The 144,179-nt window shown below is 35.7% G+C and overlaps 6 protein-coding genes and 7 long non-coding RNA genes across 28 annotated transcripts; 7 read left to right on the plus strand and 6 right to left on the minus strand.

Moving 5' to 3' along the window:
- Nucleotides 1-17,841: 17,841 nt before the first annotated feature.
- On the plus strand, nucleotides 17,842-19,374 carry LOC126876405 (uncharacterized; the record flags this gene model as incomplete). The annotated part of the gene is given in 3 exon segments (XM_050639249.1): nucleotides 17,842-18,436; nucleotides 18,644-18,826; nucleotides 18,829-19,374. Coding segments are annotated over 3 exon segments (1,182 nt in total), but the record flags the coding sequence as incomplete, so codon positions are not given.
- A 3-nt stretch (nucleotides 19,375-19,377) lies between these two features.
- LOC126876434 (uncharacterized) lies at nucleotides 19,378-20,180 on the plus strand. The gene is made up of 3 exons (XR_007694195.1): nucleotides 19,378-19,458; nucleotides 19,542-19,644; nucleotides 19,718-20,180. It is a non-coding gene; the product is annotated as an uncharacterized LOC126876434 (long non-coding RNA).
- A 3,326-nt stretch (nucleotides 20,181-23,506) lies between these two features.
- On the minus strand, nucleotides 23,507-36,715 carry LOC126876433 (uncharacterized). The gene is made up of 3 exons (XR_007694194.1): nucleotides 36,678-36,715; nucleotides 24,303-24,434; nucleotides 23,507-23,676 (listed from the first exon to the last, which is right to left on the minus strand). It is a non-coding gene; the product is annotated as an uncharacterized LOC126876433 (long non-coding RNA).
- A 15,563-nt stretch (nucleotides 36,716-52,278) lies between these two features.
- LOC126876424 (venom serine protease Bi-VSP-like) lies at nucleotides 52,279-57,270 on the minus strand. Of its 2 annotated transcripts, XR_007694188.1 has the most exons (8): nucleotides 56,828-57,270; nucleotides 55,213-55,410; nucleotides 54,949-55,044; nucleotides 54,723-54,877; nucleotides 54,053-54,394; nucleotides 52,898-53,642; nucleotides 52,590-52,685; nucleotides 52,279-52,513 (listed from the first exon to the last, which is right to left on the minus strand). XR_007694188.1 is itself a non-coding variant. In XM_050639281.1 (5 exons), exons 1-5 carry the CDS (start codon nucleotides 56,928-56,930, stop codon nucleotides 54,239-54,241), a joined length of 708 nt encoding a protein of 235 aa, XP_050495238.1. In that variant the 5' UTR covers nucleotides 56,931-57,270; the 3' UTR covers nucleotides 53,709-54,238. The 2 variants fall into 2 exon arrangements, 1 of the variants encoding a protein (XP_050495238.1); XM_050639281.1 differs by lacking the exons at nucleotides 52,279-52,513; nucleotides 52,590-52,685; nucleotides 52,898-53,642 and having other exon boundaries at nucleotides 53,709-54,394.
- Nucleotides 57,271-61,095: 3,825 nt separating this feature from the next.
- Nucleotides 61,096-62,868, plus strand: LOC126876431 (uncharacterized). Its single transcript, XR_007694192.1, has 2 exons — nucleotides 61,096-61,229; nucleotides 62,645-62,868. It is a non-coding gene; the product is annotated as an uncharacterized LOC126876431 (long non-coding RNA).
- A 316-nt stretch (nucleotides 62,869-63,184) lies between these two features.
- Nucleotides 63,185-71,859, minus strand: LOC126876427 (uncharacterized). Its single transcript, XR_007694189.1, has 2 exons — nucleotides 71,714-71,859; nucleotides 63,185-69,696 (listed from the first exon to the last, which is right to left on the minus strand). It is a non-coding gene; the product is annotated as an uncharacterized LOC126876427 (long non-coding RNA).
- On the plus strand, nucleotides 69,690-74,246 carry LOC126876423 (katanin p60 ATPase-containing subunit A-like 2). 8 transcript variants are annotated; one of them, XM_050639280.1, is made up of 7 exons: nucleotides 69,690-70,868; nucleotides 71,012-71,201; nucleotides 71,291-71,579; nucleotides 71,723-71,924; nucleotides 71,983-72,113; nucleotides 72,309-72,508; nucleotides 72,659-74,246. In XM_050639280.1, the coding sequence occupies exons 2-7, from the start codon at nucleotides 71,119-71,121 to the stop codon at nucleotides 73,017-73,019; spliced, it is 1,266 nt and encodes a 421-aa protein (XP_050495237.1). In that variant the 5' UTR covers nucleotides 69,690-70,868; nucleotides 71,012-71,118; the 3' UTR covers nucleotides 73,020-74,246. The 8 variants fall into 8 exon arrangements, with proteins under 8 accessions (XP_050495237.1, XP_050495230.1, XP_050495231.1 ...); XM_050639273.1 differs by having other exon boundaries at nucleotides 69,690-70,587; nucleotides 70,661-71,201; XM_050639274.1 differs by having other exon boundaries at nucleotides 69,690-70,587.
- Nucleotides 74,174-87,312, minus strand: LOC126876426 (survival motor neuron protein-like). Of its 8 annotated transcripts, XM_050639284.1 has the most exons (5): nucleotides 86,260-87,312; nucleotides 85,879-86,134; nucleotides 74,621-74,918; nucleotides 74,421-74,500; nucleotides 74,174-74,352 (listed from the first exon to the last, which is right to left on the minus strand). In XM_050639284.1, the coding sequence occupies exons 3-5, from the start codon at nucleotides 74,740-74,742 to the stop codon at nucleotides 74,294-74,296; spliced, it is 261 nt and encodes an 86-aa protein (XP_050495241.1). In that variant the 5' UTR covers nucleotides 74,743-74,918; nucleotides 85,879-86,134; nucleotides 86,260-87,312; the 3' UTR covers nucleotides 74,174-74,293. The 8 variants fall into 8 exon arrangements, with proteins under 8 accessions (XP_050495241.1, XP_050495246.1, XP_050495245.1 ...); XM_050639289.1 differs by lacking the exons at nucleotides 85,879-86,134; nucleotides 86,260-87,312 and adding an exon at nucleotides 75,463-75,646; XM_050639288.1 differs by lacking the exons at nucleotides 85,879-86,134; nucleotides 86,260-87,312 and adding an exon at nucleotides 75,310-75,646.
- Nucleotides 87,313-88,681: 1,369 nt separating this feature from the next.
- On the plus strand, nucleotides 88,682-89,481 carry LOC126876430 (uncharacterized). Its single transcript, XR_007694191.1, has 2 exons — nucleotides 88,682-88,884; nucleotides 89,149-89,481. It is a non-coding gene; the product is annotated as an uncharacterized LOC126876430 (long non-coding RNA).
- A 2,775-nt stretch (nucleotides 89,482-92,256) lies between these two features.
- LOC126876406 (protein odd-skipped-like) lies at nucleotides 92,257-93,543 on the minus strand. Its single transcript, XM_050639251.1, has 2 exons — nucleotides 92,975-93,543; nucleotides 92,257-92,793 (listed from the first exon to the last, which is right to left on the minus strand). Exons 1-2 carry the CDS (start codon nucleotides 93,014-93,016, stop codon nucleotides 92,257-92,259), a joined length of 579 nt encoding a protein of 192 aa, XP_050495208.1. The 5' UTR covers nucleotides 93,017-93,543.
- Nucleotides 93,544-94,354: 811 nt separating this feature from the next.
- LOC126876432 (uncharacterized) lies at nucleotides 94,355-96,252 on the minus strand. The gene is made up of 3 exons (XR_007694193.1): nucleotides 95,747-96,252; nucleotides 95,236-95,321; nucleotides 94,355-94,382 (listed from the first exon to the last, which is right to left on the minus strand). It is a non-coding gene; the product is annotated as an uncharacterized LOC126876432 (long non-coding RNA).
- Nucleotides 96,253-98,312: 2,060 nt separating this feature from the next.
- Nucleotides 98,313-100,154, plus strand: LOC126876407 (uncharacterized). The gene has a single exon (XM_050639252.1). It carries the CDS (start codon nucleotides 98,313-98,315, stop codon nucleotides 100,152-100,154), a length of 1,842 nt encoding a protein of 613 aa, XP_050495209.1.
- A 2,775-nt stretch (nucleotides 100,155-102,929) lies between these two features.
- Nucleotides 102,930-105,471, plus strand: LOC126876435 (uncharacterized). Its single transcript, XR_007694196.1, has 2 exons — nucleotides 102,930-103,318; nucleotides 105,343-105,471. It is a non-coding gene; the product is annotated as an uncharacterized LOC126876435 (long non-coding RNA).
- Nucleotides 105,472-144,179: the final 38,708 nt, after the last annotated feature.

Consider the following 144,179-nt stretch of genomic DNA (forward strand, 5'->3'; position numbering starts at 1 on the left):
TGTCGTAGTAATCGGCGGACAATGTCTGTCAGTGAAACTTAAGGCGCGTACGGGCAGACTACAGGCGTCTGTAGACATTGCCTGCCGACAACACATGCCAAAACATGTATATAAACTGCCTGCAAGCAACGTCGCTTGTCCACTAGAAGTTTGCCGGGTATCACTGCGTATCGATGAGTCGAAGATGCCTTGGAGATGCAACACACGGATCGTTTAAATCTACCTGTAATCAAATCAAGCTAGCCTAAAAAAAGACAAATTCAACATTAAATTGTATCGGACATTTTGCTACAATTTGCTCAACTGATAGAAATCATGCTCAGGAACAAATATATGTCTTTGCTAACTTTCTAAATATATGTAGACGACGTTTTAAATTGCTAGTAGTTGAAACAAACAATATGATATATTTTTGAGTGATCTATAAGGATTTACAGGCCCACTGGGAAATCTTATTAGTGTTCTCTTGCACTATGTATTAAAGCGCATCAACACCGATAGAAGCACTGTACACGCGATATCGTCGCAGTGTCTCCTGAAAATCGGCGATAAGTCGCTCGAAACTTTACTGGAAACATTTCTCCATGTTCTACTGACAATCACATAGCATGTGTCATTGCTGGAATTTGATAAATTTGGTTGAGAACACGAAAGAATTTTCCGTTTACAGTAAAGCAAGGGACTATCGAGTTGGAACAGTTCGTGTTTGAAAATAGCGTTCTATGCTAAAATAGCGGTGGAAATTATACTACATGTAAAAGTGAGTCATAAAAACAAATACAATTTTCTTATTTTCTATCTTTTTTACTTTTATCGCAAGTTTGATTTCTATACATATAACTGTTTTCAATTTAAGGAGGAACTTATTTTCTTCAGGGCTTTTCATACAAATTTGAAAAATAACTGTTGTTTTTGATCCCTTATCTCTATCTTTATCCTTCTATTTTTGTGAGACTGTATCGGTTATTTATTCTTAATATTTACAATCCGAAGTCTAATTTATGTGCCGTATTAATTTTCTGTGAATAATTTAGAGATACGTAAAATCTTGCTATATATATATATATACTGTTTGGTACCTATTAGAAGTGCGTTCGATCTAATGTGGAAAATTCTTAATTTTAATAAAATAGTTTCAAATTGCTAAGGCTGGGGCAAACTAAGAAGTTTCTGGAATATACAGGGTAGTAAGTCGCTTCGCAGATATGTGTACATCGGGACAATATGTTACATATGTAATCCCTTACACAGTTTCATATTATCTTGTAAAATAATCATTCTTCTTTTAATATCAGTTGGTTTTTGTATTTTTATTTCATTTATCTCATAGATTATAATTCCTTTAGGAAATTTTTGCAAAAATTTTCGCAGGAAATTTTCAGAAAACCTTATTCCTGAACAAAATTTGTTTTGTACTACGAACTGTCGCATTTAAATAAGAAAAATTCTATTTATGTAATTTTGTTATTAAGCTTGTTCATATCTAACTTCAAATTATCTGTAGCTTGTTCATAATTAATTAAGTTTGAAATGTTTGTTTGTTAGTTATTACAAAAGGGTCATAGCTAAGTTTTTGAGTTGTGCTCAGGTTATTATAACTTCAGTTATTATGCTCTGAGCGTCATGTTGTTTCTTAATAAAATTCTTTAGTCTCAATAAACAATTTTCTCTGTTCGTAAAGATGGTGGTTGTTTATTTTAAGAATTTTGTTCTTAATTCCAAATATTGCGGACATTCTTTTATTATGCATTAGTTGGTATCCAATCTTCTTGGATAGGACGTATTGCATATTCCATTTCTATTTGTTTTATATTTTATCCTGTTTCCTAGACTCACTGCACAATCACGTTTGTCTCTCTGCTAATCTAACTTGTACTATTATTCTTTTAGTTATTAACAATAATTTCATATCTAAGCAACTCACTTCAATTATGTTTTCTGAGACGTTAGTATATTTATATACTTCACCGTTGATAATCCTGTAGATTATTCTATTCTCACCGTTTATTACGCCCCAAGGCTTACTGTAGGCCGTGTTCCTAACCGTCGCAAACAGATCGTCTTACATGACCGTCGAGATATACACAAAGTAGCGATAAACGCATAGTTGTCGTCAAGCAGCGAGTTCCAGAAACATCTATTCGCCTTCGGTGCGTTATTTTATCCGCATAAAGAAAGAAGCTGGTATACGTGATCATAGGCGCGAACGGTGGCGTGATCCGAGCGTAGTGGGGGTCGTCTTCCAGAAAAGACAACGAAAAGGATCAAAGAGTAATCGGTCCCTTCTGAAGAGTCAAACGTTATAAATTGCTTAGTCTAACGAATTCATTGAGAGATATCGCAAAGTCGGGTCGAATTCCTATAACATATCAACTGTATTTATCGCTAAATAATTTGTGACGTTTTTATTATTACATTCATTATTTTTAAATATACAAGCTATATTAACCTGTTAATACAGTGTTAAATTCATTGAACCACCCCTATTATCGTAACAGAAATCAGGGGATCGATTAGTTCGTGGCGTCGGTTATCTAATTGCAACGGGAATTTACTACTCCCGTTGACGTGCTTTCTCGCGATCGCGTCTCTCCGCGAATGCTCGAATAAACACGGATTGCTTTTTAACTAAACATATTCATACCCTGTTTTCTCAAAATCGAATGCTTAAAACATCCGTTCTTACTGATGTTATTTCAATTATAATTATATCGCGTTATTTCAATTATCTAATATATTTTTTACTTTTTTCATGTAAAATCATCATTTTACCAATTGTACCATAATTATTAGGAAGCTCTGTTAGAATTTAATCTTGGAATTAAGATTAATAATCTGTGGAAGACACAATGTTTGTGTTGAAACAATATAATGTGATATTTATTAAACAATTATTACAGGAATTATAAGTGTGTGTGTTCTGGAATGTAGTCAGTTGGCTAGTTATTCACAGACTGACTGGCTTAGTGACCCATGGCCCTTGAAAAGGTTTTGAACCCCACTCTCTATGCAGTAATGAGTGTGACCTGTGTGGGTGTCTGTGTGGCGTCACATGTGCCACAGAACCTTCTAGTAGCTTCTCGACGTGCCCATCGGGAATGTTCCATCCATATTCCTACGCTTCTTCCGCCGAATTCTCGAAAGAGCATGCACGTGCTAGCCGCCGTGGTACATCTCACGAACGCACGCTAATGAGGATATCGCTGAACAACGAAGGAAAGAATCCGTTCGATCAATCACCTCATCTGTATGCGATTAATATCGTTGTATTCCAACAAACTCTGAACAATAACTTAAACACGAAACTGTAATTTGTGTCTTTGTAATTTGCAACGTTGTTAAAATTTTGTATCTCCCTTTGCAAATGCAAATAATTTAAATGAAAAAATACATGGTTTTTAAATCGTTTCTCTTATATTCGTAATAATAATTTCATTCTACAGTGAATGCATTTATTATTCAACGACGTGATTTTCGGTTGTTTATTGGAAAGTTACAATGCTGCTGATCTATAGAATTAGTACTGACTGTTATAGTAATATGCACAGCGAGTCATTTGTAATAAATTGTAATTACTTGTAATGTATATCGATTGTAATTACTTGTAAACCACTCAATTCAGAAATGCATACATATGTGGCGGCACTCGACAGCACAAATACGACAACTCGACACTAACTAATACCAGACAACGGTAGCGCAGTGGTTAGCGCCTCGAGTTACGAACGTTCGGGATCTGGGTTCTTAAATCCCGGCGACCGTAGTCCGATTTTTCTTCCACGATTCTTAAATGAAAAGAAAATACAGCAGTACCCTAGCAGCGACATCTACAGCCAGCAGCTACAATTATCATTTGTGTCTTTGTTCTCTCCTAAAGGCCGTCCAAGGGACTTGAGAATGCAAAGAAGAAGTGCTGCAAGAACATAACAAATATATTTACAAACCAAAACCAATTCATTACAACGCTCATCCTTCAATTACATCCTCCGTCGCGAAAATCCTCCGCTTCCTTTCTGTCAATCCATCTTGCCCATATGTGGTTCCATAGCTGCTGAATCTTATATAGACAAACAACAACTTGAGTAAGCAAGGGGGATGGATGTAGAGCCGACAAATAAAGGAAAAGGAGAGAGAAGTGTTTCGTCCTTGAGTTTATCATATTGTGGTGGCCGGGGTATTCAACGCTATGTCCTCGATTCGCTCTAAGTACTCAGGTTCTAGACACCCTTGGAGGGCGGTGGATTTTTCTTCATCACCCGCGATGCTCGCCGCCGCGAGCTATCTCTCTAGTAAGGAGAACCATAGCACTATCTTCTAGGGCATCGTCAAAGGCACGCGGACTACTTCACTGGTCGTAACTGTTTTATTCTTGTTTGACATATCGTTAGCGCGCCCGGAATCACGATCATTGAAATCTCATTAGCTCGATCACGTCGGGGTCACTTACACCTCACATATTTCAAATAAAATCTGCATAATTCTGAAGGAAACACAACTACATTTGGGTTATCTTGTTTTCACAGAAACCTGAGAATTGCTCAGAGTATTTTAATAAAATATTCAACTACTTTAAAACGCAAAAAATAGTTTATTGTATGGAATATATAGAGTGGTTCACGCAATTGTTTCGGCATAATTGGAAAATTCGAAATGTGTAGCTTTAAAAATATTGCAGAGGAAAAATCGGATTCGTCGAGGACAACCTTCGTTCAGAAAGTAAGGGAATTGGTCAATTTGTATGTCGGTGGTTAGAAAAGGATGCTAACCGCTCTCGAGAGAAAGTCTCTAGTGGGAGACGTCGTTCGTTAAAAAATAGGCGTTTCGACCGTTCGCGGAGAGACGCGATCGCGAGATAGCACGTCAACGAGAGTTGTAAGTTCCCGTTACGATTAAATAATCGACGCCACGAACTGATCGATCCCCTTATTTCGATTATGATAATAAGGGTAGTTCAATGAATTTCCACAGAATTAACACAAATAAATTAATGTTTATTTCAACAACTTATTAACTAGAAAGATATAAATGGAACAAAGAAAATGTAACTGCGTTTTGGTTGATAAGTAATGCGCGACATACCACATGTGTTGACGGTTCGACTTCTCGAAAAGTTCTGAACGCCTTTCGATTTTTTTCGTTTTTTCTGGAAGGCGACCCCCACTACGTTCGGATCACGCCACATTCTTTTACGCGAGGTAAAATACGGGCCACGAGTCGACGTTTCTGGAAGTCGCCCTGCTTAATGAACCATGCGCTTGCCACTACAATGTTTGTTTGCCGGGCAGACACGACGATCCGTCTGCGACATTATAGTGCCGCGATCGACAGTTAAGAATATGACCTATGGTAAGCCGCATGGCGTAACAATAGGTTTCCCCTATCTTCCCGTAGTTGGGACAAAGACTGTTTGTCTGTTTGAAGGACTTTAGTTTCCTAAGAGTTCTGCCGAATATCAATGGTCCGCCTGGCTTGGCGCGCAGGCTCTATTACAATGTTTGGGAACCCATCGTGACATATGGTGCGCCTGTGTGAGCTGATGCAATGAACTATGAGAAGAACAGGAAGATTATAAAACGGACCCAACGTACTGCCCTGTGCATTACATTTACAGCCTACCGCACTGTATCTCATGCGGTGCTTTGTGTATTGACCGGCAACTTACCGATCAACATTAAAGCTAGGATGTTGAAAGAATCATACGAGAGAATGAAGATTTATAAGAGCTTAGCTGTTGAAGGTGAAGTGATCGATAGATACATCATGTTAAAAGAAGAACTGGATGACATAAGGAAGAAAGCAATAATGGAGTGACAAGCGGAATAGGGCATTTACAAAGAGGACAACTTTACTAGGAAGTTGATAGGTAATGCGTCTATATTCGCCAAGAAAAGGAGAGACATCGATTACTTTACGATGCAAATGTTAATGGGGCATGGTATCTTCAACAGCTACAGAAAGAGGATCGGTAAGGGGGTCGACACTAAGTGTAGAGATTGTGGTGACCCGAACGACGATGCAGAACACGTCCTGTTCGTGTGTCCTAAATGGACCTAATGAACATAACGATCGAACTCGAGAATTTCCTGGATCTCCGGATAAGTGTGGTCAACTTGGTGGACACCGTGGTTACCAAGGACGAATACTGGACAAAGCTCAAAGCGTTCTGCAAATCGATAATAAATTACAGAAGAGAAATGGAAATGGCTATGGGGTCAGCGAACAGGAGGAGCGGTACCAGTATGCAACGTTAAATATTCGGAGACGCGGTTAATGACAACCCTGATGAATGCTGATCGGCTATGCCGGGGTTGTCCGTGTCTAATCAAATAAAGGATCGAGGGGTTTTTAGGGCGTATGGCGATGTCACCTTCCGAGTCCTACATAACCCAGAGACGCGGATCTCTCTGGGTACGCGTAATAGCATTTTTCCCTCTTCACGCAAAAAAAACCGGTTCATCTAACAAATTTTTGTTTCATGACGACGGTGTCCTCGAGATAAGGACTCATGGTAACTACAACTGCCGTACATTCTCTACTATTCTCCTCGATAGGAACATGAAGAGATCCGTTCCTTCTTTCAACTACGATCGGATATGCAAAGTCGGATTAAGACTGATCAATTACTTTGTCTTGCCGCATTTCTATATCTACTTTAAACACCTCCTGGTGTCTATTACAATCTTTTTCCTCTACTTTACGAATAGAAGCATTTCCGTCCTTTATGTTTAATTCGACGGTATTCAGGAAGTATGTGCCAATTATGAACGAGTGTTGCATCAAGGTATCTGAAACTACATGTATCGTTACAACGTACGACTCATCATCTATCACAATATTCGTCGAAAATTCTTCGAGTGTACAATTTCTTCCGGACCCGATACCAATTTTCACATACTGATTCGCTCTCATTAAAGTTAGTTCGCTACCGGTATCGGTATTGTCGCATTTCGATACGATGTGTCCGTACTCTCTACACTTAAAGCACTTGGGTCCTCTCGACCTATTCGGGCACTCTGCACACTCATATTCTTCGTCGCCGCAATTGTAACATCTCGTCTTCTTCATATCTCCAGATTGACTGGGCATCCTGCTCCTTTCAATTTTGGCTAGCTTCACAATCAATTTTGCTCTGCGATAATTCTGTTCCTCGTACATGATTAATCTCTTCTTCAATTCTTTAATGGATGTAGTAGACTTATTGTTTTCTTCATCTACTATTCCTTCTACAATATGCTCCACTTTCGCCTCCTCTTCCATATCAACATGGCTGGCTATTTCCAGCATGCGGTACATATTCAAGCATGCGGTACAATTTATATTCTAGAGAAAAATGGCGCGCCCGGGCGAATAGATGGCGTTATACGCAATGATCCCAATTGAACTGAAAAGTCGTTATGTATTAAGGGACTTGTGTGTAGAGGATGGTTAATCGTGAGATTTTTTAGACGAGATTGCCCGTTGTAGAAACCGTCAAGTATATTTTAAAATGATTAAATAAATAAGAACAGATAATGTTCGCAAAGACGCTCGTATTAACGGATTCGCTAAGACAGTGTATAACCGCTCGCTCATAACTCGTTAGTAACTGATCAATACTCGGTAGATAGTCGGTAGAGTCATAGGACGTGGCGGATCGAGAGCGACTCGTGTTGTTGTGCCTCGGAACACGGACATCGCCTTGACGCACGAAACATATCGATAGGTAAACTCCGGACAAAACAAAGTCACCGTTATGGGCAATCGTCGATCTAAGATGAATTCAAATTTTCCGACTCCCCCCCCCCCCCCCCCCCCAGTATAAATAAACGGACGTGATCGCGAGTTTGTATATACCGAGTACCTACGAATTATCGATCAATATCTACGAGTTATTATCCGAGTCATCCGAGTTATAGTTATCGAGTTTTTCGCAAGCGACCATACCTTAGCTTCGCGAATACATTTGTACGAGCGTCTCTCGACGGTATTTATATTTATTCGTATTTATTTTATTTATTCTAAATATATTTGAGGCGTTGCAGCAGCAATTTCTCGTATTCTCTAAATTATTGATCCTCACACGATCCACTACATGATCGATAACTCTTTACGATTGCGTCCGTTTAAACTGGTACAGTATAAACTGGTCGGAGGAGAATCGGAAAATTCAAATTCGTCTTCGTTCGACAGTTGCACGAAGCGGCAACATAGTTTTGTCCGGAGTTTATTTATTGCTACATTATGTATGTCCTAACGATATTGATACTCCGAGGCAAAAAAACAACATAATTTGAATTGTCCTCTAGCTCATGTACCGCTACATGTACTTTCAAGGAGCAAAACTGGCACAGTCCCGCTTGTGACGCGAGACGGAGATTATCGTTTCCCTTACTTTAACGCATTTTGCCATTGAAAGACACGAATTTCTGTGACTTGTTTCATCTCTGTTATAAAAGTTGATATTTACAATTTTGTAGTTTTTATGCAAACGTAAAAGGTAAGTAAATATTAATAAATATTATAATAATATAATATAGTACTGTATAATAATATTAATAAATGCTTCGCTATTTACTTGTTTTATTTCCATTAAAGTATATTGTATTTTTCATTAGAGTACTTTCACTTTTATTTGGTGTAATAATAAACATATACGTTAATATTCATTGACATTAGTGTAATTGTAAGCTTCACTGTAAATTTAATAAAATTGATAAGAACGGTATTGTTAACAGTGTATATATTTGTAATTAAACTAGATTTTATTCTCAACGTTATTTCATTATTTTATTATTGTTTCATATAAATATTTTTTTTGAAAAATAATTTACATATGCTTCTAAGTTAAGTGTTTGTATTAATTGTTACATATGTCATAATTTCAAGCACAATATTAAATTATGGTATGTATTATTAAAAAGTATAGTTTAATGTATATATTAAATACTTATGTAGTATCGTTGAGCTGTGCTCAGCGCTGTAGAGGTCGCTGTTGGGTACGGCCGCTCTTTTCCTCATTTTTTGTACCGTGGAAGAAAAATCGGACTCCTACGTTCGTAACCTAAGGCGCTAACCACTTCGTCGTCCGACACTAGTTAGTGTCGAGTGGTGCTATTTAACTATCGAGTGCCACCACAGGCCCTTCTTTCCACGATACTACACTTATAAAGAATTTATTTGTAGATATATCGATTGTAGGAATATCGGTACTACATCAAAGAATCGGATGAAAGCACTAATTACCAAAGATATATTGAATATACGTTGCTTGGGTGTTAAAAAATCTGTTAACGACCATTTTGGAGATACTTTGCTCAAACACCACACCTGGCCCTTCAACTTCAACTACGCCGAAAGTTTTGAAGAGCCGAGCAAAAAAAGAGGGTTGAAGGAAAGCTGCAATTAATATTAAAAAACAACAGTCAATGTCACTTGTTGCAAAATTACGAAGGCCATTAATTCGTGACGATGACAGTAATGTAAATGTTTGTATCATATTATGATGAAATTTAATATCTTTAATCTTACCCCAAATCTCATGTTACTGATCAATACTAACCTTTATATATAGTATCTAATAATGATACCTAAAAGATATCGGTTAATTAATATGTTGAAATCTAATCGCTTAATGTATGTACATTGTGCATATAAATTCTATTATAACGTAATTAAATATATCCTACATTTTTAGAGGAAACGTGAAAACCGATCTAAAAAAAAAAGGAAAAGTGCTAGAAGTAGCTCAGAAGAAGAAATAACACAAAGCCCTACAAAACATAGTAAATGAGAAAAGTGTTTTAAGCGAAACAATTTCAAGGAAGATCGCGGGTACTTCACAGACACATTCACTATAAGAGAAGATGCAATACAGCCAGAAAAGTGTTCAATGACAACAAGAAATAGTAATAGAAAGAGAACTTTTTCACAGAGTGAAAACACGAAGATGCATCAGCTAAAAGAAGAAGATGAGTCATTCCCTGAAGTGAAAAAGTTTCAAGCAAATATTCAGAAACAAGAAATTAAAAAGCGGCAAAACAGATCTATGACATTGTGTTTCGATCGCGGAGAGACGCGATCGCTAGGAAGCACGCCAACGGGAGTCGTAAATTCCCGTCACGATTAGATAATCGACGCCACGAAATGATCGATCCCCTATTTCGATTAGGATAATAGAGGTGGTTAATTGAATATGACACTGATGTAACAAGGTGTGAATGACAGTTTATTCCAACAACTTTGTGAAGAAGATAGTTACGCTGGTGCGTATATATAAGATAAGTGACTGACTGATCTTCGGGTGTAGACCCGGTCGACGGATGTTGTATGTTTGAAGGTTGAAGAATCAGTGATGTTCGGTGACGATGCTGTAGCGGAGGAAAGCTAAGGATGCGTGTGTCTAGCGCACGGGACCATCGGATTTGTTGTTAATTGGTTAAACGAAGGTTGGTGGACTAGGAAGGGTCTTAGCTGCTCTCGATAGAAAGTTGTTATTAGGAAGCATCGTACGTGGGAAAACCCAACTTTCCCTTGTCAAGCCGTGGTAGACAATAATCTTTAGAAATGATTCAGAAAACAGATGTTTGTTGGGTCTGAAGGACCTTAGCAAGCAAATTAGTGGGATTTATGACGGGTGCTTAAGGTTATTGAGGGTACGCCGTAAGAATGAGCGGACATCTGGGGCCTGTCTGGCCCGCGGTGTATGGCCGGGTCCAGGTAGAGTGTTGCACGACGCAACATATTGAGTGAAGATGAAATACAACCATCTTCGGAGGAAGAGAGAATGCTCTATTCGATCCATTTGAACAGGCAGGCACGGACACTTCAAAACTTGTTCAACTAGGATAACTAGAACGAAAACACGAGAACAAAACACTAGAGCTATTGCATGAACAAAAGCTTTGAAAAATGCAAACATTGCAGAGGAAGCGATTGCATATAAATCCGCTGCGTTAAATGTGCAGTTACACTCCCCACTGACCAGTGCACTAAATCACCGGAAACCCCAACGAAGTGCATCCACTGTCAAGGTGACCATTCTGCTAACTACAAAGGCCGCTCAGCCTACAAAACCTTATGTATAAATAAGTATCCCAAGCTTAGAGCCAAAGAGACAACCAATCAAATACCCAGTCTTCCGAAATTCACTACTACTTCAATCTCCTATACTACTCCCAAGCAGTACAAGGAAATCAAAATAATCCAAATAACCACAGGGACCATTCTCAAAATAATGTCTCCAATTCATAAAACACAGACAACGTCTCTAGTGTCACAGTGGCCCCGGGAATGCAGCAATAGGATAATCATATCTCACATACCTTAGCCATCGAAACAGTAACTAAGCAGTAACAGGATCCCTATGTGACCGGCATCCAACGATAACCCCTCCACAGGAGCCAACCCCTTGATATAAAAAAACCTCCCAAGTCAGTACTCGACATTCTATTCTGTTCTGTTATAACATTCTGTATCGTTACTTTGTCAGTTTTTAATAAATTTTGTAATAACGATCATAATTGGAATACGAATCTATTAAGGAAATTCAAGGATTTGGTAATACAAATAATTGACTATATTTCACACACAACAGCTATACATCTATATTACACTCTGAAGAACGTCTTGCACGCACGCTTGTCGCCAACCGACTATCCAGAATCTTTTAACGGCTGTCTTTTGTCTCAACTAAGACCTGGACGCCCTCTGACCCTTACACACACACTCTCATGTACAGTGTAAATGTATCACTTCCCTAACAATTTTTATGATTAGATTTAAATTATTAATATTTGTATTTTTAGTAATATTAATTAGTTCTTTTATTTAATTATATAGAATTAGATATATAAATTTAAATAATAAATATTTAATTAATCGTTTTTATTATTTAATATTAATGTTTTTAATATCAATAATTTTTTAAATTTTGAGACCTAATATATTAACTTTATTATTAGGATGAGATGGTCTGGGTTTAATTTCTTATTGTTTAATTATTTATTATCAAAAATTTTTATCATTTAATTCAGGAATAATTATAGTAATTTTAAATCGTTTAGGTGATTCTAGTTTATTAATAATTATTTCTTTTTTAGTAATTTTTGGTACATGAAATTTAATTTTATATAAAATAGATTTATTAATTTTATTAATGTTCTTTTTAATAGTATTTACAAAAAGTGCACAATTAATATTTATGATGTGATTACCAGCTGCAATAATTACTCCTACTTCTGTGTCTTCATTAGTTCATTCATCAACTTTAGATACTGCTGGAATTTATTTATTAATCAATTATGAGATAATAATTGATTTTAAATATAAAAGATTCATTTTAATAATTTCAAGAATAACAATATTAGTTTCAGGAGTTATAGCTAATTTTGAAATAGATTTTAAGAAGATTATTGCTTTATCAACATTAAGTCAATTAGGTCTTATAATAAGAATTTATTCTTTAGGAATAACAGATTTAACATTTTTACATTTATTTATTCATGCATTTTTTAAATCTATAATATTTATGTGTGTTGGAAGATTTATTCATTATATAAATGGTATTCAGAATTTTCGTTTTTATTCTGGTATATTTTATTTATATCCAATAAAAGGATTATTAATAATATTTTCATTATTAATATTATGTGGATTTCCGTTTTTAGTAGGATTTTATTCTAAAGATTTAATTGTTGAATATTATTTTTTAAATATGAAAAGAATTTTTAGTACAATAAATTTAATTTTTGGAACAATTTTTACAGTATCATATTCTTTTCGTACAATATTTATAATAATGGGAAATAATTATATAATAAATTTAATTTATTTAAATGAGGATTGTATTATAGCTGGAATTATATCAGTAATTTTAATAATTATATTAATTTTAAGAAAATTTATTTTTAATTTTTTCTTTTATCAATTAAATATTAATTTAATTTATAGTTATAAATATCTTGTATTTAAGCTAATATTATTAGGATTAATATTTTTAGTATTAATATTAAATATTTATTTGAAAAAAATTAATATTTATCAAAAGATTTTTTATAATAGAATTTTTTTATAAGTTTATAATGAGTTATTTAACAAATAAAATAATTTATTATGAATTTTATTTTGAAAAATGTTTAGTTGAAACATTTACAGGAAAGATTATAGGATATGTTTGTGATTTATTAGAAATACATTTTAGATTAAAAATTTCTTATTTATTATTAATATATATTTATTTATTAATATTAATAATAATAATTTGATTATAAATATATTTATAAATAATTATTTAATTATTATTACTAATTTATATTTAAATTAAATAAAGAGAAAGATGAACTTGTTTAATTTAAATAGCTTATACATTTAGAGCATAATATTGAAAATATTAGGGAAATTTAAAAAATTTTTGAATATTAAAAAAAAAATATTTAAAAATATTAATATGTATGTCGGATTAGCACTGGGAGTAGGGTTGTGGGCGTCAAATGAATCTTCACGGGAATTAGCCATTGGTACGGTACACGCAGGTGTAGTTTATTACAATAATAGAGTTATTACAGTCTTGACAATTGATCACGACAATTGGCACTCGCGACACTAGTGACGATGGTCTCAGGCCCGATAACGAATCCGCGGCCAGCGGGATCACAAAAGAACGTGTCGGAGATGAAAGGAAAACCGGAGCCTTCCCTTTGCAATTTTGCGAGAGTCTTCTGGTGCTTTAGCCTGGGTTTTGTCATAGCTGTAATTAAGCAATTGTTGTCATTTGTAATTGTTCGATATATGTGATGGCGAGGGTGGGTTCGAGGTGGCAGCTGGTCGCCGAGCGTAGCCGCGGTCACGGGATAAACGTTTTGCCTGACGAAGGTGTGGATCGGTTGTATTGTTCTCCCTAGAAATCACATAGAATTGTACTTTGGAGATGTCGATATAATGGGACACACGTTGTATTAGGAATCAGACTCCAGACAGAGGCTGCCTAGCAACGACGTTTGGATCTTTCTCGATGCTTCCAAAGAGTATACAACAAACTCTTGGCAGAGTCTGCCTAGCAGCGGCGATTGGAAGCTTCTCGATGCCTCCAGCGAGCATATAACGAACAAAATGCAGTCGTACAGCGAAAAAGATTTTCATCAGATATTCATTCGTGTGATCGCCTTGGAAAGTGATACATCGAGCAATTTACCGAGTGCCTCCGCAATCGTATTTTTTTTTGTGTTTAAATTATTCTACGCATAGTAAAGAGTTATCCCGTTGACCGTGGATTCGTTTGGAATCATTAGTTAAACTTATCATTTGTTAATCTTATCATTCATTAAACTCAATATTCATAATATTTTGTAAAATCTTGTATATTCGCGTAAATATAATCTCTGTTTCATAAAACGATGGCTAATTCAAACGAAGAATCGTTACACGCCTTAAATTCTAATGTTAACTCGACATATATATATATATATATATATATACACACACACACACACATAATATTTTAAAATATTAATAAAAAATAATAATATTACTATAAATATTTAATTATCTATAAAATTAAATTATAAAATATTAATACTTAAATATTCTACCCTTTATTTTTAAATTGTTTAATATACAATTTTTTTTATTTTGAAAAAATGGAAATTACTATAATATAAATTGTATAATATATAATTTAAAAATTTTTTATTTATGATATATATATATTAAATTATAAAATATCAAAAATTTTAATTATATATTAATATAAATAAAAAATATTAATGATATTATAAGATTAAAAATATTACAAATTTTAAGATTGTATTTTTAATATTAATAAAAAAAATATTAATAATATTACTATAAATATTTTATTTATAATATTTAAATAAATATAATTATTAAATTATAAAAATATTAAAATTTTTAAATTATATTTTATAGTTATATATAAATTATATAGTCCTAATAAAAAGATATTAATAATATTATTATACATATTTTATTTATAATACTTATATAAATATAGTAATTATTATTATTATTAAATTATAAAAATATTAAAAATTTTAATTTAATATATATATATTATTTATTCATTAATACGTTCATGCTGTAATACACGAACATATGCGTTACTCTGCTACTCACGATGCATCGTAACAAGTATGCATTTTTGTATGAAAAACCGTTTATTTTCATTTTATGTTCGTTTTTAAAGTCAGATGCGATACGAAATAACGTCAGTGTTGTTTTCTGGCTGCTCGCGAACATATGATATCTATTCCATTTTCAAATTGATTTTATCTACACGTTAAAGCGAGCTGTGGAATAAATCAAACTTGCTCGAGCCTGCTTGAATCTCTGTATCATTGTATCATAATGTGAGAACTTTCAAAAGCCTAAATCTTGGCAGTCTGACGATCGAGAATATTGCTATCGGAAGAATCGCTCTCATCCGTAAACAAGATATTTCCAAGGATTGCGTTATAATTTTCTTAGCGGCTAACCATCGAATATTCGTCAAACGACATAATTTCGCACACGGCGAACCTTATAACGTACACCTTTTTGGCGTATTATTTTTCCCACTTTTTTTTTTTTTTTTTTTTTTATTAACGTGGAGGACACCAGGTCGCTTCTGGGAAAAAGCGGCGTGGTAGTGGCGGACGCCAACGGACTAAAACCTCCATGATGACCGTCCCGGCAGCGATCTAGAGGGGCCCGGGAACTGGTGTGAGGGATACACCCCCCCCCCCCCCGCGCTCAATACACCCCCCCCCCGCGCTCAATACACCCCCTAATGGAGCGATATGCGGCCACGTCACACCGCGCCTCGTCGCCGGAGCCGCCGTGCCAGACAGTCCGGTTCCCCTGCCGGGCTGATTTGCTGCCCCGGGGCGCTGAGTTGCCAGCGCCTAAGTTTGCACCCCACCGGGGGGCGCGACGGACCTAGCGCGCCTCACCGAAGCGCTTCCATGGCCTCTGCCGCGCCCTCGCCGGTCAATTCTCTCAGGGTGAGAGTATTATTTTTCCCATTGCTGCGTGTGAAACCCCTATTGGACAAACTGTTCTTTGCAATACATCGATGGATAAATACGCGCACAAACACGCAATACGTGCAATAGAATGCTCGAGGTCAATTTTGTGATCCTCTTTTTCAACAGATCTTCGCAAATCCGAAGGTGTAGAATTACCTCCCAAAGACATAAGATGACAACAAACACTTTCTTGACACACTGTATAACATTGAGGTATCCAGTTTTGCCACATACAATTTTGTCATTGTCACGTTTGACTTTGCTCATTGTAAAGTCAAATTTGCACACTCCATCTGTGAAATAGTACGAAGAAATCATAGTGACTTGTATTCCTTATGATATCATGATGCCACATAATATATAATACAATACAATAATTCGCGAACAGATCACTCGTTAATTGCTTTTAAAAGAATTACCACGGAAGCTTCCTAACACGCTACCCGGGGGCTAGGGATTTATTTCGTCGATAAGTTAGGTTATTAAACTTATGTTCTTTCATTGAAGACATCGATGGACGCTGTGTTCCAGAAATGTGTTCCAATCACACTTGGCGAAGCATAATAGTAATTTACAATAACAAATACTTAAGAATGCCTAATTTTGTTAAACATAGGGTTCAATTTACAATTATGTAAATATTACTTCTTGAAAGTAACTTCTTAATCAATTTTAACAAATTTTGTAAAATCATGTAATAAATCTTGTTATTTATCATACGCGTGTATTAAGCCAATTGCCAACCGAACATGTTCAAACTGTATTTTTTTCAAAACGGGACCTTAAGCTAAAAAGCTTTATTTCACATATTCGACTTGTTCTTGTATGTGGTATCAGCACCTAGTCGGATGCCCGCGTTATGCAGGACACCCTGATGGCGTTGAACGCAACGATTCAAATTGAACTGAAAAGTCGTTATGTTTTCAGAGGACTTGTGTGTAGAGGATGGTTGATCGTGAGATTTATTAGACAAGATTGCTCGTTGTTGAAACCTTCAAGTATATTTTCAAATGATTAAATAAATAATTATAGATAATGTTCGCAAAGACGGTAGATACTCGTAGATACTGATCCATAACTCTCGTGAACTCTTTACGATTGCGTCCGTTTAAACTGGTATAGTATAAACAGATCGGGGGAGAGTCGGAGAATTCAAATTCGTCTTTGTTCGACGGTTCGACGGTAACGTAACGGCGACATTGTTTTGCCCGGAGTTTATTTATTAATATATTATGTATGTCCTCACGATCTTGATACTCCGAAGCAAAAAAAACAACAACATGATTTGAAATGTTCTCTAGCTCATGTACCGCTACGTGTACTTTCAAGGAGCAAAACTGACACAGTTCCGCTTGTGACGCGAGACGGAGATTATCGTTTCACTTCCTTTAACGCATTTTTGCCATTGAAAGACACTAATTTCTGTGACTTGCTTTATCTCTGTTATAAATCTCTCTTTATATTTAAAATTTTATAGTTTTTGTGCAAACGTAAAACGTAAGTAAATATTAATAAATATTATAATAATATAATATAATGCTATATAATAATATTAATAAATACTTCGCTATTTACTTATTTTATTTCCATTAAGGTATATTGTATTTTTCATTGCATTACTTTCATTTTTATTTAGTGTAATAATAACGCATACGTTAATATTCATTGGCATTAGTGTAATTGTAAGCTTCACTGTAAATTTAATAAAATTTATAAGAACGGAATTATTAAAAGGGTATATATGTGTAATTAAACTAGATTCTATTCTCAATGTTACTTCATTATTTTATTATTGTTTCATATATATATATATATTTTTTTAATTTACATGTGCTTCTAAGTTAATAGAACTAAACACATGTGTATGTATTAATTGCTATATACGTCATAATTTCAACCATAATATTAAATTATGGTATGTATTATTAAAAAGTATAGTTTAATGTATATATTAAATATATATCATTTATTCGTAGATTTCAAATATGGATACTGGATCAAAGAAGGAGATTAAAGAAATGATTACCAAAGATATATCGAATATACATAATTATTCCTTGGATGTTAAAAAATATATTAACAACCAGCTTGAAGACACTCTGGATTATTTACATGGTTTAATTGCTGAAATACCACAATCAGTCCCTGGCCCTTCAACTACAAAGAGGCCGAAAGTTTTGAAGAAAAAAGGTTATCGCCGTAAAGAGACTATCCCAGAAAATGATATTATCAATACTGATAATACAGTAACAGATTCAGCAGTACATGATAAAACAGAAAATAAAGATGTAAAAACTGGGGATGTGCTGGAAACAACAATTGACCGAACAAAAAGAAAGGCTGCAATAAAAGCTGCAATTAATATTAAAAAGCAGCAGTCAATGTCACTTGTTACAAAATTACGAAGGCTAACTCTTGATGATGACAGTAATGTAAATGTTTGTGTCATATTATGATGAAATTTAATACTTTTAATCTTACCCCATATCTTATGTTACTAATCAATACTAACCCTTATATGTAGTACCCAATAATGTTTGATATCGGTTAATTAATGCGTCAAAATCTAATTGCTTATACAATTGTATGTACATTGTGTATATAAATACTACTATAACGTTGTTAAATATATTCTAAATTTTTAGAGGAAACGTGGAGGCCGACCTAAAAAAAAGGAAAGTGCTAGAAGTAGTTCAGATGAAAAAAACACAAAAGGTCCTACAAAACATAGTAAAACAAAAAAGAATGTTTTAAGCGAAACAATTTCAAAAGAAGATGCAATACAGCCAGAAAGGATTGAACCATTAAAGTCTTCAATGACAACAAGAGATAGATAGACAACAATATAAAGAGAACTTTTTCACGTAGTGAAAACACGAAGGGTAAATATTCTAATATTATTGATGATACAGTAATTCCATCAGCAAGAAATGATATTGAAGATCCTTCAATGTGCGAGGATGCACTTGAGAAATTTACTCCTCTTATGAATTCCACGATGGACATCAATTCTACTTATACGCAGAAGATGATGGACGCTACCGCAATTGTAGAACCTTTATCACCAATAAAATCAAACGAAACTGTAGTAATTAATAAAAACTTGGCTAGTAGTATAGGAAAAAATAATGAACCTAAATTTGCATCACGGTCGCCAATAACTCTGCAGGAGGAGGTTCAGCAGCTGAATCAAGCGATTGGACTCACCGAGTTCGAAGAATTATTCGCAGAAGATGAGCCATCCCGTGAAAGGGAAATGTCTAATAGAAACATGACGAAACAGGACATTCAAAATGAAATGAAGAAAAATGTGCCCGTAAGAAGGAGAATCGAGGCCTTTGAAAAAGAAAAAATTTCAGAAAAAGCCATTGTACAAAAACTGGCACGAAGATCTGTCGAAAAAGCAAAAAAAATCTTATTAGCGAAACAAAAGAAGGAGACTCAGATGATGACATCGCAGGTAACATTACAAACAGTATCAAAGTATTCTTCTGTTATAAAAACACAAGCTATTATTCATTCGATATTTTATCCAAAATATAGCTCCAAACAGCAAGGTCCACTTCTGTTTTGCACAGTAAACCTGACGACGACACATCGGACGATGAAGCCAGACCAAGGCGTACAATTCCACATTAGGCGCAATGTAAGTGTTGTTTTACTTAATGAGTTAATAAACATTATAATGCATGGAGTACTCGAATTTTTATCAATCTTAGCGTACATACGCGAAAATGAACTTGCAATGCAACGATAAATTCCGAAGAAAGCAGTCTATAAATTCTTTGATAGAAGAATGTGCACACCAGATTTAACTGAAATGTTTGAAAATATAGATAGGAGTAGATTACAACGCACGTCCAGTGCAATATGGAAGACACCACCGCGTTATTCCATGATGGAAAACGAATAGAAGTTATAATTTGTTAAACTGAATGTTGTTGATTTCAAATTGTGCCTTAGAGCAGGAATACTTGCCATACCTTGCGTGTAATATAAAAATGATGTTACATTGCAACTATCGTTAAAAGATGTATGTGTTCTTAAAATATACCAATGAACGTAAGACTATTTCACTTTTTATATTTTAGAATGATCATAGGCATATATTACTTTTATTATACTAATCAAATTTTACCATTTTTTCTTATTTATATGTATCTTCTTAAGAATTAATAAATAAACCAATTAATAAATAATTGTTTTGGTACGACTTTTTAATGAGAAGTAAATTTTATTAGATTTGCCTTATTATCACTGTCGTGTAATAATTCGCGAGATACGCGTGATATAATTCGCACGATTAAATAGCACTGGTGATTTCGTCTCTTCGTGTAACGAGGAGGGTCTGGTAAATGGGTCGACCGTGGACGTTCAATCTTGTAAGAGAACAAACGGCGGCACCGTATCGTCGAGCATTTTTCTTTCGGTCAACAGCCATCCATTTTATATTTAGCACATTCGGTTGCGATGCTAAATTTTCGTTACACCACCAGTTGTTTCGTCTGAAATTCGCGTGACGTAAGTGCATTACACTCTCGCACCCGTCAGCCATTCCTGCGACCACTTCGCGTGCGTTAACTCGATAATATTTCGTCTCTGTTACCTTGTCGCCGTTGCTGCTTGACACATCTCGCTTGCTGGACGACTGATCGATGAAAATTAAAACGGGACGCAGATTTACCGTATCGTTATTTTTGTGTCAGGTATTCTCTTTTTGCCGTTTCGGCGAATTATTTTCATTTCGAACTTTTTTAGTCTTATTGTTACGTCGATTCTTATATTTCAAGATCTAGTCTTGTACGTACGTTGGGGAGCGCTTTTATTTATTGATTCAATAAAGAATATCGTTGTAGGTGTCATACATGCGAGTAAAAGTAACGAAGTACGAGCAGTTTCACTGTAACATACTTCCTGATAATTTCTCGTTATTTATACCATAAGAAAGTATCAAAGAGGAACTCTTATCTCGAACGTGGATCTATTTGTCGATAATGCATGCGTGTAATACTCGAGTGTCGTTCATACAGCGTAAATATACGTGCAGATACGTAAACCTTTTATGATTTTTGTATCAAAGGCAGACCTGCTATAATACTCGCAAGTGAAATATAATTCTACGAAAGAAAATGGAGCAAAAGAGTTTCGTTGGTAATATATTCTTCCTTTTTCATCACAAGTTTCCTCTTTGTTGTGCTTCTGTTACATTATAATCCTGTTAGATTTACGCGCGTAAAATTTCACTTTGTTGCACTATATCTCATCATCGCCATCTGCCGAACACCTGTGAGAAACGCGGTTTACTTTGTCTCAAAGCGAGCAAACGTCTAATTTCACAAATTGGAAAACCATCACGAACATTTGTCCTTCGCGCCATCAAAATTCTATCTTCTGAGATATTTTTCGCGTTTCCGAGGTCATCGCCACTCTCCTTAACTTTGCCTTACGATGTATAATATCTCGATGTTACGGTAGTTAGAAATTTGTATTAATTTGGAGAACCTTGCAAAAGTACGCAAATCTGCTACGATAGTCGGATGGAGAGTATCGGCAGAGATCTGTTCCTTTATCGTGAAACTCTCTCGGACAACTTAGATGCTACCAGATATCGATTCTCGCATCCAACCATTTCGTAATAAACGTAGATCATCCAAGAAATTTCTCAATTGTCATCCGTTAATTTCGCGCAACTTTTGCTTTACTTTAGCTACGTGGGAACCTATTAGTGCGCAAATGTTACCCCGAAAATGTTACTCCTCTGTGCCAAATATCGTTCACGTGTATAATCAAAGTTGCATAAAACCGCGTACAATTGCATCAGGAAATTTCTAATAATTTGCTCGTCTCGCAGGACGAAAACAGGCTCACGAAGGATCCCTCTGTCCTGGCTATCGAATCGTACCGCAAGCACGTAGTTTCAAGTGTCCGTTCTCTAGAAAATTCGAAACAATTTATGGTCGATGGTCGAGTGAACGATGCAACGGTCGAGTCGGAAAGATCAGAAAGACAAATCGTCATAGTTCGAACAGACCGGGAAGCAGAAACGCACTTCCATGATCATTTGTATCGTTGCTCGATCTGTTGCTGCTCAATGACCGACCAAGCTGTTGATTTTTCTTTTTCTGCGATGCTACTATACTCTACACTCTATGCTTTATACCGTTCTTTTGCCCGCTATTTACCTTGTACGCGAACTTTTTATCGCTAGTGGATTGCAAAAATCCTTTTTTATCACGAATTTTACGTGACAATGCGTAGGTCAAGGTGGACGTAAGACAAAGGAAGGTGTAGATAAATAAGATAGGGTGTATTTAAAAATAATAAGTTATTTATTACAGTTTATTTAATATGTATACAGGCTATTCGTATTATAGCAGCGATAGCTAGTGTTAAATTAACAATGACAGTTTCTATCGTAGTTAATATTATATTGGTTATTGGCCATGACGAAGGCGAATTTTGATAGCCCTGGTCGAGGTCGGTGGTCTGGATCTATAACAAATAATACTATATTAATATAGCAAAGAAATGTCGTAAATATCGATATCATTTGCAAGGCGATATTAGGTGGATATTAGGTTGAAATTAGATAATAAAGTTATAGATTTACCCGTTTTAAGGGATTGTTCAGGCGCCGTTAATTCACTGGATATGTCGCCCTGAAGCAGGATGTTTAAATTTTAGATCATATATTGTACTGATAGGAAGTATTTTATCGATACAATTATGAGTTTATTTGATTAAAATATCTAACGTAGTGTCTAGTCACCAAACGAATTAGTAGATCAGCCGTGAACAATGGCAGTAATTTGTATAATAACAAAGGATAAGCCAAATATAGCAGAATGACTCATCGGCTAGCGGGAGGTTGTGTCTAATTATCAAAAGCGAAAGAAATATGAAAGATCCTAGTTTGTAGGACTTGTTGACAATCAATGTCAACAATTTTTTCGTTTGGTCCATAGAATGTTTTGAGTGGGCTGTATTTCGACACACGACAAAATTGATAACGTAAATAAATCTTATATATTTGTTTCAAGAAATGATAGCTTGTTTGTGAGCGGTATCTTTAGACAGGTTGTTGAAAACTGGATGTTAATTCGGATTTTATATTTTCAATAACTTCGCATGAGTATTTTAGTCAAATCTAGCACGAATCGAACAGGTGAAAACAATCTATACGGCGTTCGTGCTGAGGTGGTATGGTGATAGGTGCGTAAGGAACTACTCTTGGTGTTTTTAACGAACAATAGTTTATTTAGAACTAATCAACAATCAGAGTTAACAATTAACAATTAACAATTACATTTAACAGACAACTGGTAACAACTAACAAATAACGATAGACACCGAGAGATCATTCGACGCGTTGCTATGCAAATAGTACCGAGGAGTTTCACATTTAATGGCGTAAGACAGACTGCCTGTGCTTTTGTTTCGGATCGCGCAGATTCTTCCCTTCGTAGCCCATCGATATCCCCCACTAGCGTGCATTCATTAGATGTGCTGGCACGTGTATGCTCTTCCGAGAATTCGGCGGAAGGAGTGTGAAGATATCGATGGTACATTGGGCACGTCGGTGTTGCGCTTTGGCGGCGTCGCGCTTTGCATCCGGAGCCGTTGAAAAGTTCCGTGGCCCGTGCCGCCACAGTGCTTGGCAGGTTTTTATTTTGTTTACCTAGTGGATCGGTATGATAGAGTTCGAGACATGTGGAAAGTACGGCTTCCAGGCAAGCAGGGGCTGATTCAGCGCATTAAAATGAGAAGAAAATTTCGTATAAACGTTTTCGAGTAGACGCTTGCTTTGTGTCGCAGTACTTTCTTACCTATCTTTAGAGAAATTACTCGAATCGACCAGTTCCAGTTTCTACGGAAACGCGAATGCGTCGCGTCATAGATCGTCCATCTTGTTCGAACAGCTTACACGAATTTGTCGAAAATTTTGATCGTCACGTCAACTAACGTTTTATAAGTAAGAGATTTTAAACGTCCCCGTATTTAATAATCGAACGGATTCGGATCCGAAGAGCGTATTGGTCCGGAAATAAGGCCAGCACGATTTATCTATTTTCCAAGAAATCGTTCATCTGTGTAATGTTTAGCATCGCAAAATAAGCTATAAGCGGAACGTATGGTCATATTAGGCATATTATGTTATATAAAATTTTCTTCTTATTTCAGTATTCAGAATCAACCTCTGCCATATTTTCCACCTGTTCTGATTCACCTTGTATAATATATAAGAATGATAATTGCAAATATATTTGTATAATAGCTCTATGATAAGCGCTTAATAATACATACAGTGAACTTGTACAGAGTAACGTTTGCTGACTGTCGGAGGCACATTGTTGCTGTCTATGCAAAGACAAGTGCCCATTTCTTGTCGAAGAACTCCAGTCAATTCTAGCGTTTCACCCACATAAGTTTTCAACGCTGAAACATGAAAATATATAGCCGTTATTTTTTAGCTTTGCCTCTATTTGATCTTCATCTTATCTGCTTACGCGCTTAATAATAGAACTAGGTTTGGTCTACGTAAAAAGTAACTTCTTTTTATTAAGACTCATATTTATTAAGATTTAATAAGATACAATTTATTAAGATACATGTAACGAAAGGCAGGAAGTAGTAACATTTTACGTGAATTTGCATGGATCGAATATGCTGATGTGCTTACGAATAAGAGAGTATTGATCGATAATTATTAAAGCCAATTGTTTGTGACATGGAAATAAGCAAAAGTCATTTTTAAGTTTAAAGATCTTTAGTTTAGTATTGAAATGTGTTTAATGTATTTTATCAAAAGTAGATAAAATAGGAATATTAAAAAGTTGTGTTTTGAAGACAAAATTTGACAAAAATGATGCATATACAAATGCTATCTGTGGTCATTAATATATTTTTTCGTTATCGACAGAACATTTTCCCTTGATTTTATTGACATATTGGATTAATCACTTCTTTAAGTTACTCCTTGTTGAAACAACATCAAAATCGTATATTGTTTCATGCTAAAAAATCTACTAAATCCATTGACAGTGAAACGATATTTCGTATACGGTTCTTACAAGAATTATTATTATTTAAGACTTAGGAAAACGTATATACAGTAGCCACGCACACTGTGCGTATTTCTGGCGCGCGTTTCCGTTCAGTGACAGTACTTCGGCGGACTGGATTGCCGAAGCGAAAGGGTTAAAAATATACGATAAAATCACATGTAGCTCTCTATTTGTCTAGTCGCTTTTGTAGCAATATCACTATGTCCTCTGACATACTTGAGGTTTCTTACAATTCACAAATTAAATGAACAACTGTGCAAGCGAAATCGCTGCTGTAGAATCCCCGCTTCTGTAGAATCAGTCGTATGGATTTCAAAATTTAGTGTGTCGCCGGGATTAGCGTTATCCAAAGTATGCCACAGGAATAGAACATAAAGATATTTCTCAAAATTTGTTATTGCTGGTATGATATTGCTGAAATACAAGGCTGCAGTTTCTTAATGTCGTCAAAACATTCAGTTCTTTTTTGGTCAGTCACTTTTCGCGTGTGTCACGACCGGCATACTTCAAATCCGACGGACTGACGATAGAGATAAAGATGTGGCGGCACTCGGCGACAATGTATATCGCTGATGTGCCTAATGAACCATCAACATCCCAACGGTCCTTCCACCGAAGGTTCTAGAAGAAAGAGCACGTGGCAACGATCGCGGACGCCTAGCAAATGCATGGACGGTGGGGATGTTGAGGGATGACAAAAGAAAGTAATCGGATCCGATCGAAAGTAAAATCATAAGAGTCAGTCTTAGAAAGTCACGCCTAGAGTTCGGAAGTAGATTGTAAAGTGTATTGATGTTAGAAAAAAAATAAAGTTTTCTTTTTTTATTTTTTTACCTCAAATTCCTTTTTTATTTTGTTATTTTACGTGACACGTGCTTTGTATTGCTCTGTCGAATTTGAAAGTTTCTATTACGATAGCGGATGGTGCGAAAGACGCAAGTTTCTAGTATTTTAGAGATGTCTGAACGTCAGCTGCGTGATTATGTAACAAAAAATGGAGATATCCATTGAAATATTTTAACACGCAAGAGATTTCATGTTAAGACAATACACGCAAAGTAAATACACACGAATATAATAGTATATCCCTTTCGATGTCATTCGATTTTTGTGTCATTCATTTTTTCCCCGATATATTTGAGCGATTCGAGATAAACAGGATACACTTCTAAACAATTCCTCTCAAAAGTGGCAGGAATTAATATTTTTTCTACTGAAAACAAATAACTGGAAATATTGAAAATGTAAAAGAATAGGAAGCTTAAAATCCGTTCACTTGTCGATGCAATGAGCAGAACAATACATATTTGCGATAATAAGAAGAATATCTCTAATGATACTGTAGTATCGGGGAGAAGGGCCCAAGAAACGTCGAGCTAACTACAGACAATGTCGCGAGAGCCGAGGCGCTGTCGGCTCCATCAATGCATTACCGGGTCCTTCAAGTAAATAGCCTTGCCGAAAAGACCTACGTGACCCTGGCTACGAGCGTCTGCAGAACACGTGTGCGGTGGGCCTAGCAAAAGACAATAGAGTGCTACAACGGCCAGAGAGTCAGTCGAGAAGCAGAGTGCGAGTTGAGCGGATACGGAGTGTGAGTCGGCGTGCGACGATATTGTAGTCGGTCCTTTTGTTATTGAATATCACTTATTAAAATACACTAAACTTTGAACTCTACCATCATCACTTGTCCTTACTCTAAGAAACCATCAGTTACTACAATACTTTTAATACATCAAAAGGCAAATACTATAAAAAGATTCGACGCGCTCTTTGAATACAGCTACTATCAAGATGTATAAACATTAGTACACATAATTAGCCTAGATCGTGTCGAAGTAGTAAGTACGTATGTACTTTTGACGAATTTTTAAATTCAAAATTCTTTTGAAATCACATTTAAAATACAGTTATTCTTAGAATATGATTTAAAATATAATCTTCTTTCTACTTTTTGCGTAATTTATTACGTAAATCATTACTAAAGAAAGTTACTTTCCAGTTGTGTTACAAAGTAATCCACTTTGTACACAGGTATGTAATAAATTGCCAGAAACTTTGATGAGAACGAACTTTTTATTAAAAAAAAGTGACATCTTTCATGTATGATTTCCTCTTCAATCTAATATTTGCTTGGTAGTAGTATATCAAATATTTTTGAGCTAAAAGTAAGTAATAAATATTCGGTAGGTTTATATGCGGAATGCATAAATAATTGTTATGAGTATTGAAAGTATTACATTTTTCTGTCTAAATCGTTTCGGTTCAATTTGGAAAATCTTATTCTGCGTGTGCAATTAATATCAGCAGCATGTCAACTCTAAAGTTTCATATCACGAAAAGAGTTTATGCAAAAGACGAATAAGAGTTAAGTTTGACATCGAGTAAAGAAAACCCAATTTGAAATTGATCTAACAGTGTTTTTCTAAATTATTTCTAGGTATTGTTCAATTTGTTCTTTTCTAAATATTGTTGGATTTAATTAACGCAGCGTCATATTTACGCTAATATCTGCTTGTTAAGCATAATTTTAATATATAATAACATGATCTATAACTCTTTACAATTTATATTTTATCATGGCATATGTTTTAGAATATTCTCCGGCTTCTTGTAATTTTTATTCATACCTATTCCACGTGTATCATGTTCTCTTTATTAACTTGAAACGTTTTACACGCACAGGTGTACGCGAGTACTATCAATTACACGTACATACAGAACTTCCTCAAGCTAATATTATCAACTCTAGAGCTATTAATAAATGTTCATAAAGGGGATACTTCTTCACGACATGTAGTTTAATAGTTTATTAACACATTGACTGCCACGCGTGTTTTCAAAAAAATCTGCGTCAGGCCACGCGTACAGCAGTACTAAGCGTTCTCTGCTAGGTGCTCCTATCGATATTTTAGTAATGCGAATCGCTCAAGTGATGGTCTCAAGAATGATCTTTCGTTTCGCTTGTTCGCTACATTAAAACCGCTAGCTGTTGTCGAATATAACGAAGGAAAGTGTGGTATAGATTATTCCGATCAAATGGTTTCTTATGCCACCACAATTAGAAAAGGAATCAAATGGTACAGAAAACTTGGCATTCAATTCCTTCTGGGAATTTCTGTTGTAAACGCTTTGACGGTTTACAAAATTGCAACAAGGAAAAATATAAATATTAGAATATTGTTATTCTATAAATTTATTATTATTATGTTATTTTTATTTATTATTATATTATTTTTTATTATTATTATTATTTATTAGTATATACTGTTATTTTATAAATTCAGAAAGATAGTTATATCCACTGTATATACTACGTACATAGATGTATAAAATATATGATTTTTTAGGAATATCTCTCTACTTTAAACAGTTACTAGCAAAGATACTTTGCAAGTAGCATTCTTATATGTTGGATTACAAGCTATTTCAATTAGCCTTGTAGTGAATATACTGTACAATATTTGTAATTTTAGCGAATGTCGTGATATTGTTCTGTAGGAGTACCAAAACATAGTTATCTTCTATTAGCAAATAAAATTCTATTTTTGATGAAATTTAGTAAAAAATATTAAAGTATCCGAGGAACAATTTCTTTTGCCTGCAAAAGTCACTTTGAGCAGGTGAAATCGAATCCTCAAGATTTTGATTAACTTGTGATGATCCGAGATACAGTAAAACTTTGCATCGCTCTATTGAAAAATATTTGTGCGCTAGAAATAAATCTCGAGTAAATAATGAGTTTACTATTTTAAAGATAAAACGTGTAACAGGCATTACATGTAAGAAATACAATGCGGGCGAAATAACAGCTCACTTAACATTTCTGTTAATTTCTAAATACATAGGATTTTTCACCAGATATTAGCGCTTTTATTGGAACAAACAAATGAAAATGAACAATTCCGTGTAACATATTTCGGAGCCATATTGATCTGATATGTCAAACATATACATTGATATTTCGAAAATTAAAAATTATTTTCTAGAGTTGACATGTTGTTTTTCAGGTAAGTAAAATGTTTTTTAATGTATACTATATCTAATTTATTAAGTGTAATTACCAGTTATTTGCCCCACTTTTATAATTTCCTTTGTATATTATATACATTATAATCTAAAACGTATTTGTTCAACGTATTTGTCGTCCAATACCGATGATTTAGTCATAGACCGAATTTCTTTTACCTGTAAGTTCAATATTTTGGCAACTGAGACTAACTTAGAAGGTGTCCGTTTAATTTTTCTTCTACCTTTTCCATAGAAAAATGTCTGAAAGTCCAAAACAGAAAAGAGAGAAATGGTCAGAGGAGAACATGAATGGGGCTTCGAAGCTACTCTTCAAAAATAAAATGGCCCAAAGACAGGTCACTGAAGCTTTCAATGTTTCAAAAACGACGAATGTGAAGTCTGGGCACACGTCGAATGCGCAGATCAAGAAAATATTAAGTGTTTTCCATACGATATACATAAAAATCAAATTTGAATAAGAATATGTATACTGACATCTAGAGGACTTTTTAAAACATTATTAACCATTTAGAGCAAAAGATCAAATAATTAAATAATTGATCGGTACTGGACGACAATTTTTCGTTTCCTACAAATTCCGACATTACTATTCTTGCACATTGTCAATTCGTCAATTCGTATTATTGAATTTCATAAAATTAATTTTCCTACTTTTATCAAGTTCCATTTGTGCTATAAAGTCACTTTGTAAATTTTCATTTTTACCAACTCTAGCACAAGGTACTGTGCGACTCTCCCCTGCATCTTATTTTGTATGTGATTCGAAATCCAAATTATTCGATATTTTTCATACCAAACTACGATAAAGATTCTTAACAATTTCTGCAAGATTACCTATACTAGCATTTATGACGTTCCTGTCTCACAAGATCAATAACCAAGCCTTTTCCTCGATTCTTTTTCTCTGATGAAACGTTAAATAGTTTTCTTCCTTCTTTCTGTCCGGATGAATTTTATCTTTTTCGTAGGTCATTGATATCTGGTCGCTTTTTTAAATTACTTTTTCCGTAGTTTTCATGTCGCAATAAAGAGATTAAAAAATGCTGGATCAAAATTCTTAATGCTTTTCTCACCCACTCCGTACTGTTATCTTTCTGTTCATGTTCAAAATAGCGAATAGAGGTACATATAGAGGCGAATACTTCTGTGTTTAGTCTATTGACACCCCCTCCCTCTCGCCCCTTGATAAGGTTGACTCGTGTTAGATTACAATATCAGTTTGCCTAACAATCAGAACTACATGGAATTTTGGGGATATACAGGCTGAGTCTTCAACAGCAAACCACCTGAATAATTCTTTCAATTTTTTGAGACGCAGGGAAATGTTTGAAACAAAAGTTGTTTGGTTTCGAGGAGGCTATTACGCGATGGAAAAAGTTTTTCTCAGATGGACGCGTTTACGAGTTTTAAAGAACACTTTAATAGGCTTCGTTTTTTTTTAAGTGTAGCCGTGTAGTTTTGAATACCTATTTGTCCCATTGTTGCTCTTTTGAAGACGGATTTAAATATCGCGGTCATTTAAGGTCACTCAAGGTCATAAAACGTAGTAAAATAGTCCAATCGTAATGTGTGTCCAGAACGTAATGTTTCAATATTCCGAAACAAAGGAAAATGGATTTACCATTTTCAAGATAAGCGGCCCGTTTATAAAACACCATTAAACTAGGAGACGCAATCAATTGGAGAAAAGATAAATTTTCTGTGACTACTTATCGTACTCGAATTCGACTCTATATCTTCGTTACTTTGTCGAAATTGCTATGTATAATAATTATTAATTATGAATAACGAAAGAAATCCTTAACCGAAAAATACTTCGTTATTCAGTATTCGTTGTTTAATATAATTATAAAACACCAATCAATAATAACACAGGTACTTCACAGTGAGATATTTGAATTATTCGTCTAATATAAAGAATAAGAATTTTGGAACAAGAAATTAAACGATTAGTACAAACATTCGATAATTGCACGAAAAAGTCCTCTACGTAGTTACACAGCCGTCGTGTCCACTTTCAGAAGGACAGATTTCCCTGAGGTATCGCGGAAATTTGGCGGTCCATTGCGATCAAGCAGTGTAACATGATCCAATATTATCAGTTATCGTTGAGACAATGTATCCGAGTAATCATTCAAAACTGAAAATTGCCTTATTTTAGGCTTTTTAAAATTAAATTTCCACTAACGCATTTGTAGGATTTCCCCGACTAAAATAAGATCAAACATGATATAATATGAATAATATTTAATTATCAATTATTAAGTAAGCAAATATGTTCCAAATTTTATCGTGTTTGGTGTCATTTTAACCAGTAAAACGCAAGAAACATATTAGCAAAAATTTCATTGATCAAAAATCGCAAATAAGAATCTTTCAACTTATCGCCAGCCTTTAACGAGGCTCTCTTTCTCTTTCATTCGCGTTGTCAATTTTGAGGAATAGAGTCTCCATAATTGTAACGTTTCAGTCCCGATTTTTGTGCAATTATCGAATGTAATTATTAAAATTGTATACACGACATATTACAAACATTGAATCGAATTTTTTTCTGCAAAACGTTATCGAACACGAAAAAACGAACACGAATAATCGAATCGAAAATTACTAAACGATCGGCTGTTGGATAAGTGTTTACTAAGAATCTGACTAAGTACACTCTCTTAAATGCAAATGACTCATTGAACTTTTTTGATATTAACTTTTTAATGAACGGCAATCCTCGAATAAAATCTTACTCAAACTGATAACATTAACAAAATATTTAAAAAATGTCAAAATCGGCGGTATCTCCTTTTTTTGTAAATATTTACCGGCTATTGAATCCATTGATTCTCGATTGCCTTATCTGTTTGCTTGTGTATATCTTTTATATATACATAGATGGATACACAAATAAGTTTCGTCTATGGCGAGATCAATTTAGCCACCTGAGTAACCAGCTATCTTTCGAATCAACAGATACAATACCGATACAATGATACGACATGCGATGTACATACTCGAAACGTTACAGATTGAATCAATGAATTAATGAATTAATGAAGAGTAGCTGCTAATCATTGGTAGGATACACGCTTGTTAAAGATCGAAGATGTCCCTGAATTAATTAGCTTTGAAATTAAAAGGTTAGGTATGTGGGAGATTTTGCGTTTGAGGAAAATTATTCGAAGATAGCAATATGGTTGATGATACGGAAGTGTAGGGGTAATAGGGTGAATGCAACGAGCAATGTATAATAAACAATTGATAATTGGTAATAATGTATAAATAATTCGTAACGATTAAGAATAGAAGCAGATAGTAATATTTAATTAGAACCCATGTTTTTTTTTCAACTTCCAATTTATGTTCCTTTGATAGCAAAAACTAAAATAGAATTGATTATAATAAATTTTGAATATAGAGATTGAAAATTGAAATGGTTTATCAATTGGGCTGATTTCAAACTAATCTCGTAAAAAAGTTGTAAAGAGGGAAAATATAGCTTTAAGAAATACGCAATTAGTCGAGTGTTTACGGTACGTGCCAATAATAAGACAAGCTTTTGACTTTTGGAGAAGTCGACTGTAACAAAAATATATTATATTATATTATATTATATTATATTATATTATATATTATATTGTATATTATAGCTATAATTTTAGCAGATACTGTTTATCTATTTCGTTTTGCGTGTATTAACGTCCTCATGGTGTATCGTATAGTAATTAATGCATCAGATTATATACATATCGGTGTTTGTAGGTAACACGTTATACAGAGTGGAGAAGCAGCATCAAATTGTCACGATTGCAAAATAAAATGAGTGAACGGCTGGTGAACGAGCAAAATACTCGTACAATAACAAGTGAATGTAAAGGGAGCTCTAAATTCCAAGAAATTCCATTTTATCAGCCGAACAAAATGTATAATCTGATAATGTTTTGAGGATAGTAAGTTAGGCAGGCGAAAAAAATAGGTGTTAACGATCAAGTATAACAGATACAGTAGTAAATATTCAACAATTTTTCAACCGTAATGTATTTATACACAAATTTGCGTACTTTGTATCAAAGTTTCTGTTGAAAATGACAACGTGAGTTCGTGCTCGCCATCCATATGCAGATGCGTTAGTGATAAGAAATAGTAACTAGAGGATGATGCTAGTTACAATCGATAGATTTAATCGATAGGCTTAAGATGCTTTTTTGTTTTTATCCCTAGTTTTTGTAAGCGTGTGCAATAAAGGCTTTTTTTTGGCTCAGAACGGTGTAATAGATTTATCCATTCAATAAAATAATAACTACTCTGATCTTACCTCTGAGTATAGAAATAACAACAGTTTCGATACGTATATTTTTATGTACAGCATGTATAAAAAGTGTCAGGGCGTATAAGTGTCCACTAGCGTGATTTCGGAGGATCGGAGCCTCTGGATCGATTGATTCATGCAAAATTTTGTAAAAATTGACGTTTGCTGGCACCGTATGCTACTTAGCACGAGGATCAAATGAAACTTTACTGGGAAAGTATATTTGGATACCATGATGTGCAAGATATTATTCTTGTATATGTAGGATTTGTATACATTTTAATCAATTTACTTTTTTTAATCAATTTAATCCTCATTTTATCAATAAATCCAATTATTTTGCCATCTATCTCTATTACCGACTATCGAATTGTTCGTTGTTCCAAAAATGTGTTGCGCGCAATACTGGGCACTATTAAATAAATTTTCATTTAAATAATTGTTTAAATGTTAAAAGACAGAAATAAATTATTTGCAATTTCAACAAGTTTACATATATTATTTAAAATAATGAGGTTAATTGTTATTTACAAATTTTATTTTCTATTTATTCTAAAAGAAAGCTAATAAAATCAGAATCTTTGTTTGAAAGTCTTTTTTCACGCAGTAGATAATTCTGTAATAATGTGAAATCACGCTGATTGCTCCATTCTGTTTATCACGGGCTATCCCACCTGCTAACGAAAACTTGTTTTCTCGTTGATGTCACATTGCTTACTTTCTACCTGACTGCGAAATATAAACTTGTTGCGAATAATCTCGATGTAAGACCCAATGAAATTTCAACGTCATTTCTCCAAAAAACGGTTCAATTGCGACTCATAGCTTATTTTGAAAAGTTGTCAAGTTGGTCCTCGCGATGAGTAGACGTTTGTAAAACTGTATCATCCAGAGTTGTAGAATTAGGGTGGTCCGGTCAAATAAATGTATTTTTTATATACTCTGTACATATACAGGCTTTTCCAGAATAATTCCATACCGCCAGACAGGATAAGACGTTAAACAAGAAAAAAAACATTTTTCTTTTCTTCAGCTTATTTTTGCGCGTAAACTTTTTGTATTTAAAACTAAAGTTTGAAATAGTTGTAGATACTCTGTCACACTGAACGTATTTCATTGTAAGCTAGCTCAAGCAGAAACAAAGCCTTATACAAGAAAACTTCATCCTCTTCTTTTGACTTACTTTTGCATACAGAAAAATCTGCAGTCTAAGTGTGCTATCCTGAGATTCCTTGATTATACATATCTTTTCTAAATTTTTCGTTTCTGTTAACAAAACTTCCATAAATGATAAAGTGCAGGTATTTCTAAAGGGAAAAAATGTAAAGAAACTAAAATTAACGCCCAAACACCCAAAATTTCAACATTAACCCGCCATATATATATTGTTAAATATGTAAATTCGCACGTTCGTGGGGAGACGCGATCTCGAGGAAGTGCGCCAACGGGAGTCGTAAATTCCCGTTACGATTGACTAATCGACGCCACGAATCGTTCAATCCCTTATTTCTTTTGGGATAATAAGGGTAGTTAACTTGAAGAGAACGCTGCTATTAACAGGTTATTATATATGTCGGAGATGAAAGGAAAACCGGAGCCTTCCCTTTGCAATTTTGAGGAAGCCTTCTAATGCTTTAGCCTAGATTTTATCATAACTGTAATTAAGCAATTGTCATTTGTAATTGTTTGACATTTGTGAAAGCGAAAGTGGGTTCGAGGTGACAACTGGTCGCCGAACGTAGCCACGGTCACGGGATAAACGTTTTGCCTGACGAAGGTGTGGATCGGTTGTATTGTTCTCCCTAGAAATCACATAGAATTGTACTTTAGAGATGCTGATATAATGGGACACACGTTGTATTAGGAATCAATCTCCAGACAGAAACAGGTCGTCCCATATAACGTAATACGTTATAACGTCATCCCATATAACGTAATAAGTTATAACGTCATACCATATAACATAATACGTTATACCGTCATACCATATAACGTATTACGTTATAACGTTATAACGTTATAACATATAACGTAATACGTTATAAAGTTATATCATGTAAAGTAATACGTTATAACGTTATACCATATATCGTTACATATGTCACGACCAGCATACTTCAAATCCGACGGACTGACGATAGAGATAAAGCACTCGGCGACAATGTATATCGCTGAAGTGCCTAATGAACCATCAACATCCCAACGGTCCTTCCACCGAAGGTTCTAGAAGAAAGAGCACGTGGCAACGATCGCGGACGCCTAGCAAATGCATGGACGGTGGGGATGTTGAGGAATGACAAAAGAAAGTAATCGGATCCGATCGAAAGTAAAATCATAAGAGTCAGTCTTAGAAAGTCACGCCTAGAGTTCGGAAGTAGATTGTAAAGTGTATTGATGTTAGAAAAAAAATAAAGTTTTCTTTTTTTATTTTTTACCTCAAATTCCTTTTTTATTCTGTTATTTTACGTGACACATACATCGACACTCTGTGTTACCACAGATTTTATACGAAATAGTGAAATTGGAAATCGAATACTGTATTCAGAGTTAAAATATAATGCTATATGGAAATGAAATAGCACTTCAAAGACTTGATAGATTTCGTTAATAAAATAAAGCAAAATAAATCTTTAATTCACTCACTACGAATTTATGGCATTGATTAAAATCAATGAATGTAGAGTTACTTACGATTAAGGGTACAACTGTTATAAATTAAGAGCATAATTACATTGAATTAATGGGAAAATGTTGTTATAAATTATTGGTATAACTGTTAAGAATTAATGATGTAATTGTTTTAGATTAATGGCTTAAATGTTATATATTAATGGCTTAGAAGGTATAAATGAATAGCTTAAATGTTATAAATTAATAGTTTAAATGTATAAAATAACAGTTTAAATGTTGTACATTATTGGCTTAAATGTTGAAAGTTAATAGCTTAAATGTTATAAATTAATGGCTTAAATGTTATAAATTAATAGTTTAAATGTTATAAATTAATGGCTTAAATGTATAAAATAATAGTTCAAATATTGTAAATTAATGGCTAAGATGTTGTAAATTAATAGCCTAAATGTTATAAATTAATAACTTAAATGTATAAAATAACAGTTCAAATGTTGTAAATTAATGGCTTAGATGTTGTAAATTAATAACTTAAATGTTATAAATTAATAGCTTAAATATTATAAATTAATTTCTCAAGTATTGTAAATTAATGGCTTAGACGTTATAAATTACTAGTTACAATGTTGTTATTTGATATTTTTTTTTATTTACCTTATATTTAAATTCTTCTTGGATGTTCACTGTCCGGAATTTCAGACACGAAAGAGCTCGCGCGCGACTTCCGCGTTCCTTATATATCTTGACAAGGTGTCGAGATGTCAATCAAACGTTAACGATCTCTTGACATAGCAAAGGACGGGTTTTCCATTATAACAAAATCAAATTGAACAATTTCTTAATTTTTATCGTAAATTGGCGCCTTCGACGATTTAATACGGTATCCATTTTTATCATTTTAATAGTTTCTACAAACTAAGACTAAATTCACACCTCCTTGATACTAGTTTTCGACTATCAATTAGTTTGAACAAAAAGGGAAAAGAGCCTAACGGCAGTCGATGACGTTACTGTGAAATATGTTATGGTATTTAAATAATCAGCCAGATAAAATTCATATTAATCATTATATTATATTATCGATATTCGTTCATTTACTCGTGCTAATTACAAAATAAAATGTTCTCTTTTCTTGAATAACACCTACATCACCGTCTGCGATATTTAAATTTCTTATTTAATGCTTATTTAAAAGTCAGGTACCTTTTTAATTCCTCTCAAGGTAAACGAGTAAATTTACTCGTTATAGTTGTAACATAAAATGGCTATTTTCTTCAATACCACTTGCATCGCTGTACGTGATACAAATATTAATTATGTATCGAATAATATGTACCAATTGGCAGTAATCGCGGTTAGGTATTTCTTCGTTTGATCTATCAAGAGATCTATTAGGCTATTAGCGAAACACTTATTGATTCCTCAAAGATGTATCTTAACTTAAATCTTAAAGATTAACTAAATGATTATATTTGATTAGTATTCGACAGTGTCTATCATATTCAGCCATCTTCTTTTATAATTGATACTGCTCGGATCAATTATTTTATAATAAATTGCAGATTATGCCACGGTATATTATAAGATATTTGTCTATAGCTCTTTTTTTCTAATTCATTGATTTTATTATTAGTCTCGTTGGTTTTTCCTGTGAGTATCTGCTGTACGTACATTGGAAATACATAATGGATACGTACATTATATATATATTTTAAAATATAAAAATAAAAAATTAACAATACTATTATAAATATTGCTATTATAATTAATTAATAATAATTTAATTAGATAATTAAATTAAAATAATTTATAAATATTTAACGTAATAAAATAAAATTTTTTAATAAAATTGATAAAAATTGAATTATCTTGTATATAAGTATATATTAATATATAATTATTAATTTTAAATATATTAATTTTAAAATCTTTATACATACATTTAATTTTATAAAAAAATTAAAATATAAATATAAATATTTTAACTTTAAATTGAAAAAAATGTATTATATATAATTAATTATTTATATATAAAAATTAATATAAATTATAAATATTTTATTATCTTGAGATATATAATTAAATTATTATTAATAATAGGTAATATTAATTTATAATTACTTATTTATTTATATATATATATACGTCGGGTTTACATTAGAATTAGGGTTAGGGGCGTGAAACGAATCTTCGTTTGGGTTACACGTTGTCGTTATGCAATAGAGAAGACATTGACTAGTGCAAATACGATTACCATAGAACCGGACAAGTAACCGTGGTTATTAGATATTCGAGAGACTAATGACAATGATCCTAGGTTCAATAACGAATCCGCGGACAACGGGACGGTAGTCGTACGCACTCGCAAAAAATCTAAGTCGGATTCTGTGTTAATATTCGCTGACCGTAAGGAGTTAATCCTTTTTTGTCGATGAGACCGCAAGAGAGAGAGAGACTTTCCGACCCGGTGATACCCCAGAGGAAAAATATGAAGGGGTATGTCTAAGGACACGAAATCATCGGATTCGTCGGGGACATCCTACGTTCGGAAAGTAAGGGAAATTGACGTTGCTGCTAATTGGCCAATCTCCATATCGGTAGTTAGAAAAGGATGCTAGCCGCCCTTGAGGGAGGGTTGCTAGTGGGAGACGTCGTTTGTGGAAAAATAGGTCTCTCCTGTCTTCCCGTAACTGGGACAAAGACTGTGTATCTGTTGAAGGATTTTAGGTAACTAGATATTAGTGTTTATGACGGTCCTCGGGCTAGCCGATCGCGTACTGTGGAGACGCGTCGACATCTGGTAAACATCCTGCCCGGAGAATAGGATCTGCGTGTGGCGAGCTACGGGACAGAAACCGTTGGAATGTTTACTGCCATGTGCCGCTACAAATCTTTCTTTTAAGGAGAGCTATAGGATTACTTAATGCCTTTGTTAGATGGAGAGTTCGTCCCGTTGACCCTGTGACACCAATTACCTCTCAGAGAAAAGACATCGACTCCCGACTGTCGGACGCCAACGCCGCGACGCATCTTAGTCCCCATCAGAGATAAGGCCCCAACCCCGACTTTCGGACTCCTTGGAATCCACACCAAACCCCCCAACATCCCCAAGCCAGGGTGTATATAAGCCGAGACTTCACCCAGCCCGGGGAGTTCTCGTTCTAGTTGCTGTTCTTGTACAACACCCCTTTCTCTGTTCAACGTTATTCTACTGTAAGTGCCAAAGTCATAATAAAGTTCGATAAAAGAAAATTAATAGTTGGGCTACGACTCAGCTTTCTTTTCTCTCGCAACCCAAGTACCAACTTTACGTGACATTTTGGCGATCCGTGCCAGGATCCATCAACTTCAAGAAAACGAAATTACGCATTTCGGCATACGTGCATCATTGACGATTGAGGGATCAGCGGACTTCTGCAGATCAGCTCACTTTACGTGAAAACGACTTCTACGAAAAGCGGACTACGGTCATCACCAAAACTGAAACTGGTCACGAAAAGAAGAATATTCAGGTAAAGAACTGGATTCTTTTAAATATTATCGTACTCGTCGCAGTAGCTTCGCTAGTACAGACTCCAACAACAGTACAATAACCACTATGAGCAAAAAATCAGAAGACACATCTTCTGTTAGCCCTATGGCTACTGGTGTGGATCCAAGTATTCGGGCCATACTAGACGCTATGCAGAAGTAGAACGAAATCAAGTTAAGAAAACTGTTAAAGGAGACTATTAAAGCAGCGACTAGTCGGAGTTATCAGGGTAGTTTAGTTTCTAATAATTTGAACAAAAGCTTGGAGAAAACAGACGTTACTGTAGGAAATGAAGAAATGGTTTTGAAAGAATTTTCAAAAGAATTGCAGTCTAATGTAGAAAATTCTTATGAAAAGAAAGTATCAATTGACACCGCTTCACAGGATTATATTTTCATTAAAACAGACTTAATGTTTGATGTCAATAGCTCAACAGAATACCAGAAAGAGTCTGTGAAACGAAGGAAAGAAGATATTGCAGTATTGTATAATGATTTGTCACCATCTTCGTCACAAGATACTCAAAATTTACAAGAATGGTTTGACAAAAAAAGTAAAAGTTTAGGAGAAGCAGAAAAAGATCATAACAAGAAGGATAATATTTCAATGAGAAATATTTTGGACGGCGATACAAATAAAGAAAACCAAATTGAAACGAAGGAATTAGAAGCAGTTAGTAAATCAACTGCTGAAAATGATACAAAATCAATAGACAACGTTGAACAAAATATATCATTAGAATCCATACAAAAAGCAAGAGATAATGCTTACAATAATGAACATTTGCTTATAGAAGAAGACCAAATGATGACAGCGAAAAATGCGTGTGACACTACAGAATCAAAAACTTCAGCAGATCTTATGTCGAGAAATTTAGATGCTAATACACAAGAGAAGTCTTTAGAGAATAAAGATGACAAGAATCCATCTCCATCTATGTTAGATAGTAGTAAACGGAGCAGTCGTTATAATGTCGCTGCAAAGCCTGCTACTTCGCCAAAATTTGAAGAAATTGTTTATAATCAAACCAGACAATCAAACACAAATAAAATTTTGCGAAGCGCTTTAAAGACGAAATTAATCGAAGACAAGTGTGAAATAATTAATAAACAAAAGGCATCGGAAAATGTAGAAAATAAATTTGCCAAAGAAGAAAAAAGAGGTGTTAAACAAAAATCAATTTCAGATAGTGAAAACGAAACAACTGATACTCGTCAACGAAGGGAAGTTCTTTTAACGAACACAGCTAGTGATAGCGATAGGTATAAATCTGTAGAAAATGATAATGCAGTAACGGGTGTAATAGCAACTGATGAAGCGAAACATAGAGGCAGACCTAGGAGATCGGATAAAGTCGAAGTTAAAAAAGATGAAGATACAAGGAAGATCCTACAAAATGAGAAGGGTGGATTAGAAGAACAAAGAAAACTCGAAGAAGATACAAAAGAAGAAACTACAGAGACAGAAGTCAATTCAAAAGGTATATTCAATAATAAGTGCGATTTACTTGATACCGAAAGAGCTATTGAAATTAATGATACGGTTCAAGATATTAAATTTACTGAAGGTAGAAGCCGCACTCGAAATGATATGGAAGATGTAGTAGAAGATTCACAAGAATTATCTAATAAAAGTAAGTTATCAGAAATAAGGATTGCACTTAACAAAATTGAATATACAAAAACTATTTTACGGAATAAAAAGAATTCATTAGAAAGAGAAAGAGGAGTAAGGGAAAAGAAGAAAATGTACAGACAGAAATTATTTCAAAAAATATATCAGATGATAAATGTGATTTGCTTTAGAAAAAAAAAAAAAAATATTATCCACAAACTACATTAGGAATTTATCTATTTTAGTGAGGAGAAAGAGAAAGGATAGAGGAGTTGATCAATAGACTGTGGCTTTTGAAGCGTTTATGAAAAACTTACAATTTTAATAAGATATTCAATGTAAAGTCTTTGTTATAATATTCAAATAAATAGATGAAAAAAAAACTGAATTTGCATAATTACTCATGGCTTATTGATCAATCATGCGACTCGTTCAGAGGTAACTCGAGTTGTAAAGGCGACAATTTATTAAAAATGGTATATCTGACGTACGATGCATTTGCTCATGTTAAACTATTTAAATAAGTATAAAAATCACGCGAAAAAAAATCTACTGAAAATAATGTTGAACTAGTTAATAATAATAAATCATATAGTGAAACACAAACCTTAAATCAAGATTTTAAGTTCAAAAAAAAAAAAAAAAGAAAAAAAAAGAAGAAAGAAGTTGATAAAATGACAGCAACATGTAGCAGCAGGCGAGAGAAAATAAGCCAAATTTCTAAAAGAAGAAACGATGCTCAAGAACTCGAAATTTCTCGAGTGGATATGCTAAACAACGAATTTAATGAACAGTTGAAAGAACGTGAAACAGCAATAGAAGACTTACATCAAATGTTAAAGCATCAATCGGAAATTCATAAAGTTACCTTAAATGAAGCAAGTTTGAAAATAGGAGAACTCTCTGATAAAATTAAATGTTTTAAAGGAAAAGATAGCCAGATACCGAAAAGTAATGAATTACTCGAAGAAGAACAGAATAAATGGAGAAGTTTAGAAAAAATGATTACAGAAAAACTTGAAGAAGAAAAATCCCGTTAGGAAACAGCTGAAGACGAAGTGAGAAAGCTTTCCAAATATAACGAGCAACTTCTAAAAGATTATCAAGAAATCCATAAAAAAAAAAAAAAAAAAAAAAAGAGAGAGAGAAAGGAAATACGCTGAGGTTGTTCATCATAATCACAGGTAAAGAATTAAACATGTACCTCAACTGAAAGATAAAGTCAATCGACAGGATTTATATGCGAAGAACATAAGAACACAATATATAGAACAGCACAAGATGATCGAAAAATTGAGAGCAAAAGGAAAACGTGTGCATAATAAAGGTAAAGAGAACACATAATGTATCTCCACCAGGGGCGCATGATCCAAAATTAAATAATAAAATAAAAGGTTTTGTTACTGAAAAGTTAGAGAGATTTCATGACAACAAAAGCATTGCCTGTGCAGAGTGCAGTGTATCAATGTGCACTAAAAATGCAAGCAACGTGACGATTACTTTTAGAACACCACAAGCACCACGAAAACACAATCAAGACCAAACAAGATCAAGTTCAAAAGTGAAGTTACGCGAGCTTATTACTGCTAACGACCAAAAATTGAATTACGATCCCGAGCATCAACTCGCTGATTTTCAAGTAGAATGTTCCGACAAAGACAGGACGACACAAGAGTTCGAGAAGCATATAGAGGACATGAAGGAGGAAGTGCAAAAATTAGAATTGCAATTCGACGAGTTACAAAAAAAAAACACACACACGCACGTAAAAAGAGTTCAATCTTTTGGAATACAAATTGAAGAACTAACAATAAAATTAGAAGAAATAACATAAGTCACAAATATGAAGTTGACTTGCTGGAACAAAAAAAAAAGGCCAAACTTAATTCATGTGTTAGTAATTCAATGGAGGAACGTGAAGCTGGAGCTAAAGATGCAAAAGAGATAAAATGTAGTTCTTGAACCACAAGGACAAATAATCTGCCCTTCAATGTGAACTAGACGAACTAAAGGGTGAATATGAAAAAGTGGGTGATTTTGGATATAAATATGAAGAAGAAACTAATAAATTGAAACTGGATTTTAGTAAAGTAAAAGATATGAACGAACAAAATAATTTTCTTAGAAAAGAACTGGAAAACGTCCAAAAACTTTCCAAAGATGTTAATAATCGCTTACTAGAGGCGAACCAAGAATTAAAAGATTCACATAGAAAACACACTCTTATTTGAAAATTGAAAAAAAAGAAAAAAAACATCAGGAAGAATTAGGTGATATAATAAAACTTCATGATGAAGAAAAATATAAACTGATACAGCATTGGTGTTCTGTAGAATGTCAAACTGCCATAAAGGGTTACATTGATGGAAAAGTGCAGTAAATATTTAAATAACAATCCATGACTTCTTAAGTAATTGTAACAATCTTGATGTTTTACTATGGAACAACTACATGAAGTGCACAGTGACATTAATAAAGTAGAATCATCGATAAAAGTAGATGTATCTTCTTCATTAATATCAGAATCAACGACTGATATTATAATGAATGTGCATGATATTCCAGAAAATCAAAAAAAAAAAAAAAATAAGTCACAGGAATGTACAGATAATACAATTCAAGATGGTTTAGTAGTAAATAAATGTGATGTAACAGATTTAAATAAAAACAAAAAAAAATTTTTAAAGTAAGGAAAGTAGTGAGACAGAGAGCATAAAGAACGCTGCGATTAATGAAGTAGAACAAGAAATAATAAATAAGGACCCACAAATTGATGATCAATATAAAAAAAAAAAAAAAAGATGAGAAATTTCAAGAAGAGCAAGCAGAGAATACAACTGAGATTGGAGATCATTCAAGATATGCAGGTGACACATCTTTAGATAAAGAAAGTACGAACGATGTTGAAATATTTAATACAAATGAGGGTGAACAAAACATTGAGAAACACAACGTTTGTACAGTGTTAAATATAGATACAGTTAGTGTTACTAATGCTCAGTGTCAAGCATTAATTAAAACACTTGGTGAAACTTTTGATGATAAAGCCCAAACATTGCATCTCACGGATACAGACACAGATTTGTCTAAACTAGTTGATAGTAGTTCAGAAGTAATGGTACTGACTGTAGAAACTACTATATATTAATGATATGAATGAAAGTACGGAAAAAAATATTGTTTTAACTGTACATGAAAAGGATACTGTTGTAAATTCCAATGAAGAAAAAAAAATGTTTCTGCAGAACAAAAAGGAATGAAGAACGCTGAAATTGTAAATGAAGAATTTAATTCGATAGGTTAAGCACGAGAAAGTGATGGAACAATTATAGAAGTAATTTCAACAGAAATTGTGGCTCAAGAAGTTTCTGAAAATTGTAGCCAGAAATACAATTATGACATATTAAATCATACAAAGACAAGAAACGATTCTATAACTCCTATTACCTCAGGAGTAATTAGTGATCTAGAAACTGCAGATGACATTGATATTAAAGAAAAGAATAACAAGAAACAACAAATGGAAATGGCAAGATTGATCTTTTGATAGTTCACATAAAATTAATGTAGAAAAGAAAATTATTCATAATAAAATTGTCGTACTTATACATGTTGCTAATACAGAAGGAAGGAATAAATCTATAAGTGAAGCAGATAAAGTGCGCATAACTAACAAAAGAAGTGTCATTCAGGATATCTTTGATGATTGGGGCATTGAAAATGCAGAAGATGACAGTCAGTCGGTATCTAAAGCTCCAGATACTGTGGAAATTGAATTGAAAAGTTTACTAAATGACACAAAAACACGAACTATAGAGGAAAGCACAGTTGTACTGGTTGAAGAAGAAATTACATGCATGGAAAAAGAACCAGTTGTAGATGCTGAAAAGGCTTTAGAAGTTGCTAAACAAAACAAAGAAATGCAAGTATCAAAGGAACAACTGGATAACAATCAAACTATAAAGAAACAACAAGATAGTATAAAACCATTACTCAAAGACCACTAACTCATTCTATATCACAGGCTGTTAGAAAGTCTACAAAAGATTCAACACGTGATACTGCGGCATTTCGTCAAACTTAGCAAACTATCCCTATTAATCGTAGTCGAAATTTAACCAGCCAACAACCTTCACAGGTTGAAATAGCAAAAGCATATACCACGACGAAGAAGAACAAGTACAAGTCGAACCAGTCAGAGTCCAATTCCATCGCTCCATACTGAGGAAACACCAAGATTTTGGAGGACCAAAATCAATCTAAAGAGGGGGGTATGTGACATCAATCACATCTCAACCTACATCAGTGATAATACATCGACACCCGACCTTCGGACACTTTTGGACACATCACCACCTTATTATCATAGAATACACCAAGGCTGTGACGCACCTCCGTCCACATCAGAGATAGGATATGGACCCCCGACCTTCGGACACTTTTCTACATCATAACCTACACTTAGCCCCTCAACATCCTAAAACCAAAACGTATATAAACCGAGACTTCACCCAGCTCGGGCAGTTCTTGTTCCTCTTCTAGTTGCTGTACTCATACAACCCCTATTCTCCGGTTCGGTGTTATTTTGTAAGTGTTTATAATAAAATTTTATAAAGGAAAATAAGTAGTTGGGTTACGACTCAGCCTTCTTACTACCACCCAAGTACCAACTTTACGTGACAGGAGCCGCCTCGGACCTAAGACTGATAATATAGGACTTGGGTTAAGTAGTAGAAAGGTAGTCGCGATACACTATGTGGTTTTTAATAGTTCTTACACACGGTGTGTACGCGAACCTTTCCCACCAAACTAGATTAAGAGTGGGGCCGCTCCACTGGGATACGTCGCAAGAGAGGGTAGGAGATCCGACCGGCCTTGGATACAGTGTCCGGCCGTGGGAGGGAGGAATCCGTCTTCAATGTCTCTGCCATGTACATAGCTTTGTTTCCCCCTCCTTCCATTGTGTCTAAGGTATGAGCCTGCTAGGTAAGCCTTACTGATGAGTCCACTAGCAGGCTCTGGACGAAACACACTTTTTTTCTTCTTTTTCTCCGTCTTCCTTCATATATCCGTGATAATTGTAGGCTGCTGGCTGTAGATGTCGCTTGCCGGGGTGTAGTACTGCTGTATTTCCTTCTTATTTAGATGTCGTGGAAGAAACATCGGACTTTGGAAAAGTACGAGGCGCCGGGATTTGAACCCGGGATCCGAACGTTTGTACTCTATGGCGCTAACCACTGCGCTGCCGTCGTCCGACACTAGTTGGTTTCGAGTGGTGGGATTTGCGTTCTCGTGTGCCGCCACGAGAGGAAATCTCAGTGTGGGTGTGCTTTCTGAACAAAGAACGCGGATTCGTTGTTCACACTTTTCGTTAGGAAAGTGAGGGTGCCCATTGATTATAGCCAACGTTAATGAACGAAGATAGGAGGAGGAAGCCTCCTACCAACGTGGCTCGTGGGTGACATTGTTTATTGGAAAAATAACTACCCGCTTTCTCCGTTATTTGTAAGAGTGCGCAATAAACCTAAGTATTGTTCTAAGGACCATCCATAAACCGAAAACACTTACAGGGTTAGAGATTCCTTCAAGCTATTAAGATTACGTCAAAGGATTCAGTTTATAGTATATAGTATGTAGTAGATCAGTATATAGTATAAAGCTTCAGACGGCGCACGGACCATCGTACGCGCCGTAACATAGAGAGTTATAAGAATATACATAAAATATAATTAAACATCGCAAAAGTAACTTAATTAGAAATGACTAGAATGTACGATGTATAATATAATGAATTCAAATTGTCTAAAAAATATTACAAATTTATAGAGATTTTACTATAAAATGCTTTTAACAGAAGCTGATACAGTTATATAGCATTTTCAAGCATTTACGAACATTAATGTACGAATTTGAAATTAGCAATATTGAAGCGCGGTACTCGGAAAGACGAATGTACATGGATAATTGTATGCACTAATCAACGATACGGTTATAATTGCATGCTTGATAGAAAAATATCATCGTAAAATTGATATGATTTCATGGAAACGCGTCTAACTTGGTATCTCGAAAGTATCTTAAGCAAACTAATTAGCGTGCCTGTTATGTTTTTTAAAATGTAAATTAACATGTAACAAAGAAACCTTCATCAATTTGATTCGCTTCAAACTGCGCAAATAAGTAGTATAAATAATATTTGTGATAGATTTGGCATCAATTCCATGTTTCCTTTGATATTTGCCTTTAGAAAGTCCAATTCGTTTCACGATTATACAAATTACTAAAAAAATGTCTATATTAGTAATTTATTTATTTTGCATTAATCGTGACATGTTAGTTGCATTATGTTATATGTAAACTACCACAGAGGAAAAATGATAATCTTTCAGTTATTAGTTTTCTGATTTTAATGTCATTTTATGAGTACTTTAACACGAGGTACTTGTAAATGAAAACAACCAATTAGGTCTAAAAACATAAGCCTGTTACCAAGACTCTTATTAAATTGAACAAGCTTTTCAAAAATCGAACGTGTATATTAACGCGAACTTATTATTTGACTGATTTGACTGATTTGACTGACATCCGAAATTGGTGAGATCATATGAAATTTTGCTTTTCGCGGTTCGGTGTATAAGAACGCGTCACCGATTGCTCAACTTTCGATATAAAAAGCGGATCAAGTCTACCGGATTATCCTACAGACACGCATTAATTCGTAAGAGTTAGTCATCATCTGGATAATAATTATCTGAAGAAACTTTCAACGTGAAAATATAAAATTTTCATTGATTACATATTGCGTTCGCCATAATTGAAAAAATGGTAAACCTTCGATCTCATCTTTCTAATACACATTTTCTTTACCTCGTGATAAATAAATTCTTGGAAATTTAGGAAAATTTTCAGTGATCATTTTAAGGAATTTGACAAATTTCCAATAAGACTATGTAACACCGTTAGGTAAAAGTGATTCAAATGTAGTAGCGATTTTAAACGAGAAATCTATAAAGGTGTCATTAGAAATTCTAAGACTGTCTCTGCATCTTTATCTTAGGTATTACGCCAATAGTTTTCATTACCGTGATGTAATATTTATCATGCTTATTTTGTACGTAAAACGAATCGTTGGAATATTCCCGAAGCTAACGAAGCATTTCCCAAAAGTTAAACCGAAGAAATTAACGCGAATAGTTAAGTGAAATTTTTCCATTAACTTGCTGACCAACCGGCAAATAAAAAATCATAAAAATTGTTTCAATGTGTTGAGGTCACGCATAACTTCTTTTTTCATTGACGATTACCAAACAGGTAAAATTTCGAAATTGTACGAAGGCCACGTGACCAGATCGTATTGGAATTTGAAGTGCATGGAAAAAGACAACTCGAAGTACAAACCTTGAGCTGTACTACTCGAAGTACAAACGTGAACTAATGGATGCAGAAAAGCAATTAACGCCAAACATCCGAACAGCATCTTGGAGCCCGTCATTGTTCTGAAATAAAAGAAGTGACGAATTAAAAAGACGCAGGACTAATAATAATAAAGGAAACTTAGTTCGTATTATAAATTGAATTTACATCAGAAAAGAAGCACGATCAAGCGAAACAGATCGTAGAAATGACAAATATCATCGATATACGTTTCAGTGTAATTTCACTTTTGAAAATTATTTAGTTTAATACGATCGTATTCATCGCTCCGAAACTTTCATTGTGCTGCAATTTGTGCTGCGTCTTTTTAATTTCTCTATCTTTCTGTGTTTTCGGAAAAATTACTTGAAAGATTAAGAATTGCTTGCCTTATTTTATTTTCGATTAGTTAGGATTTGATTATTCCAGGTAAGGTTTATTATTTATAACAGGTTTTATCACTTGTTTATTATTTAGGAGTTTGTTATTTTAGGATTAGTACCTTTTAGGATTTCTTATCCTTCGAGTTTCTGTTTCAGATATCTAGGTCTATTTCAAGATGTTTTATTACATTAGGATTATTTATTCGATTAAGATAATTTAAGAGTTTCACAATGTACAAAGAAATAATCGCGTGAAATTTAGATTTATGCTTTAAACGTATTAAACACGCGGTAATTTCAATGTCTATAGCCTCGAACGTGTTCTGATTAGTTGTGTCATTGTCTGTGACATTGAAATCACAAAAATCCATTGCAAGTGTGCTGTCATGCAATGTGGATGTAATTGGGTTTTTTGGATATTTCCTGTATCATCTGATTTGTACAGTACTATTTTAACGCAAGGACAGGAAAGTTATTATATATTTCCCGTCCATTATTTGAATCGTTGTGAAGTGTAACGAATTATATTCGATTCGAGGAGATGTTAATGAATTACCCATTTCATATGTAATTACATGGAAATAAAAATCATTGCAAAAATAATTGATCTAATGACAACGGAATTTCCAATATTTTTTTGTTTCGTCACGTCTTTTTCATAATATATCTTTTATAGGTACGTGATTTATTAATCGTTCGAATGGAAATAATTATTCGTATAATATTCAAATGATTCTAGCCATAAAATAAATTAAAACGATACCTGTAATGCAATCTGCGTATGACGTCAACCTCGATCTATGCTTATACAAGAAATTTTATCAATCAATGACTAGATATACAATAATCAAATATTATAAAATTTCCTGAAAACCTTTAGGTGTTAATATTAAGGTGTTAATATCTTTAATATTTGCAAGTTATTGTTTAGCGCTAAGTAGTTAGAATGTAACAAGTGGTGTACCAGAATTGAGATAATTAAGCCACACGAACAATCTTATTTAGATCTTTTTAATTTTTTAATTCTCTTTTGCCCTAATACTTCGTAAAATTAATCTTCATTAGCTACTACACTTCATAGAATAACAAGAGATAATTTTTCTTATATAACGTTTCATTCATAAAATCTATCATTAAAGTATATCTTCATAAAAATATCATTCCATACTAACGGTATATTTGGCGTCATACGAGATAACAGTTACCAGTGATGACATATGTAACTTTATAAAGATATCTCGTTTTATTATATATTAAAAGAATGTACTCATTGCTGCTATATTTCAGATGAAAAAAAGGTGGCAATGATTTTACAGTAAAATCGTTCGTTTACAACTGATTCATTTACATTTCATGATAATATTGTGCATTCTGAATATGCTATGATTTGGTTTAAAATAATAAATAGTCCATTCTTGCATACTATTGCTCCAGCTTTACTTGTATTTTCGATATTGGTATAAATAGAAAGACAATTAATGTCGTTCGAGTCTATTTTCGGATCATTTATATTACGTTTAATCCATATAGTTATCATATGAGACATAGTATCGTAAAATTTGGAAGAATAAAACGTTCGTACAGGAAGTACATTTTATAAGAACTCCAACAAATCTGCGTGTGCACCTAAAATACAAACTGATAGTGATAGTGATTGTTCATAAGTTTATATACATTATCTAATGTCAATCGAAGGTATCAATTCTTTTTCTCCATAAGAGTACTTTTTCATTTATATGTGTTCAAAAATACATGTGTTCAACCGTGAAGCATATGTCACCTACAACGAAAAAGAGTTTTCCTATACTTAATATTTCCTTTATATACCTATGAAAGTCTATTCTTCGCGTAGTATGAAATTATGAATAAATCTGGAATATTGTTCAATCTGAAAAGAAAAATAACTTATTGACATCATTCATTGATACGAGATTCAGAATGTTTGTTTTGTCTTGCAGAAAAAGAAGGCAGCCCTCCCTTTCTTTTAATGTGAAATAGAAAGCGAAAATTTGAAAACAGATTTTTTGGAAATTTACTTGCAAATATCGTTTTCAATATCGTGATTTTCTTCCCAATGGTACTGTACTTTCAAATTTTCCAGTATCCCTCTAAAAACAAAAAGTCGAACCTCGTTATTATTAACGTAGGCATTACAAGGAAGAGAAGTATTAGAAAACAGCTCCTTTTTATTATGGATTTCTTTATAATCATGTAAATAAGAAATTCCGGAAATTTTTTCCTCAAGAATTTAATTCTTGTGTTTTGATTGATAATTATTACACTGCATACTAACTTTTCGCATACTGTTCGCGTCTAACAGTTTCCTAATAATAACTACTTCAAAATTACATATGTTCTTGCACGAATTCAAAAGTACGTATGATACAATTACAATTGATTCTAAAATAATAATTATTTAAAGATATTAAGATACTAATTAAACGTTTCACTGTATTTCAAAATCTGGAACAACAAATTTTTATTTATAAAAAATGAAACTGTCTTTATATATTCTTTGTCATGATGCTACTTCTTATATAATATTTTTTACATATTATCCATCCACCGCATGATATCTCCTGAAAAATCAAAATATTAATGTTATATTATTACAATGCTTCTTAAATTTCAATTTTTGACAAATTTGAAATCCAATATATTTTGCACAATTATTATTTATCAAAAAATTCCAAGTTAGTAACTTTCTTTTCAAATGGCAAATAACATATACTTTGACTTACCTGTAAGTTTTTGTTCCTAATCATCATTTCCTCTTATAGAACATCATTATTGTTCTTATAATTACTACCAGTGTCATAGATATTGTAGTGGCTACAACTGAATTAATAGAAAATGATAAATAACTGTGTATAACACTAACACATAATTGTGTATAACAATGACACATAACTTTTACTTACATATCTGTCGATAAGGGATTACTTACTGTGATATCCTGTTGATGTTTCTTAAGGCACTTGATTAGGTGCGATACGGTATCATTCCTTATGGTATACTGTAGATAAGTATTTTAGAAAATAACAAGAATAAATCTAAATTATTCAGAGGTTCCAGTTTCGGCTTAGACATAAATACAGGACCATTTGCAAAGAAGAAAGGGTGCGTTTCTACAGCCTCGTTATAGTAACCATGAATACCAATCTCTGAATTACTGGTTACTAAACATAAATATCCTATAAAATTTAATATATTTCTTTAATTTTTAATACATACATGAGTTAGTAGTTCTAAATTATGAATCATCCTACCTGTGATATTACGCTTTTCCTTATAATATCATCACTCGAGTGAACAACATTAAGATCATGTAAACCATGTCATCCTATCTTACTGTGAAGATACTTAGTTATGTTATCTAACATTATAAAAATATCATCAAATTCAAGTCCTTTTATTCACATCACATGGCCACGACGATCTGGTTCTTCGTTATATAATGTTCTAAAATTTGTCGTATATATAGGATGTACAAACCGTGATATCAAGGTATCAGTTCTTCCTTCCCAAGGGACAGTTTCATTAAAATTCTGATAGAATTAAAAATTAATTATTAATATTCTAACAATCATATATGTTAAATACGTTATAGTCAACGATATATACCTGAGCGAATGTAGGGGTGATTCCTTGATAATTATAAATGTCATCAGCCCACATCATTGTGCCACTTCTTTGTACTCCAGCCTCTAGATTAACAGCCTAAACAAACATACGAAATTTTATAGAAGCTGTACAAAATATAGTATATATGCGCAATATTGAAGCGTTCAAGGGGATATAAAGGTAATGTACATCACATACACGTGTACTCTCATGCAACAAAATACAATTAGATTTAATAGTGTAAGCTCTTTTATTCATCATAATAGATTGGAAATTTAAGTGTCTTACGAGGGTGAGTAAAAAGTTACCCGCTCTGTCGGTGTAGAATTTATTTTAAGCAATTGTCAAAAAAGACATACATCATTTTTTGACATAATCACTCGATTTCTGTATACACTTTGTCCATTTGCCGAAGGACCTTTATATTTTCTCATTAAAAAATGTTTTGGGCTGAGCTGCGAACCACGAATGCATCGTCGTCTTCACCTTTTCATCAGCTTTTTCGGCATCCATCTCGCACAAACTTTTTAAAATCCAAATCTGTCGTGCACTATTGCATAAGCAGAGCCGTGGCTGATTTGCAAATGATTTGCCACATTATCCAGTGTCACTCGTCTATTCCATAGAGCATAAGTTCATGAGCACGTTCAATGTTGTCATCGTGGATGTGGACGGGCGTCCAGCTGTTTTTTCATAACACTCGTGCGATCTTCTTTGAACTTTTGTGCCCATTCAAACACACTTCGTGACAAAACACTTTCTCCATAATGTGCATTAAATCTTTGATAAATATAGGCATCAAACATAACCTCCGACCACAAGAAACGAATCACAGCATCCTGCACTGTTTTCCTGCAAATCACCATTGCAAAGCGCCATTACTCGCGCAACGGTCACAAACGAATTGACGTAACACAAAGAAACCTGCGCAGCAGCACTGAACAGATATTGACGTCATACGAAGAGTGCAGATGGATCAATACGGTCGACAGAAGTTTTAACTATCTGGAGTGCGGATAAATTTTTACTGAGAGTCGTATAGGAATCTATAATCTGTAAGTACACCTTTGGCTGAATGGAAATTTCTCTTACATATAGTCAAAAATGCTGAAACTGTGTATTGAATTGGAAAGTGATAAAAAATAAGTGAAGTTTCGAGGTTGCATGTGATTGCATGAGTACACAGGACGTTTTTAGCGAATAAAAAATAATTTTGAAAGGCACGAGACTTATCTTGTATTTTATGCACTCTCTGTGTCCGAATTTCCAGAAGCTCTCTATCTTATGAAGTGTTTTAGATTAGCCGGAAAATTTTGTACGTACGTACAAGAAGTATACGATCTAAGTGGAATATTCCATTATTCTCTTGATACAACAGAAACGAAATTTACAGAACTTCTCAGAAAGTTGGTTTATTATTACCAAATTTATAGAATTAATATACGTTTATCATCTTTACATACCTAAGTCGTGGAGGTTTATCGTGCGTAAAAAATTAGTGTCGTTTCAAAGTTACATTTCGTACATTTTAAGCCTATAATTTGTAACGTACAAAACAATGTAAATTTGAGCTGTTTCTTATCTCCACAATAAGAAAATCCAACTTTACGTTTTTTACACAATGATATTTATGGAACAGTAATATCATATTATTGCATCGCTTGGAGAATGAAGTCAAGGTACGATGTGACCCTAGTGTAAACGCTGGGATACCCAGCTGTGCCGCACTTATAAGCATAAGACACAATACCTATTAAATACGAGGTTAATTCATGTTGTATCAGCAGTGGTCCGCCGCGGTCAGCCTGAAAGGATCGTTAAATTTTTAATCAAAGATACTGAAATATATCGATCGAATTGTATTGAAATTATACTTATATACAGTAATAATCTTCTATTGATTTGTGTATTGAAATACTCCAATTTATAACGTACATGTTATATGTATTTTGAGCAAAACTAAGATTAGAAGGAAATTAGATTAAATACCATAACGAGGTGTGAGAAGTGGGCAAAACTATTAAATTGTGTTTATCTATTATTTTTAATGTTTAAGACGTCGATTTGATGTTAATTCGAATCGACGTGTCTTCAGATACCGTATAGTTTGTAGTAACTCTGTAACTTAATTACCGTACAAGAATCCTCTCCACCCTGAGCATGTTCGGCGCATATTATACCATCAGTGATATCAGGTGCATTAGGAAATTTGGAATAAGCTATTTTGCATTCGGCGTTCTTAATCACTGGCATTTGTACTTCCATTAATGCATTACGTCGTGGTCGTCCTACGAAGAAAATAAGAAAGATATTTAAGACTGGAACTATTTAATTTTATTATAAAATTGATATCACTTACTATATCTTAATGCTCCCGATCCAGCAACAAGGGGGTTATAGCCGACGAAGTTGCTCTTTCGTAGGGGCTCTTTCGTACAAATGGGATATACGTACCCTGAAAAATAAAAAAATAAATGAAAATGCAGGAAACGAATGACCAAAAGTATGAGAAAGAATTATACACGCTTTATGACACAATATATGTGTACAGTAAGAAATTTCAGGATATGATACTTCAGTAATACTCAATAGCATATATATATATATATATTTGAGGACTTACTCGAAAATGGCACCTCCTCCACCAATCTAAGAATGACAATATTATGATTGTGTATGTTTTCTATTCCATCCATATGTGCACAATGTGCTGCGGTCAAAACATGCCTAGCCGATATCAGGGAACCTCCGCACTTCCATAGTGGTTTGTCTGGGTTTCGGGGATTACGAAAACCTAATGCAACGATCCATGGCCAAGCGCCTAAAATGCAATAGTCATAGTTGTGAATATACATAATTTTTTCTCACATAACGGGTAACAACGATTATTACCTATTCGATATTCGATCATACAGCAGACGATAAGTACATACGTACAAATACTCTGAAATAGAGATTTGATAAAGACAGAAATTAAATTTTTATTCCAGTGGAATACAAATTATTAAATAATTCTATATAATTTCTATTTGAACTATACTGAACTATAAAGTTCAAACGTGTAATTTCTGCCCTAACAGTTTTTGATCTCTATCCATATTATTACTCCTATATCAATTTTTTATTTCAAGCAAAAAGATACTCTTCCTAACATGAAGTAAAAGAAAGAAATAATTCAAGTTAATAAGTAAAGTTACTACCGATAAAATCATAGCATTATTATTTAGTCTAATTGAAATGTACATTGATGTGCTGTTTAATGCCTTTAAAGTTCATTCTTTGCAGTAAATGGCTTATTATTAATCGGAAAGAAAGACATAAAACGTACCAAGTTCAGCTGGTTTACCATCGACCACCCTGGTATGAGAGACGTTGCTAAAACCACAGTATGGTGGTCGCAAAGCCTTATACTTATACACAGTTTTTATTAAAATTTCTCTCTTCTCTTTGTTTGGATCGTTCGGACAGCAAACGATCGTAACATTGCCCTGGTATCTGCACACTGATCGTCTATAAAAATCGGTGGCTGTACGGTACTGTATCTGCCATATTTCTTGCAGAGGTTTACATTTTCTGTAGTCAAGGCACCTGCCTTCTTGATTGTCCGGTGTGGTACATTCTGGATCAAACAATTTTAAAACATTTATACAGTTCAAAGATGCGTAAGAAAGCGACACCGATTACTCAACTTTCGAAGTAAAAAGCCGATCCAGTCCACCGGATTGCCCTACAGACACGTATTAATCCGTAAGAGTTAGTCATCATGTTGATAATAATTATCTAAAGAAACTTTTCACGTGAAAATATAAAATTTTAATTGATTAGATATTGTGTTAGCCATACTTAAGAAAGAAAATGAAAATGAATGAAATGAAAGAAAAGGACTACCTTCAACCTCATTTTTTAAATAAACACTTTGTCAGTTTTTCGGTAAATAAATTCTTAGGAATTCAGGACAGTTTTTAGTGAATCATTTTGTTTCGACCGTTCGCGGAGAGACGCGATCGCGAGATAGCACGTCAACGAGAGTTGTAAGTTCCCGTTACGATTAAATAATCGACGCCACGAACTGATCGATCCCCTTATTTCGATTATGATAATAAGGGTAGTTCAATGAAATTCCACAGAATTAACACAAATAAATTAATGTTTATTTCAACAACTTATTAACTAGAAAGATATAAATGGAACAAAAAAAATGTAACTGCGTTTTGGTTGATAAGTAATGCGCGACATACCACCTGTGTTGACGGTTCGACTTCTCGAAAAGTTCTGAACGCCTTTCGATTTTTTTCGTTTTTTCTGGAAGGCGACCCCCACTACGTTCGGATCACGCCACATTCTTTTACGCGAGGTAAAATAACGACCACGAGTCGACGTTTCTGGAAGTCGCCCTGCTTAATGAATCATGCGCTTGCCACTACAATGTTTGTTTGCCGGGCAGACGCGACGGTCCGTCTGCGACATTATAGTGCCGCGATCGATAGTTAAGAATATGACCTATGGTAAGCCGCATGGCGTAACATTCTCCCCCCGTTGAGAGGGTACCGATCAAACTAGCGAGGTGTGGTTGAAGTTCCCATCTTATTTCGTCTCGGTGGCTAGTTGTTCGGGTTTCTCGAGATCGGGTTGAATTGGCAGTGGGACAAGCCTTTTGACGCCCCGATCCAAAATGCTTTTTGCCGTCTGAACTGTAGCTGTCCGGATGACACTGTCACGACCGGCATACTTCAAATCCGACGGACTGACGATAGAGATAAAGCACTCGGCGACAATGTATATCGCTGAAGTGCCTAATGAACCATCAACATCCCAACGGTCCTTCCACCGAAGGTTCTAGAAGAAAGAGCACGTGGCAACGGTCGCGGACGCCTAGCAAATGCATGGACGGTGGGGATGTTGAGGGATGACAAAAGAAAGTAATCGGATCCGATCGAAAGTAAAATCATAAGAGTCAGTCTTAAAAAGTCACGCCCAGAGTTCGGAAGTAGATTGTAAAGTGTATTGATGTTAGAAAAAAAATAAAGTTTTCTTTTTTTTATTTTTTACCTCAAATTCCTTTTTTATTTTGTTATTTTACGTGACAACACCATCGGCGCCTGGATGAACTCGGCCCAGAGGCCAATGCATGGAGGGAACGTTGTCCTCTCTGAGGATGACGATTGTGCCCTTTTGGATGCTGTGTCCACCCTTGCTCCATTTATTGCGGTTGGTTAGCTCGTTCAAATACTCCTTATGCCAGCGGTTCCAAAAATGTTGTTTAAGCTGTTGGATATGCTGCCATTTGGAGAGTCGGTTCGATGGAATGTCTCTGAAATCTCGATCACGTAAGCACATTAATGAATCGCCAATGAGGAAATGTCCGGGAGTGAGGGCTAGGAGATCATTTGGATCGGTGGAGATAGGAGTTAGCGGGCGGGAATTGAGGACTGCTTCTATTTCTATGATAAGAGTATTACGGTGTTAAGCTCATATGTTTCTGTTTCTCCACTCGCGCTGCGCCATAATATCCTTTGATATTTCCGATCCTCTGGTCGTACGAGGAATTGCCGATACATTTTCTCGATCTCGCCAGTGAGTACGTACTGATGAGCGCGGAATCTAATTAATATACAAAATAAATTGTGAATTGATTCGAGAATATAGGATTTCCCCATTTTCATGATTATCGTGATTTTTGTATAAATATATTTTTTAAGATACTAATAATTAGGTACTTATAAATTAGTATTATCAATTATTTTGCATTTATAATTCCGCCTCTAGTATAAGTGTTAATTGAAAACTAACTTTATGTTTCAAAAAGTACTAGCAAAGTCGTTGAGTAACAAGCCACTGATGCTAACACAAATAGCATTGTCGTAATTAAATATTTCTAAATATTCATTTTTCATTTTGAACCTGTAGAAACAATTTATTATATATACTATTAGCTAAGTAATTGCATATTTAATTAAGTCGAAATATAAAACTTAGTTATTTTAATAATTTAAAAAATAAAAAACTGACAAACATTTCAATTTAATTTATGGTTGGAACAAAAGACATTTCATTAATTGAAATATTGCAACGCAGAGTACTTTCCAAAATACGCCGAGAGTATTCCTGATGGTGAAACGAGCGTTGCTTCATCGAACGCAGCTAAAGAAAACAACATCTATGTAGTTGGTGGTACGATGCCTGAAATAGAGGGCGATAAATTGTACAATACCTGTACTATTTGGGGTCCCGATGGAACTTTGATAGCAAAACACCGAAAGGTAAGTAATATATTCCTTTATGGCTTTGAATTTGAAAATATTGGGGCGAAGAAAGTGACTCTATCTAGGAATAATTTAGGAATATACATATGTACATACGTATACTATAACCAATTCTATAATTTACGGTTTATAAAATACGTTATGATACGGGAAACGCCCATTTTTGTTGTAATGTGTTTGTGTTGTATAAATTTTTCAAATACTTAAAATATTATTATACTTATTTTTTCTCCTTTTTAAACATTATTAAATGATAAGATTTTTTAATAAAAGAAAGTGATAAAAACGCTGTCAGTTATTAAATAAAAAATAATTAAAGTTTAGGAGTTGGTAACTTTGATATTAAATTACAAAAGTTGCAGCAATAGAATTAGCGACTACATTTTTATGTTATTAGGTACATCTATTCGACATCGACATTCCTAATAAGATTACTTTTCGAGAGAGTGATTCACTCAGTCCTGGTAACTCCCTAACGACGTTCGATGTGAAGGGCTGCAAAATAGGTATTGGCATTTGCTATGATATTAGATTCGAGGAAATGGCACGCATTTATCGGAACAAAGGTACAGTAACTTAATCGATCAATACTTAACTAGCAAAAAATTAAATATCTTTCTTAAATATATTCTATATAAAATTAATATAATCTGTAACTCTGTATAAACAGAAGCTTAATTTAAAAAAACCAGTATATTTGCTGAAAATGAAACAAATAAAAGAATTAAAAGCACAATAAGAGGACTGTCCTCGCATATTCAGAAATGATGGAATGTGAACCGTGCAACTACGAAGTTAATTGGTATTCGGTAGCTTCATATTTCCTGCTTCTCTGGGTTAGGTTGCCAAATGCTGATATATCCAGCGGCATTCAATATGACCACTGGACCACTGCACTGGTCATTACTTCAGCGTTTCAGAGCGAATGATAATCAATTATACGTTGCCTGCATATCACCGGCTCGTGTTCCTTAAGCAAGTTACGTCGCATGGGGACATACACAGTTGACCAATCCCTGGGGAAAGATTCTTTACGATTTGGAAACTCAAGAGAATATGGCAGTCACCGATATCAAAAAAAAAAAAAAAAAAAAAAAAAAAAAAAACTGGCGAACCGTGTGTTACCACAACGAGACACGCGATGCTATTTGTCGCTTTAAATTGTGCCGCAACTCGTTTTTGAGATCTTTGCCAGGGGCGCGTTAAAACATGCTGAAAATATATTTCTGGCTTTTCTGGGGTTTAACTGAAATATGACAAATAACGTTGTAAAACATATGTACTTATGACTTACAGAGTAATTGAGTGTACAAAATATATAGTATACAAAATAGCCAGCGATTTAGGGCTTTAAAAGATCAAAAGGAAAGAAAAGGAAAGAAAAGAAGAAAGATAATATATTGTGGCAGTCTAAGTCGATCTAAGAAAATAGATAAAGGGAGGGAGGGGCAAAGCTAGTTAATCTGGAAAGAATCCAAGCGTCAATTTCAAGCATTTACAGAGAATCAAGCGGGCTGGTTAAAGTCGTGAGTTGAGCAATTATCCCGCGTTAGGTTCAATCAGGTTAGTCCCACGCGAAATTGATCCAACCATGCGAAAACGAGTGTATTCTGATTTCTGTCGCAGATACTTCTGGCTAGTGCAGTACCTACACGGTGGTTGTTGAAATAGCCGCTTCTCATCTATTTTCCCTAGCGCGGACATTATCCTTTGATCCCTTACGACTAACGAAGTTTTCTAAGATGTACGGCAGTTTGAGATTCTACTTGAAAATGATCATGATTGCGGTCTGTGTGTCGTCTGCTCTTCTTTTTGTCCTTCCGTTAAAGACTGGTAAGTTGATACTGATTAATTATGCGATCGAAACCCTATATAATGGCTACAAAAATGCCGCTAATATAATATTCCTTCTTTCTTGTATCTGTCTGCCTCTCAGGTCGTTTTACTAATTACAATAAGTAATTTCGACTTCTTTGCGCTCTCTTTTAACGCATTCGAGACCGAAAGAAATTCATATCAGTCATATATATATATATATATATATATATATATATAAGAAAGATATATATACAAGATATATATACAAGAAAGAAGATACAAGAAAGAAGATACAAGAAAGAAGGAATATTATATTAGCGGCATTTTTGTAGCCATTATATATGGTTTCGATGGCATAATTAATCAGTATCAACTTACCAGTTTTTAACGGAAGGACAGAAAGAAGAGCACACGGCACACAGACCGCAATCATGATCATTTTCAAGTAGAATCTCAAACTGCCGTACATCTTCGAAAACTTCGTTAGTCGTAAGGGATCAAAGGATGATGTCCGTGCTGCGGAAAATAGATGAGAAGCGGCTATTTCAACAACCACCGTGTAGGTACTGCACTAGCCAGAAGTATCTGCGACAGAAATCAGAATACACTCGTTTTCGCATGGTTGGATCAATTTCGCGTGGGACTAACCTGATTGAACCTAACGCGGGATAATTGCTCAACTCACGACTTTAACCAGCCCGCTTGATTCTCTGTAAATGCTTGAAATTGACGCTTGGATTCTTTCCAGATTAACTAGCTTTGCCCCTCCCTCCCTTTATCTATTTTCTTAGATCGACTTAGACTGCCACAACATATTATCTTTCTTCTTTTCTTTTCTTTTCTTTCCTTTTGATCTTTTAAAGCCCTAAATCGCTGGCTATTTTGTATACTATATATTTTGTACACTCAATTACTCTGTAAGTCATAAGTACATATGTTTTACAACGTTATTTGTCATATTTCAGTTAAACCCCAGAAAAGCCAGAAATATATTTTCAGCATGTTTTAACGCGCCCCTGGCAAAGATCTCAAAAACGAGTTGCGGCACAATTTAAAGCGACAAATAGCATCGCGTGTCTCGTTGTGGTAACACACGGTTCGCCAGCTTTTTAAAAGCGCTCTCCGTCTGCTTTTTCCTCTCTTCCCTGTCTCTTCGTTTTTCCTTAACAAGCGAAACCATTTTCGCGAGGACGAGAGTACGGAAATGACGTACTGGCAATTTTGTTTTGTGATAATACAAGCAGCTCGGTTTCAGTGAATTAAACTTGACCCCAAGCTTCTACTTATCTATCTTCCTTTCCTTTATTTTCCCTTCTATATCGGTTTTGCGGTTTTCCACATTTCCATCACAATAAACCATGTTTTTTCTCGATTTTACATGTTAGCCAATGATTCACGGCAAAAGCGTCGACTGTAAAAATATTTGTAGTTGCAATAGCAACAAGTATGTTTTCTCAAATAGAAAATATTGGGAGCGTACACGCTGGCAAAACAATTCATGAATAGCTCGTCCTCTGCTTGTTATTTATTTCGATACTGTTAGCAAACAAATTCATGAAACATACTGGTAGAGCGTAAAATGAACATAAAAGTTTTGCGTACACTTGAGAGCTGAACTTTGGTTGTTATACGTATATTATACATATACGCATACAGTTATGTATATGTATATGTATATATAGAAAATTCCTTAGAACTTTGAGCTTAATAACATATTAAAATCATTAACATTAAGGAGGTGAACTTTACTTACCAATTACCAAAGTTTCTTCCGCCAAATAATACATAAAAATTGAATAAGATAATATAACTAGTTTTAACTTTTTTTTGTGTTATAATTTGAATCACTCGATTTATCCGACTGAGGATGGTCGATCGCAATCTCAATTTATACGTATTCTCATCGCATGAAATAGATCACATGAGGGATTTTCAAAAGTCGATGGAATATTAATCGCGATTAATTATTTGTAGGTGTATTCTGTGCGGCTAAAGCAGTCACCTAATGAATTATTGAGTACCAGGAATGTTAGCGGTAAACAGGATTGCGGCTATGAATGATTCTCTAATGTCTATATTAGAGATGAATTTGATAATTTATCCTCATAATATGCAATCCGCTTTTAAGTGGAAATCATAATTAACAATTTCTGTTTGATTAAATATGAAGAGCAGATAAATCGATACGCTTAAATCAATATTAGAATTTCTTAACATTTTTATCAGATATTTTAGCACTGTAAAAGCGTCGTAGTAGAGAAATATTAGGTTGTTTTAAAAGTTTTTTTCGTTTTATAAGATAGTAATAGATGTACAACATTTTTCGTTTTATATTATTTTATTGAATTACGTGTGATCCACCTTTTTCCAATTTAATGTAAAATAATATAGAATAACATAAAACAAAATATGTTGTGCATCTGTCATTTCTTTATAAAACGAAAGAAACTTGGGACAACCTAATAGGAATTTACTTTTATTATCCATTATAAAAATGGATTGTTAATCCTCTAGGAGATACGAACAATATAATTGCAATTAATAAGGAATAAGCTAGCATAACTTAAACCAGCTTTTGCAGAAAGCTATTAGCTGAAGATGTTTATTAAACAATGACAACATGAATTTTCTTAAGTACCCCATTTGGTACTTAATCTACTTCGTAAGTACTGTGTGTCCTAGCCTTCAAAGGATGCAATTTTAACCAGAATGTTTCACATTACTTACCCGTATTATTTCCTTGTAATATAATTTATATTTACATTATCTACGTTACGTTACATTCTACGCGTTAATGTAATGTGATTTTTATTTCTAATCGAAGTTATTCAAAATTTGTAGTATCTCAATAAAAAATTAACAGCCTGCAAAAACTTCACAGAAGCATTAGTATCTTCGAAACTATTTAATTCAAATGGCTAATATTCTTTAACAATATGCACTCGACGACGTTTATCGAGAGAAGTATGTGGCGTAATAGTTAAACTTTCAATTCATATACATATATCGTTTATGAAAAAGTAGTCATTCTGCTTTTGTGATCTGTGACACACTATAAATTCTCATAAGCTAACTAACGCGTAATCTTCTGTAACGTATTAATATAATATAGGTATGTATATCTCGACTTTGAGCAACCAATTGGTGCTAAATAAGCTTTAGTACATACTTCTTACACGTAACAAAAGACCAGTTAACATCTCTGCTCTTAAAAGAAAAACGAAAGAAGCTCTGAAAAGCTGCAGAGTTCAGGTCGAATAACACCAGCTCAGATAAATGACCCTCTAACTTACCTTTGTCCTCATCGACGTCAGCGATTTTAAAGCTAGTTATAAAGTGCACTTCTCAGCCAGCGTCCACGGCAGTCAATATTATTTAACGGGTCTTAACGCGATGTAAAAAGGGAAAAAGGAGGAAAGAGGGAACAGGGAAGCAAAGAGAAGAAACGAATTTTTCATTTTCTCGAAACTGGATCAAGTTTCAGGCTGCTCGCCAAAGAGTCTGTAGCTAACGAGACAAGATTAGACAAACCACGCTTTAAAATTGCCACAGAACTATAATAATCCTCGAAATCAATACGATTCGTCGATCCATCGCCTGATTAAAAAATGAGATAGGATGAAGCTCACTAGTCGGCCTTTGAACTTTCAATAGCGCTTACGGCTCGTATACTCTAGTTTGAATGCTACAATGTAAGCCAAGTCAGCTGTAACTAGCGTTCGCGTGATTGTCGCTATCTATTATTCACGCGTTACACGTTCACCAGACAAACGCGTCTACCGGTTGACATTGTTTTCTGTCCTGAGTTTCAAAGCAATTATGTTGCTTCGTGTAATCAAATCTCGCCAAACTAACGATAAGTTCTTGTTTGATCTTACACAGTTATTAAAACTATACAAGTTAAACCAATCTAGCCTAAACAAGTAATGTCGTTATATATTCTTTTTTAAATCTATATATTGTTTAATAAATCCTGGTTAGGATATAGTAGCTGACAAAAATATTCGGACAAATATATTTGTAGAAACATTTTAGGAGTGTATTATGCATAGTGGCACTATTTAATACTGTACTGTGACTATCATGGTCGTGTTGGTATTATTCGAAACTAATCTGAAAATCTGTATGGAATTTGTAAGATATTTAGTACGAGTACTGTGCATTACTGATATGTACACAGCCGAGACGAGATAACGAAGGTACTGCTCTCCATCGTTCATCGCTACGCGTTGCTAATAGCAACATATAATGCATATATATCTCGCAAAGACCATAAAAGTACCCAATGGAACCACGTTTAATATTTGATAATAATGTCCCATTACAGTTTCGTCATTTTCAATTAATTAAACACGACCCTCTCTTTAAAAATTAGAAGATAAAATACGTAATACAAATCTACTCGAAATCTTTTAAACCTTACGGACGACCTTACGGACCTTACTTATGGTCTTTAAAAGCAGCAGGGATTAGCAGAATATTAACTGCGGATTTTTCTTGGACCGCAGCATGCAATATGAAATATGGTTATTAAAATGTACACTGAAAATTTCATATCCATAAGATACTCGTGCTTGTAGAACCTTGAAAATGAATTCTTAACCCAAATAGTCGACCGCGATACTCGAGAAATTTTGTGAAGCTGACGTCAATACCAATATGTACCGTCGTTGTGCTATTATTTCGTGATAAACCGTATTGATTGCACTTCCATTTCACGGAATTAATTTTTCCACACAAAAAGTGATAACGATAATCGAAAAAAGAAAAATATACTACCACATTTCGTATCAGCATACACAAGCGCACTCGATTTTACACGAGTATACAATTTGCAAATTCGACAGAACGATCGGATTTAATTATTTTTTCGATATTTCAGGCATCAAGTTCTATTTACATATCGAACGTTGAAATACGGCGAAATACAAAATGTACAAACCACTCTGGACATTAATTAACTTTAAACGTTATTGATTAATTAAAGAAACCAACCATTGTGTTGATTTTTACATTTTGAAAAATTGTTATCCACTTTTGCTTTGTTTAAAAATTGAAAAAAAATACTTTTATTGTAAGTCACGAGTATCTCTTTTATTTATTTAAACTTTAGATCAAATATTACAATTTATAAATATATCATTTATTTAGATATACTTGTAATATCTGTTTTATAAGTTTGTACAACCATTTATCTATTTATCTATTTTATTTGCACATAATCTTTATAGACTGATTTTGTAAAGAATAAAAAATTGTGATTCTATTTAAAAACGATCGTGTCAGACTCAAGTGATAAGCGATATATATTTCAGCGATATATATATATTCAGATTTCACTATCACATAAACGGTGCTATTGGAAACGTTTCACAATAGACGTCTTATAAGCGCCTGCGATGTCCGTCATATGTAAAGCTATACCACTGAATCACGGCCGCCATTTAGTGATTAAGGTCGATCACTTAGAGTTGTTAATCCGACATAATGGCGAGCAATACATCGAAGACATTATTGAAAACACAGTTACAGTTTAATTTCATTGAGCTTATTTGCAAATAAATGTGTACAATATATTTTAGAGGTTTTAAATATTATTGCTGACTAAACTTCGCATCTACGCATCATCTTTCTTTAACTTTTTTTGCATTTTCTTATCGACGCATGAAGACGAAATGCGTAAATTTTATTATTTATTTAAACATTACTATATTGTGCTCAAAGTAGCGGAATATCGTTCTATTATCAATATATGAAGAACTAAAAGAATTAAAAAAGAATTAAAAAAATATGTAGTTCAATCAATACTTCGTGTATTTTTCTATCTCCACAAGACAATATCCGGACCAGTTACGCTTACAGTATCAACAAAGATTTGTCCAGCCATACGGAATAAGTCGTACTCAGTAGTTTAAAAGTATTAACCGCACAAACTCCAGAAACACTTTTGAAGTAACTTTCGAACCAATAAATCCCCGAACTAAGAACTGTCATATTTCGTCTCTATTTATCGAATATTGTGAGAAAATGCAAAAAAAAGAAGTTAAATAGAAAAAGTACTTGGAAACTTAAAAGAAAAAATCTCGAAAAATCTCTTAATACTTTTTACTGTCGTCTTGAGACGCACCATATGTTAAGCTTCTTCGTAGTTACAACTTTTACCGCAGATGTAACGAACTGACCAATGCTTCGAATGGCGCGCGCGCGTCAACGCCTACACTTAAATTTTAAATAAATGTTTTTAAATAAATGTTTAAAATAATACATTAAATGTATTAACTTTCTTGCGCAATTTCATTTAATTTCTTACGATATGGAGGGTTTAATTACGTTTAAGATATCTATTTGAATCTTTTAAATTCGAAGTTTTTTAAAAAATTACCTTAAACTTTATAAAATTAAATCGTTTTTCCACTTTGTTGTATCATAAAATAGTTACTTAAATTCAAACCTTACCGTCGTCTTGAAATATTCTATATTTTCCTCGTCTTAAAAAATCTCCCTACAGAAAGAATAAAGAAGAATAAAATCCCATACGTTAAATTTCGCGTGATTGATGGAATACATAACGATAACGAGAACTAACTAGCGACAACAAGCAACCATTAGCAAGGACAACTGGCGACTATAACCGTCGTCTCTACGATGTATGGCGACTAAGGAGAACAGCCAGCAACTACGGATGACATGTAACAACCAACTGCCCCACTTCTAAAAGGCAACTAACTTGCAAACCCTTTGATGGTTTCTGTAGCGTGATATACCCCTTGAACGTGGTTAAAGAATGTGGTCGCCGCTGGACGGCGGTTTGACAGCAAAGCGATCTCGCCAATTCAAAGCTTGACATTACAAACTACCGAGAATCATTAGGCTCGTTATCGAGCATCTAGCTTTCAGAAGGTGCTTTATCATATGATATGACTTCACGATATTTTTATAGCAAGAAGAATGGCCAACCTCTAACAAAACAAATTTTTACTAAGTGCTGCATGTGAGCTGCAGGCCGGCCTACTAGGGAAATTTGACGAATGAATAAACTAAAATATATACGAATATATTCGTTATATCATAAAATGCTCGCGTTATGTTCTCTAACACCATAGAGGAAACTAAATTTATATATTAAAAAATTGGAATACCCTCGTACTTCGCAGTCCATGTGTCCGAGCGATGAATTCCCTCCAAACAAGGAAAAACCAAAGGGAGGTCTTCTTCGAAGGACGTGAGAGGGTAAGGGGAGCAACGGGAACGATGATCACGCGATATACTGGCGGCGTACGTATAGAACGGCTGTTGCGAGAGAGTTCGCAAGAAACAAGAAGAAAAAAGGAATCGTAGGCCGACGCGACTATACGCTGTCGACGGACAAACAGCGACTGAGCCTAACTGAAACGAACTCTGTCGCAGTATGAGCACAGGCTACGTTCGCGGGTCGATCGAACACGTTCTGCGCCTTTCCTCGGCACCAGCGTCAAAACCACCCTCGACGAGCGCAACGCACTGGTGCACCTGCAATATTAACCACTGGTCTTTCCTTTTTCGCGCGATATTATATCAGCACCTATGATACCATTTCAAAGACCGCAATCAAAACATTAAATACCGCATTAAAGCCATACAATAATTCGCAATATTCATTCGTAAACGTTATTGTATATGTGCTTAATTAATCGTTATTATGTTTCGAATGATTTACTACCTCATATTCCATAAGCAGATATATGGTTCATTTTCATCTCAAGTACGATATAATTTGTAACAAATATTTATAATTCACAATGTAAAATATTTATAATTCATTGGAAATATTATTCTATCACGGTATAGTGGTCAAATTTCACATAAATCACAAACATATGGTAGTCAGAAGCTATACTCACGACATGACAAATCATGATGATGTCATGAAAAATGGCGTCCGTCCATATATATTCAAACGCAACGAACAAGTTCGAACTTTTCGAGAATAAACGATTTGTTTGATAACATCTGTCGCGAGCTTCTCTTCCTTTAACGATAACAATTGACAACTAAAGCTCGAGAGGCTCGTAAGGATGAACAGCGACGAGTATCTAGAAGCTATGTACTCACCTGGGCAAGGAGACTCCAACACCAAGGACGTTGGAAGTTTCAAGAAGCGAAGATGGAAACTGAAGTAGCACGTCAGGTCAACTCTGGCAAAAACTGCTAAAGAAAGAAAAATCCAACTAATTTGTTTCCAACAATAAAATGAAATTAATTTGTTTCACAAATTATTAACTGGATATTATTCAAAAATTATTCAAAATTCGCTTGATTGATTCACGGCCCGGGACACTTGGGTCATGCCATTTTGGTAATGGACGAAAATGGCAGAAGGAAGAACGACCGTTTTTTTTCATATTTCTCTTTCCCCGGGAAACGAAAGAATGCCCGAGCACCTTGTTTCATTTCTTCTCGACATCAATTTCAATCTTTTTAAACGAAATATAATCTGAACGATGAAAAGTTCATTCAAATAATGCTCCGCGCCAGACACTCACGAAAATTAAGAAGAAACACGGAAAATTCGCGAATAAAACGGATTTCTTTGTCCCAGTGAGATAATAAATCTCGTACACGTATTGGTTTTTAAAATCAATATATCCACCAATGTGCACTCGTTTAACAAGGGTGATGGAACGTGCCAAAAATCTCTCAAGAGAGTCTTGGCAACGGAAGAGTCGAAAATGTCACAATTATGAATGAAAAATTCGAATAGTTGCTGATTTTACAGTCGAAACCGATAAAGAACTCCAGATATTCCCCCAATTATTTTACAATAAATTCGCGAAAATGATCGATTGCTGACGTCATTGTATTCTAGAAAGATTGTAAAACGATAAGAATTTATTGAAAAAACTTATATTCGATGATAACACTTCTAATAAGAGTACTAAGAGGAGCGATTCTGTACTCACCTTCCTGCCTCGAAGTACCGAACGCAATTAACCGTCCGCCCAGGATGGAACCGTTCGGAACTTTTGTAAGTCACTGCACGGCCGCTGCTTATGGTGGAAATGTAATAGATATAAGTACAGAGCTCGTGAGCGAACTAAAAACGCGATAGAGAAGTAGAGAGAGGATGTTCCGTCCTTGTCTAATGACGCGCACTTGTACAGGAAATATGTAACAGCGGTATACGAGCAGCGTCAGTGTCCACTAGTGTGCATGCCTGATTAAACAAGGACAGGAAGTATCTATACATGGTGTTCTCTTTCTATTTCCATGTTGCATCCATCTTACTATACAGTACACACACTCAGCTATTCTATCATTATATTTGTGCGTTGCTTATGTGTGAACCAAACATTTCCATGACAACAAATCGTTTGTCTCTTGTTTGATGCTCGGTTTTCAACAGAGTTGAAAGAATTTTTTAAGAGAAACGCAATGGACGGGTTGTTTTTAAAGCAATAAACGGAAATTCTCGTATGCATTGAGAAACGATAGGCGATTTGAAAGTGTCACTATGAACGGTGATTTATCGATGCAAGGTAGTATGAATAAGATATTTTATAATCTGCGAAAAAAGGTAAGGAATATTCTAGATTTTAGATTTTAGAATTTCCACGTCACAGACGAGTGTGTTTTGTTATTTGATTTGTAATATTGCTGCAGTTCTCTTAATAGCTGTTCGTTTCATGCGATACTCGCACATAGTATCTATGACTTTTGCTTCTAACAATTTTTATAATTAGGCTGTATCAAATATTTTTAACGTTCGTGTTTCATGAAAAATCATGTGTAACTCGTTGAATTCGCAAATGTAACAAAAAATTACATGAAAAACCTTATATTATTGTAATGAAAAAATAATTATATTAGGAGGAGAGTCGTATTTCGGAACGTCATCGGAACATATTACACCTTATATGTGATTATTTGGAACACAATGGGTGAGTATATTATAATTAAAATATATTCCTAGTTCCAATTCTTTTGAATAGTGTCAGTGACCAATCGAAATAGAAATCAGTGGACATCATGGAGAGAGAAGGCGAAACCAAATTTGAAAATTCGACATCGGTAATTCAGTAGTTAAGAATAACTCAATCGATTATGTAGATTAACTAGTTATAAACAAATATATGAAGTATAAATTCAAATTATTCTTATCCATCTAAAAATTGGAAATTAAAAAGCAGAAGACAAGAAATTATCTTCGAGGATTTATATAGTAAATACATTCTTTTGCCTGTCTTACCTAGAGATAAAACAGTTGTTTGATGGTTATCTTATAGTGTTCAGTCATTGCGAAAAATATTTTTAATTAGTTAAAAACTATAATTAATTAAAAACTACATTTTTTTATGTATATAGACGTTAGCGATGTATTATTCCGGGAAGCTCGTCTATCTCCCGAACATCGGGTTTGCGACAACATCGATTTGGAAATTATCGTTGCAGAGTATGAAAATTATTACAAGATGAAATTTCAAAAATATCCCATATTGTGTAAGAAAATAACTGGAAGGGAAATGACGAGGGAAGTGACAAATGCAAGCAAAACGTAAGAATTTAAATTATTTAACGATATTAAACGGTATTCAACGTATTCAACGTATCGTATTCAACGTATCGTATTACAATATGATCCAGTGTTTGTAGAAGTATTGAGACAAAAGCCAAATCTGTTAGTAAACAAGCGAGAAGTGAGCCTGTGAAAGAGACGAATCTACAGCAGAAGATAACTGATGACAATACGAATCATATTAATCTCGCAATGACAGTGACGTCAATATTCCCCAATGAGAATGATGGACGTTCATCAGAAGAGCTATTTAACGTCCCAATGGAACAATCCATGCAATCGAAGATATTGAAATGCGTTGAAAAGCTTTATTCAGATAATCCGGAATTACGAAAGATTGCTGAGGACATCTCATGCGTAAGTTATTTTCGATTAATATACGTATCGTAAAGCTTTTAAACGATAAAATTCCCGTCGATAAACCGTCCAACGTATATCGACGATGACGTGATTTCAGTAACGCTTCAAATATCAAATTACGTAACACTTACTTAATATAGAGAAGACGCCATTTTATCTTTGTATCGTCACAGGAGATCATAGTAAACAAATTAAATGTACATTGGGATGACGTTATAGGCCTAGAGGAATGTAAAACCGCTGTTAAGGAGGCCGTTGTGTATCCCCTTAAGTATCCTATCTTTTTTGATGGCCCGTTTTCCCCCTGGAAAGGTATTTTGCTGTACGGCCCACCTGGTACAGGTAAGATACTCGTATTCTTTTCATTTCTGTACGTGTTTACAAGAAATATACAAAACAGGGAAAACGAAGTTAGCGAAGGCAGTCGCGACAGAATGCCATTGCACCTTTTTTAACATAACTGCCAGCTCATTGGTCAGCAAATGGAGAGGCGATTCCGAGAAGTATATACGTGTAAGTTGCTTTGTCTATGTAAGTTTCTTTGTTCCTTTGTCTATGAAGGAGAGATTCTAGGTATAAAAAGATTTGATTTTATTTTTCGTCATTTATATATAAATAGAATAGTTGTTTGGAAAACGAAATGATATCATATTCGTGATGAGGCAATGAATTTAAGGAATTTCGAATATAATATTTAATGAATAATACATTTGTTAAACTGAACAGGTTTTATTTGAACTTGCCTATAGTCATTCGCCTACAATTATTTTTATCGACGAGATTGGCTGGATCGCCACAAATAAAGGAGACTGTATATTGTCTGAACCTGCAAAGAGATTCAGATCAGAACTTCTTTCTAGATTGGATGGATTAGTGTCTAATGAGAATTCTAATGTAGTTCTTCTGGCTACAACTAATTCCCCTTGGTACGTATATCACGTTATTTCAATGTTTTCTAAGTAGAAAATATCGTAATATTTCTCCAAATTCCAAATATGTTATTGTGTTGTTTGAAGTATTCCTTCATTATTATTAGTATAATAGAACGATAATATTTATTGTAAATATGTTATTAGGGGCATTGATGCAGCTTTACTCAGGCGTCTCGAAAAGCAAATATACGTATCATTACCCAATGAAGTTGCTCGACTTGGTATATTCAAATTATACCTTAGCAACCACTTATTAGAAAATACAGATATTGTAAACCACATAGTAAAATGTACTGAAAGATATTCTTGTGCAGATATAAAATTGCTTTGTAAGCAAGCGTGGCTACTAGAAATAAGCCCGATATGGAGGAGACTTGAAAAGAAAGAAACACCTGTTACCACTTTGAAATATGAATTAAAAAGTTATGAAATATTAGCAAAATTGTTAAAAAAAATGTCACCTACAGTTATGCAAATAGATAAATATGATACGTGGAACAAATAAATACGCAATCGTAAGGACAGATATTGAAAAATATAAATAAATGGATTATCGTTCGAGAAATCATTCGTATGTGTGTGCATGTGTGTGCGCGCGCGCGCTATAGGCTAAGTTTAAAATGTTCGGTTGTATTATATCCTTGTATTATATATGTCGGAGATGAAAGGAAAACCGGAGCCTTCCCTTTGCAATTTTGAGGAAGCCTTCTAATGCTTTAGCCTAGATTTTATCATAACTGTAATTAAGCAATTGTCATTTGTAATTGTTTGATATTTGTGAAAGCGAAAGTGGGTTCGAGGTGACAACTGGTCGCCGAACGTAGCCACGGTCACGGGATAAACGTTTTGCCTGACGAAGGTGTGGATCGGTTGTATTGTTCTCCCTAGAAATCACATAGAATTGTACTTTAGAGATGTCGATATAATGGGACACACGTTGTATTAGGAATCAATCTCCAGACAGAAACTGCCTAGTAACGGCGTTTGAATCTTTCTCGATGTTTCCAAAGAGTATACAACAAACTTTTGACAGAAATTGCCTAGCAACAACGATTGGAACCTTCTCGATGTTTCCAGCGAGCATATAACAAACAAATGCAATCGTATAGCGAAAAAGATTTTCATCAGATATTCATTCGTGTGATCACCTTGGAAAGTGATACATCGAGCAATTTACCGAGTGTCTCAGCAATTGTAGTTTGTGTTTAAAATTATTCTACACATAGTAAAGAGTTATCCTGTTGACCGTGGATTCGTTTGAACCCCGGAACATTGTTAATAGCGTTAATTAAATTCATTATTCGTGAAACTTATCAATCGTTAATCTCATTATACGTTAAATTCATTATTCGTAAGACATATTATTCGTTCCTCTTATTGTTCGTTAAACTTATTAATCTTTAATCTAATTATTAGTTAAACTTATCGTTTGTTAATCTTATTATTTATTAAACTCATTATTCATAATATTTTGTAAAACCTTGTTTATTCGCGTAAATATATTCTCTGTTTCGTAAAACAATGGCTAATTCAAACGAAGGATCATTACGCGCCTTAAATCCTAATGATAACCCGACATATATATGTGAGTGTATTTTATCAAAAATATGTTTTTTATGTTTTCTTATCTTAGTAATTATTTTTAAAAAAGTCTTAAAGTCTTATATGAAAATAAAGCTGTTCTTTATTTCAAATAATTGAAGTAAATAAATACAATGAGTTTTATATTTTATTATATCTTATATTATTGTTATATTGTTATTGAAAAAATTGATATAATCAACAGTTCTTCCTGTTCTCTTGATTGTTTCTTGCTTGTTTCAAACCATGGTAATAACCTACAAAAGAAATAACATAGTCCATTGAAAATTTAATATACAATAAAATACTTATATGAAATAATTACCTGTGTAATATACCATGCAACCACTAATATACCATGACATCAACATACTTGAAAGTGCGTCTGTATCATTATCTGGTAATCTAGTACATTTTATTAAAATTTCGTATTTTTTTTCCAAATAAAATGTTAAACTTATTCCAAATTACTTATTAATATTAGAAGTATTCAGCATTCCATTAGAATTTTTAAATTGTACTTACTTGGCCATTAATTGTGATGGTAAAGGAGGTGCAGGTGGCATTATATCAGTCATCGAATTGAAAGATGGTCCCGGTATGAAGTGATGTTTATACGCATTTGCTTCTTCAGAGTCACAATCCATTTTTTCTACATTATATTTTTTCGAATTTACATTTGTAGAAAAATTAGTCTCACAAGTCTCATCGTTCTCTTCATTGAATTTCTCTTCCAAAGCTTTCTTTTGTTGTCCTATTTGACTTTGCAAACCTTCTGATTCTAAAAGAGAACTCAACTCGACTTTCTGTGTATTACCATAGCCTAAACACAGAGTAAAAGAAATTTTTGTCATTTAATAGAATGACTGAGTGCCATTCGGTTACTGTCCTTACAGGCAATGTATTAGAATTTCCCGTGCATAAATGTATATGTATAAATGTTTGCCTTGATATATGTAGTAATAATCACTCGTCTAATGAGGAGAATTATATTCCAAGCAGCTAATAATGAACAATAAGTAACATGCATGTTTATGGTTCATGACCCTATATCCCACGGCTCTCCCCATAGACATTGACAGGTACTCCTGCCCAGTTAAGGACCTGCTGAATGACACTGTGATAGACTATGCGAAAGCCTTTACTTCATATATATATGTATTTTTAGTACATTTCTTAATTGACATAACCATCATGCTAAAGGTATTACCTACAAATTTTACAACACACGTGCTGTTGAGGTTATTCGGTGTGTAAACAGAGAAAACACGTGGATAAATTGTAAGGTAGAAAATATATTTAAATAGAAGTGTAATAAGTAAAAATACAATTTGAGCTGGTCCAGATCCGCACGCTAGCTGTGTTACCTAATAACTGAAAAACCCCGAAGCCAACGTCGCCTGTCTACTGTTTATGGCCTGACTTCGTCGCAGTCTTTTGTCTACACGCTGTCGATGGCTTCAGTGCTTGAGAAAACTAAAAAAGACCAGATGTAGAGTTTTCTTAGAAGTGAACTTCAACACCCTCCCTAAAACTCTACATCCCTACAAACAATTATCTCAAATTTACAAATTATCTCTTAATATTTTCTAACTCTTGTCGTAAATATCTGAAAATTAATTTGTCAATGCCTTCTCAAGTACATTTGCCAGCCGCCTTTCTCTTTTCCATACAAATTAATTTATTACACACAAAAAAAAACTAGAAGACTAAACAGATCATGTAGAGTTTTTCCTCTTTTTGTTTGAGAAGTAATAATCACTTCGACACCCTCCCTAAAAACTCTACATGTTTACAAACAATTACATCTTAATATCTTTTTTACTTTTCAAACCTAACTTTTTCCTTAAATATTCAAATCTCGGTTTTGGCAATGCCTTTGTACATATATCCGCCAATTGCTCTTCGCTTGTTACATACGTTATATCAATTTCGCCTCTATTGTATAAATCTCGCAAAAAATGATATCTTACGTCAATATGCTTACTTCTTTGATGGAATTCTGGATTCTTAATTAATTTCACGGCACTAGTATTGTCTACACATAGCATATACTTAAGGATCTCTAATTTACATTCAAGAAATATTTTCTTTAGCCACATAATTTCTTTCACTCCTGAGGCTGCACTGACATATTCAGCTTCGGTCGTAGATAAAGCTATACATTGTTGTCGCTTACATTGCCATGTGATGGCCGCATTCGCATACTTACATACAACGCCTGATGTCGACTTTTTTGTTTCTTTGTCGCCTGCATAGTCAGTGTCACGACCGGCATACTTCAAATCCGACGGACTGACGATAGAGATAAAGATGTGGCGGCACTCGGCGACAATGTATATCGCTGAAGTGCCTAATGAACCATCAACATCCCAACGGTCCTTCCACCGAAGGTTCTAGAAGAAAGAGCACGTGGCAACGATCGCGGACGCCTAGCAAATGCATGGACGGTGGGGATGTTGAGGGATGACAAAAGAAAGTAATCGGATCCGATCGAAAGTAAAATCATAAGAGTCAGTCTTAGAAAGTCACGCCTAGAGTTCGGAAGTAAATTGTAAAGTGTATTGATGTTAGAAAAAAAATAAAGTTTTCTTTTTTTATTTTTTACCTCAAATTCCTTTTTTTATTTTGTTATTTTACGTGACATTTTGGCGATCCTGCCAGGATAGTGAAAAGTGTTTGTTCGGAAACCAAAAGACATTCATCATCTACGGAAGATCGAATTATTTGGGACTACGGTCATCCGCAACAACAAAGTAACTATCACGAACCAAGTGAAGTAACAATAAAAGGTAAACTGAATTCCTGTGTACGTTACCGTGAAAGAAAATTTAGCTTCAGTAGCCAAGACTCGTCTTCGTCTGAAAATTATAAATCAGCGCAATAATGTCTAAGGCAAACGAATCTCAAACTTCAACCTCAACTGACCCAATGTTGCGAGCAATATGGGACAGTATTCAAAAACAGAACGAGAACATTGCCCTTTTACGAGAGGAAATGTTACATTTGTCTATGCAAAATGACGAAGAGAACAGACACAGGGCAGCAGAAATCGAGAATCTCGGGAAAACCGTCGCAGCGCTACGGACTGGGTTCGGATCCCCTGCGACCGATGAATTTGCTTCCATTATCACCGAAGACAATGAAAGTGCGTCGACAGCAATCAATCGTACTGTGAATATGGCAAAAGCACGCAAACTGTCAGGGTTAGCAGCTTCAGACACCCCACCTGTCCACCTCGACAGCGAACAACCCGAGGTGGAAGAAAGAGGCTATTTTTCGCCCGCTCCTCCCACTCTACGAGCTAAGGATGCAATACGCTACATCCCAACGCTCAACGGAGATGATGATGTAGGAGTTGAAGACTTCATCAAAGAAGTGAGAAGTATGAAGGATCGCTGTATGGAGCAAGATCTATTGCTAAAAGCAATAAAAGTGGAAAAAATCGTGGGGAAAGCAGCCCAAAGTATTCGCAACATTCCTATTGAGTGTTACAGTGATCTGTACGACGCACTGAGAAATAACTTAGCAGCACAAGTGACTTCGGATGAGTACCAAGAACAATTACGAGAGTTGAGACAGGGACGCGAGGAATCAGTGCAAAGTTTTAATATTCGGTTTAGAAGAATACTCAACCGTTTGCTGTACGCAGTAACCAATGAGTACCCACAACCACTAACACGTAAAATTATGACTGAAGAAATCACGAAGAAGACTGTTCGTGTGTACCTAAAGGGACTCAGACGCGACATAGGGCGAATACTATTAAGCAGTGAACCCTTGAATCTTCCGGAAGCTGAAAAAAAGGCAGCCGATGTAGAACGCTACTTGCGAGAAGAACGACAACCTAATTGGTCATGTAATCGCTTACCTTCGGTTAGTAATCGCCCCGACAACCAGCATATGCAGATGAAGTGCTTCAAGTGCGGAAAGCTGGGACACATTGCCAACAAGTGTCAAAATTTTCTACCACCGAGCCAGCGCGATCGACCACCCGCAAGGATTCCAGGCAGTCCAGGAATGGGACGAAATACAAGAAACAACATCGAACCAGGAGATGGACGAACCGTACGAGACATACGAGTCAACATCGCCACGGGAAGATTACTCGCAATACCTTTGTCAACCCGAACCGAAGAGCGAGTATTTCTGGTCGACACAGGAGCAGGGATAAACCTGGTGAAACGTAACAAAACTGTCAACGCGATACAAATAGGGCCTAAACAAAAATTTTCTATGGGACGAGACAAGTACGAAACTAACGAATACGTAACGAAACGAATTTTTGGACAAAATCACATTTTTCACATAGTACCGAACAATTTCCCTATTATCGAAGACGGAATCATTGGGCTACCATGTTTAGAGAAGTATAACTATTCAATATCCAATGACAAAATCCGATTAAACGACAAAACCATTTTATTTCAGAAACCAATACATTTGACTCCTGGAGAAAACAGAGTTCAAACAATCTATTTGGAAGGCAAACCAACTAAAGTATGTTTTATCAACACTGGAGAGCAAAACGTTGAAATTTCTAGCAATATTCAAAATTCTCATGACTTTTCCAACGTATCAAAACTAAAAAGCCTAGTGAGAACAGATCACATTGAAAAACCAATCCGTGAATCCATCGAAAAGATTATCCTTCATTATATTGACATCTTTAATTTAGAAACCGATCTTTTACCCTGTACTAATTTAACTCAGCACACAATTTCGTTAACCAAAGACAAAATTATTAACACACGATCGTATAGACCACCGGAATGTCACCGTGACGAGATTTCGCGACAAATAGGAGACATGTTGAAGAAAAATATTATAGAAGAATCCGAATCCCCTTATAACTCTCCGGTATGGGTAGTTCCGAAAAAATTAGACGCCTCAGGAAAACAGAAATGGAGGATAGTTATCGATTTCAGGAAACTAAATGAACTCACAGAACAAGACGCTTACCCTTTACCTGATATAGACGACATTTTAACACAACTAGGAAACGCAAAATTCTTTTCGGCGCTTGATTTATCCTCAGGATTCCATCAAATTCCAATGAACGAGAAATCTAAAAAATATACCGCTTTTTCGACACCGCAAGGGCATTTTCATTTCAATCGAATGCCATTCGGACTTAAAAACGCACCCGCTACCTTTCAAAGATTAATGGACAGAGCCTTAGCTGGACTTGTAGGAAAATACTGCTTTGTTTATTTGGATGACATAGTGATATTCGGAAAAACGATTCAAGAACATAACGAAAACCTCGCGATAGTATTTCAGAGACTCAGAGAATTAGGACTTAAATTGCAACCGGACAAATGTGAATTCGTAAAACCGGAATTAGAATACTTAGGCCATGTAGTTTCATCCGAAGGAGTCAAACCAAACCCCAAGAAATTAGACGCTGTAAAAAACTTTCGATTACCCCGCAATGCCACGGACGTGAAATCATTCTTAGGTTTAGCAGGTTATTATCGCAAATTTATTCGAAACTTTTCCAAAATCGCGAAAAGCCTTACAGACTTAACAAAAAAGGACACACCATTCCATTGGACTGACAAACACCAGATTAGCTTTGATACTTTAAAAGACAAACTCTGTAATTTCCCAATATTAGCTTATCCTGACTTTAACAAAACCTTTACCTTAACTACCGACGCAAGTAACGAAGGACTAGGAGCAATACTGTCGCAAGACGGTCATCCTTGTTGTTACATTTCAAGAACACTGAATCCACCCGAACGAAACTATACCACGACAGAAAAGGAACTCTTAGCCATCGTATGGGCCGTGAAAAGATTAAGACAATATTTGTTAGGACGACGCTTCATTATTCGAACCGACCACCAAGCTCTTAAGTGGCTACACAATTGCAAAGACCCTTCTAGCAGACTGATTCGTTGGAGACTTAGACTCGAAGAATATGACTATGAAATCGAATATACAAAGGGTAAAGATAACACAGCTGCAGACGCTTTATCTAGAGTTCACGCACTAACTCGCGACGAAGTAGTTAACCTCGACCTAGTAATTGATCACACTAATTCATTCAACGCATGGAAAGACAACAACGAGAATCCGAAACTCTTAGAAATTAAACCAAATGACCAAACATTTTACCAATTAACTCGAAACGACTTAGGAGAATACGACGAGACACTTTGGATCAGAAGACTTTACAAAATTCTTAAAGATACAACAAAAATCGGCATAGGAAATAACGACTTCACTGAATTAGAGAAAACACAGATTAAACTCATGCTAATATATTTTAACGACACGTACAAGAAAATTACTTATGCACCTAATCCCATCTTAAAACTAGACGAAAACGAAATAATACAAGCAATAAAGGAAAACCATAACGACACCGTAGGACATTTAGGGATACAGAAAACGTATCAACGGATCAAGGATAAATTCAAAATTTCCGGACTTTTAGAAAGAGTAGAAAACTTTGTGAAAACATGCGACACATGTCAAAAGGAGAAACTAACACGTATCAGACCCAAAGAATCCCCACAAATCTCAGACACGCCACTTAACCCTAACGACAAAATCGCTATGGACATCATAGGACCGATGACGAAAACCAAACGCGGAAACCAATACATACTTTCAATACACGATGAACTTACGAAATATCTGATACTAGTTCCCCTTAAAACGCAACGAACTGAATCCATAATTAACGCGCTTATTGAACACTATATTTACATATTTTCGGCACCAAAAACGATCCTAACAGATCAGGGACAAAATTTTGTTAGTGATTTAATGACGAAATTTGAAGAAGCTTTTAAAATCAAACACATCAAAACAACTTCATTTCACCCACAAAGTAACGGATCCCTCGAAAGAACGCATGCCTCAGTTAAAGATTTAATTCGTACTGCATTACACGACAATGACAAAGAATGGGATGAAGTACTTAATTTCATTTGTTTAGGGTACAACACCGCGAAACATGAAGGAACAGGATTCTCTCCCTTTGAATTGACCTTTGGGCGAAAAGCTAACTTACCTTCCGCAATATCCAAATTTCCCACACTTACCTATGATGATATGTACTCACTTTGGCAAAAACAGTTGAATAAATATTGGGAAACAGCTCACAAAACACTTATTCAGAATAAGCAACGATACAAGCGAGACCAAGAAAGAAAGATTGTTAAAACTCAGACTGTGTTTAGGAAAGGAGACTTTGTTTTAATTCACAACGACCATAAAAGAGATAAGTTGGACATTGAATGGTTAGGACCCTACAGAATTAACGATGTGAAAACTCCTTATTACATTATTTCTATCGACAATGCTAAGAAAAAGATACATGGTAACCGATTGAAAGCGTACTTTTTTCAGGATAATGCTGACCCTAGCACTAGTAACAATACCCTTAATTAGTTGCCTTAAATTCACGGGATAGGAATTACGCTTTGTAAACAAACCCAACCAATTCACGATCGAAAACTACAACATGATTACGCCTCTGAAAATATTAGCTTCTCGAACACTAACAAATATTGTAAAATTGCTATATTTAAGATTAACGAAATAACTTTTGTACCATAACATGCAGAAAATCAATTCATAGCGATTCCTGAAAAAAAAGCATAAACATATCCTTTGATCTACATTTAAATAATTCCATTCTACTACGATCTTAGAGGACCAAGATCAATCTAACCAGGGGGGTATGTCACGACCGGCATACTTCAAATCCGACGGACTGACGATAGAGATAAAGATGTGGCGGCACTCGGCGACAATGTATATCGCTGAAGTGCCTAATGAACCATCAACATCCCAACGGTCCTTCCACCGAAGGTTCTAGAAGAAAGAGCACGTGGCAACGATCGCGGACGCCTAGCAAATGCATGGACGGTGGGGATGTTGAGGGATGACAAAAGAAAGTAATCGGATCCGATCGAAAGTAAAATCATAAGAGTCAGTCTTAGAAAGTCACGCCTAGAGTTCGGAAGTAAATTGTAAAGTGTATTGATGTTAGAAAAAAAATAAAGTTTTCTTTTTTTATTTTTTACCTCAAATTCCTTTTTTTATTTTGTTATTTTACGTGACATCAGCGTCGCTAAAGGTTTCGAGACTGCCTGCTTTTGTATATAAGAGTCCCATGTCTGCGGTCCCTTTTATGTAGCGCAAAATTCGTTTGACTAATTTCCATTGATACTGGTTTGGATTCTCTAAGTGTCTCGCCGCTATATTTATTGCAAAACTAATATCTGGCCTACTTACGGTTTGTAAAAACATTAAGTTCCCTACGGCTTCTCTGTATGGTGCGTTACAATCATTATCGCCTATGTTACTTTCGTTCCAATTAGTCTCGATAGGTGTAGAAACACTGTTTGCCTCATTCATATTAAATTTTTCCAATATGTTTTCGATATACCTACTCTGATGAATGAATATTGAACCATCTTCTAATCTATTAATTTCAAGTCCAAGAAAACTCTTTACTTCTTTCGAACTCGTAATTTTGAATTCTTTATTTAAATCATCGAAGAATTTATCAATTAAAGATTCGTCTGAAGCTGCTACCAGTCCATCGTCTACGTATATGGTCATCAACATTAATTTGTCGTCTTCTGTATAAATATAAAAACAAGGATCTGCGTTACTCTGATAAAATTTTAAGTTCGAGATAAATTTTGTGAAACGTTCCGTCCAACATCTTGGAGACTGCTTTAAGCCATATAGGCTTTTTAGCAATTTACAAACCCGATTTGTACCATCATCATAACCTTTAGGTTGTTTCATATAAATATCTTCTTTCAGACTTCCATATAAGAATGCGGTTTTAATGTCGAACTGTCCGAGGTGTAAATTATTTTTGGCTGCAATACTGAGCATTAATCTAATTGTGTCAAACCGAGCAACGGGACTATATGTTTCCTTATAATCTATGCCTTCTTTCTGTGAACACCCTCTTATTACAAGTCGCGCTTTGTATCGTTCCGAGTTGTCCGGATTTAGCTTTATCGTTAAAACCCACCTATTGCTAAGTACCTTCTGATCTTTAGGTTTTTCTACAAATATCCACGTCTTATTTTCATGGTGCGATTTCATTTCATCATTCATAGCTGTTTCCCATAACTCTTTCTTTTCGGATCTCATCGCTTCGTTAAAATCCACCGGTAATTTTTCCGCCACGTACGTTACTGGGTAACCATAAAAATCGGTTCGTTTGATCTTATCTCTATCTCTCAATTGTCTCATATTGTCGCTAGTTCCATGAGGTTGTTTTTCATGTTCACTCTCTGCACTTTCATACGTACATGCTCTATCGCTCTGCGCACTCACATCTTCGCGCTCGACAATTTTCGGTAAACTTAATTTTACGAATTTCGCATTTTCTAGTTCAGGCTTAAATATTACGTCACGGCTTAATATTACATTTTTTACTGTTGGCACGTACACTCGATACCCTCGTCCGTCATCTAATAGCCTACCAAATATCCTTTGTTAGCCTTTTTGTCAAGTTTTGTCCTTTTCTCCGCAGGTATGTGAGCAAAGCACTCAGTACCGAAAACCCTAAACTTTTCTAAATTCGGCGGTTTCCCGTACCACAGTTCATATGGTGTTTTCTTATCTTGTCTTGTCGGCCTCGTCTTATTTATGACATGTACTGCTGTGTTCATGGCTTCGGCCCATAAGAACAGCGGTAGATTTGGTTTCGAATATAGCATCGACCGACCTGCCTCTACTATTGTTCTATTTTCCCTTTCTGCGACACCATTCTGTTCAGGAGTGTATGGGACGTTAATCGTGTGTCTAATTCCCTGACTTCTTAAAAATTCTTTGACTTCTTTATTTTGGAATTCTTTCCCTCCATCACTATGAATTTCTTTAATTTTATCCTTAAATTGATTTTCAACTTCTAGGCAAAAGGTTTTTAGTTTTTCAATTACTTCTGACTTACGTCGTAAGAAGTAAATCTTTGTGAATTTTGAAAAATCATCTTTAAATGTCAGAAAATACAGTTTCTTGCCTAATGACTCGACTTTCATAGGTCCACATACATCCGTATAAATAATTTCGCGAGGTTTAGTCGCCCGATTGATTTTCTCGTGAAAACTCGATCTATGCTGTTTCCCGTACGCGCAACCTTCACAGAAAAAGTTATTGTCCTCTACAACTTTCATATTTGAATTCTTTAAGAATTCTTTAACATGTCTGATGTTCTGATGACATAGCCGTTCGTGCCATAACTGCAATGTGTCCGCGTTTGACTCCGCTCTATTGCTAAAATTACAAACTGACGGTATGATAACTCGCATATCTACTTTATACAAATTTCCGATAACAGAACCTCTTGCTATTATTTTCTGATTTTGTAAAAATATGCAATTGGTCCCTTCCTTTGAAATACAAAAATCTATGCCTCTTCTTGCGACAGATCTAATCGAAAACAGATTTCTTTTCATACCTGGTACGTATAGAACATCGTTCATTGTACATGTTACCCATTTGCCGTCCACAAAAGTCTCTACTCTGATTTTTCCTTTGCCGCACGCATCCATGAACGGACCATCGCCGATCTCTATTTTCACCGTGTTATCGAATTCTTCGAAAACGCTGAACCATTCCCGTCGTCCTGTCATGTGATCCGTAGCTCCTGAGTCGATTATCCAAACATCAGCGTTTGCCGTTTGTATCGCTGAGGTACTTCCTAATAGACCAATTCCGCTGTGATCCCGATTTTGGTTTCTAGGTTCCTGGTTGTCTCTATTGTTGCTTCTTTTGTTATTTTTAAAACAGTTTTTGCTAGTGTGGCCTTTCCTTTTGCATATAAAGCATCTAAAGCAATCCTTCTTTAGATGGCCAACTTTTCCACAGTTAAAGCAACTTGGTCCTTGTTTCTCGTATTCACGTTTACTTGACTGCTTCTGCTGTTCCCTTTTATAATTATTACCTTTTGTTACCAGTGCCACCGATGTTTCCTGGTCGTCTTTCTTCCATCTAATTTCTTCCGTCATCAGCCTGGTACTAAGCCTGTCTAAGGTCTTCTTTTCTTCTTCCACGGAATCCCACGCACTGTGAAAATGATCGAATTTGTTTGGTAACACCGATAAAATGCGTGTTATCAGCATTTTCTCGCCAATTTCACTCCCAAGGACTTTCATCTTCGCCGCTATGAGTTCCAACTTTGATAGGTTGTAAGAGACATTTTCAGATTCTTCCCATTTAAAATCGAAGAACTGCTTCTGGACCATATTTAAATTCTCATCCGACTTCATGTCATATACTGTATTCAGCTTTTTCCACATTTCATGTGCTGTCGTGCAACATAAAAGAAGATCCAACGGTTTCTTTCCTACTGAGGTCACGATTAATTTTCTCGCTAATCGATCTGCTTTCAAAAATCTTCCACGAGCGATTTCTTTCTCCGCGCTGTTACCTGGATGACACAAATTCTCTTCACACACGTTGATCAGGTCGTCATCTTCCTCCAAAAGTGTACGCATAACAAAACGCCACTGGAGCCAATTTTCTTCGCCGCGTAACATCTCGACCTTCGCACTTGCTGATTCCATTTTAGCACTATCCCTTATTTTACTAAGCACAACACTTTAACAATTTATTCATTTCACGTTGCTACCTTGCAATTTACAGCCCTGGGCCCATAACCTGTTGAGGTTATTCGGTGTGTAAACAGAGAAAACACGTGGATAAATTGTAAGGTAGAAAATATATTTAAATAGAAGTGTAATAAGTAAAAATACAATTTGAGCTGGTCCAGATCCGCACGCTAGCTGTGTTACCTAATAACTGAAAAACCCCGAAGCCAACGTCGCCTGTCTACTGTTTATGGCCTGACTTCGTCGCAGTCTTTTGTCTACACGCTGTCGATGGCTTCAGTGCTTGAGAAAACTAAAAAAGACCAGATGTAGAGTTTTCTTAGAAGTGGTAACCACTTCAACACGTGCCATTGTTTTCGTAAATTTTTGATATTATAGCTTCATAAGTTTCTCCATCCTCTGAGTATATTGCACGATAAGGTGCTCCTATGATCCATTTCTATAGAGAGAAGATGTGTATACAAATAAATATAAGTAAATAGCAAAATAAAATAATTTGCTTCTTAATCAATATATTTAATAATATTCTGTATCAAATTTGTAATATTCTATCAAAATCACAACCTTGTGTAATTTACTTGCGTGTTTAGGCTGCTTAAGATTTTGTAGGTTTTCTTTCGGTTGAGAATTTCCAACATCCATTCCCATTCGCTTGATAACTTCTTCTTTTGCTAAATATATTGCTTTATCATATGCTTCTATTAATGCACTATCATCCCAAACATTATCATTGGCTGAGTCTGTATCCTTTTGAGATAGCAAATTATACGTTATTAATATTGATACAAGTATTTTATTATCAAACTATTGCAAATTATCATATATGTCATTTTTCAAAAATTGACTAAAAGGTAGTGGATACTGTTAATTACTATTATGCTAAGATCTTGTACTAAAATAATGTTAAAACCATTACGTTTCCATTACCATACATACGTTTCCATTTCCTCGTATAAAAAGAACATTCATATCATCTGCCATTTTAAAATAACATCATTTAAATATTGAATTTGCTTCTGAAATATTAATTTGTCTCATTTCTTTAACTCTAACACATTGTAAACAATGATGACATTATACCAACTATAATACTAAAAATCTATTCCCCATACATTCTAAAGATTATTTTTTGAAGCAAGGTTAACATTGAATGTTCCCAAACTTCAATAACTGTACTTTACTTTCTTTACAATATCTAACAATATATTAGAATACTATAAAAAAATATTGTATGCACAAGAAACTGTTTATAGCGAAATAGCAAAAGAATTAATCACATATTATAACTAAAACGAGATTGTTAAGTAGATTATATTATACTGCATATGCGTTAGTGTTTCAGCTGGTAAATATAGTTTTTATATCTGAAGATAAATAAGATTTAATTCTATAAAATTGCATAATGAATTATACATCTATCTATTACTATTCGTATTTCCCCTTAGTTGTATGTTGTCAATAGCATCAATCACGAACATATAAATAAATATAGAAGAAACCGTTCGGAAATGGAAAGGGAAAAATGAACATGGAAGACAAGAAAGTTTTCTTCAGGTTTAGCGTATGCGTGATACGCTTTGAATGTCTCAGATAAAGATAAAGATACTCTGCTCATTTCTATTTGTTCCGCCGAACGAGAAATTTGTTGTCTTTCATATTGGTTTTTACGATTCAATTTTTGGGCAGTTTTCCCTAGCGAGTGTCGGTCCCTGTTTGATATAACCAGACCGTAATTTATACAGATATGTATTATAGATATATATTTGTAAAACTGAAATCAGATGAAATAAATGTTGCCTGAGGTTTTAAACGTTTAATAAAAACAATATTTCATTTGGAAAAAATGTAAGATATGTAAAATTACACATTGATCATTTTGCTGGTCTTGTATCATAAAACGTGTGGCCCGAAGAGCACGTGTCCGGTAGAGATACGTCACTTGTGTTAGGAATCGTTTTATAACCTATCACAGTAAAGGAACGTCCCAGTATAGCAGCCGAAGAATGCCGTGGAAGTTTTTGTACAAAGTACAATTGATCTACAATTGATATTTTCCGCAATACTTATCTGGTGTTCGGTCAGGGTGTCCCATACTCATGATATTTATAACAGTGGAATGGCGTTAGTAAATCAATTACAAAAATTTTCGAGATCAATTCTCGGTATTGCATCAAATTATTCAAAATATACAAGCAACACAACGTTGCCCTTTTTGCAGGCAACAAGAGGAATATCGACCACGCAACCACTTTCAGAAAAACAAGAGTAAGTGATACAAATTTTCTTGTGCTTTCCTTCTTTTTTTAATAGAATTTCAGTACTTGCCTTCCAATATAAAATTGGTGTCAAAATAATAATGCTAATAATAATGTCTAAGAAATTTTTCTCTTTGTAGGAGTATAACATCTAGAAAAATAACATAGTATTAATAGAATAGTATTAATAAGAACAACATTGACAGTGAACAACTAAAAATATAACACTGTTATAAATATATGATATACGAATTTTATTTATGTATTATTAAGACAAGTATATCTTATTTTTAAATTATTTCTATTATCATAAGTGATACATATAATTAAGGTATAATTAAGAGAAGATTAATTGAAGAAACACAAAAAATAAAGAAAATAATTATATTGAAATAATTTTTATCTTTCATAAATATTATTTTCAGAGTAAATATAACGTTTGTTAAAGCAAGTGGAGAGAGAATCAAAGCAAAAGGGAAAGTAGGAGATACTATATTAGACATAGTAGTAAATAATGAAATTGATTTAGGTGGATATGGTATGTTTTAAAGAAGCATAATTTACTTAATTTAAAATAAATAATTTTGAGGTAGAAAATATTTGAAAATTTTCATTTTTATCAAGTTTAATATTCTTATTATTTTTAACTTTTGATACTTTATTATATAAGTATGTTGTAATCTTAAAATATAATTGATATAGGTGCTTGTGAAGGAACATTAACTTGTTTAATATTTTCGAAAGAAGTTTATGATGCACTTCCTGACAAACCAACAGATGAAGAATTAGACATGTTGGATTTAGCATATGAATTAATAGATACGTTATAATCAGTAATATTAATAATCAGTATCAAATCATTCACATTATTAATTCTATTACCTTTTAATATTTTATAAAGTGAATTTTTCTATTTAAATTTATGTAAAAACAGGTTAGTATTGGGTATTTCGAAATCTGCATCTCAATGTAGAATTTCAAATCGCTATCTCTGAATACTACGAAACTGAAATTATAATAAATTTTCATAGTTTTTTATTTATGACCCTATAATCATTACAAATCTATGTTGGAATTAGCATATTTACAATGTTGATTTTCAAATGGATAAATAGAAATCTTATTGTGTATTAGTATTAATTTGTATAGCAATAAATATATTTATTGACATATTCAGTTATATAATATTTAATTTCAGGTCACGGCTAAGCTGTCAAATAGTAATGTCTAAGGAACTAGATGGAATTGAGGTAAGAGTTCCATCAACAATTAATGATGCAAGAGCATAACTGAAATTATCTATAGGTTTTTGAAAATTTGTATACAATGTTATACATCTCTTGTTAAAAAACCCTTGTTATAATTATTAAAATATTGGTATTAAAAAAATATAATAAAGAATCTTGTGTTTAAATGTGAAGCTTATATATATACATATGTTATAGTATAATTGCAATTTTGATATTTGTACATTGCCATTGTAAAAAGCCTATCCAATTATGAAGAAAATATATCTTTTATTTTTAATATACAGGGTGTCAATTTTAAAACGTTCATCTAAATTATTTTCGTTACTATTAAAGATAAGAAGAAATTACTAAGGAAGACTTAAATGGTTTTAAGATGTGTACTTGGTTATGATAAAAAAGACTCTTGTGGAATAAATTTTGCAACTTCTGAAAGATTAGATAAAAGCTTAGAACCTAAAAAATAATTTGAAATTAATTTCGTTTAGATATACTGTTTGATTTCTTAGCTATGGGCAAGTTTAAAAGATCATCAAACTCATGGTCAACAAAACAACAGAAATGTACATGCAATGCTTTTTCGTTTCACAACAAGTTATCTGACACTATCATCATTTTCGTGGCACATGCAACATTATCGATTCAGTATAGTAATGTTTTGGATTGAAACAAGTGTCTCGACATTGGGGCAAAATATTTCAACCTTTAAGGACTAAAATTAAAACTTATGAGTTTGTTTATAATTTTAATAGATTTTATTAATATTGTTTTTACTGGTTTATTAATTACAAGAAAGTTTGTAAAAGACTGAAGTTTTATGTAAAAAGTACAAATATTCTTTCAACAAAATTAGTCAAATCACATCATTATTTATACATATTGTATATAAATAAAATATGCGGATATATTACTTTACCCTAGAATTAAAATTCAATAATATTGAGGAATCTTATTTATTCAGATTTTGTACATTATCGCTTCTAACCTCGGATAATAGAACAACAAATTAAATATTTTTAAACAAAAAAACTTTGTTCCTTTGTTTGATTTCCCTTGCTCGCGTTTCTTAACTACTTAGATATAAAATACTTACGTTTTCGAAAATTCATACTTTACAAGCTACTAAACGCTTTATCTGTTCAGAATAATTTATTGTTTTCTTAACTAGGTACATACCAAATACATCTATTAAGTTGGTATTTCTCATAATTACCAGTACATAAAGCTAAAACACTTTTGTACTATGCTTGTTATACATGGATCTAACAAATAATTTAACTTGTGTATTGTCGTTTGTATATTTTGTTACGTGTAAAATATTCTATTTCTACACTACTTACAAGTTCGATAAAGTGTACATTACACATCGTGAAATTTACATATTTTCACTTGGTTACCCTGCCCAATTCGAATATAATTCAGAACGTATGTGCTATATTTATATATTCTGCATTTGTTTTGTATATTATGTACACTGATCTGATCTTTGTAAACGCGAGTTTTACGATATTAATGAGAAATTTGCCAATTTAATGGAAGTTGTTAATTTTTTCTGGCACGTTTCACGTTAGCAGACATGTTTCTTAAGTTACAGTCGAAAAGTGTTTTTATGTAAAAGAATAGGAATGATCAAGTTATTTTAAGATGACAAGATATTTCACGTCTTCTATTTAAATATAGCGTTAAATTTTAATTCCGTCAATTCGTATATACTCGTACATCGAATTTCCTTTTCTCATGTCATTTCTTTTCTTTCATTTCACATTTAATTACAAAGATAAAGTGTAAGTACGTTCCTCATAAAATTAATATCAAATGTCGCAAAATATACAAAAGTAAACTAAGAAGAGGGGACATATTATTACACAAACTGTCGTTCATATTGCATATGTACATATGCAGTATAAAAACAATACTTTTTAGTTTTTAATCTCTTGTTTAAATAATCCTAATATCTAAATTTGTATCGGTCATTGATTCGATATAACTGCGTTTATTGGAAGTAATTAAGCTATAGCCTGCGCACAAGAGAAGAAGGAACAAACACGTATAGTATACACGCTTAAATAACAAAATTAAGTCAGTTTACGTTCAATGTGAACTTGATCAAAGTTCCAGTCTCGAATTATAGAGTTTCTTACTATCAGTTTACAAAATTCGATATTACGATTATGTACCGTATTTGAAAAACATAAAATGCTTTGTTCAATTTTAAATAAAACTAATATTTACCAAAGCGAATACGAAAAAAATGTTATCATCAAACTCAATTTTCAATTATCAAACTTAATCCAGCACAAATACAAATGTTATTCGTGCTTTTTTACTTTTACTACTTTTCAACTCTCTATAGTTCGAGATTTGAGTTCCGCTAACTTTCTTTCTACTGCGCATGCGCAACAGGAAAACTTGAATTACACGTAATAGTAAAAAATTCGAAAATCTTATCCTTTCGTGGCAGCGAAAGTAACCTAGGACTAGAGGTTCCATAACATTAATAATAATAAGGCAATAATATTAATATTAATAATAATGTAATCGAGTACTACTAACAATATTAATAATAATAATAATAGTATGGTAATGGCAAGATACACGCGGGTATAAATTAATCATTCCTTTCGTAATATCTACGACGTCTTCGGGATATTCTTTAGAAATTACTTTATTTCTGGTCAATATTCATTAACGAGCAACTTTTCTCTCTGTTTCTTATCACGATTTTTTTCACTTCATCACAATTGTACCGTTAGAAATTATTCAAAACATTGTTAAAATGTCCATGAAATATATGCAATTGCCGTATTGAATAAGCGAGTAATGAAGTTGCTGTTTCACTGAATAAAAGTGAAATCTCCAATGCGTGTGCTCAAGTAAAGATTGGTACATCAATGCCTATTATTCTTAATCAATATTCATCATTTAACAATTAGGACCGAATTTTTACAAACCAACTCTAAACCACGACCCAATTTACAAATAAAAAGATCGATGTGTAAATTAACTATCAACTATTAATCTCCAATCCTATGTGAAGATATAATGTTCGGACCAAATTTCTAAACTAACGTGGACAATTCATGCGGACTATTGGTGGTTGCTGCGCTACTTAGATCCAATGTGGCAGCCGGAAGACCAGGACTGACGCTGCCGGTTGCTTCCCGTGGCAAATGCTGCGATCTATTTAGCTTATTTCCAGGACTCGGTGGCGATCTATCTGCTGGTGTATCCGGTGGCGTAACCACGTTTCTGTGTCCGCTCACGTTCAGATGATTGTGCGTCGCCGCGATCGGAGCTGGCGATGAGAGCAACAAGAGCGGTGGAGACATTGACACGTGTCGATGATGATGATGGTGATGATAGTGTTGGTACTGTGCAGCTCGGCCGTGCGTTGCGTGGCTGGTATTTAGTTGGTTCGTCACGGGCCCGACTTTCGTTGGGCAGCCAGCATGGTGGATGGTTAACGGGCCACGTAGTTGTTGTTGCTGTTGTAGCTGGTGCTGGTTCTGGTGCTGTTGCAGCTGCTGCTGACGCTGCAGCTGTACCGCCGCTTCGCACTGTTCGCGCGCTAACGCCTTCACGGCATTCGTCTTCTCCTACGAAATAAGAATGATAGGTTATAGGTTAGAAATAAAATATAGGTTAGAAATAAAAATGATAGGTTGTAGTCAGGGGCCATAACAAATTAAAAAAGTTATAATATAAGAATTTACATTTTAGTTGAAATGATTCTAGTTACGAATAAGTATTAAAGATGATTCAAATCTTTTTCGTTACCGATAACCATGGTGAAAACTCTTTTGGATTACTTTCAGCCATTGTCAATCTTATTGTCAATACTACATGCTTGAAGTAGAAGGAGGGGTACAGAGAAAAAGACTTTTTCTCAGCAAATATAATCGTTACTCAATTATTTTGTTCAACAGTTTTACAAATCTCCCAAAAATAAACGAGAATACGAAAATACACTGAATATCGTGTGTATGGTTATTTATAAAATCCCCTTGAAATAGTTGCGATCGCGGATCACATAAACAAACGAACCTGTCATTCTACAGAGTATCTTTTTCGGTGAAATTATGCAAACGTAAATGTAACTTCGGTAGAACTCCTCGAGAACTTGTAAGCTTATATCACTCTGACCCAACCAGTCCACTCTAAAGTGTATAATTTATAAAAGGGGATTATATTAATACGCGGAGGATGTGGTAGGTGGTAAGTTTTGCATATGAATGTTCGTTGATACAACGAATGGTTAAATGGAGGTTTTCATGAATGTGATAAGGACTAGATCGAATGTTTTAACACTTATAACTAGAATGCGTATTTTTATACAAGTTTGTAGTTTTACGAACATAATCAAGGAAATAAAATTTTAATCGAGATTTGTTTTCTTATATACGTATATTTTAGCGCATTTTATGCATTTTGCGCCATTTGCGTACTTTTCAATTTCGCACGAATAAAATAAAGATCAGCAATATAATTATAACGCTTCTTAAAAATGTGAAAAATCCTGGTTTCCTAAAAGCTTGCAATTGATTTCAGAAAAATTTTTATGAACTCTACCAGATAAATTATGGTAACTCTGAAAACAAAATTTCACGATAAAATGATTTCCGAGTAAAATACACATAAAAGATGATTTAGACGTGTTTTAACGTGTTCGTTTTCTTTTTTAATAGCGATATGTTCTTACCCTCTGCCACACGAAGACGTTATGGACCATTGCGCATCCACAAAACACGATGCCAAGGCCTATGAAAACGGACGTAACGATTGCCGGTGTGACACCAATTACCTCTCAGAGAAAAGACATCGACTCCCGACTGTCGGACGCCAACGCCGCGACGCATCTTAGTCCCCATCAGAGATAAGGCCCCAACCCCGACTTTCGGACTCCTTGGAATCCACACCAAACCCCCCAACATCCCCAAGCCAGGGTGTATATAAGCCGAGACTTCACCCAGCCCGGGGAGTTCTCGTTCTAGTTGCTGTTCTTGTACAACACCCCTTTCTCTGTTCAACGTTATTCTACTGTAAGTGCCAAAGTCATAATAAAGTTCGATAAAAGAGAATTAATAGTTGGGCTACGACTCAGCTTTCTTTTCTCTCGCAACCCAAGTATCCATTTTACGTGACACCGGCGTCGAATAAAACTGGATGAATGTATACAATATCATACCTGAAAGCATTGTTAGAGGATCATTATAACACGTATGCCATAACAAGCGGGACAAAGAATCAGCGCAAATACATATTCTCAATACATATAATTCTCGAAGCGTAAACTATATACATATGCTTTTCATTGAAATTTTCAATACTAGTCGCAAATTATTTTTCAATTAATTTATTATTTAAGTCTTTATATATCAATTCTCGACGAATAAATTACTTAAATTATAGAGAATCTATCTTCAGACAATAGAGAATTCAATATTTTTGGTCGTTAAGTAATTTACAAATTTCTAAAACGATTACGTTCGAAGTTTTGGACAGTATTTGAAGTTTCTAACATGACATTAAAAAAAAATAAATAAATTTTATGATATAATTAAAAAAACATTGTAGTCTATCATAATTTCTATTCCGTCAAATTTATTAAAACACAGTTTTCTTCTGAACAGAGCCAAAATGTCCGTCTTGAATCGAGTTCAACAGCTTAACGATCGATCGAGCGAATGATAGCTGTGTAAACTAGCATGACACAACGTAAACTTTAGATTAGATCTCGATCCATCCACCAGCCGTATTCATGCATGACATGAATATTCTGTTTCAGCTCTTTATAAATTAATCTGTTAAAACTTCCCTAAAAGACGATCATTTTTATTTTTCTAAGAAAAATAATGACTATTCGGCGTTAAAATTAACTTTATTTCCATTGGATTTCTAAACTGATTTCATACACTCAGAGATAGTTCACAGTATCTTTTAGATTCATGCCTGAATTCAAGAAAAATTAAAAGTATAACTTATGTACTAGTATCTTTCAAAAGGTTAAAGTTGACAGAATTGAAGGAATTGGTTCTTACCAGTTAGAAAGACGGGAATGCTAATGAAAAACCCTCCGACAGCACATATCCGGCTGATGGATGATTTTTGCAGGTACTTGTTACTCCTGAAACAGACAAAATTTGAAGTGAAAGTCAGTTTCACGATTCTATGATAATTGAGCGAAATATAAAGGAACCAGTTTTTTGTTTAACAGCCAAGAATCTTTCAAAAATTCTACTGTAATTGATACTTCAAATATATTTAGTCAGACAAGGGATAATCATAATCGCAACGTTAATCTTAACTTTAATTCAAGGATCAAACAGTATCATTATACATATAAAAGTAAACATAAAGTCTATCCACATTATTGTTATTATTATTATTATATGTTATTCTATAATTGATTTTTATTTCTTTATTATCAATATTATTCTATTTTCTATAATGATTCAATTACATATCTTATTTTTTGTCAATCATATTTCACTGAAAAGATCACTTTGAAAATAATCTAATGGTAAAAAATGAAAAATAATCTTTTTCTACCTTGTCTTCATTTTTTACAAACTCTGTCCACCGCCGTAAACCTATTAAATGCATGAAACGACAAAGCAAAGCTGCTTCACATAATTCCCCGCTCACGCAGTGTCAATCAGCTCACGACCGCAAACGATACTGCCAATTTCCAGCGACCACGAACGATTTCACCGTAATTGCCGGTGTGAAATTTACCAATACGTGCTCGAATTGGTCAATAATGGATAGAGCGCTCTTGCACACACTAATCTACCAACAAATAATATTGACTCAATTGAACAACAGCGCCTAGATTAACGGACAAACCGCATGTTCCAAACAGATTTACAATCACGGCAGAAAATACATGCCGTTATAGATGTTTCCTGGTCAAGACTAATTTCCACGCGTTAAGAACATTGTAACCGGAATCTAGGAAGAACTAGCACTTCCTGGAATAATACTATTGTGTCCTCGATTAATCTTTTCCCACTCATTTTCATCTCTAATTTCTCATGAGGCTAAGATTCCTGCATCTTTTACCATAATAATTTATTAATGCTATTAATAAATTGAGACAATTTTATACGTCGTATTTTGCGTTATAAGATGACTTGTAATTTGTAAAATTTACCTGTAAAATTCCTTTGTTTGTTTTACCAAAGCAATAGTTGGCATTTCTATACGACAATAAGAATTTGTTAATACTAATAATTTGTAAGGTTATCAGGTTATCATTCTTCTAATGGATAGTATATTATTGAAACTTTTTTAATATTGAAACGCGATATTTTTTTGGAGAAGAAGTGCATAGTAGTAAAGAGTTGAATTCTACGGACGTAAAAAGTGGACATAACATTTTCTGTACATGGAGTCGCCTGGCCTAAACATTTTATGATTTCCGGGCAAAATACAGACGAATCTAGCGCTGATTTTAAAGTAGCTTCATCCAAATAAGCCACAATAAGAAATTCCCACGAAACAGTTGCGTTCATCCCCTTTCGAGGTCGCCGACCTCTTTGAATGCGTTTCAAGAGCGTCGTACCAATGAAACTTCGAGTTCTAAACTAATTTCTCAGCCTTTTCCGTTAAATTTAACCTTCCGCGTTAGTGTATTTCGGACGAGCTCCTATTTTACGCTTTCGTCGACTTCACCAACGTAACACGCAGCATCCGCAAGTAAAACTGTCTCTTAAATTTGATGTGACACCAATACACGACAAGAAGAATCACAATGCCATTTTTATTCCACTTCGTTAATTTTTCGTCGTAAGGTTTAGCTGTAAATAGGATTAAAAAAATTTAGATTAACGAGGAATTTAAAATTGATCTGTTAAATCAACAATTTCCATTAGTTGTCAATAGATTTTATAAGCTTCAGATTACTGAGAAATTATACACATTGCAAAATATTTACCATTGGTTACCCACGCTACACGTAAATTTGATCAATCTACCAATGCACTAACACTGCAATAAATTTCTATTGCAACATTCCACGCTCCTTTGCCGCACCTTAAACTCCTCGCTAGATTTATTCCACCTTAAAGTGTCACATAACTCCTACGACACCGATATCAAATCTTAAACTCCATCAAATTCCAGAGAAACTTGATTTCGTCGAAAGTAAGAGATTAAACTTAAAAAGCAATTTATTTCATCTTTAAACTATCCCAAACTTCCTAAATATAATTTATATATGTCGGACATAAGAGGACACCGGTGCCTTCCCTCTGAAACCTCGGGAAAATCCATAAAAACATTGTAATTAAAATCTACAGTTGTAACTAAACGATTTGCCGTCATTCTAACCAATTGTATTTGTTTGAGACTTGTGACAATGAGCTTGGGCTCAAGGCGACAATTATACTATAGCTCTCCTTAAAAGAAAGATTTGTAGCGGCACGTGGCAGTAAACATTCCAACGGTTTCTGTCCCGTAGCTTGCCACACGCAGATCCTATTCTTCGAGTAAGATGATTGCCAGATGTCGACGCGTCTCCGCAGTACATGTTCGGCTAGCCCGAGGGCCCGTTATAAATCTTAAGGTTTAGTTAACTAAAGTCCTTCAAACAGACAAACAGTCTCTGTCCCAACTACGGGAAGATAGGGGAGACATATTTTTCAACGAGCGGCGTCTCCCACTAGCAACTTTCCCTCGAGGGCGGCTAGCAACTTTCCCTCGAGGGCGGCTAGCATCTTTTTCTAACCACCGATATGGAGATTGACCAATTAGCAGCAACGCCAATTTCCCTTACTTTCTGAACGAAGGCTTTTCTCGACGAATCCGATGATCTCGTATCCTTAGACACACCCCATTATAGTTTTCCTCTGTGGCATCATCGGGACGGGAAAGGCATTCTCGCTCGCGATCTCATCGATAAAAGAGTAACGTCTTCGCGATCAGTGGTTATTTCACGTTTTAACCAGACTTAGACTTTGTGAGTACGTTCTGTTGTCATCCCGTTGGCCGCGGATTCGTTATTGAGCCCGAGAGCATCGTCACTCGTGTCGCGAGTGCCGAACCGCCGTGATCAATTGTCGAGACTGTACTAATTCTATCATTGCAATAAACTACACCTGTGTGTACCGTATCAATGGCTAATCCTCGAGAAGATTCCTTTGACGCTCACAACCCCACTCCCAGTGCCAATCCGACATCAGAAGTGGGATCAGAACGGCTTCGAGCGCTGGAAGGGCAGGTCGCTGTCATGAACAACCTAATTCATACGCTAATGCAAAGGCCAAATACGGGAGCCACCAAATTACCACATTTTAACCCAGAAGTCGCAGGCGCCGACCCAGCCGCGTGGTGCGCGGCTGTTAGTAGGGCCATGAAGAACAACCTCCTACGAGATGACGCGCTATACTCTGCCTTAAGTGACTCTCTACAGGGTTCTGCAGCACATTGGCTGGCACGAATGACGGGAGACGGAGAGGTTACTTGGTCTACCGTTAAGGAACGATTCCTTATACATTTCGGTGGCCGAGAGACGACGTCCTCATCGTTAATCAAGGTATCCAGGGAACCGCGGGGAGTGGGCGAATCCACGGGGGCGTTTGCCGGCCGTGTCCGTTCCCTCCTGCAGACGCGGTGGCAACATTCTACGCTAGACGAAATACTTAACGCTGTCATTCTCTACATATTAATTCCACACGACCAACGTCTTAAACGATTGGCCCTCACGAGCGATATCAGAACGGAGGACCAATTTCTGAGCGAAATGCGACCCTTTTGTTACGAAGAAGAGTCGACATTTTCGCCGAGAGATGCACCGGCGGAACCCGAAGCTAAGCGACGCAAGTTATCGGGCCACCAGACGAGGTGTCATTACTGTGGTACTCTCGGACACAGAATAAAGGACTGCCGCAAGAGGATGCAGAACGAACAGCAGAGGGATGCACGACGCCAGGAAGGAAGCCGACCGGCCGCACCGTCCAAGGCGGTTTGCTACAGGTGGCATGCGGAAGGCCATATCACACCTAACTGCCCGGCACGACGGGACGGTAGACCAAGCCCCAAGGATGAGCGTAAAGTCAACTCCTGCGTGGTGGAGTCCCCAGCCGGTAGTTTAAGTCATCTGGGTGAGTCGTTCCCATTTTACTTCGATTCCGGAGCCGAGTGCTCATTAATTAGAGAATCTGTCGCTCCGAAATTCTCCGGTAGGAGAACGACAGATATAGTAGTTATGCGAGGAATAGGAAACACCTGCGTTAAGAGTACATCCCAGATCTTATCTACGGTACGCATTAACTGTTTTACATTGGAGATAATCTTTCACGTTCTGGCCGATAGTCACTTGCATTATGATATCATGATTGACCGCGAGATCTTAAGCCAGGGTTTTGATGTAACTATTACACGAAATAGTGTCGATATTTGTAAAACGAAGACTATTAATGCCTGTAGTAAAACCTCCAAAAACGAGATCAATATCAATGCGGTTGACACTGACGTGGTTGGTAACGATAAAAGTCGGTTAATTTCTGTTCTCGAGAAATTCAAAAATTCATTCATTACGGGCTTCCCACGTACTCGCGTAAGCACGGGCCAGTTAGAAATACGGTTAATCGATCCTAATGTCACCGTGCAAAGAAGTCCTTACCGACTTAGCGAAGAAGAGCGTAGGATAGTGCGTGAGAGAATAGACGAGTTAATTAGAGCAAAAATCGTGAGGCCGAGCAACTCACCGTTCGCGAGCCCTATCTTACTTGTAAAGAAGAAAGACGGCTCAGACAGACTGTGCGTAGATTTTCGGGCATTAAATAAAAATACGGTCGCGAACCGGTATTCCCTACCCCTCATCGCGGATCAAATCGCGAGATTGCAGAAGGCGAGATACTTCATTAGCCTGGACATGGCCAGCGGATTCCCATTCATCCTAATTCGACGGAATATACGGCGTTCGTTACACCCGACGGGCAATACGAGTACGTGACTATGCCGTTCGGATTGAAAAATGCACCATCCGTTTTCCAGAGGGCCATTCTCAACGCCTTAGGCGACCTCGCGTATTCGTTCGTTGTTGTTTACTTGGACGACGTCCTAATTATTGTCGACTCAGTAGATCAAGCCCTAGAAAGGTTGAGCACCGTATTAGATACCCTCGTGAAAGCCGGATTCTCCTTTAACTTTTCAAAATGCTGCTCTTTAAAGACATCGGTACTCTACTTGGGATATGTAATTCGTAACGGAGAAGTCCGTCCAAACCCGGGTAAAATACAAGCCTTGAGTTCTTTACCTGCACCGTCGACCGTCACACAACTTAGGCAATTCATAGGTTTGGCCTCTTATTTCCGAAACTTCATTCCCAAACTTTCACAAGTAATGAAACCCCTGTATGCACTTACCTCGAATAACAAGAATATACCTTGGACGGATAGGCACGAACAGATAAGACAAAAGGTAATTTCCGTCCTGACTGACGCGCCGGTGCTAATGATATTTGACCCCAATTACCCCATAGAACTACATACGGACGCTAGCTCGGAAGGATATGGAGCCATTTTAATGCACAGGGTCGAAGGTAAAAATCGAGTAGTGGAATATTACAGCAAAAGAACTAGCCCTGCGGAGTCTAGGTATCATTCCTACGAATTGGAAACGTTAGCAGTTGTAAACGTCGTCAAGCACTTCCGTCATTACTTACACGGACGAGAATTTCTCGTTGTCACCGATTGCAACTCCCTGAAAGCGTCCAGTAATAAGGTACACTTGAACGACAGGGTTTACAGATGGTGGGCTTACCTGCAAACTTTTACCTTTGACATTATGTACCGGGAAGGTAAACGAATGGCCCACGTAGATTTCTTTTCGCGAAATCCCGTAGACTTGGATCGCAGTACGTTCAGCAAAATTGTAGAGAAAGAAATTAACCTAACCGAAATCTTCGACGATTGGCTACTAGCGGAACAACGTCGCGACCCACAAATTTCTGAGATCGTCGATAAATTACAAAACGAAGAGCTCGCGGAAGACGTCGCGAATACGTATGAGTTACGGTCCGGCACCCTTCATCGTAAAATACAGAGAAAAGGTAGAACTCTCTGCCTGCCCATCGTTTCGAGAGGGTTTAGGTGGTCTGTTATTAACCATGTGCACCAGTCCATTATGCACTTAGGTTGGGATAAAACGCTTGCGAAACTGTACGAGTATTACTGGTTCGAAGGAATGGCGAAGTATGTTCGCAAATTCGTAGAGAACTGTCATGCTTGTCGAGTTTCAAAGGCAAGTTCGGGTAGAGTACAAGCCGAATTACACCCCATACATAAGACCAGTATACATTGGCATACGGTTCATATGGACATAACGGGCAAATTAAGCGGTAAAAACGATTCGAAGGAATACGTCATTGTGTTGGTCGACGCCTTTACTAAGTTCGTATACTTGCACTATACCCGTAAGATAGACTCCGTTAACACCATTAAAGCGCTTAAGTCCGCTATATTTTTGTTCGGCACTCCCTGCCGGATAATAGCGGATCAGGGAAGATGTTTTACGGGCAAAGAATTTCGAGACTTTTGGCAAGATAAATACATTAAACTCCATTTAATTGCGACCGGAGCTAGTAGGGCCAACGGACAGGTGGAGCGTATTATGAGTACGCTAAAAAACACAACAATAGAAACCACTGGCAAGACGCGATCGGGGAAATACAACTGGCCCTAAATTGTACCACCAACCGCGTGACTAAGTCAAGCCCGTTGGAACTACTAATCGGTAAAACAGCGAGACCCTACGGCTTATCCCTACGCGACAATATCGAAGAAAGAGAAGTAAATATCTCCCATGTAAGACAGCAGGCGATAAAGAATATAGAAGCAAGCGCCAAATACGATAAGGACAGGTTCGACGAAAACAAAGCTAAAATAGTTAGGTTCAACCTTGGCGATTTCGTATTACGTTCTAACGTCATACCATATAACGTAATACGTTATAACGCCATACCATATAACGTAATACGTTATACCGTCATCCCATATAACGTAATACGTTCTAACGTCATACCATATAACGTAATACGTTATAACGTTATACCATATAACGTAATACGTTATAACGTCATACCATTTAACATAATACGTTATAACGGCATACCATATGAGGTATTACGATATAACGTCATCCCATATAACGTAATACTTTATAACGTCATACCATATAACGTATTACGTTATAACGTTATAACATATAACGTAATACGTTATAACGTTATGCCATATAACGTAATACGTTATAAAGTCGTCCCATATAACGTAATACGTTCTAACGTCATACCATATAACGTGATACGTTATAACGTTACACCATATAACGTATTACGTTATAAAGTTATAGCATATAACGTATTACGTTATAACGTCATACCATATAACGTATTACGTTATAAAGTTATAGCATATAACGATATACGTTATAAAGTTATAGCATATAACGTTATACGTTATAACGTCATAGCATACAACGTATGACGTTGTAACGTTATTGAATATAACGTAATACGTTATAACGTCATCCCATATAACGTAATACGTTCTAACGTCATACCATATAACGTGATACGTTATAACGTTATACCATATAACGTATTACGTTATAAAGTTATAGCATATAACGTATTACGTTATAACGTTATAACGTTATAAGATATAACGTGATACGTTATAACGTTATATCATAAAACGTAATACGTCATAACGTCGTCCCATATAACGTAATACGTTATAACGTCATACCATAAAACGTAATACGTTATAAAGTTATATCATGTAAAGTAATACGTTATAACGTTATACCATATATCGTTACATACATCGACACTCTGTGTTACCACAGATTTTATACGAAATAGTGAAATTGGAAATTGAATACTGTATTCAGAGTTAAAATATAATGCTATATGGAAATGAAATAGCACTTCAAAGACTTGATAGATTTCGTTAATAAAATAAAGCAAAATAAATCTTTAATTCACTCACTACGAATTTATGGTATTGATTAAAATCAATGAATGTAGAGTTACTTCCGATTAAGGGTACAACTGTTATAAATTAAGAGCATAATTACATTGAATTAATGGGAAAATGTTGTTATAAATTATTGGTATAACTGTTAAGAATTAATGATGTAATTGTTTTAGATTAATGGCTTAAATGTTATAAATTAATGGCTTAGAAGGTATAAATGAATAGCTTAAATGTTATAAATTAATAGTTTAAATGTATAAAATAACAGTTTAAATGTTGTACATTATTGGCTTAGATGTTGAAAATTAATAGCTTAAATGTTATAAATTAATGGCTTAAATGTTATAAATTAATAGTTTAAATGTTATAAATTAATGGCTCAAATGTATAAAATAATAGTTCAAATATTGTAAATTAATGGCTAAGATGTTGTAAATTAATAGCCTAAATGTTATAAATTAATAACTTACATGTATAAAATGACAGTTCAAATATTGTAAATTAATGGCTTAGATGTTGTAAATTAATAGCTTAAATGTTATAAATTAATAGCACAAATGTTTTTGACAATTGTGGATCTTTGAAGCCGAAATAATGTTATAAGAACACTAAATTTATACTGAGGATTAATATTAAAATAGTAATCTATTTATTTCATGGACGATTTCTTATATATTCATCGATACACACTTGCGCGCGTCTCAGCACTTTCTTCTATACCCGACTGTTAAACGACTGAACAGTTTACATTCATCTGTTTTCGAGACGCCGCGCACACACATACATCCACACGCTGATATTCACATAGAAGTATCTCTACTACACACTTAACCCAGTCCAACACAGAAAATTATACATATCTCAACAAATGTTATAAATTAATAGTTTAGACGTTATAAATTAATTGCTTATATGTTATATATTAATGGCTTAAATGTTATAAATTAATAGCTTAAATATTATAAATTAATTTCTCAAGTATTGTAAATTAATGACTTAGACGTTATAAATTACTAGTTACAATGTTGTTATTTGATATTTTTTTTTATTTACCTTATATTTAAATTCTTCTTGGATGTTCACTGTCCGGAATTTCAGGCACGAAAGAGCTCGCGCGCGACTTCTCGCGTTCCTTATATATCTTGACAAGGTGTCGAGATGTCAATCAAACGTTAACGATCTCTTGACATAGCAAAGGACGGGTTTTCCATTATAACAAAATCAAATTGAACAATTTCTTAATTTTTATCGTAAATTGGCGCCTTCGACGATTTAATACGGTATCCATTTTTATCATTTTAATAGTTTCTACAAACTAAGACTAAATTCACACCTCCTTGATACTAGTTTTCGACTATCAATTAGTTTGAACAAAAAGGGAAAAGAGCCTAACGGCAGTCGATGACGTTACTGTGAAATATGTTATGGTATTTAAATAATCAGCCAGATAAAATTCATATTAATCATTATATTATATTATCGATATTCGTTCATTTACTCGTGCTAATTACAAAATAAAATGTTCTCTTTTCTTGAATAACACCTACATCACCGTCTGCGATATTTAAATTTCTTATTTAATGCTTATTTAAAAGTCAGGTACCTTTTTAATTCCTCTCAAGTTAAACGAGTAAATTTACTCGTTATAGTTGTAACGTAAAATGGCTATTTTCTTCAATACCACTTGCATCGCTGTACGTGATACAAATATTAATTATGTATCGAATAATATGTACCAATTGGCAGTAATCGCGGTTAGGTATTTCTTCGTTTGATCTATCAAGAGATCTATTAGGCTATTAGCGAAACACTTATTGATTCCTCAAAGATGTATCTTAACTTAAATCTTAAAGATTAACTAAATGATTATATTTGATTAGTATTCGACAGTGTCTATCACATTCAGCCATCTTCTTTTATAATTGATACTGCTCGGATCAATTATTTTATAATAAATTGCAGATTATGCCACGGTATATTATAAGATATTTGTCTATAGCTCTTTTTTTCTAATTCATTGATTTTATTATTAGTCTCGTTGGTTTTTCCTGTGAGTATCTGCTGTACGTACATTTCCATTATGCTCAGATTTTTAACATCGTTGTACGAATATGTGCGTGCTCTAGTAGTAAACATTGGTTTCGTTAAAATGAATGTAAGTAAACTTGGAATTATAATTGTAATTGACAACGATAACGATTAAGAGCGTGGTTACACTTAATCGTGTGCATGATATTATCAGAAATTGTGATTGTAATTAACAATAATTCAAACAAAATTCAAAGAATTGAAATTGTTAGGGAAGAGATACATTTACACTGTACATGAGAGTGTGTGTGTAAGGGTTAGAGGGCGTCAAGGTCTTAGTGGAGACAAAAGACTGTTGCCAGATGTTAGAAGAATCTAGGATAGTCGGTTGGCGACCAGCGTGCGTGCAAGACGTTTTTCAGAGTGGAATATAGATGTATAACTGTTGTGTGGGAAATATAGTCAATTATTTGTATTCCCAAATCCTCGAATTTCCTTAACAAATATATATAAATATAAAATTTTCTTTTTCTATAAAAGGTTATTACTATTTCTGATAAACTCGAGAAATGAAAACATTATACCATGATACACTGACACAAAGATACACCACACAGAAGAAACTAACAGAGAACGCTTTAAGCTTGGCAAACTTACCGCCCGACGAATTTGCATACACCATAACCAAAACCCAGGACACATGGCTCTGATCGCAGGAGAAGCGATCCAGATAGTCAAATGCATTCCGGTACAAGTAAAGGTACGACATACAACAAAATGCTACTCGGAACTACCCGTTTGGCAAAGGAATCGCACCACAGGAACTCCACCCGGACGTGCGCCAAACGTGGCGATATTCAGCACCATCGTCGTTGGCCACGAGCGGAAGCCACGTCATGTTCCCGGCAGAAAATCTGCAGTCTTGAACGCATTGGCCAGAGGAGCAACAGGAAAAACAATCGTCCCTGGAACAGTAAACATCCTGGGAATGATGGACAAAACACATTAACGACAATAGCGAAAAATACCGTATCAAGCTTATGGACTGGTTTTATGGAATTTGGAACTGTCAGTGCAGCAATATTTGGAATACTCGCAATATTTAAACTAATCAAAACAATAATAGATATAGCCGCACACGGATACCAGTTACGTGAAACTTACGAATGTGGAATCGCCCTATTAGGAGCAATATGCGGCTCAGTCACCCACCCGCTACGATACCTCAAAAGAAGACGAAATATCGATGATCAAACAGCACAACCTCAAGGGATATCGATAACACCGGTAGTCACTCAACTACCAACGACATCTACGTCCGCCTTGAGCGAACTCAGAGATACCATCAGTCAAATTTCCTTTGGAAATTTGAACTTCAAGGGCGGGGGTGTCACGTCCCGCGCTCCGCACACGCCGTAACAAGAACAAGAAAACCATTCTATACAAAACACGCGAATAAGGATTTGAATGCACAAACGAACACACGGCACTACGAAACGAAAGGAAGGATTAACAAAACGAGGGCGATTAACGGATCCAACCAATAAACAAAATACATATACACACAATTCAAAATAAACCAGGAAATAAGAATAACTACAAAAGGGGAAAATAATTGAAACGCCAGGAATATATATATATATATATATATATATATATTAAACTATTAGTTAAACTATTAGTTTTTGACTTCATGTATACTTTTATTTCATAAATTGATAATATTGTATTTATTGCATAGTATTGGAAGCACTGTCTCTAATATTTACTAGGTTATTACATGTTCGGCATATATGTTTATACTTATATGTAACTGTCCAAATTGATTGATTGAAATATATTTATATATATATATATATGCGTCTAAAAAATTTATTGTAGCTGTGTATGTGGACGACATCCTCGTGTTTGGGACGAATGAGTGGATTGAGATATTCAAAACTAGGATTAAGGACAAATTAGATGTTAGAATGCTAGGCGTAGACACTCAATTTCTGTCCATCCACCTGAGTAAGCCAAACAGCACCACTGTAGTATTCGATCAATCTGTACAGATAGGTCAAATGCTGGATCTGTTTGACATTACTCGTGAGGTTGGGGTGGTGGGAGTGTCGACACCGCTAGCTAGAGAATGCGAGGCTGGTTTTGATATTGAACGTGATGAGCCTCTCGACAGTAAATTATATGAACAAGCTGTGGGGCACATAATGTATGTAGCTACTGTAAGTCGTCCTGATGTTGCGTGTGCAATAGGGAAACTAAGCCAAAGATGCGCGAATCCGACTGTATCCGATTGGAAAGCAGCGAAGCGGGTATTCAGATATTTACTAAAGACCAAAGACTTGAAGTTAGTATACCAAAGGACCGGGCAACCTCTGAAGGTGTTTTGCGACTCGGATTTTGCGGGTTGTACGGTAGACAGGAAATCCAGGAGCGGGTATGTGTTCATACTCGCTGGTGGTGCGATATCCTGGCTATCCAAAAAACAACCGATTATAGCTCAATCGACGTGCGAAGCGGAATTTGTGGCAATGCAGGAAGCAGCAAGGGAAACAGTGTGGATTTCTTTACTGTTAAAGGAATTGGGTCAACTGTCATATTGCCATCGCCCCTGCAAGATATTCTGCGATAATATCGGAGCTATTTCATGGTCAAAGGACGAAATAGTTGCTGAGAGTTCTAAGCACGTCCAAGTGCGCTACTTTTACGTTAAGAACTGCGTATCGAGGGGGATACTAGATTATACTTATGTACCTAGTCCTGAGAATGTGGCTGACATTCTCACCAAAGGCCTAACTAGGATTAAGACCCAGCAATTTACCAAAGCTATGGGGCTTGTAGAAACTAGCGATCAAAGGGGAGTGTTGAGAAATGTTAAGTTGGTATGATCGCTGCTTACTACAAGCTAAGTTGGTACGACTTCTAACGACGCTCTTTTGTCTTAGAAGTCGACCACGTTGTTCTATTGACTTGGAGATTCCTGTGTGGTAAGACGTGTTATAAGACTGAAATATATTGGAGAAAACGAATCTAAGTGAATCGTTATTTTATAAACCCAAAACCTTATTAAATAACAATCAAAGCCATGTGTCCTGGGTTTTGGTTATGGTGTATGCTAATTCGTCGGGCGGTAAGTTTGCCAAGCTTAAAGCGTTCTCTATTAGTTTCTTCTGTGTGGTGTATCTTTGTGTCAGTGTATCATGGTATAATGTTTTCGTTTCTCGAGTTTATCAGAAATAGGAATAACCTTTTATAGAAAAAGAAAATTTTATATTTATATATATTATATTTTTTTTCTTTCCTTTTTTTTTCTTCTTTTTTTTTCTTCTTCCCCCTTTTTTTTGTTTTTTTTTTTTATTGTTAAAACCTTTGTTTTATTTTAGGTTTTACGTACTTGTTATCAGTGAAAATAAATATTATGAATACTACTTGGATTGTAACTATATACATATATGCGTACAAAATCCACTTCTACATGTTAGATATAATAATATAACAATACTACGTAGATTAATACACAATAAAATATCCTTTTACTCCGGTTATATTTATTACTAACTCTCAATTAATCTATCTTAATTATTTTCTAACCACTTTCTATATTTATCAGCTATTTTATTTCTTTTTGTTAATCTGCGAAATCCATGCATGTACACTTCCTTGTATGGTGATTGATTGTTCACGAGGTAAGTTGCACTTTCACTGTTTTCGTTATTCGTTGAACTAACACGTTTTACATTCAAACAGTAATTGGAACACTCGTAATAAACTTCTTTTCTTTTTCCAAGTTTCCGCTATCTGTGTCATTCGACCAACACTGCCACGCCTCCACAGCACCGTTATAACATTTAGCGATGCTGCTCTTTGCATTAAGGCAATTGAAGTTAATTCGTTCGTTTATTTTCAGCTGGTACATGGTGTCCCGCAAGCAGGGAGCCATATCATATTTTGCATGTAGACCTTCTTGTTTGATGATTACTTGTTTACAAGGTAACTTTCACTTCCCCTCTTTTAATTATTTATTGAATCGACACGTTGTATATTCAAACAATAATTGGAGTACACATAATAATTTTCCCTTTCCCTTTTTAGGTTTTCGCTATCTGTATTATTCGACGGACAGTGTTACACCTCCTTTTGATTTATCCATAATATAGTTATAACATTTAGTAACCTTGTATTTTGCACTGAGACAATTGAAACTAATTTATTCACTTATTTTAGGTAGCTGTCATACATTGTGTTCCACGAACAACGATCCATAACCTATACTTGCACGTACACTTTCTTGTATGTTGATCACTTGTTCACAAGGTAACTTTCACTTTCACTAGTTAATTGTTCATTAAGTTAACACGTTTTATATTTAAGCAATAATTGAAACACGTATAATAATTTTCCTTTTTCCTTTTAGGTGTTCGATATCTGTATTATTCGACGAACAGCACTATAACATATACTACCGCACTACGTTGCCCACTGAAATCGCTTTATTCATTGCTTATTTCGATTATGCGCTAGTTTTAACTTGTTTAAATGCACCGTTCGCGGAATCCCTTTTACTTCGATCTTGACGTTTTGGTTCTGCAAGATTTCTAGCACTTTGTATGGTACAGTATATTGATCGGAGAATTTTCCTTTACTGGGTTCTTTTAGTAAATATATCGAATCTCCTATTTTAAAATCTTGGGGGTTGATTCGTCGGTCGTAATATTCTTTTGATCTTAGTTTGGATTTTATCAAATTTTCTCTCGCCATTCGTTGTACGGTGTTAATTTTATCGAACAGATCTTCGAGATATTCTACGTAAGTTGGTTCCATGTTCTCTTCGATTATTACTTCACCAGTAGGTTCTCTGGCTAGGTGTCCAAAAACTAATTCGTGCGGGGAGAATTTCGTTCCTTCGTGTACAGAGGTATTATAGGAAAACATAGCTAATTCTACCCATTCGTCCCAATTTTTGGAATTTTCAATGTATAATTTGAGATATTCTATCAGCACGTGGTGAGATCTTTCGATTGAACCGTTACTTTGTGGATGATATGCCGTCGTGGTATATTGTTTGATGCGGAATCTCTTTGCTACTTTCTTCATTAGTGAGGATGTAAAGTTCGTTCCTTGATCAGTGAGAATAGCTCTCGGTGACCCGAAACGACAAATAAATCGCTTTACAAAAACGTCCGCTAAGATAGGCCGAGAGGCTGAAGAGATTCCTCCTAGTGGAATCCCAATTGAGTATTTTGTTAATAAGTCTTGGATAGTTAATATATATTCGTTTCCCTTTTGGGTTTTTGGTAATGGACCTATAATATCCATACTAACCTTATCGAACGCTTTACCTGGTGTGTCTGTAAGTACCATTGGTTGCTTTGCTTTTATTCTTGTGAGTTTCTTCAATTGACATTCCTTACATGTTCTTACGTAATCTTGAATTTCCTTTTTCATATTTTCCCAATAGTAATGTTGTCGTATTCTTTGATAAGTTTTTGTTATTCCTTTGTGTCCTGCTACGCTTGATTCATGTTTTTCTCGTATTATGTTGTTCCGCGCTTCCACAGATGGGGTAATTACTTCCCCAGTGCAAATGGTGATGGTTAAGGTTTTTTCCATAAATATTTCCTTTAATTTTCTGATTGTATATCGCCAGGGTATTGTTTCTCATTTACTGCGTCTAATAGAGATCTTAGCGAGTTTAATAAATTTTCTGGTGTTATTGGAATATTTCTATTTTCCTTTATCGGTAGGAATACAATGTATTTTCCAGAATCGTAATTCAATCTTGCTTTTTCTAACATTAAATCTTCATAACGAGGTAACTTTCCCGTTTCCTTCATTTCTAAGGCTCCTTTATCTATCGGATTGCCATGTATATCTATAAATACTACTTTATGGTCATTTACTCTCGCAATTGAGTCTCGGGTTTCTGAAATTCTTAGTTCCGCAATTATCGTAGGTCTCGTGTCCTTTTCTCGTTGTTGAATTAGTTCTGGAATTACAGTGGAGGTCTCTTTTTCGCTTGTTGTATCCGTGCCTTCTTTTTCTCGATTGGTTATTTCTCTATCTGTACTTACATCGATTTCTGCTAATGCTTGGTCTAAATATTTTATGGGGGTTTCTTCTATTGTAAAATGTTTTCGGGTAAAACCCTTTCCTTGATTTTTAGAATCACTGGATTGAGGCAAGACGTGTGGTTTAGCTTCGAATATGGGAGAGTCTTCGGTTGACGTATCTATTTCGAATCTTTTTGAGACAGGATAGCGAATCGGTGAGACTTCCTCTCTCTTTCTGATTGGTAAACAAACTTCCGGAGGGTTCCTAGATAATGCGTCTGCGTTTGCGTTCGCCCTGCCTTCTTTGTATACAATATCAAATTCGAAGTCCGATAACTTTAATTTCCATTTCCAAATTCTTGAAGTAGGATCTTTGATAGAATGCATCCACGCTAAAGGTTTATGATCGGTTACGATGGTAAACTTTCTTCCGTAAAGATACGGTCGGAAGTGCATTGCGCTGTAAACAATTGCCAGACACTCCTTTTCTATGGTAGAGTAGTTTCGTTCGGCGGGATTTAATAGCCTTGAGGCATACGCAATCGGCAAATCCTTTCCGATTGGCCCTTGACTCAGTACACCGCTTATTGCATATCCTGATGCGTCTGTAGTAAGGTTAAAGGGTTTAGAAAAGTCTGGATATTGCAGGATGGGTTTCGTCACTAACGCTGTCTTTAAATTATTGAATGCGTTTTCTTGATTTTCTGTCCATTTAAAGGGAGTATCTTTCTTTAATAGTTGTGTCAATGGTTTCGCGACCTTGGGGAAATCGGGTATAAATCTTCTGTAATATCCTGCTAGTCCCAGAAATCGTTTGATATTTTTCGCCCTCTTTGGTCGTGGAAATTTTGATACGGCTTCGACTTTCTTTGGGTCGGGTTTCACGCCATCCTCACTAATTATATGTCCTAAATAATTCACCTCGTGTCGCACTTATCAGGTTGTAATCGTAATTTAGCTTTCCTCAGTCTTTCCATTAATTTATTAAATTTAATTTCGCGTTCTTGGAGAGACGTGGAATAAATCACTATGTCATCCAGATAGACGAATAGTTCTATTCCTTGCAGACCAGATAATATTGAATTCATCAAACGTTGAAATGTTGCTGGGGCATCTTTTAATCCAAAGGGCATTCTTTTGAATTGAAAATGCCCGTATGGTGTCGAAAATGCAGTTCTGTGGGCATCTTCCTGTGACATACGGATCTGGTGAAAGCCCGATGCCAAGTCAAACGTGGAAAAATATTTTGCACTTCCTAATTGATCCAATATTTCTGTAATGTTGGGTAGTGGGAAGGCATCGCCAATCGTTTTATCGTTCAATTTTCTATAATCGATGACTAATCTCCAGCGCTTATTTCCTTGCGAATCGGGTTTTTGAGCACAATCCATAACGGGGAGTTATATGGAGATATTGATGGTTCCACTACGTCCGTATCTAGTAGTTCTTGGACCTGTCGATTTATTTCTTCTCGATGTATTGGTGGATATCGATACTGTTTAGTATTGATGGGTATATTATCCGTTGTAATTATCCTATGTTCCAGAACTTCGGTTGCTTCCAATGTATCTCCTGGAATATGAAACCTATCTTGATTATTACGAATCAATTTTTTAGCATTTTCCTTTTCTTCTTCGTTCAAATGTTCGAGTCGTAGTAACTCATTTATTTTATCGTATCTACTTTCCTCCGATCTTAGAACTGTATTGCACGCTGTCCTAGGAAGCGGGGTGGGGGGCGGGGGGGATTTTCAAATTCTTTAATTACCATCGTTGGTGTTGTAAATACGTAATCTCCCGAAGTAGTATTTATTACTCTTATGTAACCTTTTCCTTTATGATTCCTCACAACTGCATTACCAAAATAGATTCCCTTGTTCGGCTCGATTCTTGGAATAAATCCCTCTTTTATCTCTGGATTAGCGATATTAACTGAACACGTTATTGAACTTCGCTTCGGTATAATTATTTTTTCTTTACTATCGAAGGGAATATAAATATTTCCCCATCTGATATGTTTTCCCTCATAATCTAAACGAGCCTTACAACCTGCAAAAAATTCGGATCCTAGGATTCCGTCTTGATCGATTAGCAATGAATCATCGACTGTGATGAAAACCAACCGGATGGCCCGCAACCTGTATTACCGTCTGCCCTAGGGAGACCAGGCTCGTTGCCGTAATTCCTCGCACTTCGATTGATTCCTTTTCGTCGATGATGGCTGAATCGAGTAAAGCAGGTTTCTTGATAATGTTGATTTCCGATCCAGAGTCTAATAATAAACTCGTCTTAGTCTTTAGATCTGGGGAAACTATTCGTGCAGTTGGGTTCGTTGGGGAATCGTTAAATTTTATTGAAATAATTCGGAGAGGTCGCCTTCCGAATCTGAATTCAACTCCTGATGATTTTCCTTCGCCGGTTGCTTGTGCTTCACTCTTTTCCTTTTGCCTTGAGATTCTGGATTCTCTGTCTGTGACCTCGTTTGGTTGTGGGATGACTCCCCCACGATATTTAGTGGTTGTTCGTTCGATCTTATGGTCGGCATTGCGTTCGCTCTGTCTCTCGTTATGGGTGGTGGAGTCGATCTCGCGGGGGTGGCTGTCCTTGTTCTGTTTGTTGCCGTCGGCGCCGGTCGCCTGGTTGCCGCCTGTACTCTTGGGCGATTCGGCGTATCGTTCCTTCGTGGCTCGCCCCATTCTCCCGAAGGACGTGTTTGGTTTCCCGATGGTCTCGAAGCATAGGGTACGATTAATCCGGCATCTACTCGGGCTTTAAATTTGTAACAGTCTTTCACTAGATGCCCGGGTTTTTTGCAATAGTTACACGTGATATTTTGTCTTGTAGAATTCAAAAAATTCTGCGATGGAGGTAGCGATCTTCGATCTTGGCGGTTGTTCCTGATATTGTTGTTAGTGTTCGAAGGATGTGCGTTGTCGCGTCTGTAATAGTTCGAGGGTGTCGGTCGTTGGGGTCGCGTTCTATCGGTTATTTGTTTCAATTCGTGTGTTGCTTTGACGGCTTGACGATACGCATCTTCTAAAGTATGGTACCCTGCTATTTTTACTCGCACATATACCTCGTTCGGAAGTCCTTTAACGAAAGCTTCTTTCGTTTCCCAATCTATAGTATCTTGGATATCGGGGGATATGATGCCGTAGTCGCCTCTTTCTCCGTCCATTATTGCCAATCTAAGATTTCTAACGCGATCCATATAATCTAATATGTCTTCCCCGGGTCGTTGAAATATCGTTCCTAATTCCCCTTTATATTCGTTAAGAGATTTCTTTGGGCCGAATAGATCCTTTAATTTGTTTCCGAAATCGTTTAGACTCGTTAATTCTGTGTCTTCGATGGCGAGGAGCGCGTGTCCACGGAGCTTATTTACTAACAATTTTACCAATTGAGGTTCTTGATATCTGGAAATCATATTTCGCGCGCGCTCACAAGCTCTTAAAAAGTGGAATACCGATGGTCGATATCCGTCAAACACTGGCACCGATTCGATCGCATCTTTTAGCTTAATTGGCTGGGTATGTCCACTCGGCTGGACCGTCTCTTGTTGCGTTGTCGGCGGCGATACGGGTGTTTTAGGTTCTTGTTTTGTTTTAAGTTCGAATAAGCCGCTTTGTAACTCGGCGAGTTTTGCACTCATATCGCGAAAGTTCGCATCCCATGCTTTAAGCTTTTCCGACAATGTCAAAACCATTTCTTCGTCCAACGATTCCACTACACTCGCCATTGTTTCTTAAATATTTGTTAAATATATATATTAATCAAGATAGACTAACTAAATATTAACGACAAGACATAACTGACCTCGGTGCGAAGGAATAAAGTTATGCTACACGAAATAACTGGTAACACAATACACAAAACATTAACTAAATTAAACGAGACTTACATAAATGCAAGTCACGTATAATCAAAACAATGACTATTGAAATTCGGTAACAATACAATCCATGCTATCACATTAAAGTAGCACACGGTATTGACACACACAATATCATGAAACACAAAACAATATTACAAAACACTACTAAATAAAATTATAGTGATTAACAATTAATTAGTTATTTCAACAACACGTTACTGTTGACATTAAACCAACGCCATACCAAAGAGACACGCGAGCGACCATGTTGAAAAATTCGTCGCGCGCACATACAAATAACAGCCAATGCAATACAATACAGCATCATAATAGGAATGTTAGGTACTAATAAAAAAAAAAAAAAAAAAAAAAAAACAAGGAAAAGGGGGAGAGAGTTAAGGAAAATATATATAATAAATAACAACTAACATAATTATAACATATTATATATATTATATTATATACAGGGATACAGTATTCGTACAAAGGAACAGATCCAAACGAAAATTATATATATAAAAAAAAATAAATAATATATATATGTAATATCGTGATATAATATATTTACAAGGAATGGATGATACAGATGTTAATCGGACAGAAAAAGACGATTGTTGTTCAACCTGAACTATTCACACCAAACGTACAGAAAACAGCACAACTAAATAATTAGATAACGACTCGACTTTCACAAAATGCAATCAACACTCTCTCGGCAACGCCACTCGCAAACTCTGTTTGTTGATTCCTTTTCTCCCGTCCCTTGGCAACCGCTCGTGGCCAAGATCACGTAGGTCTCCTCTTTCCAAAACTACGCGATCAAAAACAAACGCCTCGGCTCTCGCGACATTCCACGCGGATCACCCGCCAACTCCCAGGCCTCTCACTCACGATACTACATATATACATTAACTATTTTTATATGTGTGTACAGAACTGATGGCGAACTCATCAACCATTTTCTGAACGACGGATGGAACAACATGAATAGCAATTCACACAGTGGAACTGTAAAGTATTTGTACGAAACCAAATACTGATGCTATCCACCTGTAAACAAACAATATTTATAACTATGCATATAATTTTCACTTATGTTCACCACTATATATATATATATGTATAAATATATATATATATATACTCGAAGACAAGGTACATTTGTGATATTTATTCCTATTGATGATATATACTTATATATTTATAACAATAAAACAAATCTCATTTATACTACTTACCAATACGTACGCATATATGTATGTCGGATCACGATTCGAATTTTGGGCGCGCGACGACTCTTCGTGTGGACTAGCCATCGTTTCACAAAGCCGAGATTTTATTTACACGTATATACAGGTCTATCACTAAGCTTAACAAATAATAAGTACAACTAATAATAAGTCTAACAAACACTAAGACTAATGAATAATACGATCTACGAATAATTAAATTAAATTAAATAATACTATTAGCAATGTTTGAGTTCAAACGAATCCACGGTCACCGGGATAACTCCTTACTAAGCGAAACTAACTTAGACGCAAATGCGATCGTCGAAAATGCTCGATGTATCACTCTCCAAGGCAATCGCAAGAATGCCAGCCTCGTGGTGATTTTTCTCCCTGTACGATTGCATTTTGTTTTCTATACCCGTTTGGAAGCATCGAGAAGGTTCCAAACGCCGTTGCTAGGCACACTCGTTGGAAGCATCGAGAAAGTTCCAAACGCCGTTGCTAGGCAGTTTCTGCCTGGAGTTTTGATTACTAATACAATGTATGTCCCATTGCATCGGCACCTCCGAGGCAACATCACACGTGGCTAGGCCCGCTCTCGAGGCCGCATGCCGCCACAACCACATTTCTCGGAAAACACATACAACCACTCCAGACCTCCGTTAGATAAAACATCCATCCCGTGACCGTGGCTACGTTCAGCGACCGATTCTCACCTCGAACCCAATCTCGCTTATTACAAATCTTAAGCAATTACAACTATAATAAAATCTAGGCTAAGGTACTAGAGGATGTTCCCAAAATTTCCAAGGAAAGGCTTCGGCTTTCCTTTCATCTCCGACATGTATATAATTACAAGCCAAGTAGTATTCATAATATTTATTTTCACTGATAACAAGTACGTAAAACCTAAAATAAATCAAAGGTTTTAACAATAAAAAAAAAACAAAAAAAAAGAAAGAAAAAGGGGAAGAAGAAAAATAAAGAAGAAAAAAAAGGAAAGAAAAAAAATATAATATTGTTAGGGAAGTGATACATTTACACTGTACATGAGAGTGTGTGTGTAAGGGCCAGAGGGCGTCAAGGCTTAGTGGAGACAAAAGACTGTTGCCAGATGTTAGCAGAATCTAGGATAGTCGGTTGGCGACCAGCGTGCGTGCAAGACGTTCTTCAGAGAGTAATATAGATGTATAACTGTTGTGTGGGAAATATAGGCAATAATTTGTATTCCCAAATCCTCGAATTTCCTTAACAAATATATATAAATATAAAATTTTCTTTTTCTATAAAAGGTTATTACTATTTCTGATAAACTCGAGAAATGAAAACATTATACCATGATACACTGACACAAAGATACACCACACAGAAGAAACTAACAGAGAACGCTTTAAGCTTGGCAAACTTACCGCCCGACGAATTTGCATACACCATAACCAAAACCCAGGACACATGGCTCTGATCGCAGGAGAAGCGATCCATATAGTCAAATGCATTCCGGTACAAGTAAAGGTACGACATACAACAAAATGCTACTCGGAACTACCCGTTTGGCAAAGGAATCGCACCACAGGAACTCCACCCGGACGTGCGCCAAACGTGGCGATATTCAGCACCATCGTCGTTGGCCACGAGCGGAAGCCACGTCATGTTCCCGGCAGAAAATCTGCAGTCTCGAACGCATTGGCGAGAGGAGCAACAGGAAAAACAATCGTCCCTGGAACAGTAAACATCCTGGGAATGATGGACAAAACACATTAACGACAATAGCGAAAAATACCGTATCAAGCTTATGGACTGGTTTTATGGAATTTGGAACTGTCAGTGCAGCAATATTTGGAATACTCGCAATATTTAAACTAATCAAAACAATAATAGATATAGCCGCACACGGATACCAGTTACGTGAAACTTACGAATGTGGAATCGCCCTATTAGGAGCAATATGCGGCTCAGTCACCCACCCGCTACGATACCTCAAAAGAAGACGAAATATCGATGATCAAACAGCACAACCTCAAGGGATATCGATAACACCGGTAGTCACTCAACTACCAACGACATCTACGTCCGCCTTGAGCGAACTCAGAGATACCATCAGTCAAATTTCCTTTGGAAATTTGAACTTCAAGGGCGGGGGTGTCACGTCCCGCGCTCCGCACACGCCGTAACAAGAACAAGAAAACCATTCTATACAAAACACGCGAATAAGGATTTGAATGCACAAACGAACACACGGCACTACGAAACGAAAGGAAGGATTAACAAAACGAGGGCGATTAACGGATCCAACCAATAAACAAAATACATATACACACAATTCAAAATAAACCAGGAAATAAGAATAACTACAAAAGGGGAAAATAATTGAAACGCCAGGAATATATATATATATATATATATATATATATATATATATATATATATATATATATATATATATATATATATATATATATATATTAAACTATTAGTTAAACTATTAGTTTTTGACTTCATGTATACTTTTATTTCATAAATTGATAATATTGTATTTATTGCATAGTATTGGAAGCACTGTCTCTAATATTTACTAGGTTATTACATGTTCGGCATATATGTTTATACTTATATGTAACTGTCCAAATTGATTGATTGAAATATATTTATATATATATATATATATATGCGTCTAAAAAATTTATTGTAGCTGTGTATGTGGACGACATCCTCGTGTTTGGGACGAATGAGTGGATTGAGATATTCAAAACTAGGATTAAGGACAAATTAGATGTTAGAATGCTAGGCGTAGACACTCAATTTCTGTCCATCCACCTGAGTAAGCCAAACAGCACCACTGTAGTATTCGATCAATCTGTACAGATAGGTCAAATGCTGGATCTGTTTGACATTACTCGTGAGGTTGGGGTGGTGGGAGTGTCGACACCGCTAGCTAGAGAATGCGAGGCTGGTTTTGATATTGAACGTGATGAGCCTCTCGACAGTAAATTATATGAACAAGCTGTGGGGCACATAATGTATGTAGCTACTGTAAGTCGTCCTGATGTTGCGTGTGCAATAGGGAAACTAAGCCAAAGATGCGCGAATCCGACTGTATCCGATTGGAAAGCAGCGAAGCGGGTATTCAGATATTTACTAAAGACCAAAGACTTGAAGTTAGTATACCAAAGGACCGGGCAACCTCTGAAGGTGTTTTGCGACTCGGATTTTGCGGGTTGTACGGTAGACAGGAAATCCAGGAGCGGGTATGTGTTCATACTCGCTGGTGGTGCGATATCCTGGCTATCCAAAAAACAACCGATTATAGCTCAATCGACGTGCGAAGCGGAATTTGTGGCAATGCAGGAAGCAGCAAGGGAAACAGTGTGGATTTCTTTACTGTTAAAGGAATTGGGTCAACTGTCATATTGCCATCGCCCCTGCAAGATATTCTGCGATAATATCGGAGCTATTTCATGGTCAAAGGACGAAATAGTTGCTGAGAGTTCTAAGCACGTCCAAGTGCGCTACTTTTACGTTAAGAACTGCGTATCGAGGGGGATACTAGATTATACTTATGTACCTAGTCCTGAGAATGTGGCTGACATTCTCACCAAAGGCCTAACTAGGATTAAGACCCAGCAATTTACCAAAGCTATGGGGCTTGTAGAAACTAGCGATCAAAGGGGAGTGTTGAGAAATGTTAAGTTGGTATGATCGCTGCTTACTACAAGCTAAGTTGGTACGACTTCTAACGACGCTCTTTTGTCTTAGAAGTCGACCACGTTGTTCTATTGACTTGGAGATTCCTGTGTGGTAAGACGTGTTATAAGACTGAAATATATTGGAGAAAACGAATCTAAGTGAATCGTTATTTTATAAACCCAAAACCTTATTAAATAACAATCAAAGCCATGTGTCCTGGGTTTTGGTTATGGTGTATGCTAATTCGTCGGGCGGTAAGTTTGCCAAGCTTAAAGCGTTCTCTATTAGTTTCTTCTGTGTGGTGTATCTTTGTGTCAGTGTATCATGGTATAATGTTTTCGTTTCTCGAGTTTATCAGAAATAGGAATAACCTTTTATAGAAAAAGAAAATTTTATATTTATATATATTATATTTTTTTTCTTTCCTTTTTTTTTCTTCTTTTTTTTTCTTCTTCCCCCTTTTTTTTGTTTTTTTTTATTGTTAAAACCTTTGTTTTATTTTAGGTTTTACGTACTTGTTATCAGTGAAAATAAATATTATGAATACTACTTGGATTGTAACTATATACATATATGCGTACAAAATCCACTTCTACATGTTAGATATAATAATATAACAATACTACGTAGATTAATACACAATAAAATATCCTTTTACTCCGGTTATATTTATTACTAACTCTCAATTAATCTATCTTAATTATTTTCTAACCACTTTCTATATTTATCAGCTATTTTATTTCTTTTTGTTAATCTGCGAAATCCATGCATGTACACTTCCTTGTATGGTGATTGATTGTTCACGAGGTAAGTTGCACTTTCACTGTTTTCGTTATTCGTTGAACTAACACGTTTTACATTCAAACAGTGATTGGAACACTCGTAATAAACTTCTTTTCTTTTTCCAAGTTTCCGCTATCTGTGTCATTCGACGAACACTGCCACGCCTCCACAGCACCGTTATAACATTTAGCGATGCTGCTCTTTGCATTAAGGCAATTGAAGTTAATTCGTTCGTTTATTTTCAGCTGGTACATGGTGTCCCGCAAGCAGGGAGCCATATCATATTTTGCATGTAGACCTTCTTGTTTGATGATTACTTGTTTACAAGGTAACTTTCACTTCCCCTCTTTTAATTATTTATTGAATCGACACGTTGTATATTCAAACAATAATTGGAGTACACATAATAATTTTCCCTTTTTCTTTTTAGGTTTTCGCTATCTGTATTATTCGACGGACAGTGTTACACCTCCTTTTGATTTATCCATAATATAGTTATAACATTTAGTAACCTTGTATTTTGCACTGAGACAATTGAAACTAATTTATTCACTTATTTTAGGTAGCTGTCATACATTGTGTTCCACGAACAACGATCCATAACCTATACTTGCACGTACACTTTCTTGTATGTTGATCACTTGTTCACAAGGTAACTTTCACTTTCACTAGTTAATTGTTCATTAAGTTAACACGTTTTATATTTAAGCAATAATTGAAACACGTATAATAATTTTCCTTTTTCCTTTTAGGTGTTCGATATCTGTATTATTCGACGAACAGCACTATAACATATACTACCGCACTACGTTGCCCACTGAAATCGCTTTATTCATTGTTTATTTCGATTATGCGCTAGTTTTAACTTGTTTAAATGCACCGTTCGCGGAATCCCTTTTACTTCGATCTTGACGTTTTGGTTCTGCAAGATTTCTAGCACTTTGTATGGTCCAGTATATTGATCGGAGAATTTTCCTTTACTGGGTTCTTTTAGTAAATATATCGAATCTCCTATTTTAAAATCTTGGGGGTTGATTCGTCGGTCGTAATATTCTTTTGATCTTAGTTTGGATTTTATCAAATTTTCTCTCGCCATTCGTTGTACGGTGTTAATTTTATCGAACAGATCTTCGAGATATTCTGCGTAAGTTGGTTCCATGTTCTCTTCGATTATTACTTCACCAGTAGGTTCTCTGGCTAGATGTCCAAAAACTAATTCGTGCGGGGAGAATTTCGTTCCTTCGTGTACAGAGGTATTATAGGAAAACATAGCTGATTCTACCCATTCGTCCCAATTTTTGGAATTTTCAATGTATAATTTGAGATATTCTATCAGCACGTGGTGAGATCTTTCGATTGAACCGTTACTTTGTGGATGATATGCCGTCGTGGTATATTGTTTGATGCGGAATCTCTTTGCTACTTTCTTCATTAGTGAGGATGTAAAGTTCGTTCCTTGATCAGTGAGAATAGCTCTCGGTGACCCGAAACGACAAATAAATCGCTTTACAAAAACGTCCGCTAAGATAGGCCGAGAGGCTGAAGAGATTCCTCCTAGTGGAATCCCAATTGAGTATTTTGTTAATAAGTCTTGGATAGTTAATATATATTCGTTTCCCTTTTGGGTTTTTGGTAATGGACCTATAATATCCATACTAACCTTATCGAACGCTTTACCTGGTGTGTCTGTAAGTACCATTGGTTGCTTTGCTTTTATTCTTGTGAGTTTCTTCAATTGACATTCCTTACATGTTCTTACGTAATCTTGAATTTCCTTTTTCATATTTTCCCAATAGTAATGTTGTCGTATTCTTTGATAAGTTTTTGTTATTCCTTTGTGTCCTGCTACGCTTGATTCATGTTTTTCTCGTATTATGTTGTTCCGCGCTTCCACAAATGGGGTAATTACTTCCCCAGTGCAAATGGTGATGGTTAAGGTTTTTTCCATAAATATTTCCTTTAATTTTCTGATTGTATATCGCCAGGGTATTGTTTCTCATTTACTGCGTCTAATAGAGATCTTAGCGAGTTTAATAAATTTTCTGGTGTTATTGGAATATTTCTATTTTCCTTTATCGGTAGGAATACAATGTATTTTCCAGAATCGTAATTCAATCTTGCTTTTTCTAACATTAAATCTTCATAACGAGGTAATTTTCCCGTTTCCTTCATTTCTAAGGCTCCTTTATCTATCGGATTGCCACGTATATCTATAAATACTACTTTATGGTCATTTACTCTCGCAATTGAGTCTCGGGTTTCTGAAATTCTTAGTTCCGCAATTATCGTAGGTCTCGTGTTCTTTTCTCGTTGTTGAATTAGTTCTGGAATTACAATGGAGGTCTCTTTTTCGCTTGTTGTATCCGTGCCTTCTTTTTCTCGATTGGTTATTTCTCTATCTGTACTTACATCGATTTCTGCTAATGCTTGGTCTAAATATTTTATGGGGGTTTCTTCTATTGTAAAATGTTTTCGGGTAAAACTCTTTCCTTGATTTTTAGAATCACTGGATTGAGGCAAGACGTGTGGTTTAGCTTCGAATATGGGAGAGTCTTCGGTTGACGTATCTATTTCGAATCTTTTTGAGACAGGATAGCGAATCGGTGAGACTTCCTCTCTCTTTCTGATTGGTAAACAAACTTCCGGAGGGTTCCTAGATAATGCGTCTGCGTTTGCGTTCGCCCTGCCTTCTTTGTATACAATATCAAATTCGAAGTCCGATAACTTTAATTTCCATTTCCAAATTCTTGAAGTAGGATCTTTGATAGAATGCATCCACGCTAAAGGTTTATGATCGGTTACGATGGTAAACTTTCTTCCGTAAAGATACGGTCGGAAGTGCATTGCGCTGTAAACAATTGCCAGACACTCCTTTTCTATGGTAGAGTAGTTTCGTTCGGCGGGATTTAATAGCCTTGAGGCATACGCAATCGGCAAATCCTTTCCGATTGGCCCTTGACTCAGTACACCGCTTATTGCATATCCTGATGCGTCTGTAGTAAGGTTAAAGGGTTTAGAAAAGTCTGGATATTGCAGGATGGGTTTCGTCACTAACGCTGTCTTTAAATTATTGAATGCGTTTTCTTGATTTTCTGTCCATTTAAAGGGAGTGTCTTTCTTTAATAGTTGTGTCAATGGTTTCGCGACCTTGGGGAAATCGGGTATAAATCTTCTGTAATATCCTGCTAGTCCCAGAAATCGTTTGATATTTTTCGCCCTCTTTGGTCGTGGAAATTTTGATACGGCTTCGACTTTCTTTGGGTCGGGTTTCACGCCATCCTCACTAATTATATGTCCTAAATAATTCACCTCGTGTCGTAAAAATTCGCACTTATCAGGTTGTAATCGTAATTTAGCTTTCCTCAGTCTTTCCATTAATTTATTAAATTTAATTTCGCGTTCTTGGAGAGACGTGGAATAAATCACTATGTCATCCAGATAGACGAATAGTTCTATTCCTTGCAGACCAGATAATATTGAATTCATCAAACGTTGAAATGTTGCTGGGGCATCTTTTAATCCAAAGGGCATTCTTTTGAATTGAAAATGCCCGTATGGTGTCGAAAATGCAGTTTTGTGGGCATCTTCCTGTGACATACGGATCTGGTGAAAGCCCGATGCCAAGTCAAACGTGGAAAAATATTTTGCGCTTCCTAATTGATCCAATATTTCTGTAATGTTGGGTAGTGGGAAGGCATCGCCAATCGTTTTATCGTTCAATTTTCTATAATCGATGACTAATCTCCAGCGCTTATTTCCTTGCGAATCGGGTTTTTGAGCACAATCCATAACGGGGAGTTATATGGAGATATTGATGGTTCCACTACGTCCGTATCTAGTAGTTCTTGGACCTGTCGATTTATTTCTTCTCGATGTATTGGTGGATATCGATACTGTTTAGTATTGATGGGTATATTATCCGTTGTAATTATCCTATGTTCCAGAACTTCGGTTGCTTCCAATGTATCTCCTGGAATATGAAACCTATCTTGATTATTACGAATCAATTTTTTAGCATTTTCCTTTTCTTCTTCGTTCAAATGTTCGAGTCGTAGTAACTCATTTATTTTATCGTATCTACTTTCCTCCGATCTTAGAACTGTATTGCACGCTGTCCTAGGAAGCGGGGTGGGGGGCGGGGGGGATTTTCAAATTCTTTAATTACCATCGTTGGTGTTGTAAATACGTAATCTCCCGAAGTAGTATTTATTACTCTTATGTAACCTTTTCCTTTATGATTCCTCACAACTGCATTACCAAAATAGATTCCCTTGTTCGGCTCGATTCTTGGAATAAATCCCTCTTTTATCTCTGGATTAGCGATATTAACTGAACACGTTATTGAACTTCGCTTCGGTATAATTATTTTTTCTTTACTATCGAAGGGAATATAAATATTTCCCCATCTGATATGTTTTCCCTCATAATCTAAACGAGCCTTACAACCTGCAAAAAATTCGGATCCTAGGATTCCGTCTTGATCGATTAGCAATGAATCATCGACTGTGATGAAAACCAACCGGATGGCCCGCAACCTGTATTACCGTCTGCCCTAGGGAGACCAGGCTCGTTGCCGTAATTCCTCGCACTTCGATTGATTCCTTTTCGTCGATGATGGCTGAATCGAGTAAAGCAGGTTTCTTGATAATGTTGATTTCCGATCCAGAGTCTAATAATAAACTCGTCTTAGTCTTTAGATCTGGGGAAACTATTCGTGCAGTTGGGTTCGTTGGGGAATCGTTAAATTTTATTGAAATAATTCGGAGAGGTCGCCTTCCGAATCTGAATTCAACTCCTGATGATTTTCCTTCGCCGGTTGCTTGTGCTTCACTCTTTTCCTTTTGCCTTGAGATTCTGGATTCTCTGTCTGTGACCTCGTTTGGTTGTGGGATGACTCCCCCACGATATTTAGTGGTTGTTCGTTCGATCTTATGGTCGGCATTGCGTTCGCTCTGTCTCTCGTTATGGGTGGTGGAGTCGATCTCGCGGGGGTGGCTGTCCTTGTTCTGTTTGTTGCCGTCGGCGCCGGTCGCCTGGTTGCCGCCTGTACTCTTGGGCGATTCGGCGTATCGTTCCTTCGTGGCTCGCCCCATTCTCCCGAAGGACGTGTTTGGTTTCCCGATGGTCTCGAAGCATAGGGTACGATTAATCCGGCATCTACTCGGGCTTTAAATTTGTAACAGTCTTTCACTAGATGCCCGGGTTTTTTGCAATAGTTACACGTGATATTTTGTCTTGTAGAATTCAAAAAATTCTGCGATGGAGGTAGCGATCTTCGATCTTGGCGGTTGTTCCTGATATTGTTGTTAGTGTTCGAAGGATGTGCGTTGTCGCGTCTGTAATAGTTCGAGGGTGTCGGTCGTTGGGGTCGCGTTCTATCGGTTATTTGTTTCAATTCGTGTGTTGCTTTGACGGCTTGACGATACGCATCTTCTAAAGTATGGTACCCTGCTATTTTTACTCGCACATATACCTCGTTCGGAAGTCCTTTAACGAAAGCTTCTTTCGTTTCCCAATCTATAGTATCTTGGATATCGGGGGATATGATGCCGTAGTCGCCTCTTTCTCCGTCCATTATTGCCAATCTAAGATTTCTAACGCGATCCATATAATCTAATATGTCTTCCCCGGGTCGTTGAAATATCGTTCCTAATTCCCCTTTATATTCGTTAAGAGATTTCTTTGGGCCGAATAGATCCTTTAATTTGTTTCCGAAATCGTTTAGACTCGTTAATTCTGTGTCTTCGATGGCGAGGAGCGCGTGTCCACGGAGCTTATTTACTAACAATTTTACCAATTGAGGTTCTTGATATCTGGAAATCATATTTCGCGCGCGCTCACAAGCTCTTAAAAAGTGGAATACCGATGGTCGATATCCGTCAAACACTGGCACCGATTCGATCGCATCTTTTAGCTTAATTGGCTGGGTATGTCCACTCGGCTGGACCGTCTCTTGTTGCGTTGTCGGCGGCGATACGGGTGTTTTAGGTTCTTGTTTTGTTTTAAGTTCGAATAAGCCGCTTTGTAACTCGGCGAGTTTTGCACTCATATCGCGAAAGTTCGCATCCCATGCTTTAAGCTTTTCCGACAATGTCAAAACCATTTCTTCGTCCAACGATTCCACTACACTCGCCATTGTTTCTTAAATATTTGTTAAATATATATATTAATCAAGATAGACTAACTAAATATTAACGACAAGACATAACTGACCTCGGTGCGAAGGAATAAAGTTATGCTACACGAAATAACTGGTAACACAATACACAAAACATTAACTAAATTAAACGAGACTTACATAAATGCAAGTCACGTATAATCAAAACAATGACTATTGAAATTCGGTAACAATACAATCCATGCTATCACATTAAAGTAGCACACGGTATTGACACACAAAATATCATGAAACACAAAACAATATTACAAAACACTACTGAATAAAATTATAGTGATTAACAATTAATTAGTTATTTCAACAACACGTTACTGTTGACATTAAACCAACGCCATACCAAAGAGACACGCGAGCGACCATGTTGAAAAATTCGTCGCGCGCACATACAAATAACAGCCAATGCAATACAATACAGCATCATAATAGGAATGTTAGGTACTAATAAAAAAAAAAAAAAAAAAAAAAAACAAGGAAAAGGGGGAGAGAGTTAAGGAAAATATATATAATAAATAACAACTAACATAATTATAACATATTATATATATTATATTATATACAGGGATACAGTATTCGTACAAAGGAACAGATCCAAACGAAAATTATATATATAAAAAAAAATAAATAATATATATATGTAATATCGTGATATAATATATTTACAAGGAATGGATGATACAGATGTTAATCGGACAGAAAAAGACGATTGTTGTTCAACCTGAACTATTCACACCAAACGTACAGAAAACAGCACAACTAAATAATTAGATAACGACTCGACTTTCACAAAATGCAATCAACACTCTCTCGGCAACGCCACTCGCAAACTCTGTTTGTTGATTCCTTTTCTCCCGTCCCTTGGCAACCGCTCGTGGCCAAGATCACGTAGGTCTCCTCTTTCCAAAACTACGCGATCAAAAACAAACGCCTCGGCTCTCGCGACATTCCACGCGGATCACCCGCCAACTCCCAGGCCTCTCACTCACGATACTACATATATACATTAACTATTTTTATATGTGTGTACAGAACTGATGGCGAACTCATCAACCATTTTCTGAACGACGGATGGAACAACATGAATAGCAATTCACACAGTGGAACTGTAAAGTATTTGTACGAAACCAAATACTGATGCTATCCACCTGTAAACAAACAATATTTATAACTATGCATATAATTTTCACTTATGTTCACCACTATATATATATATATATATATATACTCGAAGACAAGGTACATTTGTGATATTTATTCCTATTGATGATATATACTTATATATTTATAACAATAAAACAAATCTCATTTATACTACTTACCAATACGTACGCATATATGTATGTCGGATCACGATTCGAATTTTGGGCGCGCGACGACTCTTCATGTGGACTAGCCATCGTTTCACAAAGCCGAGATTTTATTTACACGTATATACAGGTCTATCACTAAGCTTAACAAATAATAAGTACAACTAATAATAAGTCTAACAAACACTAAGACTAATGAATAATACGATCTACGAATAATTAAATTAAATTAAATAATACTATTAGCAATGTTTGAGTTCAAACGAATCCACGGTCACCGGGATAACTCCTTACTAAGCGAAACTAACTTAGACGCAAATGCGATCGTCGAAAATGCTCGATGTATCACTCTCCAAGGCAATCGCAAGAATGCCAGCCTCGTGGTGATTTTTCTCCCTGTACGATTGCATTTTGTTTTCTATACCCGTTTGGAAGCATCGAGAAGGTTCCAAACGCCGTTGCTAGGCACACTCGTTGGAAGCATCGAGAAAGTTCCAAACGCCGTTGCTAGGCAGTTTCTGCCTGGAGTTTTGATTACTAATACAATGTATGTCCCATTGCATCGGCACCTCCGAGGCAACATCACACGTGGCTAGGCCCGCTCTCGAGGCCGCATGCCGCCACAACCACATTTCTCGGAAAACACATACAACCACTCCAGACCTCCGTTAGATAAAACATCCATCCCGTGACCGTGGCTACGTTCAGCGACCGATTCTCACCTCGAACCCAATCTCGCTTATTACAAATCTTAAGCAATTACAACTATAATAAAATCTAGGCTAAGGTACTAGAGGATGTTCCCAAAATTTCCAAGGAAAGGCTTCGGCTTTCCTTTCATCTCCGACATGTATATAATTACAAGCCAAGTAGTATTCATAATATTTATTTTCACTGATAACAAGTACGTAAAACCTAAAATAAATCAAAGGTTTTAACAATAAAAAAAAAACAAAAAAAAAGAAAGAAAAAGGGGAAGAAGAAAAATAAAGAAGAAAAAAAAGGAAAGAAAAAAAATATAATATTGTTAGGGAAGTGATACATTTACACTGTACATGAGAGTGTGTGTGTAAGGGCCAGAGGGCGTCAAGGCTTAGTGGAGACAAAAGACTGTTGCCAGATGTTAGCAGAATCTAGGATAGTCGGTTGGCGACCAGCGTGCGTGCAAGACGTTCTTCAGAGAGTAATATAGATGTATAACTGTTGTGTGGGAAATATAGGCAATAATTTGTATTCCCAAATCCTCGAATTTCCTTAACAAATATATATAAATATAAAATTTTCTTTTTCTATAAAAGGTTATTACTATTTCTGATAAACTCGAGAAATGAAAACATTATACCATGATACACTGACACAAAGATACACCACACAGAAGAAACTAACAGAGAACGCTTTAAGCTTGGCAAACTTACCGCCCGACGAATTTGCATACACCATAACCAAAACCCAGGACACATGGCTCTGATCGCAGGAGAAGCGATCCATATAGTCAAATGCATTCCGGTACAAGTAAAGGTACGACATACAACAAAATGCTACTCGGAACTACCCGTTTGGCAAAGGAATCGCACCACAGGAACTCCACCCGGACGTGCGCCAAACGTGGCGATATTCAGCACCATCGTCGTTGGCCACGAGCGGAAGCCACGTCATGTTCCCGGCAGAAAATCTGCAGTCTCGAACGCATTGGCGAGAGGAGCAACAGGAAAAACAATCGTCCCTGGAACAGTAAACATCCTGGGAATGATGGACAAAACACATTAACGACAATAGCGAAAAATACCGTATCAAGCTTATGGACTGGTTTTATGGAATTTGGAACTGTCAGTGCAGCAATATTTGGAATACTCGCAATATTTAAACTAATCAAAACAATAATAGATATAGCCGCACACGGATACCAGTTACGTGAAACTTACGAATGTGGAATCGCCCTATTAGGAGCAATATGCGGCTCAGTCACCCACCCGCTACGATACCTCAAAAGAAGACGAAATATCGATGATCAAACAGCACAACCTCAAGGGATATCGATAACACCGGTAGTCACTCAACTACCAACGACATCTACGTCCGCCTTGAGCGAACTCAGAGATACCATCAGTCAAATTTCCTTTGGAAATTTGAACTTCAAGGGCGGGGGTGTCACGTCCCGCGCTCCGCACACGCCGTAACAAGAACAAGAAAACCATTCTATACAAAACACGCGAATAAGGATTTGAATGCACAAACGAACACACGGCACTACGAAACGAAAGGAAGGATTAACAAAACGAGGGCGATTAACGGATCCAACCAATAAACAAAATACATATACACACAATTCAAAATAAACCAGGAAATAAGAATAACTACAAAAGGGGAAAATAATTGAAACGCCAGGAATATATATATATATATATATATATATATATATATATATATATATATATATATATATTAAACTATTAGTTAAACTATTAGTTTTTGACTTCATGTATACTTTTATTTCATAAATTGATAATATTGTATTTATTGCATAGTATTGGAAGCACTGTCTCTAATATTTACTAGGTTATTACATGTTCGGCATATATGTTTATACTTATATGTAACTGTCCAAATTGATTGATTGAAATATATTTATATATATATATATATGCGTCTAAAAAATTTATTGTAGCTGTGTATGTGGACGACATCCTCGTGTTTGGGACGAATGAGTGGATTGAGATATTCAAAACTAGGATTAAGGACAAATTAGATGTTAGAATGCTAGGCGTAGACACTCAATTTCTGTCCATCCACCTGAGTAAGCCAAACAGCACCACTGTAGTATTCGATCAATCTGTACAGATAGGTCAAATGCTGGATCTGTTTGACATTACTCGTGAGGTTGGGGTGGTGGGAGTGTCGACACCGCTAGCTAGAGAATGCGAGGCTGGTTTTGATATTGAACGTGATGAGCCTCTCGACAGTAAATTATATGAACAAGCTGTGGGGCACATAATGTATGTAGCTACTGTAAGTCGTCCTGATGTTGCGTGTGCAATAGGGAAACTAAGCCAAAGATGCGCGAATCCGACTGTATCCGATTGGAAAGCAGCGAAGCGGGTATTCAGATATTTACTAAAGACCAAAGACTTGAAGTTAGTATACCAAAGGACCGGGCAACCTCTGAAGGTGTTTTGCGACTCGGATTTTGCGGGTTGTACGGTAGACAGGAAATCCAGGAGCGGGTATGTGTTCATACTCGCTGGTGGTGCGATATCCTGGCTATCCAAAAAACAACCGATTATAGCTCAATCGACGTGCGAAGCGGAATTTGTGGCAATGCAGGAAGCAGCAAGGGAAACAGTGTGGATTTCTTTACTGTTAAAGGAATTGGGTCAACTGTCATATTGCCATCGCCCCTGCAAGATATTCTGCGATAATATCGGAGCTATTTCATGGTCAAAGGACGAAATAGTTGCTGAGAGTTCTAAGCACGTCCAAGTGCGCTACTTTTACGTTAAGAACTGCGTATCGAGGGGGATACTAGATTATACTTATGTACCTAGTCCTGAGAATGTGGCTGACATTCTCACCAAAGGCCTAACTAGGATTAAGACCCAGCAATTTACCAAAGCTATGGGGCTTGTAGAAACTAGCGATCAAAGGGGAGTGTTGAGAAATGTTAAGTTGGTATGATCGCTGCTTACTACAAGCTAAGTTGGTACGACTTCTAACGACGCTCTTTTGTCTTAGAAGTCGACCACGTTGTTCTATTGACTTGGAGATTCCTGTGTGGTAAGACGTGTTATAAGACTGAAATATATTGGAGAAAACGAATCTAAGTGAATCGTTATTTTATAAACCCAAAACCTTATTAAATAACAATCAAAGCCATGTGTCCTGGGTTTTGGTTATGGTGTATGCTAATTCGTCGGGCGGTAAGTTTGCCAAGCTTAAAGCGTTCTCTATTAGTTTCTTCTGTGTGGTGTATCTTTGTGTCAGTGTATCATGGTATAATGTTTTCGTTTCTCGAGTTTATCAGAAATAGGAATAACCTTTTATAGAAAAAGAAAATTTTATATTTATATATATTATATTTTTTTTCTTTCCTTTTTTTTTCTTCTTTTTTTTTCTTCTTCCCCCTTTTTTTTGTTTTTTTTTTTATTGTTAAAACCTTTGTTTTATTTTAGGTTTTACGTACTTGTTATCAGTGAAAATAAATATTATGAATACTACTTGGATTGTAACTATATACATATATGCGTACAAAATTCACTTCTACATGTTAGATATAATAATATAACAATACTACGTAGATTAATACACAATAAAATATCCTTTTACTCCGGTTATATTTATTACTAACTCTCAATTAATCTATCTTAATTATTTTCTAACCACTTTCTATATTTATCAGCTATTTTATTTCTTTTTGTTAATCTGCGAAATCCATGCATGTACACTTCCTTGTATGGTGATTGATTGTTCACGAGGTAAGTTGCACTTTCACTGTTTTCGTTATTCGTTGAACTAACACGTTTTACATTCAAACAGTAATTGGAACACTCGTAATAAACTTCTTTTCTTTTTCCAAGTTTCCGCTATCTGTGTCATTCGACGAACACTGCCACGCCTCCACAGCACCGTTATAACATTTAGCGATGCTGCTCTTTGCATTAAGGCAATTGAAGTTAATTCGTTCGTTTATTTTCAGCTGGTACATGGTGTCCCGCAAGCAGGGAGCCATATCATATTTTGCATGTAGACCTTCTTGTTTGATGATTACTTGTTTACAAGGTAACTTTCACTTCCCCTCTTTTAATTATTTATTGAATCGACACGTTGTATATTCAAACAATAATTGGAGTACACATAATAATTTTCCCTTTTTCTTTTTAGGTTTTCGCTATCTGTATTATTCGACGGACAGTGTTACACCTCCTTTTGATTTATCCATAATATAGTTATAACATTTAGTAACCTTGTATTTTGCACTGAGACAATTGAAACTAATTTATTCACTTATTTTAGGTAGCTATCATACATTGTGTTCCACGAACAACGATCCATAACCTATACTTGCACGTACACTTTCTTGTATGTTGATCACTTGTTCACAAGGTAACTTTCACTTTCACTAGTTAATTGTTCATTAAGTTAACACGTTTTATATTTAAGCAATAATTGAATCACGTATAATAATTTTCCTTTTTCCTTTTAGGTGTTCGATATCTGTATTATTCGACGAACAGCACTATAACATATACTACCGCACTACGTTGCCCACTGAAATCGCTTTATTCATTGCTTATTTCGATTATGCGCTAGTTTTAACTTGTTTAAATGCACCGTTCGCGGAATCCCTTTTACTTCGATCTTGACGTTTTGGTTCTGCAAGATTTCTAGCACTTTGTATGGTCCAGTATATTGATCGGAGAATTTTCCTTTACTGGGTTCTTTTAGTAAATATATCGAATCTCCTATTTTAAAATCTTGGGGGTTGATTCGTCGGTCGTAATATTCTTTTGATCTTAGTTTGGATTTTATCAAATTTTCTCTCGCCATTCGTTGTACGGTGTTAATTTTATCGAACAGATCTTCGAGATATTCTGCGTAAGTTGGTTCCATGTTCTCTTCGATTATTACTTCACCAGTAGGTTCTCTGGCTAGATGTCCAAAAACTAATTCGTGCGGGGAGAATTTCGTTCCTTCGTGTACAGAGGTATTATAGGAAAACATAGCTAATTCTACCCATTCGTCCCAATTTTTGGAATTTTCAATGTATAATTTGAGATATTCTATCAGCACGTGGTGAGATCTTTCGATTGAACCGTTACTTTGTGGATGATATGCCGTCGTGGTATATTGTTTGATGCGGAATCTCTTTGCTACTTTCTTCATTAGTGAGGATGTAAAGTTCGTTCCTTGATCAGTGAGAATAGCTCTCGGTGACCCGAAACGACAAATAAATCGCTTTACAAAAACGTCCGCTAAGATAGGCCGAGAGGCTGAAGAGATTCCTCCTAGTGGAATCCCAATTGAGTATTTTGTTAATAAGTCTTGGATAGTTAATATATATTCGTTTCCCTTTTGGGTTTTTGGTAATGGACCTATAATATCCATACTAACCTTATCGAACGCTTTACCTGGTGTGTCTGTAAGTACCATTGGTTGCTTTGCTTTTATTCTTGTGAGTTTCTTCAATTGACATTCCTTACATGTTCTTACGTAATCTTGAATTTCCTTTTTCATATTTTCCCAATAGTAATGTTGTCGTATTCTTTGATAAGTTTTTGTTATTCCTTTGTGTCCTGCTACGCTTGATTCATGTTTTTCTCGTATTATGTTGTTCCGCGCTTCCACAGATGGGGTAATTACTTCCCCAGTGCAAATGGTGATGGTTAAGGTTTTTTCCATAAATATTTCCTTTAATTTTCTGATTGTATATCGCCAGGGTATTGTTTCTCATTTACTGCGTCTAATAGAGATCTTAGCGAGTTTAATAAATTTTCTGGTGTTATTGGAATATTTCTATTTTCCTTTATCGGTAGGAATACAATGTATTTTCCAGAATCGTAATTCAATCTTGCTTTTTCTAACATTAAATCTTCATAACGAGGTAACTTTCCCGTTTCCTTCATTTCTAAGGCTCCTTTATCTATCGGATTGCCATGTATATCTATAAATACTACTTTATGGTCATTTACTCTCGCAATTGAGTCTCGGGTTTCTGAAATTCTTAGTTCCGCAATTATCGTAGGTCTCGTGTCCTTTTCTCGTTGTTGAATTAGTTCTGGAATTACAGTGGAGGTCTCTTTTTCGCTTGTTGTATCCGTGCCTTCTTTTTCTCGATTGGTTATTTCTCTATCTGTACTTACATCGATTTCTGCTAATGCTTGGTCTAAATATTTTATGGGGGTTTCTTCTATTGTAAAATGTTTTCGGGTAAAACCCTTTCCTTGATTTTTAGAATCACTGGATTGAGGCAAGACGTGTGGTTTAGCTTCGAATATGGGAGAGTCTTCGGTTGACGTATCTATTTCGAATCTTTTTGAGACAGGATAGCGAATCGGTGAGACTTCCTCTCTCTTTCTGATTGGTAAACAAACTTCCGGAGGGTTCCTAGATAATGCGTCTGCGTTTGCGTTCGCCCTGCCTTCTTTGTATACAATATCAAATTCGAAGTCCGATAACTTTAATTTCCATTTCCAAATTCTTGAAGTAGGATCTTTGATAGAATGCATCCACGCTAAAGGTTTATGATCGGTTACGATGGTAAACTTTCTTCCGTAAAGATACGGTCGGAAGTGCATTGCGCTGTAAACAATTGCCAGACACTCCTTTTCTATGGTAGAGTAGTTTCGTTCGGCGGGATTTAATAGCCTTGAGGCATACGCAATCGGCAAATCCTTTCCGATTGGCCCTTGACTCAGTACACCGCTTATTGCATATCCTGATGCGTCTGTAGTAAGGTTAAAGGGTTTAGAAAAGTCTGGATATTGCAGGATGGGTTTCGTCACTAACGCTGTCTTTAAATTATTGAATGCGTTTTCTTGATTTTCTGTCCATTTAAAGGGAGTATCTTTCTTTAATAGTTGTGTCAATGGTTTCGCGACCTTGGGGAAATCGGGTATAAATCTTCTGTAATATCCTGCTAGTCCCAGAAATCGTTTGATATTTTTCGCCCTCTTTGGTCGTGGAAATTTTGATACGGCTTCGACTTTCTTTGGGTCGGGTTTCACGCCATCCTCACTAATTATATGTCCTAAATAATTCACCTCGTGTCGCACTTATCAGGTTGTAATCGTAATTTAGCTTTCCTCAGTCTTTCCATTAATTTATTAAATTTAATTTCGCGTTCTTGGAGAGACGTGGAATAAATCACTATGTCATCCAGATAGACAAATAGTTCTATTCCTTGCAGACCAGATAATATTGAATTCATCAAACGTTGAAATGTTGCTGGGGCATCTTTTAATCCAAAGGGCATTCTTTTGAATTGAAAATGCCCGTATGGTGTCGAAAATGCAGTTTTGTGGGCATCTTCCTGTGACATACGGATCTGGTGAAAGCCCGATGCCAAGTCAAACGTGGAAAAATATTTTGCACTTCCTAATTGATCCAATATTTCTGTAATGTTGGGTAGTGGGAAGGCATCGCCAATCGTTTTATCGTTCAATTTTCTATAATCGATGACTAATCTCCAGCGCTTATTTCCTTGCGAATCGGGTTTTTGAGCACAATCCATAACGGGGAGTTATATGGAGATATTGATGGTTCCACTACGTCCGTATCTAGTAGTTCTTGGACCTGTCGATTTATTTCTTCTCGATGTATTGGTGGATATCGATACTGTTTAGTATTGATGGGTATATTATCCGTTGTAATTATCCTATGTTCCAGAACTTCGGTTGCTTCCAATGTATCTCCTGGAATATGAAACCTATCTTGATTATTACGAATCAATTTTTTAGCATTTTCCTTTTCTTCTTCGTTCAAATGTTCGAGTCGTAGTAACTCATTTATTTTATCGTATCTACTTTCCTCCGATCTTAGAACTGTATTGCACGCTGTCCTAGGAAGCGGGGTGGGGGGCGGGGGGGATTTTCAAATTCTTTAATTACCATCGTTGGTGTTGTAAATACGTAATCTCCCGAAGTAGTATTTATTACTCTTATGTAACCTTTTCCTTTATGATTCCTCACAACTGCATTACCAAAATAGATTCCCTTGTTCGGCTCGATTCTTGGAATAAATCCCTCTTTTATCTCTGGATTAGCGATATTAACTGAACACGTTATTGAACTTCGCTTCGGTATAATTATTTTTTCTTTACTATCGAAGGGAATATAAATATTTCCCCATCTGATATGTTTTCCCTCATAATCTAAACGAGCCTTACAACCTGCAAAAAATTCGGATCCTAGGATTCCGTCTTGATCGATTAGCAATGAATCATCGACTGTGATGAAAACCAACCGGATGGCCCGCAACCTGTATTACCGTCTGCCCTAGGGAGACCAGGCTCGTTGCCGTAATTCCTCGCACTTCGATTGATTCCTTTTCGTCGATGATGGCTGAATCGAGTAAAGCAGGTTTCTTGATAATGTTGATTTCCGATCCAGAGTCTAATAATAAACTCGTCTTAGTCTTTAGATCTGGGGAAACTATTCGTGCAGTTGGGTTCGTTGGGGAATCGTTAAATTTTATTGAAATAATTCGGAGAGGTCGCCTTCCGAATCTGAATTCAACTCCTGATGATTTTCCTTCGCCGGTTGCTTGTGCTTCACTCTTTTCCTTTTGCCTTGAGATTCTGGATTCTCTGTCTGTGACCTCGTTTGGTTGTGGGATGACTCCCCCACGATATTTAGTGGTTGTTCGTTCGATCTTATGGTCGGCATTGCGTTCGCTCTGTCTCTCGTTATGGGTGGTGGAGTCGATCTCGCGGGTGTGGCTGTCCTTGTTCTGTTTGTTGCCGTCGGCGCCGGTCGCCTGGTTGCCGCCTGTACTCTTGGGCGATTCGGCGTATCGTTCCTTCGTGGCTCGCCCCATTCTCCCGAAGGACGTGTTTGGTTTCCCGATGGTCTTGAAGCATAGGGTACGATTAATCCGGCATCTACTCGGGCTTTAAATTTGTAACAGTCTTTCACTAGATGCCCGGGTTTTTTGCAATAGTTACACGTGATATTTTGTCTTGTAGAATTCAAAAAATTCTGCGATGGAGGTAGCGATCTTCGATCTTGGCGGTTGTTCCTGATATTGTTGTTAGTGTTCGAAGGATGTGCGTTGTCGCGTCTGTAATAGTTCGAGGGTGTCGGTCGTTGGGGTCGCGTTCTATCGGTTATTTGTTTCAATTCGTGTGTTGCTTTGACGGCTTGACGATACGCATCTTCTAAAGTATGGTACCCTGCTATTTTTACTCGCACATATACCTCGTTCGGAAGTCCTTTAACGAAAGCTTCTTTCGTTTCCCAATCTATAGTATCTTGGATATCGGGGGATATGATGCCGTAGTCGCCTCTTTCTCCGTCCATTATTGCCAATCTAAGATTTCTAACGCGATCCATATAATCTAATATGTCTTCCCCGGGTCGTTGAAATATCGTTCCTAATTCCCCTTTATATTCGTTAAGAGATTTCTTTGGGCCGAATAGATCCTTTAATTTGTTTCCGAAATCGTTTAGACTCGTTAATTCTGTGTCTTCGATGGCGAGGAGCGCGTGTCCACGGAGCTTATTTACTAACAATTTTACCAATTGAGGTTCTTGATATCTGGAAATCATATTTCGCGCGCGCTCACAAGCTCTTAAAAAGTGGAATACCGATGGTCGATATCCGTCAAACACTGGCACCGATTCGATCGCATCTTTTAGCTTAATTGGCTGGGTATGTCCACTCGGCTGGACCGTCTCTTGTTGCGTTGTCGGCGGCGATACGGGTGTTTTAGGTTCTTGTTTTGTTTTAAGTTCGAATAAGCCGCTTTGTAATTCGGCGAGTTTTGCACTCATATCGCGAAAGTTCGCATCCCATGCTTTAAGCTTTTCCGACAATGTCAAAACCATTTCTTCGTCCAACGATTCCACTACACTCGCCATTGTTTCTTAAATATTTGTTAAATATATATATTAATCAAGATAGACTAACTAAATATTAACGACAAGACATAACTGACCTCGGTGCGAAGGAATAAAGTTATGCTACACGAAATAACTGGTAACACAATACACAAAACATTAACTAAATTAAACGAGACTTACATAAATGCAAGTCACGTATAATCAAAACAATGACTATTGAAATTCGGTAACAATACAATCCATGCTATCACATTAAAGTAGCACACGGTATTGACACACACAATATCATGAAACACAAAACAATATTACAAAACACTACTAAATAAAATTATAGTGATTAACAATTAATTAGTTATTTCAACAACACGTTACTGTTGACATTAAACCAACGCCATACCAAAGAGACACGCGAGCGACCATGTTGAAAAATTCGTCGCGCGCACATACAAATAACAGCCAATGCAATACAATACAGCATCATAATAGCAATGTTAGGTACTAATAAAAAAAAAAAAAAAAAAAAAAAACAAGGAAAAGGGGGAGAGAGTTAAGGAAAATATATATAATAAATAACAACTAACATAATTATAACATATTATATATATTATATTATATACAGGGATACAGTATTCGTACAAAGGAACAGATCCAAACGAAAATTATATATATAAAAAAAAATAAATAATATATATATGTAATATCGTGATATAATATATTTACAAGGAATGGATGATACAGATGTTAATCGGACAGAAAAAGACGATTGTTGTTCAACCTGAACTATTCACACCAAACGTACAGAAAACAGCACAACTAAATAATTAGATAACGACTCGACTTTCACAAAATGCAATCAACACTCTCTCGGCAACACCACTCGCAAACTCTGTTTGTTGATTCCTTTTCTCCCGTCCCTTGGCAACCGCTCGTGGCCAAGATCACGTAGGTCTCCTCTTTCCAAAACTACGCGATCAAAAACAAACGCCTCGGCTCTCGCGACATTCCACGCGGATCACCCGCCAACTCCCAGGCCTCTCACTCACGATACTACATATATACATTAACTATTTTTATATGTGTGTACAGAACTGATGGCGAACTCATCAACCATTTTCTGAACGACGGATGGAACAACATGAATAGCAATTCACACAGTGGAACTGTAAAGTATTTGTACGAAACCAAATACTGATGCTATCCACCTGTAAACAAACAATATTTATAACTATGCATATAATTTTCACTTATGTTCACCACTATATATATATATATATGTATAAATATATATATATATATACTCGAAGACAAGGTACATTTGTGATATTTATTCCTATTGATGATATATACTTATATATTTATAACAATAAAACAAATCTCATTTATACTACTTACCAATACGTACGCATATATGTATGTCGGATCACGATTCGAATTTTGGGCGCGCGACGACTCTTCGTGTGGACTAGCCATCGTTTCACAAAGCCGAGATTTTATTTACACGTATATACAGGTCTATCACTAAGCTTAACAAATAATAAGTACAACTAATAATAAGTCTAACAAACACTAAGACTAATGAATAATACGATCTACGAATAATTAAATTAAATTAAATAATACTATTAGCAATGTTTGAGTTCAAACGAATCCACGGTCACCGGGATAACTCCTTACTAAGCGAAACTAACTTAGACGCAAATGCGATCGTCGAAAATGCTCGATGTATCACTCTCCAAGGCAATCGCAAGAATGCCAGCCTCGTGGTGATTTTTCTCCCTGTACGATTGCATTTTGTTTTCTATACCCGTTTGGAAGCATCGAGAAGGTTCCAAACGCCGTTGCTAGGCACACTCGTTGGAAGCATCGAGAAAGTTCCAAACGCCGTTGCTAGGCAGTTTCTGCCTGGAGTTTTGATTACTAATACAATGTATGTCCCATTGCATCGGCACCTCCGAGGCAACATCACACGTGGCTAGGCCCGCTCTCGAGGCCGCATGCCGCCACAACCACATTTCTCGGAAAACACATACAACCACTCCAGACCTCCGTTAGATAAAACATCCATCCCGTGACCGTGGCTACGTTCAGCGACCGATTCTCACCTCGAACCCAATCTCGCTTATTACAAATCTTAAGCAATTACAACTATAATAAAATCTAGGCTAAGGTACTAGAGGATGTTCCCAAAATTTCCAAGGAAAGGCTTCGGCTTTCCTTTCATCTCCGACATGTATATAATTACAAGCCAAGTAGTATTCATAATATTTATTTTCACTGATAACAAGTACGTAAAACCTAAAATAAATCAAAGGTTTTAACAATAAAAAAAAAACAAAAAAAAAAGAAAGAAAAAGGGGAAGAAGAAAAATAAAGAAGAAAAAGAAGGAAAGAAAAAAAATATAATATTGTTAGGGAAGTGATACATTTACACTGTACATGAGAGTGTGTGTGTAAGGGCCAGAGGGCGTCAAGGCTTAGTGGAGACAAAAGACTGTTGCCAGATGTTAGCAGAATCTAGGATAGTCGGTTGGCGACCAGCGTGCGTGCAAGACGTTCTTCAGAGAGTAATATAGATGTATAACTGTTGTGTGGGAAATATAGGCAATAATTCGTATTCCCAAATCCTCGAATTTCCTTAACAAATATATATAAATATAAAATTTTCTTTTTCTATAAAAGGTTATTACTATTTCTGATAAACTCGAGAAATGAAAACATTATACCATGATACACTGACACAAAGATACACCACACAGAAGAAACTAACAGAGAACGCTTTAAGCTTGGCAAACTTACCGCCCGACGAATTTGCATACACCATAACCAAAACCCAGGACACATGGCTCTGATCGCAGGAGAAGCGATCCATATAGTCAAATGCATTCCGGTACAAGTAAAGGTACGACATACAACAAAATGCTACTCGGAACTACCCGTTTGGCAAAGGAATCGCACCACAGGAACTCCACCCGGACGTGCGCCAAACGTGGCGATATTCAGCACCATCGTCGTTGGCCACGAGCGGAAGCCACGTCATGTTCCCGGCAGAAAATCTGCAGTCTCGAACGCATTGGCGAGAGGAGCAACAGGAAAAACAATCGTCCCTGGAACAGTAAACATCCTGGGAATGATGGACAAAACACATTAACGACAATAGCGAAAAATACCGTATCAAGCTTATGGACTGGTTTTATGGAATTTGGAACTGTCAGTGCAGCAATATTTGGAATACTCGCAATATTTAAACTAATCAAAACAATAATAGATATAGCCGCACACGGATACCAGTTACGTGAAACTTACGAATGTGGAATCGCCCTATTAGGAGCAATATGCGGCTCAGTCACCCACCCGCTACGATACCTCAAAAGAAGACGAAATATCGATGATCAAACAGCACAACCTCAAGGGATATCGATAACACCGGTAGTCACTCAACTACCAACGACATCTACGTCCGCCTTGAGCGAACTCAGAGATACCATCAGTCAAATTTCCTTTGGAAATTTGAACTTCAAGGGCGGGGGTGTCACGTCCCGCGCTCCGCACACGCCGTAACAAGAACAAGAAAACCATTCTATACAAAACACGCGAATAAGGATTTGAATGCACAAACGAACACACGGCACTACGAAACGAAAGGAAGGATTAACAAAACGAGGGCGATTAACGGATCCAACCAATAAACAAAATACATATACACACAATTCAAAATAAACCAGGAAATAAGAATAACTACAAAAGGGGAAAATAATTGAAACGCCAGGAATATATATATATATATATATATATATTAAACTATTAGTTAAACTATTAGTTTTTGACTTCATGTATACTTTTATTTCATAAATTGATAATATTGTATTTATTGCATAGTATTGGAAGCACTGTCTCTAATATTTACTAGGTTATTACATGTTCGGCATATATGTTTATACTTATATGTAACTGTCCAAATTGATTGATTGAAATATATTTATATATATATATATATGCGTCTAAAAAATTTATTGTAGCTGTGTATGTGGACGACATCCTCGTGTTTGGGACGAATGAGTGGATTGAGATATTCAAAACTAGGATTAAGGACAAATTAGATGTTAGAATGCTAGGCGTAGACACTCAATTTCTGTCCATCCACCTGAGTAAGCCAAACAGCACCACTGTAGTATTCGATCAATCTGTACAGATAGGTCAAATGCTGGATCTGTTTGACATTACTCGTGAGGTTGGGGTGGTGGGAGTGTCGACACCGCTAGCTAGAGAATGCGAGGCTGGTTTTGATATTGAACGTGATGAGCCTCTCGACAGTAAATTATATGAACAAGCTGTGGGGCACATAATGTATGTAGCTACTGTAAGTCGTCCTGATGTTGCGTGTGCAATAGGGAAACTAAGCCAAAGATGCGCGAATCCGACTGTATCCGATTGGAAAGCAGCGAAGCGGGTATTCAGATATTTACTAAAGACCAAAGACTTGAAGTTAGTATACCAAAGGACCGGGCAACCTCTGAAGGTGTTTTGCGACTCGGATTTTGCGGGTTGTACGGTAGACAGGAAATCCAGGAGCGGGTATGTGTTCATACTCGCTGGTGGTGCGATATCCTGGCTATCCAAAAAACAACCGATTATAGCTCAATCGACGTGCGAAGCGGAATTTGTGGCAATGCAGGAAGCAGCAAGGGAAACAGTGTGGATTTCTTTACTGTTAAAGGAATTGGGTCAACTGTCATATTGCCATCGCCCCTGCAAGATATTCTGCGATAATATCGGAGCTATTTCATGGTCAAAGGACGAAATAGTTGCTGAGAGTTCTAAGCACGTCCAAGTGCGCTACTTTTACGTTAAGAACTGCGTATCGAGGGGGATACTAGATTATACTTATGTACCTAGTCCTGAGAATGTGGCTGACATTCTCACCAAAGGCCTAACTAGGATTAAGACCCAGCAATTTACCAAAGCTATGGGGCTTGTAGAAACTAGCGATCAAAGGGGAGTGTTGAGAAATGTTAAGTTGGTATGATCGCTGCTTACTACAAGCTAAGTTGGTACGACTTCTAACGACGCTCTTTTGTCTTAGAAGTCGACCACGTTGTTCTATTGACTTGGAGATTCCTGTGTGGTAAGACGTGTTATAAGACTGAAATATATTGGAGAAAACGAATCTAAGTGAATCGTTATTTTATAAACCCAAAACCTTATTAAATAACAATCAAAGCCATGTGTCCTGGGTTTTGGTTATGGTGTATGCTAATTCGTCGGGCGGTAAGTTTGCCAAGCTTAAAGCGTTCTCTATTAGTTTCTTCTGTGTG

The sequence above is a fragment of the Bombus huntii genome, unplaced genomic scaffold (genome assembly GCF_024542735.1).
Source record: "Bombus huntii isolate Logan2020A unplaced genomic scaffold, iyBomHunt1.1 ctg00000074.1, whole genome shotgun sequence".
NCBI classification, from domain to species: Eukaryota; Metazoa; Arthropoda; class Insecta; order Hymenoptera; family Apidae; genus Bombus; species Bombus huntii.

Coding starts and splice junctions, on each gene's coding strand:
- LOC126876407 (XM_050639252.1), top strand. CDS start 98,313: ATGGCTAATCCTCGAGAAGATTCCTTTGACGCTCACAACCCCACTCCC.
- LOC126876426 (XM_050639283.1), bottom strand. CDS start 74,949: ATGACAAAAATTTCTTTTACTCTGTGTTTAGGCTATGGTAATACACAG. Junction 74,501..74,620: donor CCATCACAATTAATGGCCAA/GTAAGTACAATT, acceptor AAAATGTACTAG/ATTACCAGATAATGATACAG. Junction 74,353..74,420: donor TTGCATGGTATATTACACAG/GTAATTATTTCA, acceptor TTTCTTTTGTAG/GTTATTACCATGGTTTGAAA.
- LOC126876424 (XM_050639281.1), bottom strand. CDS start 56,930: ATGTGGCGTGATCCGAACGTAGTGGGGGTCGCCTTCCAGAAAAAACGA. Junction 55,411..56,827: donor TCGAACCGTCAACACAGGTG/GTATGTCGCGCA, acceptor ATTGCATTTTAG/GCGCTTGGCCATGGATCGTT. Junction 55,045..55,212: donor GGAGGAGGTGCCATTTTCGA/GTAAGTCCTCAA, acceptor TTTATTTTTCAG/GGTACGTATATCCCATTTGT.
- LOC126876406 (XM_050639251.1), bottom strand. CDS start 93,016: ATGGCTGAAAGTAATCCAAAAGAGTTTTCACCATGGTTATCG. Junction 92,794..92,974: donor AGTTTTCACCATGGTTATCG/GTAACGAAAAAG, acceptor CTTATTTCGTAG/GAGAAGACGAATGCCGTGAA.
- LOC126876423 (XM_050639273.1), top strand. CDS start 71,002: ATGTATATAGACGTTAGCGATGTATTATTCCGGGAAGCTCGTCTATCT. Junction 72,114..72,308: donor GTGTAAGTTGCTTTGTCTAT/GTAAGTTTCTTT, acceptor TAAACTGAACAG/GTTTTATTTGAACTTGCCTA. Junction 72,509..72,658: donor GCTACAACTAATTCCCCTTG/GTACGTATATCA, acceptor ATATGTTATTAG/GGGCATTGATGCAGCTTTAC.